Genomic DNA, 144,179 nt, shown 5'->3' with positions numbered 1-144,179 from the left:
TTAACGTTTTCTTCATGACAGGAACGATGGGTGTCGCCCACTCGCTCCAGTCGACCTTAGACAACACGCCTGCCTTCTCCAGATTCTCCAGCTCTGCCTCGACGGCTAGGCGAATTGCATATGGTACCGGTCTTGCTTTGAAAAACTTGGGAACTGCATTCTCTTCTATTTTTATCGAGGCGGTTATGCCTTTAAGCGTGCCCAGTTCTTGTTGAAATACCTCTTTGGCGTTAGCTAAGATTGTTGACAATCGTCCAGGAGTGACGTCTTCATCTTTTTTACCATCCACCGTCATTGCATGAATGGAGTGCCAACCTAAGTTTATCTTCCTGATCCATTCCCGTCCCAATAACGGTGGTCCACCATTTGGCAGTATGTAGAGATACAATTTCCGTATTTTCTTGCCGTTGTATTCGACAGGCACCCTTATTTTTCCTCTGGGGTATACTTTTTGCCCCGTATACGTCGTCAAGACGATGGATGTCTCTCTCAAGGGTATGTGTGAAAATAGCCGCTCGTAGTCTCGTCAATTCATGACGGTTAGCGCTGATCCTGTATCCAATTCCATTTTAACTTGGGACCCTGCTATCGTGAGGGTGACCCAAATGGTTCGGTGATCCTCTTTTGCGATTACATTGTGAAGTTTGAGACAGCTTAGTCTCCTGTTCCTGGATTCACTATCGCTCATCTGGTCTTTGGAACTACTGTCCGTCATCTTTTGTACCTTCTTGTACGGTTCCTTAGTAGCCTTTTTGTTGTCGCTGGTCTTCTTCCCAGACCTACAAACTCGTGCAATGTGTCCCATCTTCCCGCATTGCCTGCATATTTTGTCTTTGGACCAGCAGTCCTTCTGGTCATGGTTAGTTCTGCCGCAGCGATAACATTTTGCAAATCCCCGTGTCATTTCGTGGGTGCCGTATTCCTGTGGCTTTTGTTGAATTTCTGTAGCTCCCCTGGCTGTTGCTTCATACGATACTGCCACGCTAAAAGCCTTATCTAGCGTCAGCTCTTTCTCTGATAGTAACTTCTTCTGTGTTCCTTCACTCAGGAGTCTACAGACAAATTTGTCCCGTAGGGTATCTGCCAGTCCTTCTCCAAACTGGCAGTGCTTTGATAGCTTGCGTAGTTCCGTAAGGTACTCAGCATTGCTCTCATCTTTATGCTGAGTTCTCCTGTGGAATTTAAATCTTTCTGCTATCAACAGCGGTGCAGGGTTTAGGTGTTCCTGTAGGACAGCAGCAATTTCATTAAAACTCTTCGCCTTCGGTTTGGCTGGAGTAATCAGGTCCCGCAATAGGCCGTATGTTCTAGCGCCCATTAAATTTAGCAATATCGATGCCTTTTTCTCCTCAGCTATTTCGTTTGCCTCGAAATATACCTCGACTCTTTCCACATACGTGGTCCAGTCCTCTATTGTATTATCAAAAGCAGTGATACAGCCAGTCTTCGGCATCTTGCAAATCTAAAATGGCACCTCCCGCGCTTTGCCTTCTTCCCCGATTTAACAAAATGGTGCCTCCCGCACTTTGCCTTCTTCCCCGCTGATTAAGATGGCGCCTCCCGCGCTTTGCCTTCTTCCCCACTGTTGCTAGCGCTGCTTTCCGCGGTTCCCGTTGCAACCTGCAGCTCCTCGCGGTTTCTTGCGCGTTTAATATTTCTTTTTTTATTATTTTCCCGTCGTGGAACAACCCTGTGGGACTCTTGCCTCCCTCTTCTTGGGTCTATACGCAGCCCGGCTTCGTAGCACCGGCCGTGCCCTGTGTGCTCCACCCTCTCTCTCTCTTCTTCCCGACAACACTGCTCGGCCCCGTTGCAAACCACCCGCTCGAGTTCGCGACCGCCGCAGCCCAGGAAGGATCAGTACACTACCTGCCACCAGCCCGATTAGCTGAAGCACCGTCGACAGGAACCAGGCCCCGCTTCCGACAGCTTCTCCAGCAATCTTCAACTCCGCTAACACAGGGGCGGATGCCCACGGTCGACTCCCGTTTCTACTGCTTCTTACTTTTTTTTCTTTTTCTTTCTGGCCTCGACCTCTGCTCACTTCGCTGTAGGAATGGATCCCAGGAGGTGGTGCAGACTGTAGGTAGGTTCATATCTGCTCGTCGCCAGTATTACGTCCGTGAATGATTGAGACATGGACAGCAGGAGTTGAACAAAACAAGTCTTTACTGCTGGAAGTCAATAGTGAAACTGAAACAACAGAGGCTCACTAGCGCCTTTTATACAGGGGTGGTCACTGCCGGTACTGCAGTCTGAGACCAGTTATTCTCTTAAAGGTACATACACAACAAATGTAGCCTTTGAAAAACTCCAGCGTGTAACGAGTTAAAGTGAAAACAGAAAATGTTGAAAACACTCAGCGGGCCAGGGCAGCATCTGCGGAGAGAGAAACAGAGTCAACGTTTCAGGTCGATGACCCTTCGCCAGAGCTGGAAAAAGCTGGAGATGGAGCAGGTTATAAGCAAGAATGGATGCGAGGGAAGGGGGAAGGGGGAGGAAAGGAGAAAATGGGAAGGTTCCCGCAACCTTCTGGCTCGGAGGTCAGAGTGTTACCCGTTGAGTCATGGCTGGCACCTTGCAGTACTCTATTTGCAGTGATGTTGGGGAAAGAGCAGGGGGGGAGTGGGACTAATCGGAGAGCTCTTTCAAAGAGCCGGCACAGGCACGATGGGCTGAACGGCCTCCTTCTGTGCTGTGAGACTCTAATGCTGTTTGCTTGTCAGTAATTGCCACAAGCTCATGTACTAGGACCATGTTAATATGTTTCTGATAGGTTGAAGTAACTGCGGAGGAAGCAGGAAGGTTTTTCATCTCCACCCGTCCCACACCCTTTAGGTACCCAACCCTATCTCCCCAGCAGCTGCTGGACTGTTTTCACAACAGCTGACTTCTTATTAATAGTTTATTTTGTGTATTTTCTAAATGGTTTTGTAGTCCCATGAGACCCTGCTGGCCAGTAGCTGCCTGCGTCTACTATTGGTTGCTCCTCTTCAAGTCTCTCGCCTCTTCATCTGATAACCTTCAACCCAGTTTATCTTTTTTTAGATCCATTGCTACAAAAATAAAAGAATATATTTGTTATATTGTGCCAGCTGTGGCTCAGTGGGACGCACTTTCGCCTCTGAGTCAGAAGGTCGTGGGTTCATAGTCCCACCCCAGAGGCTTGAGCACATAAACCTAGGCTGACACTCCCAGTGCGGTGCTGAGGGAGTGCTGCACTGTCAGAGGTGCCGTCTTTCTGGTGAGACGTTAAACCGAGGCCCTGTCTGCCCTCTCTCAGGTGGATGTAAAAGATCCCATGGCTGCCCTATTCAGCCTGTGCCTCACAAACAACCTGACGACTCCCAGTGATGCAGAGACACAGAGTGCCCACAGCGTCTGGTCTGTACTCAAGGCCTCCATAATCAGCACCTGCGAAGAGACGCTCGGTCACTCAACCAGGAAACACCAAGACTGGTTCGGCGAGAATGACCAGGAGATCCAGGAGCTAATAAGCCGCAAGTGCAAGGCATTTCTGATCTGGAAACAGCAACAGAATTCGAGAGCAAGAAAGCAGCTCTACAGAAGCCTGAAGGCCGAGGTCCGACAAAAAACTCGCGACCTAAAGAACAGATGGTGGGTGGAGAAAACGCAGGAGATCCAGCAGCTAGCTGACAACCACGACGTGCGTGGATTCTTTAGCGCAGTCAAGACCATCTACGGCCCAAGCACCCAAGGTCCTTCCCCACTGCGAGCCAAGAACGGAGAGGTACTCATCAAGGACAGGGAAGCAGTCAGTGCCCGCTGGAAGGAGCACTTTGAAGATCTCCTTAACCACGACTCTGTCTTCGACACAAGTGTCCTCAACTCCATCCCACAGTATGCTACCCGCCACCATCTCAGCACAACCCCAGCCCGGCATGAGGTTGAAAAGGCCATCCGACAACTGAAGAACAACAAGGCCTCAGGAGCAGATGGAATCCCCGCTGAGGCACTAAAGCATGGTGGAGAAGCACTACTGGTGCGAATTCATGAACTCATTTCTCTTATCTGGAAGGAGGAGAGCATGCCAGGGGCTCTCAGAGACGCCGTAATTGTGACCATCTTCAAGAAAGGTGACAAGTCCGATTGCAGTAATTACAGAGGAGTTTCCCTGCTATCTGCCACAGGGAAAGTCATCGCAAGAATCCTCCTCAATCGCCTTCTCCCAGTGGCCGAAGAGCTCCTCCCAGAGTCGCAATGCGGATTCCGCCCACTAAGGGGCACAATGGACATGATCTTCACCGCACGTCAATTACAAGAGAAATGCAGGGAACAGCACCAACCACTGTACATGGCCTTCTTTGATCTCACAAAGGCCTTCGACACTGTCAACTGTGAGGGATTATGGAGCGTCCTCCTCAAATTTGGCTGCCCTCAAAAGTTTGTCACTATCCTCCGCCTGCTTCACGACGACATGCAAGCCGTGATCCTGACCAACGGTTCCACCACAGACCCAATTCACGTACGAACCGGGGTCAAGCAAGGCTGTGTCATCGCACCAACGCTCTTCTCAATCTTCCTTGCTGCAATGCTCCATCTCACCCTCAGTAAGCTCCCCACTGGAGTGGAGCTAATTTACAGAACAAACGGGAAACTGTTCAACCACCGTCGCCTCCAGTCCAGATCCAAGGTCGTCCCATCCTCTGTCATCGAATTACAGTATGCAGACGATGCTTGCGTCTGCGCTCACTCGGAGGCCGAACTCCAAACCATCATAAACACCTTCAGCGAAGCATACGAGAGCATGGGCCTTACACTAAACATCCGTAAGACAAAGGTCCTCTACCAACCTGCCCCCGCCACACAGTGCTGCCCCCCGATTATCAAAACCCACGATAAGGCCTTGGACAATGTGGACCACTTTCCATACCTCGGGAGCCTACTGTCAACAAGGGCAGATGTCGACGACGAAGTCCAACACCACCTTCAGTGTGCCAGTGCAGCCGTCGGTCACCTGAGGAAGAGAGTGTTTGAAGACCAGGACCTCAAACCCGGCACTAAGCTCATGGTCTACAGGGCAGCAGTGATACCTGCCCTGCTGTATGCCTCAGAGACATGGGCCATGTACAGCAGGCGCCTCAAAGCACTGGAGAGGTACCACCAACGCTGCCTCCACAAGATCCTGCAAATCCATTGGCATGATAGGCGCACCAACATCAGTGTTCTTGCTCAGGCCAACATCCCCAGCATCGAAACGCTGACCACGCATCAGCTCCAATGGACGGGTCACATTGTCCGCATGCCCGATACGAGACTCCCAAAACAAGCGCTCCACTCAGAGCTCCGGCACGGCAAGAGAGCCCCAGGTGGGCAGAGGAAACGCTTCAAGGACACCCTCAAAGCCTCCTTGAAAAAGTGCAACTTCTCCACCGACACCTGGGAATCCCTGGCCCAAGACCGCACAAAGTGGAGGAGAAGCATCCGGGAAGGCGCCGAACACCTCGAGTCTCTTCGCCGGGAGCAAGCGGAAGCCAAGCAGCGCAAGGAGCGCACGTCAACCCAAGCACCCCACCCACCTGCCCCTTCAACCACCGTCTGCCCCACCTGTGACAGAGACTGTAGGTCCCGCATTGGACTCATCAGTCACCTGCGAGCTCATTTTTAATGTGGAAGCAAGTCATCCTCAGTTCCGAGGGACTGCCTAAGAAGAAGAAGGATGTAAATGATCCCATGGCTGCTATCTTGAAGAAGAGCAGGGGAGCTCTCCCTGGTGTCCTGGGCCAATATTTATCCCTCACCCAAAACAACAAAAACAGATTATCTGGTCATTATCACATTGCTGTTTGTGGGACCTTGCTGTGTGCAAATTGCCTGCCGTGTTTCCTACATTACAACAGTGACTACACTTCAAAAAGCATTTCATTGGCTGTAAAGCGCTTTGGGACGTTCGGTGGTCGTGAAAGGCACTATAGAATTGCAAGTCTTTCTTTCTTTATTCTCCTCGGTTGCACAGCATCATCTGTTTGCATGAACAGGAGGCATGGATTGGAGATGAGGAATAGATTTTCCTTTGCAGATACACTGAAACGTATAACAGGAGCACAAACAATGTATGATGGTTGTATTACAGATGTTTCTAATCTACCACATTGAGGCAATTGCAAAGCAAAAGGAGTCCAGATGTGGTACAAAGCCTAGACTCCTTTTACTCCTTCAATGACTTTTGATCTCAGTTGTTGGGTATCATACGGTCCACGCCCAGCGTGTTCAGAAATCCTTTATTTTTTTTTTGCTTTCTGTGATCAGAAGTGCAAGGCGCCTATTTCTTATGTCAGTAATCGGTGAGTGACTGCCGAATGCGCTTCCTGTCCGGGAGCAAAGGTCGCGGAATGCGCTTCCTGTCTGGGAGCAAAGGTCAGTGAGAGGTCGGGTCGGGAAAAAAATAGCAACTCGTGATTTCTGTACCAAATCTTATGATTTTGTCTCATAATTTACGAGACAGTGGGGTTGGCATTACTGTGTTAAACCGTCTGCTCTCTCAGGTGGATGTAAAAGATCCCATGGCACTATTTTGAAGAAGAGCTGGGGAGTTCTCCACGGCGTCCTGGCCAATATTTATCCTTCAATTAACATAACAAAAACAGATTACAGGAAACTTTGTTATATCCGGCACCGACGGGACCGAGCTGTTGCCGATCTATCAAAACTGCCGGACATACAAAGTTAATGTTGAAGCATACGGAGGTTTTCATCTCCATATCTGACAACAAACACTGTTGCTTAGCAACAGCTTGTAAACAGTCGGCCCGTACCTTGGAAGCGTCTCTGTAGCTTAGCAACAGCTTCAGAGAGACTTTCCAGAGCCCGACTGTTGAAAACAAAGCCACGAGAAGAAAAAAAACCTAACAAAACGGCTCCTGATTTCTGTCGGTAGATCGAGGTTTCCGGACATACAACCTCCGGATAAACCAAAGTTTCCTGTATCTGGTCGCAAACTGGTTGCTGCGTTTTCTACATTACAACAGTGGCTACACCTTAAAAGTACTTCATTGGCTGTAAAGCACTTTGGGACGTCCTGTGGTTGTGAAAGGTGCTCTATAAATGCAAGTCTTTCTTTCTTTCTGATTAAATTTTTGTCAAAGGGTAAACACCACCGGAACATAAGAACATACAAAAGCGATGGGCAGGAAAAGACCATGTGGTCCATCAAACCTGCCCCACACTCATAATGACCGGAGCATCATGACTAGACACTCATAGAAACATAGAAGATAGGAGCAGGAGTAGGCCATTCGGCCCTTCGAGCCTGCTCCGCCATTCAATGAGATCATGGCTGATCATCCAAATTCAGTACCCTGTCCCTGCCTTCTCCCCATATCCCTTGATCCCTTTAGCCTTAAGAAATATATCCAACTCCTTCTTGAATATATTTAATGAATTGGCCTCTACTGCCTTGTGTGGTAGAGAATTCCACAGGTTCACCACTCTCTGGGTGAAGAAATTCCTCCTCATTTCAGTCCTAAATGGCTTACCCCTTATCCTTAGACTATGACCCCTGGTTCTGGACTCCCCGCCATCAGAAACATCCTTCCTGCATCGAGTCTGTCCGGGCCTGACAGAATTTTATAGGTTTCGATGAGATCCCTGCTCAATCTTCTACACTCCCTCCTTCTTCGCCCGTACTCTGGAAAATTCTTCTCCCACCCCCTCAGGCGAGTGAAACCAGTCCACATGGACCAAGTTTTTTTTATTCATTCAAGGGATGTGGGCGTTGCTGGAAAGGCCAGCAGTTATTGCCCATCCCTAGTTGCCCTTGAGAAGGTGGTGGTGAGCCGTCTTCTTGAACCGCTGCAGTCAGGATGGTGTGTGGCTTGGAGGGGAACTTGGAGGTGGTGGTGCTCCCATGCGCCTGCTGCCCTTGTCCTTCTAGGTGGAAGAGGTCGCGGGTTTGGGAGGTGCTGCCAAAGAAGCCTTGGCGAGTTGTTACAGTGCATCTTGTAGATGGTACACACTGCAGCCACGGTGCGGCTGCACTCATCCAGGCAAGTGGAGAGTATTCCATCACATTGGAGTAGCTATATAGCTATAGTGTTAGCTATAAAGACACTAACCTCCTAAAAGGAAGAGTTGATGAGAAGGAGATACTGAACCATACAACACGCGGGAGTTAAAGTAACTTCAGCGGAAATGCAGTTGTTCATGTAACATGGACTCTGCCAGATCCCATTAATCTTTAAGTTAGAGTTTTAGATTTTCACGGAATTTTTGGCACAAAGGAATTCCATATTAACTAAAAGCCAAAATTCTGTTGCTTTGCGCCTCCCATTTGCGCCCCGAGGGAGTGTCGGGCTCTTTTGCCAGCACCCCGCTCCCCGTTGGTCCAGCCCCGGTGCATGCTATGCTAGGCTCCGCCCCTTTAATCAGGGGGGTGAGGCCCGCAGTACCGCGGCACTACGGGCTGACGCGCGTGGCGCTGCTGCACGTAACGCCTCGATATTTAATGGGAGCGCCCCAGGAGGGAGGGGCAGCTCTTCCAGTAGCATCCCGCCTCCTGCTTGGGGCACTACCATTGAATTTCAGGCACGGGGGCGCTAACTTTTTTGGGGTGCTAAAAGTAGCGCTCCGGCGAAGTTATCGCCCCGAAGGGGGTGCGAGACAATTTCCCCCCCACAGAATCCAGAGTAGAACAATAATAAACTGTTAAAGAGAAATTGGAAGTAATAGTGCTCACGATCGGTGTAACATTAGACTGGGGGAAGTGTTAAGTGAAGTTCACAGGGGTCACAATGTTTTAACTCCTTTCGCCTCTAAATGACTTGGATACTGAAACCAACTGTACGTTTGTCAAATTAACTGATCAAATAAAAATAGTGAGAGCAGTAGAGACAACGGATGTAATTATTTTCGGGAGTTGAAATTTGGTTCTTGTTAAAGTGATTGATGTCAGAGAGGAAGAGATTCAAACTCTTAAGGTGAAGCTAGATAAGGATATGAGGGAAGAAGGATATGCTGATCGGGTTAGATGAAGTAGGGTGGGAGGAGGCTCGTGTAGGGCATAAATGCCGGCATAGACCAGTTGGGCCGAATGGCCTGTTCCTGTGTTGTAAAGTCTATGGAATTCTCTATTTTCAGCATAAAGCACTCTGAGGGCTACAGTAAGTAGGGCAAACTGAAAGCAGACTCCCTCTACTCTGGCCCCACACTGTGCCTTGATCCCAACCTGAGAAGGGCACCTCCTAGACTGTTTTTCTATTTACACGGAACTCCCTGACTGAGCTTGCCAATGAAGATTGAATTGTGGATAATTCAGTCTTTTGGCCGCGAGCCCACTGGTTACTGGATTAAAACTGGCTGACGTAACTTCGTATAGGACCCTGAGCTGAAAGAGAGGTGAGGCGGGGGGAGAAATTCGGTATCGCCCCATTTGGGGCGCTAAAATGTTAAAAGTTGAAAAATTAGCGGCAGGCGCTAATCAGTCTCGCCTCCCGCGAAATTGAGCTTTAGCGCTCCAAGAGGGGAGTGGAGCACTAAATCAAGCGCCAACCACTTCTCTTGGGGCGCTAAAGCCTGAGAGCGGGACGGTAGCGGCAGAGCGCCGAACAATTTCGAGCGCAATGTAACTGGCACTCGTTCATCACAGAGGCTGCTTCCCTCGCTTAAGGGGAAGGGCCAAGGATGCTGCACAAGCTAGTTGTCGTCAGTTCTGTTTCACAAGGTGACCTGGGCGACTGCCATTACAGCCCCAAACACTCTCACAAAGGGGAGGGCTTGGACATCTCACACCGATGAAGCATTAAAATGGAGTCAAGATGGTGACCGAGATGGTTCGGCGCTAGCGCGCTCTCCCTGCTTCGGGCGGCCCGCTCTCGCCGCTCGCTCCCGCAACCGGAGCGAGGTGTTCAGCGAGTCGGGGAGAGGCAGCGCAGCGCATCGGGACGCAGCAGCAGCTACGTCGACCCGCTAGAGCACGTCGGCCGGCTGCTCCTCAGCGGGAAGGCATTCCGACTGGGAGGAGGGGAGCAGAGCATGGCGGCCAGAGGCCGGACCGGAAGAGGGAGAAGCAGGCCCCGGGCCGTCGGACCGTGGAGCCGGCGACGGTGAGGTGGAGGCCGCGGTGACCGGAGGATGTGTTCGGCGAGTCGGGCGGAGGTAGCGCAGCGCATCGAGCAGCAGCAGCAGCCACGATGACTCGCAGTCCGACTGGGAGGAGGGGAGCCGGGCATGGCGGCCAGAGGTCGGATCGTGAGCGGGAGAACAGGCCACCACACGTGGAGCCGGTAACAGTGAGGAGGAGGCCGCAGTGACGAGGAGGACGGAGCGGCTGAGGGACATCGTGCTCCCACTGCCACTGGATGCCAAAGAATTGACTTTCTGAACACAGCGCTGTAAAAATAGCTGACATGTCCCTACGGGGAGTAAGCATTCCATTGTACTTGTACTTGTACTAGTTACATATGGCAAATAAAATTGAATTGAATTGAATTGAAAAACTTGGTGCAGGCACCCGACTGGTGCAAATAATAAATGCTGCGCTGGCTGAAAAGCATTCCCTTTAATTACCGCTCCCGAAGCGGCCAGCCGAGTTCACAACACCTCCACTTGCTGGCGTTGTCGGCACGAGGCGATAAAGCACGGGGGGGCGAGAGTCCATTTTCAATCCGGGGCGATAACGGGGCGCTGCGCTCTTTATGACATCATGATCTCGCAGGCGCGAGAGGCCCAGGCGCTAAACCGGCACTGATGTTCGTGGGCGTCGCTGCATTCGCCGCACTCGGCCGCTAACCCCTTAGCGCCCCTGTCAGGCACCAACGGGAGGCACGAACATACCGAATTTCTCGTCCAGGGTGTTTTCGGCAATCAGTCTGAACTGTATTTGAACCCTGTCCCTGCAGCCCAAAGAAACTATTCTTACTGCATCATCCGACCATGACTAAGATCTTTTATCCCCGTGGTCCCCTGTTCCCTACCTAAGGTACCTTGTGCACTTCCAACATCCACAGCAGGGATTACAAAGGGATATATTTTATTAATAGAGGAATAGAGTGTTGGACTGCTTTCTTGCCTCGTTACCTTAAAAGCCAGATTACACACACACTCAGTTGTAGCAATGCAGGATTATTGAAACCTCATACTATCCACAACCAGTATGAGCTCTGTGAGACATCACTCTTCACGATTCCAGTATAAGCTCACAGGTCTTTCCATACTACACCATTCCAGTATGAGCTGTTGAACAGTGGATCACTCATACACCTAATACCATTCTTTACCTTTGATCACGACATTCTATGCATGCTACCAATAATTCATAGATAGATACAAATGACAACAAAATAACGGCATGAACTGAACAAACACGCATTACTATAAACACAAGTGCCGTCATAAACTCTTCCCATTCCCCTAAACACAAGTGACCAAGCTGACATATTCCAGACCATTGCAGATATGGCTGAACGACTCTTACATATTCTACTATTTTACTTTCCTGTGGAGATATCCTTTCCTTTAGGCTGGTTAAAAACAATTTACAACACGTGCTGTGCTGGTCCCGCAGACTGCCCAGAAAGAACATTTGAGGTACTTGGGTAATGTGGACTTTCGTTCTCACATAGAGTATAAAAGCAAGGAAGTTATGCTAAACTTTTATTTCAAAAAATGGTTGGACCTCAACTGGAATGTTGTGTTCAATCCTGGGCATTACATTTAGGAAAGACGTCAAGGCCGTGGAGCGGGTGCAGAAGAGATTTACTACGAGGGATGTAGGACTTTAGTTATGTGGAGGGACTCGGGAAGCTGGGGTTGTTCTCCTTGGAACAGAGAAGGTTGAGAGGAGATTTGATAGAAGCGTGTAAAATCATAAACGGTCTTGATAGAGTAAATAAGGAGAAACTGTTTCTAGTGGCAGAAGGGTCGGTAACCAGGGGACACAGAGTTAAGGTGATTGGCAAAAGAACCCGAGGCGACATGTTGAAACATTCTATTACACAGCGACTTATGATCTGGAATGCATTCCCTGTTGGAAGCAGATTCGAGAGTAACATTTAAAAGAGAATTGGATAAATACTTGAAAGGAAATAAAATGACAGGGCTATGGGGAAAAGAGCGGGAGAGTGGGACTAATTGGATAGCTCCTTCAGAGAGCCATAAAGGCACGATGGGCTCCTACTGTGCTGTTTCATTCTCGCACCAGGAGTAGAAGCCATGGCTGGTTCTTTATCCATCCCTGACTTGGGGACACTCCCCCAACTGATTAAGCTAACTCAGTGTAGGCCGGGATATTGTAACAGAAACCCTTTCCTGTAGGTATAGCTCAGTATCGTACCATGTGATGCACTCAGCTCACCATCACTGGAGCGCCGTCCTATCAATCATGCATCTCTGCAAGTCATGGGAGATTGTTGTTTATTTGTTTCTCTCGAAGTTCCTGCTGAAAATTGGGGCTGTAAAGTTTTGTTGTTTCTTGTTTGCAGTGACGGTAAGTTACTCACATCGAATCATAGGATGACACAGCACAGAAGGAGGCCATTCAGCCCATCTTCCCTGTGCCAGCTCTGTGACAGTTACCCAATTAGTCCCACTCTCCCCCTGCTCTTTCCCCGTAGCCCTGCAAACTTGTCTCCCTTCAAGTATTTCTCCAATTTCATTTTGAAAGTTACTATTGAATCATTAAATCGATGAGACGTTAAACCGAGGCCCTGTCTGCTCTCTCGGGTGAACGTAAAAAATCCCACGGCACTATTTCGAAGAAGAGCAGAGGAAATTATCCCCGGTGTCTTGGCCAATATTTATCCCTCAATCAACATCACAAAAAAAACAGATTATCTGGCCATTATCACGTTGCTGTTTGCGGGAGCTTGCTGTGCGCAAATTGACTGCCGCGTTTCCCTACATTACAACAGTGACCGCACTTCAACAGTACTTCATTGGCTGTAAAGCGCTTTGGGACATCACGAGAGCGTGAAAGGCGCTATAGAAATTTAAGTCTTTCTTTCTTTGAATCTGCTCCCAGCACCCTTTCAGGCAGTACATTCCAGATCACAACAACTCGCGACATAAAATAAATTCTCCCCATCTCACCACTGATTCTTTTGCCAATTACCTTAACTCTGTGTCTTCTGGTTGCCAACATCTCCTGCCACTGGAAAGAGTTTCTCTTTATTTATGCTATCAAAATCCTTTGGTGGAAAAATTGGCTCACGCCCCCTTTGGGGCGCTAACTTTGCCGGCTAGTGCCCCGAGAAAATTAGCAACCCCGCACCCTAAATTGAATGGTAGAGCCCCAAGTAGGAGGCGGGCGTGCTACTGGAAGCGCTCCCCCTCCCTCTTGGGGTGCTGCAGTTCAATATCGCGCCGGCGCGTAGCACCGCGGCACTGCAGGCCTCCCTCCCCTTATTAAAGGGGAGGGGCCTTGCTGGGTCACCAGGGAGCGGGGTGAGGCAAAAGAGCCCGGCACTCAAGAGGAGTGCCGAGCTGACAGAGGGCAGAGGGGGGCAGGTGCTGGCAGGCGGCCCACAAAAAAAATGGCCGCCCGGCACCTGCCCTTTAATTATCGCCGCCCTGGCCACAAGAACGCGCCCCTGACCCTGTCAGACATAGCATCTGGCGGTAGGTCAGGGGGTGTGAGCCAAGTTTGCGGCCAGGGCACGAGCGGGGCGCTGCGCACAGCGATGACATCATCGCCGGAGGCGCAGCACCACGGGGCGCTACCGGCTACCACCGCCGCCAACCTCACGCCGAGTTTCACGGGAGGCGTTAGCGGCACCACACCCGGGCGCTAGTTGCTTTGCGCCCCGTTAGCGCCCCCTCGCGTGCTAACGGGAGGCGCAAAGCAACCGATATTTGCCCCTTTCATGATTTTGAGCACCTCTGTTGAATCTCCCCTTAACCTTCTCTGCTCTAAGGAGAACAACCCCAGCTTCTCCAATTCTCAGACTCTCAGATTTCTCAGGATTAGTTTTTTTTATTATTATTTATGAACTTGGTGCTCAAGGTGAGGGATTTAGTGCTGTGGAAAAATGGACCTTTCCATTTTGGGTCACCAATACCAGTATTAAGCACTCGCCTGAGTCGAGGCAGCCTATAGCTCCCTCGACTCTGCCTTAAAAGACTGCACCCTTACGGCACATCTTCACGTCCCACACCCTGAGTGAGATTGCCAATTTAGTGCTAAATTCGGAACAGTTTAGTGCTGTGGGACCACTGGGAATTGGATTGAGACTGTCTGACCCATTTCACATCGAACCCTTACAACCAACATGCAGAGGGTTGGATTTGAATCTAGGTTCCAGAGGTGAAAGGTCAGTGTTTGACCCACGGTGCACCTCTGTTTTGTATTTTAAAGTTTGCATTATAAACACAGACCAGTCGCTGAGGGGTTAACGAATTATAAGGCTGCTATTGTTATTCGATTAAATTATTTTTGACAATTCCTTTTTCCACATTCCATTTCTTACGATCATACAAAATTGGCGGACATGGAAAAGACCATTTGGTCCATCAAGCTTGGCCCACTCCATAATGGCCGGAGCATCATACCTAAACACTTCTGCCCTCCGCTCACCCCCCACCACCTCACCCGCCCCCTCCTCTGCCTGCCCCCACCCCTATAATATGTAATCTCCTGCCGAAGGCAAAAAAAACCCAGAAAAACCCTAGGGTCAATAACGGGATAAAATACTTTGGATAACTCCACTCCCTGACCCCCTCAAGCGATTGAAACCAGTCCAGGAGATTGCACCGCAGGTTAGGGCTGCACAGGCAGAAGGGAAATGGGTGACCATCAGGCAGAGCAGTAGAGGCAGGCAGGTAGTGCAGGGGACCCCTGTGGCCATCCCCCTTTCAAACAGGTATACCGATTTGGATACTGTTGAGGGGGATGACTTACCAGGGGAAGGCAGCAGCAGCCAACTTCCTGGCACCAGGGGTGTTCTGCTGCTCAGGAAGGGAGGAAAAAGAGTGGGAGAGTAATAGTGGTAGGGGATTCTATCGTAAGGGGAACAGATAGGCGTTTCTGTGGCCGTAGACGTGACTCCAGGATGGTTTGTTGCCTCCCTGGTGCCAGGGTCAAGGATGTCACTGAACGGCTGCAGGGCATTCTGAAGGGGGAAGGTGAACAGTCAGAGGTCATGGTTCACATTGGGACCAATGACATGGGTAGGAAGAGGGATGAGGTCCTGCAGCAAGAATTTAGGGAGCTAGGTAGCAGATTAAAGAGCAGGACCTCAAAGGTTGTAATCTCTGGATTACTCCCGGTGCCACGTGCTAGTGAGTACAGGAATAGGAGGATAGAGCAGATGAATGCGTGACTAAAGAGTTGGTGCAGGAGGGAAGGCTTTAGTTTCCTGGATCACTGGGGCTGCTTCTGGGGAAGGTGGGCCTTGTACATGTCAGACGGGTTGCACCTGAACCAGAGCGGGACAAATATCCTTGCGGGGAGGTTTGCTAGCACTGTTCGGGGGGGTTTAAACTAAAATGGCAGGGGGTTGGGAACCTGAGCAGGGAGACAGAGGAAAGGGAAACAGGGATAAAAGCAAAAGATAGGAAGGAGAAAAACAAAAGTGGCAGTCAGAGAAATCAACGGTTTAAATCAAATGTGGCCATAGTAAGTAATAATTCTAATAGGTCTAAGAGCGTTAAAAAAACAAGCCTGAAGGCTTTGTGTCTTAATGCGAGGAGCATTTGTAATAAGGTGGATGAATTGGCTGCGCAAATAGAGGTAAACGAATATGATTTGGTTGGGATTACGGAAACGTGGCTCAAGGATGGCCAAGACTGGGAACTCAACATCCAGGGGTATTCGATATTCAGGAAAGATAGGCAAAAAGGAAAGGGAGGTGGGGTAGCATTGCTGGTTAAAGAAGGGATTAATACAATTGTAATGAAGGATATTAGCTCTGATGATGTGGAATCTGTGTGGGTAGAATTGAGAAATACTAAGGGCAAAAAAACATTAGTGGGAGTGGTATATAGACCTCCAAACAGTAAGGTGGAGGTTGGGGATGGCATTAAAAGGGAAATTAAAGAAGCGTGCAATAAGGGCACAGCAGTCATCATGGGTGGCTTTAATCTACATATAGATTGGGCCAACCAAATTTGCAACAATACTGTGGAGGAGGAATTCCTGGAGTGTTTATGGGGTGGTTTCCTGGACCAATATGTCGAGGAATCAATCAGAGATCAGGTCATCTTAGACTGGGTATTATGTAACGAGAAAGGATTAATTAGCAATCTTGTTGTACGAGGCCCCTTGGGTCGGAGCGATCATAATATGATCGAATTCTTCATTAAGATGGAGAATGAAGTAATTGACTCAGAGACTAGGGTCCTCAATTTAAATAAAGGAAATTACGATGGTCTGAGGAGCGAGTTGGGTAGGATTGATTGGGGAATGGCACTCAAAGGGTTGACGGTGGATAGGCAATGACAAACATTCAAAGACCGAATGGATGAGCTGCAGAATTTGTTCATCCCAGTTTGGCATAAAAATAAAACAAAAAAGGTGACCCAACCGTGGCTAACAAGGGAAATTAGGGATAGCATAAGATCCAAGGAGAGGACATATAAATTGGCCAGAAAAAGCAATAATCCTGAGGATTGGGAGCAGTTTAGGATTCAACAAAGGAGGACAAAGGGATTAATTAAGAAAGGGAAAATAGAATATGAGAGTAAGCTTGCAGGGAACATAAAAACTGACTGTAAAAGCTTTTATAGATTGGTGAAGTCAAGCGTAGGTCCCTTGCAGTCAGAATCACGGGAATTTATAATGGGAAACAGAGAAATGGCAGACCAACTAAATTCATACTTTGGTTCTGTCTTCACAAAGGAGGACACAAATAACCTCCCAGAGATGCCGGGGAACATAGGGTCTGATGAAAGGGTGGAACTGAAAGAAATCAGTATCTGTAGGGAAATGGTGTTAGGAAAATTGATGGGACTGAAGGCCGATAAATCCCCAGGGCCTGATAATCTACATCCCAGGGTACTTAAGGAAGTAGCCCTAGAAATAGTAGATGCATTGCTGGTCGTCTTCCAGAACTCAATAGACTCTGGAACAGTACCCATGGATTGGAGGGTAGCTAATGTTACCCCACTATTCAAAAAAGGTGGTAGAGAAAAAGCAGGGAATTATATCGGTAGTGGGGAAAATGCTAGAGTCCATTATAAAAGATGTAATAGCAGAGCACTTGGAAAGTAGTGACAGGATCGGACAAAGTCAACATGGATTTACAAAAGGTAAATCATGCTTGACTAATCTACTGGAATTTTTTGAGGATGTAACTGGTAAAATAGATAAGGGAGAACCAGTGGATGTGGTGTATTTGGACTTTCAGAAGGCTTTCGATAAGGTCCCACATAAGAGATTAGCGTGCAAAATTAAGGCACATGGGATTGGGGGCAAGGTATTGACTTGGATAGAGAACTGGTTGGCGGACAGAAAGCAAAGAGTTGGAATAAATGGGTCGTTTTCCGAGTGGCAGGCAGTGACTAGTGGGGTACCGCAAGGATCGGTCCTAGGACCCCAGCTGTTCACAATATATATTAATGATCTGGACAAGGGAATTGGATGTAATATCTCCAAATTTGCAGACGACACAAAACTGGGTGGGATGGTAAGCTGTGAGGAGGATGTCGTGAAACTCCAGTACGATTTGGACAGGTTGGGTGATTGGGCAGAAACATGGCAAATGCACTATAATGTGGATAAATGTGAGGTTATCCACTTTGGAGGCAAAAACAGGAAGGCAGATTATTATTTGAATGGCAATAGATTGGGAGAAGGGGAAGTGCAAAGAGATCTGGGTGTTCTTGTGCACCAGTCGCTGAAGGTAAGCATTCAGGTGCAGCAGGCGGTTAAGAAGGCAAATGGTATTTTGGCCTTCATAGCAAGAGGGTTTGAGTACAGGAACAAGGATGTCTTGCTACAATTGTACTGGGCCTTGGTGAGACCACACCTTGAGTATTGTGTGCAGTTTTGGTCGCCTTACCTGAGGAAGGACATTCTTGCCACGGAGGGAGTGCAGCGAAGATTCACCAGGCTGATACCTGGGATGGCAGGAATGACGTATGAGGAGAGATTGTGTCGATTAGGCTTATACCCACTGGAGTTTAGAAGATTGAGAGGGGATCTCATCGAAACCTATAAAATTCTGTCAGGCCTGGACAGACTAGATGCAGGAAGGATGTTCCTGATGGCCGGGGAGTCCAGAACCAGGGGTCATAGTCTAAGGATAAGGGGTAAGCCATTTAGGACTGAAATGAGGAGGAATTTCTTCACCCAGAGAGTGGTGAACCTGTGGAATTCTCTACCACAGAGGGCGGTGGAGGCCAGCTCATTAAATATATTCAAGAAAGAGTTGGATATATTTCTTGAGGCTAAAGGGATCAAGGGATATGGGGAGAAGGCAGGGACAGGGTACTGAATTTGGATGATCAGCCATGATCTCATTGAATGGCGGAGCAGGCTCGAAGGGCCGAAGGGCCTACTCCTGCTCCTATCTTCTATGTTTCTATGTTTCTAAGTATTGTCTATAGAGGCACTTCCCTTCTATATGATGCGTTCTCTGCCCTGGTCAAGAATCGGCCCAGCTCCCTCTTGAAGGGAGACAGCACCAGCCGACAACACCTCACCACACTCCGGGAAATGAAGAACCGCCCCAACATCCAGTCTAATTATCACTCCCGATGTCTTAAGATAAGTTGTCCCCTAATATCTCTCCCGATGTGGTTTCCTACATTACAGCAGTGACTACACTTCAAAAAAAAGTACTTCATTGGCTGTAAAGCGCGTTGGGACGTCCGGTGGTCGTGAAAGGCGCTATAGAAATGCAAGTCTTTCTTTCTTCAAACTCACGTCCCCTGGTCCTCCTCAATCTGTTAAACTGGAATAATCTATCAGTCGGGATGCTCTCCAGCCCTTTAATTATTTTGTACACCTCTTTTTTTCTATTTCCGTGCCGTTGAGAGGATTTTGTTTTGCATTTAATATGTTTACTCAAAAATATATTTTGTGTAAAGGAGCACGGGTTCCCTTCATTGTCTCAAGTGTTTGAACCAAATAGGCAGGAACTGCGGAGTGCTGAATTGTACAAATACCAGGAAGTCCCTGTAGGTTCAAATGTGGAGTGCGGCAGCTAGAACTTCAGCAGTGGAAGGTTAACAAACCATTTGGCCCAACTTCCAAAAAGAAAAAGGACCTGCATTTCTATAGCGCCTTTCATGTCCTCAGGACATCCCAAAGTGCTTTACAGCCAATGAAATACTTTTTGAAGTGTAGTCACTGTTGTAATGTAGGAAACGCGGCAGCCAATTTGCGCACAGCAAGCTCCCACAAACAGCAATGTGGTAATGACCAGATCATCTGTTTTTGTTACGTCGATTGAGGGATAAATATTGGCCCCAGGACACCGGGGAGAACTCCCCCTGCTCTTCTTCAAAATAGTGGCCATTAGATCGTTTACATCCACCTGAGAGAGCAGACGGGGCCTCGGTTTAATGTCTCATCTGAAAGACGGCACCTCTGACAGTGCAGCACTCCCTCAGCACTGCCCTGGAGTGTCAGCCTAGGCTTTTGTGCTCATGTCTCTTGGGTGGGACTTGAACCCACGACCGACTGCATATATACGGACTTCAGACTTAATTTATAATGATAACAGAATTACTTCGGCTGTTGTGTCGGTGGGAATCAGGCAGTGGCCAGGGTGCACTGAGCCACAGAGACTAGAAAGGTGCCAGCTTAGGTCTGTGGCTTGCGTTGAGACAGCTGATCTCCACTCGGGCTGGGGTGGGGGTGGAGCAGTTGGCCTCAGCACCCTGATGAGACGGAGGGTGGTGGGGGAGGCGGGGGGGGGTGGAAATCAGCCCGGAATCCTGCTATCATCGCCACCCAGAGCACCCTCCTGGAAAGTGTGCCCTTGTGGATATCAGGTAAGGTCAGGATGGTCAAATACCCTGTCGACATTGACCGGTTAGAACAGAGACTAGGACCAGAGATAAGAAAGAAAGACTTGCATTTATATAGCGCCTTTCATGACCACCGGACATCTCAAAGCGCTTTACAGCCAATGAAGTACTTTTGAAGTGGAGTCACTGTTGTAATGTGGGAAACGCGGCAGCCAATTTGCACACAGCAAGCTCCCATAAACAGCAATGTGATAATGACCAGGTCATCTGTTTGTGTTATGTTGGTTGAAGGATACATTTTGGCCCAGGACACCGGGGATAACTCCCCCTGCTCTTCTTCAAAATAGTGGCCATGAGATCTTTAACATCCATCTGAGAGAGCAGACGGGGCCTCGGTTTAACGTCTCATCCAAAAGACAGCACCTCCGACAGTGCCAGCGCTCCCTCAGCACTGCATTGGGACTGTCAGCCTAGCTTCATGTGCTCAAGTCCTCAGAGTGGGGACTTGAACCCACAACCTTCTAGGCTCAGCAGATGAGTGTGCTACCCACTGAGCCACAGCAAACACTGAGCCAGAGCTGACGGCTATGCAGTTATATCCCAGTGTGAGTCCAGCACCTTCAGCAGAAAATTGGAAGTTAAAAGGAAGGGGGAGCAACAAATGAAAATTGGCATCTGACTGATTATAACACGAGAGAGCCTGGTAATTCGCTGAAACCTGATGATTTCTTCAGGTTTATTGTGACATTTGTCTGCCTTTGTTTTTCTTTAACAAAAATGAGGAAGGAAATGAGATACAACAGTGACAAGTCAAAAAATAATTTAAAAAGGAAGTTGAGGTTTCTCAAGTTCATCTCGTTATATCCGTACGTCCTTTAGTTTCTGAGGTAGCACTTGGCTAATGATCTGCAAGAAAAGTAAATAGAGCGATGGCTGTAATGGACGTAGAAACATGGAAACATAGAAAAATAGGAGCAGGAGTAGGCCGTTCGGCCCTTTGAGCTTGCTCCGCCATTCAATATGATCATGGCTGATCCTCTATCTCAACACCATATACCCAATCTCTCCCCATACCCCTTGACGCCTTTTGTGTCTATCAAAGCGATAGAGCTGCAGTGTACACCAGTCCTTGCTAACAACTGAAAAAGGTTTCATTCTGTGCTGGTTCCTTTGATGATACTCAAAGTCTGAGGCTGTACGCATCTGGCGGTGATATCGTACACAATCATGGAACGGTACAGTGCAGGGGGAGGCCATTCGGCCCATCGTACCTGTGCCGGTCCTTTGAAAGAGCTCTCCAATTAGTCCCCCTGCCCTTGCTCTTTCCCCATAGCCCTGCAAATGGTTTCCCTTCAAGTATAGGGGCAAGCAAAAACACCTCCGGGGTAGAAATTGGTATGCGTCGCACATGTTTTTCGGGCGTAAGGCTGGCGCAAAACACATCAATCAGGCGGCCACCTAAAACGGGCGTTAGGCTCCATGAATATTGTAGTGTATGTACCCGTCTACCTTTAAGAGAACTATTGTATGTAACCGTTCACCTTTAAGAGAACTATTTTAGGTGTGGCACTACTTTGTTTGGCTTCTGTATACGGTAATACCGACGGTGACCACACCAGTATATAAGTGTTGTGCCAGGAGTTATTGGGCAGATTCGCCCTGACCTTCGAATAGTAAAGTCCTGTTTTAAGTTACTCTTGGAGTCTGTGCATTAATTAACTAAACAACCCACAGACTTTACAGTGGCGACGAGCCCGATCGTACCCTGCGGCAACAATACGTCCGAAGCAGTTAACGAGTGTCGAGAAGAGGCAACCGCCCTCGTCGTTCTGCTGGGAAAAAACTCGAGGCTGCAGAACTAGAAAGGAGGAAGAATTTAGAGACAAAGACTTCCATCAGCAACAGGCACTGACTGTCCCTTCTGCCACGGTGAGGAGTGAGCCGATCAGCACGAGAAGCAAGGCAGCCACGGTGACTGTGAGTAAGGGAAAAGTAAACAGAATAACCGGAGGATAAGGGCGGTGCACTCGACCACGGTCGAGGGGGAAAGGAGCCGGACAGAAGTCGGGCCCAGAGGCGCTGAGACTGGGGCAGCGTGGAGCAAGGAAGCCGTGGTACTAATAGGCTGGGGGACGCAACGGCGTCATGAGACAGCTAGACCGCGACCGGCGGGAAATGCCGGGCAGCGACCGAAGCCACGAAGCGCTGCGACCGGGGGCGTAGGCGTGGGAAGAGATAAACTCAGCCGCAGCCGGGGAGGGAAGCACCGGACTGCGAGACGGCTGGGAGAGGCGTTTGGGAGCCGAGCGAGCGGGAGAGGCAGAGCCGACCAAGGGAGACTGCGCGAGAGCCAGTCCAGCGGCTGAAACTGTTCTCCGTCAATGGGGTGTACCCAGCGCCGGTAGAGCCGAGAGAGCGGGAGAGAGACCGAGCCCGAGCAAGGGGAACTGAGCGAGAGCCAGCCCAGCGGCTGAACCTGTTCGCCGTCAACGGGGTGTACCCAGCGCCGGTTGCCCTGCCGAGAAAAGGGAAAGCCCTGAAGCCGACGCGCAGGCTGTGAACCTGAAAGCCAGCGGCCGTCGCCTGTGGGGGAAAGTGTACCCCTCCCGCTAGGGAAGAAACGCGGGAAGCCGCCATTAGGCGGGGAAGAAGACAGAAGCGGGAAACCGCCATTGAAGTGGGCGGGGAGAGAAGATAAGCACGGGAAACTGCCATTTTCGCGGGAAAACCGCCATCTTAGAAAAAAAAAATAAGTTAAAGAAATAATTCGGGGTGTTATCAGAAAGAGAGGAAGATGCCTAAGCGTGGTAACATCAACGATTTTAATGCCGAGGTAGAAGACTGGGCCACGTACGTGGAACGCATCGAGATCTATTGTGAGGCCAATAAAATAGAAGATGACAAAGCTATAACCTTGCTAAACTCGATGGGCGCGAAGACATACGGGCTCTTGAAGCATCTACTATCACCAGCTAAACCGACGGATCAGACTTTCGATGATATTGTGGCTGTTCTGAAGGATCACTTGAACCCCACACCGTTGATGTTGGCGGAACGATTCAAATTCTATGCGAGAATGCAACGGAAAGACGAAAGCAACGCAGAATACTTGGTCGAACTGCGTAGACTAGCGAAATACTGCCAGTTTGGAGGGAATCTGACAGAGGCATTGCGAGACAAGTTCGTGTGCGGGTTGGCAAAGGAAGGAACGCAAAAGCGACTACTCGAAGAGAACGACCTTACACTTGACAGGGCTGTCCTTATTGCAGCATCGCACGAAGCCGCAGCGAAGGGAACTGCGGAAATGCAGCTAAAGACAGCAGCACTAAGTGTGGATCAAATTACCTCGACAACAACAAAATGCTATCGTTGTGGGAAGACAACACACGACCAGAACCAATGCTGGTTTAAGAACCAGGAATGTAGGAAATGTGGCAAACTGGGTCACATAGCTAAGGTATGCCGGTCAGGGAAGAAGACCAACAACCAAAGGACCAACAACCAAAGGAAGCCATCACAGGAAAAATACAACAAGGTACACAAGGTGGCTGAGAAGAGTTCAGACTGTGATGAAATATTCCATTCATCACTGCCTGTGACTGTGGTCGGTTTCAGTGTCATTTCCCTTCCCCCAGTCCTCATTGTATTGTTTATTGGAATGTGCTGGAATGTGCTGTGTGTAGGGCTCCGCCCATACCCGGCCCCTTTTGTAAGCTAGCTCAGTCTGGCCTCAGTCTCCAGAAGGAAGATACCTCTCTCTCTTACGTGCTACTTTCTAAGTTAATAAAAGCCTTGTTTTGTTTCGCTAACATCGAGTCTCGGAATTATTGAGGCACATCAATTTTATTAACTTATTTTTCAACACTATGGATCAACTCCTGAAACCCGAACGTTTGGATTTGGATCAACATGCTCCGGACGCATCAGCACGCTTCGGACACTGTTTGAGTGTATGGAATTCTTCCTGGACAATTCCGCAGCCGTCAAAGACGCTACGGACGCTGCGAGGATGAGACTCGGAATTCTGCGGAATTGGGTAAGCCACCGGGTTTACCCCCTCATCCAAGACGCCGATACTTACCTGGCCGCCTGCGACATCTTAAAGGTGCATTACCAGCAGCCTACGAATGAGGTGTATGCTAGGCATCTGCTCGCTACTCGCGCACAGCGACCTGGGGAATCGGTGGAGGAGTTCCTAAGCACCCTGAAAATGCTTGGCAAAGACTGCAAGTGCCGAGATGTAAAAGCCACAGTGTACACTGACGAGCTTGTTCGCGATGCCTTTATCACAGGCCTCAGCTCCACTTACATCCGGCAAAGACTGCTGGAAAAAACGGGGTTGGACCTGAAACAGGCTGCGGACACCGCGCGATCCCTGGATGTGGCCCAGAGAAACTCGGACGCCTACTATTCAGCCCGCGCCATCCACGCCGCCACGTGTGCACCGAGGGCACCGCCATCTCGGAAGGCATCTTCCCCACCCGGCAGCCCGACACCGGCGGGGCCCCGCTCTCCCCCCAGAAGCCCTACGACAGCCGCGACGCGTCAGGGGCCCAACTGCTACTTCTGCGGGCAGCCAAAACACACCAGAAACCTGTGCCCGGCGAAAGGCACCACCTGCTTTAAGTGCGGTAAGAAGGGGCACTTCGGGAAGGTGTGCAGAGGGAACCCCGCCGGAAAACCAACCGCCGGAAAACCCGCCACCGCAGCGTGTGCGCCGTGGGAGCGGCCATCTTGGACGCCATCTTGCCCGACCTCGTGGGGTCCGCCATCTTATGAGCAGACAGCGTGGACGCCATCTTGTATCGATCAGGGCCCTACAGTGGCATCGGTCACAGTGGACCAGACCAGGCCGCACCCGCTATCCAAATCAATGGTGGACATCGAGGTAAACGGGTGCCGGGTTAAATGTTTAATTGACAGTGGAAGCACGGAGAGTTTTATCCACCCTGAACTGGCACAACAACTCTCCCTAAAGGTGGTCCCTGCTCAGGGTACCATCTCTATGGCTGATAAAACCCAGACATCGACCATTCTGGGTTACTGCACGGTACAATTCGGCGTTAACGGAACTGTATACGATAATTTTAAAGTATTAATCATGAAGAACCTATGTGCGAGCGTGATCTTGGGCCTGGATTTCCAGTGCAACCACCAAAGCATCACGCTCAAGTACGGTGGGTCCCAGCCGCCCCTCACAGTGTGCGGTCTGGCTACCCTGAAGGTAAAGCCGCCTTCGCTATTCGCCAACCTTACCCCTAACTGCCGGCCAATAGCGACCAAAAGCAGGAGGTACAGCTGGGAGGACAGGCGGTTTATCGCGACCGAGGTAGACAGGCTCCTGAAAGAGCGCATTATTGAACGCAGCAACAGCCCGTGGCGCGCCCAAGTGGTAGTGGTAAGGGGTAGCGAGAAGAAACGGATGGTGATCGACTATAGTCAAACGATCAACAGGTACACCCAACTAGACGCCTACCCGCTACCCCGCATATCAGAAATGGTGAACCAAATCGCCCAATACCGGGTGTTCTCCACCATCGACCTCAAGTCAGCGTACCACCAGCTCCCTATCAGACCAGAGGACCGCCCGTACACCGCCTTCGAGGCGAACGGACGCCTCTACCAATTCCTCAGAGTCCCCTTTGGGGTGACGAATGGGGTCTCGGTCTTTCAGAGGGAGATGGACCGCATGGTCGATGACCACCACTTGCAGGCAACCTTCCCCTACCTCGACAACGTCACCATCTGCGGCCACAATCAGCAGGATCACGACTCGAACCTCGAGAGGTTCCTGGAAACCGCACAAAAACTCAACCTCACCTACAACGAGGACAAGTGCGTTTTCAACACCACGCGCCTCTGCATACTAGGCAGCGTGGTGGAGAATGGGGAAATCGGACCAGACCCCGACCGATTGCGCCCCCTACGGGAGCTGCCCCTGCCCAGCACTCCCAAAGCCCTGAAAAGGTGCCTGGGGTTATTTTCTTATTATTCCCAATGGGTCCCCAACTACTCCGACAAAGCCCGCCCCCTCTTGAAAGCATCCTCTTTTCCGCTCTCTGCTGAGGCCCACGCCGCCTTCAAAAGCATTAAGCAGGATATTGAGCAGGCCACGCTACAGGCAGTGGACGAGAACACTCCATTTCAAGTGGAAAGTGACGCGTCTGACTTCGCCTTGGCGGCCACCCTCAACCAGGCGGGGCGGCCCGTAGCTTTCTTCTCGAGGACCCTCCAAGGGCCCGAGATCAGACACTCCTCCGTGGAAAAGGAGGCCCAAGCCATCGTGGAGGCAGTGCGCCACTGGCGCCACTACCTAGCCGGCAAACGCTTCACCCTACTTACCGACCAGCGGTCGGTAGCGTTTATGTTCAATAATAAACAGAGGGGGAAGATTAAAAATGATAAGATTCTTAGGTGGCGGATCGAGCTCTCCACCTTCGAGTACGACATCATTTACCGGCCAGGGGCCCTTAACGAATCCCCTGACGCCCTCTCACGAGGGATGTGTGCCAGCGCCACCGGGGATCGGCTACAGACCCTCCACAACGACCTCTGCCACCCAGGGGTCACGCGGCTGTTCCACTTCATAAAGTCCCGTAACTTACCCTACTCGATTGAGGAAGTTCGGTCTCTGACCAGGAACTGCCGCACTTGCGCTGAGTGCAAGCCTCGGTTCTACCGCCCAGATAGAGCTCACTTAATCAAAGCTACACGGCCCTTTGAGTGGCTCAGCTTAGATTTCAAGGGCCCCTTCCCGTCCGTCGACCGCAATGTTTACTTCCTGAACATTGTGGACGAATACTCCCGGTTCCCATTCGCCTTCCCCTGCCCAGACATGACCAGCGCCACGGTCATTAAATGCCTCAACAGCCTGTTCTGCCTGTTCGGTATGCCGAGCTACATCCATACGGATAGGGGGGGCGTCCTTCATGAGTGAAGAGCTACGCCAGTACATGCTGTCCAAGGGGATCGCCACGAGCCGTACCACCAGCTACAACCCCCGGGGTAACGGCCAAGTGGAGCGAGAGAACGGGACAGTATGGAAAGCAGTCACTCTAGCTCTAAGGACCAAGGGCCTCCCTATCTCCCGCTGGCAGGAAGTCCTCTCGGATGTGCTCCATTCGATACGGTCGCTATTGTGTACGGCCACTAATGCCACGCCTCATGAACGAATGTTTGTCTTTCCCCGGAAATCCACCTCAGGCGTATCCATGCCGTCATGGCTCTCCACCCCAGGTCCGGTACTCGTGCGAAGGCATGTGAGGGGCCACAAGACGGACCCTCTCGTGGAGCCAGTACACCTACTCCACGCCAACCCCCAATACGCATATGTCCGGCACGCCGACGGAAGGGAGGACACCGTGTCCATAAAAGACGTCGCCCCAGCCGGCATCGACAACAACCACGGCAATAGCAGCAACAACGATCACAGCAACTCTTACCCACCCACTACTCTTTCATCACCCCCGGAAGAACATCGACCAACGGCACCCCCACCAACTACCCCTTCAACAACCCTGGCGGCACCCCCAGCAGAGACCCAGGAGGCTACCGGGGACACCCAGCCGACACCCGCGGCACCACAACAGCCACGTCGGTCGCAGAGGACTATCAAACCCCCGAACAGACTAAATCTATAGAAGGGGTGAATGTGATGAAATATTCCATTCATCACTGCCTGTGACTGTGGTCGGTTTCAGTGTCATTTCCCTTCCCCCAGTCCTCATTGTATTGTTTATTGGAATGTGCTGGAATGTGCTGTGTGTAGGGCTCCGCCCATACCTGGCCCCTTTTGTAAGCTAGCTCAGTCTGGCCTCAGTCTCCAGAAGGAAGATACCTCTCTCTCTTACGTGTTACTTTCTAAGTTAATAAAAGCCTTGTTTTGTTTCGCTAACATCGAGTCTCAGAATTATTGAGGCACATCACAGACGAACAGAATTCAGACTCAGACCCAAACGGCCAGGAGCTGGGTAGTCTTAGAATTCACAATGTGAGTAAGGAAGCTGACCTACAAACTATCTGGGTCATGCTAAAAATAGCTGGAATCCAAGTGAAAATGGAGTTGGACACTGGATCAGCTCTATCAGTCATAAATCGAAGGGATTACCACCGGCTATTCTCACATAACCTTAAGAGATACCAAGTTCATATTGCAGACATACACGGGGCATAAAGTATACCCCATGGGAAAGATAAGAGTCAAAGTGAGAGATAGGGGTAAAGAACACCCAAGAATGAACTTATACGTACTACATGAGGGAGGACCACCACTTCTAGGACGGGAGTGGATCAAGAAAATAGACATGGAATGGCACTATCTAAAAGCCATAACGAGTGAGGACTCGGTGCAGACAATCAGCTCAGATTCTGAAACGGATGACGATAAGACCAACCCAAATATGAAAGACAAGGCTGAAATGGACTTGCCGACGAAGGTTGGAAAAACGAAGGCATGCATAAAGGCTTATGCTCCAGAGAAGAACAAAGTTTCAGAGCAGAACTCCACCGAACAACGACAACCTACTTTGACAGAAAATTCTGAGCCTGTTCAAGTTACGGACATATCCATGACGGAAGAACACCGAGCTCGGACTCAAACTTATTTCAAATTACGACAACAATTAGAACAATTGAGTTACCGTCTCGTACAAGAGATGAAAACAATGAAAAAGTTCTATGACACCGAATGGGAGAATCTGGAAAGACAACAGAAGCAGCTAGCTCAAGCAGAGAGCGACCAGAGAGCCATCGTGACCAATTACCGATCACATCTCCCTTATGCTGTTCAGGAGTTAGAATATTTGCAGGAAGAAGCAAATGAAGAGGAATCTTCAGGAAGCCAGGATTTTATTCCAGTTCTTCTCTACGACTCCTTACAAGCAGAGTGTGAGAAGTTGAAAGAACAGTATGAACAGGCCCAGGCTACAATTCTGGAAGGGGTTAACTCGGCAACCTCCGAAAAGCCCAGTGGAAGCCTATGAGCAACTGAAGGTTGAACATGAGCAAGAAGTCCAAAGGCTGCAGGAAATTCTTGATGAGCTCAAGGCCAAGACAGACTCATCGGTAGAAGTTCCATCCATAGATGAGAAATTAGAGGTGAAAGACATGGCAGAACATGAAAGACAAGATGTACAAGAACTCATAAAAATATTAAAGGAAACCCAAGACAAATATGGGGCGGCAATGACCGAGATTCAACAACTTGAAGAACAGATTCAACTGGGAATCCGTTCAGTGGAAGAAAAGGGAACTGTAAGAAACACAGAGACTGTAAGAATGGCCTCTGAACATGAGCTAGAGAGCATCAAGGCGCAACTTCTCCGAGCGCTGGAAGCCAAAGTACAAGAGGAAAAGAAGGTGAAAGCATTGGAGGAAAAGGTGGATGAAATGGAGAAGACTCTGACCCACAGTGTTCCCGTGGAAGAGTTAACGGTCAGCCAACTCCTTCATATGCTGAAGGACAAGACTCTACAATGGGAACAATCTGAACACGAGCTTCAATCTTCAAAGGGAAGGAGTTCGGAGCTCTCAAAAGTTATGGAAATAGCTGAGGTTGCAACACAGATTTTACAGGGATGCCAAAAGTACGCTGAATCACGTCAATGTGAACAGCAGAATGTTGAAACAGCTGCTCCAGTAGAAGGATTGAATAGCCTGATCAAGCAATCCCCAAGGGAAGGGGAAGAATTGAAATCACAAACGAGGTCATTAGTGAAGGATTTGCAGGAAACCCAGGAAGAGCGGGATGAATATGAACGCATGAAGAAGTCTCTTCAGGAAAGATGTCTAGGGAGGGAACAACAGTCGGCTAACGTCCAGTTGGGTACGGAAGAAGTAGCAGGCCCTCTCGCTAGACTAGCTCAGGACGACACCGAATATTACCATGACCTGTTGAGTGACACGGAATATTACGATGACTTGGTCTGCCCAGCTTGTGATGAAAACTCCCAAAGTGCAGAAATCAGGATGAAGCACTTAAAGTCTAAGGAACATAGGGAGATGGTGGCGCTACAGCTGGCAGCGGATAAGGGAGCCCCGAGAGTCTCCAAGAAGCAGAAAAGAAAAAGACGAAGCAGAAGACGATAACCATCTAAATCATTATCACTTCTATCAGATCATGCACGTGGGCCCCACGAAGGGGGCCAAATCAGTTGGAAAGTAGGAAAAATTACCAAGGCAGTCCAGCTGTTTGTAAAAGTCAGCACTGCTGGTTCAGCAGGACGGAAGTTCAAGCTGTTAAGCCAAGGGAAAGACTATTGGATGAGTCACGCTAGAAATGTGAACCGGCTACACCACAGAGATGTTGTTCGGACCGAGTCAAGACCAGAGACTGAATCTGTGAACTGTTCCCGCAGAGACTGAATCTGTGAACTGTTTCCCGCAGAGACTATATCTGTGAATTGTTTTACATGAAGTTGATTATATGTTATGTTTAATGGGGAATAAGTATGTTGTAAGCTGAAAAGGGAGGATTGTAGTGTATGTACCCGTCTACCTTTAAGAGAACTATTGTATGTAACCGTTCACCTTTAAGAGAACTATTTTAGGTGTGGCACTACTTTGTTTGGCTTCTGTATACGGTAATACCGACGGTGACCACACCAGTATATAAGTGTTGTGCCAGGAGTTATTGGGCAGATTCGCCCTGACCTTCGAATAGTAAAGTCCTGTTTTAAGTTACTCTTGGAGTCTGTGCATTAATTAACTAAACAACCCACAGACTTTACAAATATGCTGATGCCCGTTGAAGGACCCTTTCCAGAAATTGGGCTGCCTTGAGCAGAGATTCTCGGACCAGGAGTACCAAGACTCAACATAGAGTTCAACAATTTCAGATCATAACCTCGGCCCCTATCCTATATATATTTTTTACCCACACCTTCTGTTTGTGTCTTTTCTTCTCTCCCACATGGCAGCTGTCTTTCATTCTGCCAGCGCAATTTACACCCCATCTAGAGCCATCCTTTGTTTCTTAACCTGTCCCATTACCATCTCCTCTCACCTTGAATATCACTTAATGTCTCTTAACCTCTCCTGCCTTCTATCCTATCACAGACCTTCCCTTTTGTTCTTTCATTCCATCCCCCATTTCCCAGCCCCTACACTTGCTTAAAAATCTGTTCCATTTCCTGCTTTTTTCCAGTTCTGACGAAAGGTCATCGACCTGAAACGTTAACTATGTTTCTCTCTTCACAGATGCTGCCTGGCCTGCTGAGTTTCTCCAGCAGTTTCTGTTTTTATTTCAGATTTTCAGCAGCTGCAGTATTTTCTTTTTGTACCAGGAACTCGCCTGGAATATTTAGGTGAGGCTCCCAATTGCGGGTGGGCTTCGGGCATCTGTTTGGGCACCAACTAGTTTCTAGCCCTCCCAGTCTCCATCATTACCTGTGTAACTCATTCCCAGCCCCTGTCATCTCTGGAGGCGATTTTAACCTTACCCACCGCCCCCCCACTCCCCAACCCCATTCCTGGAAAAGCAGTTAGTCAGTTTGATTGACAGGCATGCTGGCGAATCCCTACTCAGAAAGTCAGAGACACCCCCGCCCCCCCCCCACCCCCCAACCACCACCTCCACCGCCCCCCAGTCTCCTTCTAGAGTAAACAGAAATGAAAACCCATGTTGGGGAGGCAGTCTGATTTTCAATAAAGGACCACAGGACACACACAGCACTTGGCCTGGATCTGGGAGCTAAAGATGCAGGAAGCCAACTCCTATCAGTAGAAGTTCTCTGGAGAGAAGGCATGCCACAAACAAGCCATTCAGCCCATAAAACAGGCAGGAGGTGCGGTTCATTATTGTTTCCCATTTAAAGGAAGAAAGTGAGATTGAGTTAAGTCAATGACATTAGCTTCGAGCATTGGTCTGTGAAATTGAGCGTCTTAGCAATTTGTATCTGGCCTCACTTCACCAAGTGTTTCGCATTCTACCTTTGAGTAGATTGGAGGAGATTAGAGAAGGTTGGAGAAGATTAGAGAAGGTTGGAGAAGATTAGAGAAGGCTGGAGAAAGTTGGAGAAGTTTGGAGAAGTACATGTGAGGGCACTTGGTGAGAGACACAATGCCCAGTTCAGATCACAAAGGAGGTTCTTTTGTTAAACCTCCGAATTACGCTATTGAAACAGTACAGGCACGTTCCTAAATATAAGGCACTCACTCAGATCACTTACTGGAGTGATCAGCACTGCTGTACCTGAGAGAATATCTTAAGGCAGTCTCAGAACGTGTTACACCATCTGGGCTGTAGTGGAGGAGGTCCACCATATCTGTTGAGGCATTGGAATCGTTGTTTCAAGATTCCAATGGTCTGTTCAATGACGGCACTCTCACGGAAACATGGATCTGATTGTACTTGTGCTCAGCTGGTGAACTTGGATTCCGCACAGGTACCATCAAGGCTATATCTACTGTTGTGTAAGAAAGCCGTGTGTAGTTCTAACCTTCTAATGGGAACGGGAGCATAGTGGCTATGTTACTGGACTAGTAAGTCAAGAGACCTGGACTAATAATCTCAGGCGACGTGAGTTCAAATCCCACCATGGCAGCTGGGGGAAATTTAAATTCAGTTAATTAAATAAATTTGGAATGAATTAAAAAGCTAGTATCAGTAATGGTGACCATAAAACTTACCGGATTGTCGTAAAAACCCATCTGGTTCGCTAATGCCCTTTAGGGAAGGAAATCTGCTGTCCTTGCCCGGTCTGGCCTGTATGTGACTCCAGACCCACAGCAATGTGGTTGACTTTTAACTGCCCTCTAAAATGGCCTCGCAAGCCACTCAGTTGTACCAAACCGTTATGACAAAGTCAGTACTGTGGGGGGTACCTTCACCATAAGGACTGCAGCGGCTCACCACCACCTTCTCAAGGCAATTAGGGATGGGCAATAAATGCCGGCCATGCCAGTGAGCCAACTTTGTGCTTGTTGTGCAGGGTCAAGCAATGGATGATGATGTGTTCAGATAAAGTCATCATGGCCATTGTTAGAAAGGTGAGGCAACGACCTGCATGATTTGTTGCTGATGACCACAGACCAGCTGGACATCATTAAGAGTGGATTCCTTTGTGATTCATGAGGGCTCCAGCCTTGTAGCATGATCGTGCAAGACTACATGTGTGCAGTCTATGACACTCTAGATTTGGGGACATTCTGCAAACACCACAGCGCTATCCTATCGCAGGGTTTTAAATCTGGTTTCTCGCCTCATCCAGGAGGTTGGGTGGGGAGTGTATATAATGTCATCCGTGGTTCAGTTGGTAGCACCCTCGCCTTTGAGTCAGAAGGTCATGGGTTCAAGTCCCCACTCCAGAGACTTGAGCACAAAAAACTAGGCTGTCACTCCCAGGGCAGTACTGAGGGAGTGCTGCACTGTCGGAGGTGCCGTCTTTCGAATGAGATGCTAAACCGAGGCTCCGTCTGCTCTCTCAGGTGGACGTAAAAGATCCTACGGCACTATTTCGAAGAAGAGCAGGGGAATTGTCCTCGGTGTTCTAGCCAATATTTATCCCTCAATCAACATCACTAAAAAACAGATGATCTGGTCATTATCATATTGCTGTTTGCGGGAGCTTGCTGTGCACAAATTGGCTGCCGCGTTTCCTACATTACAACAGTGACTCCGCTTCATTGGCTGTAAAGCGCTTTAGGACATCCGGTGGTCATGAAAGATGTTCTATAAATGCAAGTCCTTCTTTCTTACTGTGATATACGAGGAAGCACAATTGTGTAGGACAGGCTGGATGGACCAGAGGGTCTTTTCCTGTCTACCATTGTTCGCAGGGTTTCGAGTGTCCACGGGGAGTGTTAGAAATGTTAGTTGGATAGGTTTTATGAAAGAAGCCATTTTATATTCAGGACTCCATTTTGTGGTTAAAAAGCAGTTTCTGCAGAATCTGTTGAAATAGGTGCTATCTGTAGAATGTCACAACATGGCTCGAATTACGAAGTCCCTTTTGCAAGTCAATATCTACTGTTATGTAAGGTGTTGTGTTGTTCTAACCTTCTAATGGGAACGGTAGCATAGTGATTATGTTACTGGTACTAGTAATCCAAGAAGACCCTGGACTAATAATCCAGAGACGTGAGATTCAAATCCCACCATGGCAATAAATTTGGAATGAATTGAAAAGCTAGTATCAGTAGCGGTGACGGTGACCATGAAACTTGTTGGAAAAACCCATCTGGTTCACTAATGTCCTTTAATGGGAGGAAATCTGCCGTCTTTACCCGGTTTGACCTATATGTGACTCCAGACACACAGCAATGTTGGTTGACTCTTAACTGCCCCTTGAAATGGCCTCGCAAGCTGTTCAATTGTACCAAACCGCTACAACAAAGTCAGCACTGTGGGGGGTACCTTCACCGCAAGGACTGCAGTGGCTCACCACCACCATCTCGAGGGCAATTAGGGATGGTCAATAAATGCTGGCCATGCCAGTGACTCCCACAGCCCGTGAACAAAGACATTTTTTTTAAACCAGCTATCTGTTTGAGGACTATGTTTACCTCTTCTGTACATGTAAGGACAACTTTGGTTATGAGAGCCACTCTCTGGAATGCTGAGCTGATGTTCGTGTAAACCCAAGAGTAAAGGAGGAGGTAATGGCCTTTCAACTGTCGGATAAAAAGATGAGACTTTTGTAAGGGAAGTCGGGGCAGACCCAAAGGGGGCTAATCAGCCTGAGGCTCAATTCAGCAACTGTAACATGAGGTCTCCCGCAGCCTTCACATCGTTGTGTCAGTTTTCGTGAGTATTGGGGGTCGGGGGAAGGAGATCAGGGGTCAGGGGGAAGGAGATTGGGCCATTTAGCCCCTCGAGCCTGCTCCGCCATTCAATGAGATCATGGCTGATCTGCGACCTAACTCCATATACCCGCCTTTGGCCCATATCCCTTACTACCTTTGGTTAACAGAAAGCTATCAATCTCCGATTTAAAATTAACAATTGCCATTTGTGGAAAAGAGTTCCAAAACTTTTATCACCCTTCGGGTGTAGAAGTGTTTCCTAACTTCGCTCCTGAAAGGCCTGGCTCTAATTTTTGGACTATGCCCCCCTAGTCCGAGACTCCCAAACCAGCGGAAATAGTTTCTGTCTATCTACCCTATCAGTTGCCCTTAATATCTTGAAAACTTCAATCAGTTCACCCCTTAACCTTCTAAATTCCAGGGAATACAACCCTATTTTGTGTAATAAATTCCTCCTCCCCAGTGTGAGGAGGAATTGAGATGGATGTTTGCTGGGTTTCAGTGTCTTGCCCCTCAGTTAATGGCCCTACGACGGCAGGCTCCTCAGGTGTTGTTGCAGTGGCTGCCTAAACCTGTTTGCTGTGTCCTTTGGGTGGGGTAACTGAGTGATATGGATGTGGCTTTGAACGGAGTGATATCTCAGTCATCTGTGCCAGCTCCAGCAACTGGCACTCCCTAACTGGTAAGCTCTATGCCAGTCCCAGTTTGGCCCAGTGGTAGCATACTTACCTCTGAATCAGAAGGTTCGCCAACTTTGCTTACTCCCACCTCTGTAACTTCGCCCATCTCCGCCCCCGCCTCTTCTCAGTTGAAACCCTCATCCATGCCTTTGTTACCCCCAGACTCAACTATTCCAATTCTCTGACCAAAGGTCATCGACCTGAAACGTTAACTCTGTTTCTCTCTCCGCAGATGCTGCCTGACCTGCTGAGTATTTCCAGCATTTTCTGTTTTTATTCCAATTCTCTCGTGGCCGACCTCCTACTTTGCAGCCTCCATAAACTTGAACTCATCCAAAACTCTGCTGCCCGTATCCTAATGCGCATCAAGTCCCGTTCACCCATCACCACCTGTGCTCACTGCCCCGTGTCCTAATGCGCATCAAGTCCCGTTCACCCATCACCACCTGTGCTCACTGCCCCGTGTCCTAACTCGCACCAAGTCCCGTTCACCCATCACCCCTGTGCTCGCTGACCTACATTGGCTCCCGGTCCGGCAACACCTCGATTTTAAAATTCTCATCCTTGTTCTCTAATCCCTCCATGGCCTCGCCTCCCCCCACTATCTCTGTAACCTCCTCCAGCCCTACAACACTCCAAGATCTCTCTGCTTCTCCAATTCTGGCTTCATGCACATCCCCGATTTTCTTTATGCCACCTTTGGCGGCCGTGCCTTCAGCTGCCTAGGCCCAGAGCTCTGGAATTCTCTCCCTAAACCTCTCCGCCTCTCTACCTCTCTTTCCTCCTTTAAGACGCTCTTTAAAACCCACCTCTTTGACCAAGCTTTAGCTCACATGTCCTAATATCTCCTTACATGGCTCGGTGTCAAATTTTCTTTGATAACACTCCTGTGAAGCACCTTGGGACGTTTTACTACGTTAAAGGAACTATATAAGTTGTTGTTGTTGTTGGTTGTGGGCACCAGCCCCAGTCCAGGACCTTAACCTATAATCTAAGCCATTTAGGCCTGAGACGAGGAGAAATTTCTTCACTCAGAAGGTGGCGACTCTTTGGAATTCTCTACCCCAGAGGGCTGTGGAGGCTCAGTCATTGATTATATTCAAGACAGAGATCGATAGATTTTGAATATTAAGGGAATCAAGGTATGTGGGGATAGTGCAGGAAAGTGGAGATGAGGTAGAAGATCAGCCATGATCTTATTGAATGGCGGAGCAGGCTCGAAAGGTCAAATGGCCGACTCCTGCTCCTATTTCTTATGTTCTTATGATTGGAGTTTTCAGCATGCTGTGTGCCGTATTGGGCTCCACACTCTAGGAGTGCGGAAATGCGGAAATGCAAATGCGGAGAAAGATTTGGAAAAATTGCTTTTTTTCGTGAGAGCAGCATATGTTACGGGACAATATACAGGAAACTTTGTGCTATCCGGAGGTTGAATGTCCGGCAGCTTCGATCTAACGGCAGAAACCAGCAGCCATTTTGGTTAGGTTTTTTTTCTTCTCCTAGCATTCTTTTCACAGGCAGGCTCTGGAAAGCGTCTTTGTCGCTTAGCAACAGCTTCAGAGACGCTTCCAAGCTACTGGGCCGAGTGTTGACAAGCTGTTGCTGAGCAACAGTGTTTGTGGTCAGATACGGCAGGCTCTGGAAGGTGTCTCTGTATCTTAGCAACAGCTTCAGAGACGCTTCCAAACCACGGGCCGAGTGTTGACAAGCTGTTGCTAAGCAACAGTCTTTGTTGTCAGATACGGAGATGAAAAGCTCCTACCTGATAACATTGACGCTGGTCTGTCCGGAAGTTTTGAGGCAACGGCAGCAGCTCGGTCCCGTAGGTGCCGGATAGCACAAAGTTTCCTGTAATAGAAGTGTTGAAAATTCTGAAGGGATGGGACAGGGTAGATTGGAGCAGACAATCTCCAGTAGTTGAGGGGTCGAGAACGAGGGACCAGATTAAATGCCAGAGATTTCGAACAGAGGGCAGGAGAAACTTCATCACACAGAGAGTTGTGGGGCTTGGAATCCACGTCCAGGGTTCGTGGCTGAGGCAGAAACTATGTCAATATTGAAAATTAGATTGGAGAGGCGGATAAAGGAAAATGGGATGAAGGGATAGGGGAACCTGGTGGGTGAATGTGATTAGAACCACTTGCTCGTGAGCAGGGTAAACGCCAACACAGACTGGATGGGCCGAATGGCCTGTTTCCATGTTGAAACCTCAGTATATTTCTGTGTAATTTCACTTTCCCGTTTCATGGTGTGTCAGCTGTGACTCAGTGGGTAGCACACTCGCCTGAGTCAGAAGGTTGTGGGTTCAAAGTGCCCACTCCAGAGACTTGAGCACATAAATCCAGGCTGACACTCCAGTGCAGTACTGAGGGAGGGCTGCACTGTCGGAAGTGCCGTCTTTCGGATGAGACGTTAAACCGAGGCCCCATCTGCCCTCTCAGGTGGACATACAAGATCCCGCGGCCACTATTTTGAAGAAGAGCAGGGGAGTTCTCCCCGGTGTCCTGGGCCAATATTTATCCCTCAACCAACATTACAAAAACAGATTCTCTGGTCATTATCACATTGCTGTTTGTGGGAGCCTGCTGTGCGCAAATTGGCTGTCGCGTTTCCCACATTACAGCAGCGACTCCGCTTCAAAAGTGCTTCATTGGCTGTAAAGCACTTTGGGACGTCTGGCGGTCGTGAAAGGCGCTATATAAATGCAAGTCTTTCTTTTCTTTTTGCACTCTTGTGGGAAATACAAGAATTAAATGTGGGAAAACCATCAAGAGCGCACAGGAAAAAATAGCATTCTTATCGGCGGGAAAAGCCTGTCCGTGGTCTGAGACCTCTGGACCTGAAGAGCAACTGTGGCTTCAGAGCTCCTGAATGATAAGAACGCCGTCGCGCTTTACAGCAGAGAGAGAGAGAGAGAGAGAGACAGGAAAAGGTTCGGGCTGCATTTCTGTACCGAACAGGAATCAAGAGAAATGGCACAGAGTAGAAGACGAAAATACCAAAACGGCCTGAAAGTTACAATTTTGACATAAAGCATTCGGGGAGTAGAAGTTGACATACATTGCGCCCATTTTCCGGGCGTTAAAGGGGGGTAAAACATACTGATTTAGCAGTAGGACGGTCTACGGCCAGTCTGCACAGGTGTTGGTCCCGCTGCTAAGTTCGCGGGGCCCATTTTATAGGTGTCCCAGGCAGACGCCTGTAACTGGTGTTAGGCTCCTCCAATAAGTTAATTAGGGCCCCCCCCCTCTTAGTCGCTGATGAGCGGGGCAGGAGACAGGTTCCCTCAGCAGCCTCCGAGGCCGCTAACTTACAGGTATTTTTATTTTTTTCTGTTCCAAGTTTTGGTAATCAAAAGTTACAACAGTCAATCCACTATTTATGGCAGAGCCATGACCAATTGGCCACACAGGAGGTGCAATGGCAGTCAGGCCCACCTTCCTACTCAGACTGTGCAACAATGTTTCCGACTCAATCACCCAACTGCTGCCATCACATTTTTACTGAATCCTGAGCCAATACAGGCATCTGTTCTTATTTTGGGACTCTACAGGAAACAAGGGATATGGGGATCGGGCCAGGAAACTGGAGTTGAGGTCGATGATCAGCCACGATCTTATTGAATGGCGGAGCAGGCTCGAAAGGTCAAATGGCCGACTCCTGCTCCTATTTCTTATGTTCTTATGATTGGAGTTTTCAGCATGCTGTGTGCCGTATTGGGCTCCACACTCTAGGAGTGCGGAAATGCGGAAATGCAAATGCGGAGAAAGATTTGGAAAAATTGCTTTTTTTCGTGAGAGCAGCATATGTTACAGGACAATATACAGGAAACTTTGTGCTATCCGGAGGTTGAATGTCCGGCAGCTTCGATCTAACGGCAGAAACCAGCAGCCATTTTGGTTAGGTTTTTTTTCTTCTCCTAGCATTCTTTTCACAGGCAGGCTCTGGAAAGCGTCTTTGTCGCTTAGCAACAGCTTCAGAGACGCTTCCAAGCTACTGGGCCGAGTGTTGACAAGCTGTTGCTGAGCAACAGTGTTTGTGGTCAGATACGGCAGGCTCTGGAAGGTGTCTCTGTATCTTAGCAACAGCTTCAGAGACGCTTCCAAACCACGGGCCGAGTGCTGACAAGCTGTTGCTAAGCAACAGTCTTTGTTGTCAGATACGGAGATGAAAAGCTCCTACCTGATAACATTGACGCTGGTCTGTCCGGAAGTTTTGAGGCAACGGCAGCAGCTCGGTCCCGTAGGTGCCGGATAGCACAAAGTTTCCTGTAATAGAAGTGTTGAAAATTCTGAAGGGATGGGACAGGGTAGATTGGAGCAGACAATCTCCAGTAGTTGAGGGGTCGAGAACGAGGGACCAGATTAAATGCCAGAGATTTCGAACAGAGGGCAGGAGAAACTTCATCACACAGAGAGTTGTGGGGCTTGGAATCCACGTCCAGGGTTCGTGGCTGAGGCAGAAACTATGTCAATATTGAAAATTAGATTGGAGAGGCGGATAAAGGAAAATGGGATGAAGGGATAGGGGAACCTGGTGGGTGAATGTGATTAGAACCACTTGCTCGTGAGCAGGGTAAACGCCAACACAGACTGGATGGGCCGAATGGCCTGTTTCCATGTTGAAACCTCAGTATATTTCTGTGTAATTTCACTTTCCCGTTTCATGGTGTGTCAGCTGTGACTCAGTGGGTAGCACACTCGCCTGAGTCAGAAGGTTGTGGGTTCAAAGTGCCCACTCCAGAGACTTGAGCACATAAATCCAGGCTGACACTCCAGTGCAGTACTGAGGGAGGGCTGCACTGTCGGAAGTGCCGTCTTTCGGATGAGACGTTAAACCGAGGCCCCATCTGCCCTCTCAGGTGGACATACAAGATCCCGCGGCCACTATTTTGAAGAAGAGCAGGGGAGTTCTCCCCGGTGTCCTGGGCCAATATTTATCCCTCAACCAACATTACAAAAACAGATTCTCTGGTCATTATCACATTGCTGTTTGTGGGAGCCTGCTGTGCGCAAATTGGCTGTCGCGTTTCCCACATTACAGCAGCGACTCCGCTTCAAAAGTGCTTCATTGGCTGTAAAGCACTTTGGGACGTCTGGCGGTCGTGAAAGGCGCTATATAAATGCAAGTCTTTCTTTTCTTTTTGCACTCTTGTGGGAAATACAAGAATTAAATGTGGGAAAACCATCAAGAGCGCACAGGAAAAAATAGCATTCTTATCGGCGGGAAAAGCCTGTCCGTGGTCTGAGACCTCTGGACCTGAAGAGCAACTGTGGCTTCAGAGCTCCTGAATGATAAGAACGCCGTCGCGCTTTACAGCAGAGAGAGAGAGAGAGAGAGAGACAGGAAAAGGTTCGGGCTGCATTTCTGTACCGAACAGGAATCAAGAGAAATGGCACAGAGTAGAAGACGAAAATACCAAAACGGCCTGAAAGTTACAATTTTGACATAAAGCATTCGGGGAGTAGAAGTTGACATACATTGCGCCCATTTTCCGGGCGTTAAAGGGGGGTAAAACATACTGATTTAGCAGTAGGACGGTCTACGGCCAGTCTGCACAGGTGTTGGTCCCGCTGCTAAGTTCGCGGGGCCCATTTTATAGGTGTCCCAGGCAGACGCCTGTAACTGGTGTTAGGCTCCTCCAATAAGTTAATTAGGGCCCCCCCCCTCTTAGTCGCTGATGAGCGGGGCAGGAGACAGGTTCCCTCAGCAGCCTCCGAGGCCGCTAACTTACAGGTATTTTTATTTTTTTCTGTTCCAAGTTTTGGTAATCAAAAGTTACAACAGTCAATCCACTATTTATGGCAGAGCCATGACCAATTGGCCACACAGGAGGTGCAATGGCAGTCAGGCCCACCTTCCTACTCAGACTGTGCAACAATGTTTCCGACTCAATCACCCAACTGCTGCCATCACATTTTTACTGAATCCTGAGCCAATACAGGCATCTGTTCTTATTTTGGGACTCTACAGGAAACAAGGGATATGGGGATCGGGCCAGGAAACTGGAGTTGAGGTCGATGATCAGCCACGATCTTATTGAATGGCAGAGCAGGCTCGAGGGGCCATATGGCCTACTCCTGCTCCTAATTCTTATGTTCTTATGTTTGTAGACTTTGTTGCTACGGTCGCCTCTGTGTTTATTCTTCTCAGTGTTCACATCTGAAGATTCTGTGAAGCAGAGAAGGGAGGAACATCATGGGGGTTTTTTGCGAGAGGTTTTACAGCCCTGGCGATCTCCAAATCCCCTCCCGGAACGTAGCGGAGGGCCGCTGGAATATGTTAGGTGAGGCTCGAGCCCAATTTCGGGCCGGTCTGGGGCTTCTCCGTTCGAGCCCGAAAAACGGGCCCCGGAAAATTTCTACCCTTTAGTTTTTGAGCTTAGAAATCCCGGGAATGCTGACCTTTGCTTCCTCCATTGAAACATCCTGCTCACCGCTGATTCCCTCCCCCCGCCGTTCAAATCATATTCTTGGTGTGGAGGACGCAAAGAGTCTCCAAAGGGATATATAGATAGGCTGTGAGTGGGCAAAAATCTGGCAGATGGGGTTTAATGTGGGAAAATGCGAGGTTATCCACTTTGGTAGGAAAAATAAAAAGGCAAATTGTTATTTAAATGGGGAGAGATTACAAAATGCTGAGGTACAGAGGGATCTGGGTGTCCTTGTACATGAATCACAAAAAGTTAGCATGCAGTTACAGCAAGTAATTAGGAAGGCAAAAGGAATGTTGGCCTTTATTGCAAAGGGAATGGAGTATAAAAGTAGGGAAGTCCTGTTACAGCTGTACAGGGCGTTGGTGAGACCACACCTGGAGTACTGCGTACAGTTTTGGTCTCCTTACTTAAGGAAGGATATACTTGCCTTGGAGGCAGTTCAGAGAAGGCTCACGAGGTTAATTCCTGAGATGAAGGGGTTGTCTTATGAGGAAAGGTTGAGCAGGTTGGGCCTATACTCATTGGAGTTTAGAAGAATGAGAGGGGATCTTATTGAAACATATAAGATTCTGAAGGGGCTCGACAGGGTAGATGCAGAGAGGATGTTTCCCCTCGTGGGGGAATCTAGAACTATGGTGCCATAATTTCAGAATAAGGGGGCACCCTTTTAAATCAGAAATGAGGAGGAATTTCTTCTCTGAGGGTCGTGAATCTTTGGAATTCTCTTCCCCAGAGAGCTGTGGAGGCTGGGTCATTGAATATATTTAAGATGGAGATAGACAGATTTTTGAACGGTAAGGGAGTCGAGGGTTATGGGAAGCCGGCAGGGAAGTGGAGTTGAGGCCAAGATCAGATCAGCCATGATCTTACTGAATGGAGGAGCAGGTTCGAGGGGCCGAATGGCCGACTCCTGCTCCTACGTCATCTGTTCTTACGTTCACTGTCTGGTAAGTACTTTTTGGATGGAAATTAATAACAGTGCCACCAGTGGCACAATGTGTAACTGCACTGTCCCGTGTGGGACTGGGCCACCTGTGCCACAAACATAAGAACATAAGAAGTAAGAGCAGGAGTCAGCCATTCGGCCCCTCAAGCCATTCAATAACATCATGGCTGATCTTCTACCTCATCTCCACTTTCCTGTCCTATCCTCATACCCCTTGACTCCCTTGATACCCAAAAATCTATCGACCTCAGTTTTGAATATACTCAATGACTGAGCCTCCACAGCCCTCTGGGGTAGAGAATTCCAAAGATTCACAACCCTCTGAGTGAAGAAATTTCTCCTCATCTCAGTCCTAAATGGCCGACCCCTTATTCTGAGACTGTGACCCCTGGTTCTGGATTCCCCAGCCAGGGGAAACATCCTCCCTGCATCTACCCTGTCAAGCCCTGTAAGAATTTTGTATGTTTCAATGAGATCACCTCTCATTCTTCTAAACTCTGGAGAATATAGGCCTAGTCTACTCAATCTCTCCTCATAGGACAATCCCCTCATTCCAGGAACCAGTCTGGTGAACCTTTGTTGCACTCCCTCTATGGCAAGTATATCCTTCCTTAGGTAAGGAGACCAAAACTGTACACAATACTCCAGGTGTGGTCTCACCAGGGCCTGTATAATTGCAGTAAGGACCCCGTTCAGTTCCCAGCCTGTGCTGATTTACCTGATCTCACCTGGAATAGTAGTCGACATGTTAGAAGACGTTTCAGTTCTCCCAGGCTAGAAAGGGGGGGAATGAATCATCCACGGTTCCTGCTCCTGATCGATATCCAGTGGCTTTCACTGCAAAGTGGATTTTGGGTTAAGGTGGTATTGGGCCGGCCTGTGATTCCTACCATGGTGGCTAGCCTAAGGGAGTATCTAGGCTCACACTTAGATGGGACACTTAAGTGAGGTGGTGGAGAGATATTTGTGCCTATTGAACTTTCTGTATTGAGAAAAGCAGAGACAAGAGAACCAGATACACAGGACCAGGCAGGGCACGGGATTCATTGTGGGCAGAGAGAGAGAAAGAAAGAGGAAAAGTGCAGAGACTTGATTTGAGCAGCACCTCCCAAACCCGTGACCTCTACCACCTAGAAGGACAAGGGCAGCAGGCGCGTGGGAACACCACCACCTCCAAGTTCCCCTCCAAGTCACACGCCATCCCGACTTAGAAGTATGTCGCCGTTCCTTCAGCGTCGCTGGGTCAAAATCCTGGAACTCCCTCCCTAACAGCACTGTGGGAGCACCTTCACCACACGGACTGCAGCGGTTCAAGAAGGCGGCTCACCACCACCTTCTCGAGGGCAATTAGGGATAGGCAATAAATGCTGGACTTGCCAGCGACACCCAGATCCCATGAATGAATAAAGAAAAGAAAAGGAGGAAAAATTTAGAAAATTTAGGAAAGAGCTGTAATCTTGTGTTCAAGGACTGCTGTCTTCAATTAATGGGGGAAGTGATTTAACATTGTGTCGCCTTGGGCTCTGTTTAGTCATAGAGTCATAACGGCACAGAAGGTGCCATTCGGCCCATCAAGTCCATGCCGGCTCTCTGTAGAGCAATCCAGTCAGTCCCATTCCCCCGCTCTATCCCCGTAGCCCTGCGAGTTTATTTCCCTGAAGTGCCTATCCAGTCTCCCCTTTAAAACATTGAGGCCTAGAAATTCAGTATAGCCACGTTTGGGGCGCTACAGCCGGGCGGCCGCTAAAGTTTGCGCCCGGCGCAACTTCGCGCCACCTTCGCCGATATTCAATGGCATCGCCCCAAGAGGTTGCTGCTGCGCTAAAGCAGGCGATGCACGACTATCATTAGGCGCTAAGCCGGCGATCCGGGGCGCTAACACCGAGGACGGGCGCAGCGCAGGTGTGGCGAGTTGCTCAATGAAGGCAGACAGGCTGGCGCCGGTCAGCTCTTAAAGGGGAAGGGTCGACTTGTTTGGCTGCCATGCCCTGCACACTGCAGCCCTGAAGCAAGGCCTGACCATTGCTGGTTCATCAGTTCTACGCCCTCAACCATGGGGAAGCCCGCTATTCTTCCAAAGCCGATTGCACGCTCTTGCTGCTTGTCCAGGGTCATGGGGAAGGAGATGTACTGACGTCCCCTTCTGAAAAGGGCATTGTTCACCTGGCGGTGCAGCAATGTACCGCGAACTGGGAGATGTTGGCAATGTCCCCAGTAGCGGATTGGAAGGAGCCAGTGGCATCGAAGTTGAGAGCCACCGTCACCTTCACTGCCACTGACAGAGACGTCCTGCTCCTCAGCTGTGGCTGCAGATCTCTGCGAAGCAGGTGGCAGATCTCAGTGACCACCTCCCTTCTGAACCGCATCCTCCGAACACACTGCTCCTCAGACATGTTCAGATATGAGAACTGCTGGCGGTATACCCTGGGTGGGTAAGGCCTCCTGTGCCGACGCCTGTTGGCCAATCTCCGTCTGGCCATGACTGGCACTCTCTCACGGCGTCTCTGATCCCTCTGAATGCAATGCAGAAAGCCAACGTTTCCACCCATTGCAGCCCCCATTATATGTGGCAACTCAAGGCTATGGCACTGAAAGTGAAATCCAAGTGCAAAGCTCTGGCCTGAAGCCACAAGTACCTGTGCAAGCGCTGAGTCAAAGCAGAAAGCTCTCTGCCTTTGTCTCTCTCCAAATATCTGTCTCTCACACAGAGGGATTGGCACAAAATGGCTGTCACTTATACTGCAGGAGGAGTCCCCTTTAAATAGCGCCCCCCGCGCCCCGCAGCGACTGGGAACTGTTCCCCTCTACCAGTCGCTGGGGGCGCCAGGCGCAAAGAAGGGCGGCGCCACTGAATTTCCGGTTTGGGGCGCACAAAGTGCGTTGCACGATGAAATGACGTCAGGATCTGCGCACGCAGCTGAGCGCGCGCAAAGGCTTTGTGCCGCCGCTAAATCTTTACTGAAGTTGGGGAGAGGCGCAGATCGCGCTGCGCCCGGCCGCTAGCCGCCTAGCGCCCCACATCTCCTCCTCCTAAGGCGCTAGCGGCTGGCGCAAACAACTGAATTTCTAGGCCTGAGTGTCTCCGCTTCCACCACTTCCGTCAGCAGCGAGTTCCAGGCCCTCACTACTCGCTGCGCAAAAAAGTTTTCCCTCACATCCCCCCTGTATGTTTTGCCCAAAACCTTCAATCTGTGTTCCCTAGTCCTTGTACCATCAACTAGTGGGAACAGCCTTTCCCCGTCTAGCCTATCCAAACCCGTCATAATCTTGCACACCTCTGTCAAATCACCCCTCAACCTCCTTTGCTCTAATGAAAACAAATCCAGCTTCTCCAACCTGTCCTTGTAGCTAAGATCCCCCATCCCCGGAACCATTCTGGTAAATCTCCTCTACACCCTCTCAAGGGCCTTCACATCCTTCCTAAAGTGTGGTGACCAGAACTGGACGCTATACTCCAGTTGTGGCCTAACCAGCGCTTTATAAAGGTTCAGCATAACTTCTCTACTTTTGCACTCAATACAGGAAACTTTGTGATATCCGGCACCGACGGGACTGGCGTGTTGCCGATCTATCAAAACTGCCAGACATACAAAGTTAATGTTGAAGCATATGGAGGTTTTCATCTCCGTATCTGACAACAAACACTGTTGCTTAGCAACAGCTTCTAAAGAGTCGTCTGCAGCTGCAAGTGTCTCTAGCTGAAGCTGTTGCTATAGCTACAGACCTTGCAGTGGCTGACTGGGAAAAAAAAAGAATGAGATCTAAAAAAACTTACAGAAAATGGCTCCTGATTTTTGCCGTTAGATCGAGTATTCCGGACATACAACCTCCGGATAAACCAAAGTTTCCTGTACCTCTATTTATGAAGCACAAGATCCCATATGCTTTGCTAACCACTCTCTCAATATGTCCCGCCACCTCAGGGACCTATTCACATTAACTCCCAGGTTCCTCTGTCCCTGCACACTCTTTAAAACTGTGCCATTAAATGTATATTGCCTCTCCCGGTTCCTTCTGCCAAAATGCATCACCTCATACTTCTCTGTATTAAATTCCATCTGCCACTTGTCCGCCCATTCTGCTAGCCTTTCTATGTCCTGTTGCAGTCGATTGATATCATCCTCACTGTTTGCCACACCCCCAAGTTTGGTGTCATCGGCAAATTTAGAAATTTTACTCTGTATTCCAATATCCAGGTCATTTATATATATCAAAAAAAGCAGTGGCCCCAGCACTGACCCTTGGGGAACACCACTGTCTACCATCCTCCAATCTGAAAAACAGCCATTTACCACAACTCGCTGTTTTCTGGCCTTAAGCCAATTCCTTATCCAAGCTGCCACTGACCCACCTATTCCATGAGCCTCAATTTTGTTAACCAGCTTTCTATGTGGTACTTTGTCAAATGCCTTCCTAAAATCCATGTAGACAACATCCATTGCATTCCCTTCATCAATACTCCCTGTTACTTCATCAAAAAATTCAATTAGAACACGATCTGCCTTTTACAAATCCGTGTTGGCTCTCCTTAATTAGCTTAAACCTCTCCAAGTGCTCGTTAATTTTTTCCTTGATTATTGTTTCTAAAACTTTACCCACCACTGATGTTAAACTGACCGGCCTGTAGTTACTAGAATTGTCCTTACACCCTTTCTTGAACAATGGTGTCACATTTGCCACGTTCCAATTCTCAGGCACCTCCCCCGCATCTAGGGAAGATTGGAAAATTATGGCAAGCCTTTCCGCTATCTCCTCCCCCAGTTCATTTAGCAACCTGGGATGCAAACCATCTGGACCAGTTTCTCCTCTGTTTATCTTTTCGTGGTGGGCCTCCACCCAATATATCACACCTTGATGTCTGGGTTGTTTGTTTTGGACTTTACAGTGGCTGATAAGAAGGTTTAACTCTTGCTCGATTTCCTCTGGTTATAACCATATATTGACGTATCTCCGACAAGAAGTGTTAGCTGTAGTTACCCATTAACCACATTCTCAAGACCGTCTTAAGATGCTTTAATATTTTTCTCCACTTACTTAGTCCTTTTCTTTCCTATCTGCACTCTCTCTAGATTGTCCCGTCTGTTGCCAAATGGGTAGATAATCCCTTCGCCCAGGCTTCTGCCAGTTACTAACTGGCACAGCTGGCCAATAGGCTGCTCTCCCAACTTTCCATTCATCGTGTTGTCTTATTACATTAAAAATATTGCTGATTCCGGAGATGAGGGGGTTGACTTATGAGCAAAGGTTGAGTAGGTTGGGCCTCTACTCATTGGAATTCAGAAGAATGAGAGGCGATCTTATCGAAACATATAAGATTGTGAGGGGGCTTGATCGGGTGGATGCGGGGGAGGATGTTTCCACTGTTGGGTGAGACTAGAATTAGGGGGCATAATCTTAGAATAAGGGGCTGCCGTTTCAAAACTGTGATGAGGAGAAACGTCTTCACTCAGAGGGTAGTAAATCTATGGAATTTGCTACCTCAGAGAGCTGTGGAAGCTGCGACATTAAATACATTTAAAACGGAGATAGACAGTTTCCTAGCTGATAAGGGAATTAAGGGTTACGGGGAGCGGGCAGGGAAGTGGACGTGAGTCTAGGTTCGGATCAGCCATGATCCTATTGAATGGCGGAGCAGGCCCGAGGGCTGTATGGCCTACTCCTGCTCCTACTTCTTATGTGCTTATGTTTTTATGTTCTTATAAAGGAAAACTTGCAGTTATACATTGTCTTATCACGTATCTAGGAAATGCCTCAGAGCCACATCACATACAATGAATTACTTTGAAGTGTGATGACTATTGTTGTGCAGGCAAATTTGGTTGGCCATTTTGCACGCAGCTAGCTGCCCCAATGAAATTAAAGTAGGCTTGTTGCTCCCTATTTCAGTAAACTCCTCCAGCCCTTCAAGTCCCCGAGATACCTGCGCACTTCCAGTTCTGGCCTCTTGAGCATCCCCGATTTTAATCGCTCCACCATTGGTGGCCGTGTCTTCAGCTGCCTAGGGCCTGAGCTCTGGAATTTCCTCCCTAAACCTCTCCTCCTCTCTCTCCTCCTTTAAGATGCTCCTTCAAACCTACTTCTTTGACCAAGCTTTTGGTCACCTGTCCTAATGGCCCTGAAATTAGGATCGGGAGCTTGCCGCGCGTGCAAGCCCCCGATGTGCACTTACCCGGCGCGCTGACATTTCAATCCTGGCCCGCATTGCATTTCCTCTCACTGGCCCGCTTGAGGTCCTGCCGCGCTGTGCGTGCGTGACCCAGCGGCGTACTTAGTGCGATGAGCCGGCTGGGATCACGTGAGCACAGGGCAACCAATGGGAGGTTGCAAAAGTTCATGCATGAGTTTGATAGTGAGAGCTGTCAAACTCATGAAAACTCCTGGCCCCAAAACACTACTTAAACTAGAAAGAAAATTTAAAAAAAACATTGCACTACTTAAATGAACCATTACTAACTGTAAAAAAAACTATTTTAAACAATAATTTTAAAATTTGAAAAAAATTATTATATAAAAAATCGGGGCTAAAACTAAACTTACCTTACTGTAAATTCTTTAAAAATAATAAACCTGTGGAAATTTTTTTTATAAATTGTATTAATAGACCACTTACCTGTAAAACTAAGTACTTACGTGTGGTTTTTCAATGCGTAAAAACCGGAGGCCTTTACACATGCGCAACTCTCTAAAAATAAAGGAAATCCAAGTCGCACGCGCTGCCTGTGCAGTCGCACGCGTTCAGCCTCTTAACCCCTTGGGTCAGAGGAGAGGAAATGCCGGTTTTCCCCGCATGCGCTGTGCATGCTGAAAACCGGCAATTCCTCCGGGCACACGCGTGAGTACCCCGTCCATACTCACGCGTTGGGAGAGGAATTACTGGGCCATTATCTCCTTATGTGGCTCGGTGTCAAATATTGTTTGATAACGCTCCTGTGAAGCACCTTGGGATATTTTACTACGTTATGGGTGCTATATAAATATAATAAGTTGTTGTAGTTATTGTTGTTGAGTTAGTAGATCCAAGCTGGGATACTGTAACTGGAATCAGTGTGTGTGGTTTGAAATGGGAAAAGATAGCAAAGGGGTCCCATTCTTGATCGCTATCTAGCGATAACTACCAAAAGATGAGCATGTGTGGATGTCAACTTTGGACAGGACCAGGCTTAGCTTTGATGTCCCTCTAAGGTCCAGGTACTGGAGGAGGGTCAATACCCAAAGGTCTCTTCTACAGCCTGAGCCACCACCTTCAGCAGAGAAAAGGAAGACGATTGGAGGTAGGATCAGCATCAAGTTGATCTGCGGCTGAAAGAGAAAGAAAGGATGGTGTTTTAAAAAGCTGTTTCAATGACTTAACCATATCCATCGTTTCTGCTTTGTACAATTGTCTCTTTGTCCCGTTCCCCTCTACTAAACAACTTTGACTGATGCTGTGGTTTATTTCCATGGATGCGAGGACCATGCCTAAGTGACCATTCTTCAAATGCGAAACTTGACAATGTCTCTCAGTAAAAGAATCCTTACTGTGTCAGCTGTGGCTCAGTGGGCAGCACGCTTGCCTCTGAGTCAGAAGGTTGTGGGTTCAAGTCCCACTCCCGGTGCAGTACTGAGGGAGTGCTGCACTGTCTGAGGTGCCATCATCTTGATGAGATGTTAAATCTCATGTCTACCCGCTCAGGTGGATGTAAAAGATCCGATGGCACTATTTCGAAGAAGGGCAGGAGAGTTATCCCCTGTGTCCTGGGTCAATATTTATCCCTCAACCAACATCACTAAAAACAGATTATCTGGATTTCCTACATTGCAACATTGACTACACTTCAAAAGTACTTCACTGGCTCTGGTGCGCTTTCGGACATAGATACTGACCCTCTGACAGTGCAGCGCTCCCTCAGTACTGCCCCTCCGACAGTATGGCGCTCCCTCAGTACTGCCCCTCCGACTGTGCAGCACTCCCTCAGTACTGCCCCTCCGACAGTGCAGCGCTCCCTCAGTACTGCCCCGCCGACAGTGCAGCGCCCCCTCAGTACCGCCCCTCCGACAGTGCAGCACTCCCTCAGTACTGCCCTCCGACAGTGCGGCGCTCCCTCAGTACTGCCCTCCGACAGTGCGGCGCTCCCTCAGTACTGCCCCTCCGACAGTGCGACGCTCCCTCAGTACTGCCCCTCCGACAGTGCGGCGCTCCCTCAGTACTGCCCTCCGACAGTGCGGCGCTCCCTCAGTACTGCCCCTCCGACAGTGCGACGCTCCCTCAGTACTGCCCCTCCGACAGTGCGGCACTCCCTCAGTACTGCCCCTCCGACAGTGCGGCGCTCCCTCAGTACTGCCCCTCGACAGTGCAGCGCTCCCTGAGTACTGCCCCTCTGTCAGTGCAGCGCTCCCTCAGTACTGCCCCTCCGACAGTGCGGCGCTCCCTCAGTACTGCTCCTCTGACAGTGCAGCGCTCCGAGTACTGCCCCTCCGACAGTACGGATGGCCCAAGTGTGACGGCGCGTGCTGTTGGCTTTGCCAATATGGCAGGCTTGCCAATGGTGCAGGGCATCATTGACTGCACACATGTAGTCATTAGGGCCCCCTGTCCCAACCCAGCTGTATTTGTCAACCGCAAGGGCTTCCACCCCCTGAACATCCAGCTGGTGTGTAACCACAAGAAGATCATCCTGCATGTTTGCGCGAAGTACCCTGGCAGTTGCTATGACTCCTTCACCCTGTGCCAGTCTACCGTGCCTCAGCACTTCCATCCGCCAACCCAACTTTCCGGATGGCTGCTTGGCGACAAGGGCTATCCCCTGAAAAAGTAGCTTATGACACCGATGAGGGGTCCATCAAACGATGCTGAGGAGCGGTACAATTTGAGCCACATATCCAACAGGAGCATCATCGAGCAAACCATCGGCTTGCTCAAAAAGCGCTTCCGATACCTAGACAGATCTGGAGAAGCCGTGCAGTATGCACCAGCCAGGGTGTCCAGAATCGTCGTGGTCTGCTGTGCCCTGCACAACATCGCACAGCAGCGCGGCTTAGTGCTGCTGCATGAACAAGTGGCTCAGTACACAGCCTCCTCGGAGGAAGATGATGAGGAAGAGGATGAGGATGAGGACGGGGAGCGACGCCTTGCGGGGCCAGATGTGGCCAATCCAGTATCAGGCAAAGTACATTGCTGGCTGTCAGGCAAGGGATGCACTCATCCATGCCAGATTCACGTAAGCTTATGCTTCAACCACAGGTGGCCGGCACATGGAGATGAATATAAGTCCGACAGTCTCAAACCCCAGGCACCATCTGTCCAATAAACGGTGGTTTGTGCTCAGTGTCACCACCAACATTCTACATGGAAATCGCCCCGAGCCCTCACTCTTGAACTTCCATTTCCCTGAACTCAGAGGCCACACTGTAGGTGACCTCAGCAGATCATTAAACCATTTTCGACACTAAACCCATGTGCGTCTGCACACAGACCTCGAGCTCACCTCCTCAGCAATTTGCAGCCAAGCTGCCTTGGTTTGCTGAGGAGGCCCTCCTCCTTCCGTTTCCAGAGAAGAGGACCTCCTGACATCCTCTAACTCCCTCAGCAAGAGCATGGAGAGAGCCCTCATTGAACCTGGGTGCAGCCTTAGTTTTTGGGGGCTCCCATTCCTGCAGCTCCCAGCACCTTTCAGAGAAAAAAGCATTAATATCACTAAGCCAATGATTGGAACACATCTGTTTCATTTCATAGTCACATACTACATTGATAGATTTAAAAAATCATAAATGTCTTTCTGGAATAATATGACCAGCAATTTAATTCAACTATTTGTGTTCACACCAGCCGCTGTCAACTCCCCTTTCTAGATAATACAGCACCAAGACATTCCAGTTACATTTTTGCAAAGGGGACGTGGCCCCTTTAAATTTTTACTCCAGAAACGCATCATCAGACGTGAGAAACTGACAAGCTCCAAGCAACTGTCTGGAGGGACCCGCACGTCGGCCGTATCGAGGCCAATGAAGCAAAAATTGGAACTGTGGGCTAGCGGCAGGCGGGAGCGAGTCCAAAAGCTGCCAAGCAGCGGGCCCGCCCTCAACCCGCCTCCTCTATAAAAGTCGAGCCCTTTGTGTTCTCCTCACAGCTTACTGTCCCACCTAGCTTTGTATCATCAGCAAACTTGGATACATTACACTCGGTCCCTTCATCTAGGTCATTAATACAGATTGTAAATAGCTGAGGCCCCAACACTGATCCTTGCGGCACCCCACTAGTTACAGCCTGCCAACATGAAAAAGATCTGTTTATCCCTACTCTCTGTTTTCTGTCTGTTAACCAACCCTCTATCCACGCTACTATATTACCCCCAACCCCATGAGCCCTAATCTTGTGTAATAACCTTTTATGTGGCACTTTATCGAATGCCTTTTGGAATTCCAAATATACTACATCCACTGGTTCCCCTTTATCTACCCTGCTTGTTACATCCTCAAAAACTCTAATAAACTTGTCAAACACGATTTCCCTTTCATAAAACCATGTTGACTCTGCCTAATCATGTTAGGATTTTCTAAGTGCCTTGTCACCACTTCCTTAACAATGGATTCCAGCATTTTTCCGACAACTGATGTCAGGCTAACTGGCCTGTAGTTCCCTGTTTTCTCTCTCATAGAAAAATAGGAGCAGGAGTCGGCCATTCGGCCCTTCAAGCCTGCTCCGCCATTCAATGTGATCATGGCTGATCCTCTATCTCAATACCATATTCCCGCTCTCTCCCCATACCCCTTGATGCCTTTTGTGTCTAGAAATCTATCTATCTCCTTCTTAAATATATTCAGTGACTTGGCCTCCACAGCCTTCTGTGGTAGAGAATGCCACAGGTTCACCACCCTCTGAGTCCTAAATGTCCTACCCCGTATCCTGAGACTGTGACCCCTCGTTCTAGACCCCCCGAGCCAGTGGAAAGATCCTCCCTGCATCTGTCTAGCCCTGTCAGAATTTTATACGTTTCAATGAGATCCCCTCTCGTTCTTCTAAACTCTAGTGAATACAGGCCTAGTCGACCCAATCTCTCCTCATACGACAGTCCTGCCATCCCAGGAATCAGTCTGGTGAACCTTTGCTGCACTCCCTCTATGGCAAGTATATCCTTTCTTAGGTAAGGGGACCAAAACTGCACCCAGTACTCCAGGTGTGGTCTCACCAAGGCCCTGTATAACTGTAGTAAGACATCCTTACTCCTCTCCCTCCTTTCTTGAATAGCGGTGTTACATTTGCGACCTTCCAATCCGTTGGGACCGTTCCAGAATCTAGGGAATTTTGGAAGATCAACATAACATAAGAACATAAGAATTAGGAGCTGGAGTAGGCCATACGGCCCCTCGAGCCTGCCCCGCCATTCAATAAGATCATGGTTGATCATCGACCTCAACTCCACTTTCCCACCCAATCCCCAGATCCCTTGATTCCCCTAGAGCCCAAAAATCTATCAATCTCAGTCTTCAACATATTCATAGACTGAGCATCCTCTGGGCTAGATAATTCCAAAGATTCACAACCCTCAAAACCAATGCACCCACTATCTCTTCAGCCACCTCTTTTAGAAACAATGGCCTAGAAATTCAGCTGGGCGCGCCAGCTGTTAGCGCCTTAGGAGGAGTAGATCTCGAGCGCTAGGCGCTTAGCGCCCGGGCGCAGCTCGATCTGCGCCTCGCCCCAACTTCAGTAGACATTTAGCGCCGGCGCAAAGTCTTAGCGCACGCCCTGCTGCGCGCGCAGATCATGACGTCATTTCGTCGTGCAACGCCCTTTGTGCGCCCGGAACCGGAACTTCACTCGCGCCGCCCCATTGTGCGCCGGGCGGCCCTAACGACTGTGAAGTGGAACGGTACACAGCCGAGGTGGGCCGCGGGGAGCGCAAATTAAAGGGCACTTACCCTGCACTATAAATGGCAGCCATTTTGCAACATTCACTCTTGTGCAACGGATTTTTGGAGAGAGACCAAGGAGGAGAGCTTACTGCTTTGGCCCAACACTAGGACAGGTATTTTTGGCTCAGGCCAGAGCTGTGCAATTCTCATTGCCTTCATTGAGATCTCAGTGTTTGCCAGCATATAATGGGAGCTGCATTGGGTGCCAACGCTGAGTTTCAGCCTTGTGCCGGAAGGGCTTACAGACGCCGTGAGAGAGTGGCAGCCCTGGCTAGACGCAGAGGGGGCAACAGGCGTCGCCAAGTGAGGCCTTACCCACCCAGGGTATACCGCCAGCAGTCCTCCTATCTGACCATGTCTGCCGCGCAGTGTGTTAGGAGGCTGCGATTCAGAAGGGAGGTGGTTGCAGACATCTGCCAGCTGCTGCACAGAGGTCTGTGTCCACAGCTGATGCGCAGGACGTCTCTGTCGGTGGCAGTGAAGGCGACGGTGGCTCTCAACTTCTATGCCTCCGGCTCCTTCCAATCCGCTGCTGGGGACATCGCTAACATCTCCCAGTTCGCCGTGCATTGCTGCATCCGCCAGGTGACCAATGCCCTTTTCAGAAGGAGACGTCAATTCATCTCCTTCCCCATGACCCTGGACAAGCAGCAGCAGCGTTCAGTGGGATTTGCAAGAATAGCGGGCTTCCCCATGGTGCAGGGCGCCATTGACTGCACGCATGTGGCTTTGCGGGCACCTCTGGAGCATGCCGAGGATTACCGCAACCGGAAGGGCTACCATTCCCTCAATGTACAGCTGGTGTGTGACCACAGGCAGCGCATCCTAGCTGTCAATGCCCGCTTTCCAGGCAGCAGCCACGATGCCTTTATCCTGCGACAGACAACTGTGGCTGACATGTTCCAGGCACAGCCTCACCCAAGAGGATGGCTTATCGGGGACAAAGGCTATCCTTTGTGTACCTGGCTCATGACCCCGCTCCGCGCGCCCACGACCCCTGCTGAAGAGGCATACAACGAGAGCCATCAAGCGACTAGGAACATCATAGAACAAACAATCGGCATCCTCAAGCAATGGTTCCGCTGTCTGGATCGCTCCGGGGGAGCCCTCCAGTATTCGCAGGAGCGAGTCTCCCAATTCGTCGTCGTTTGCTGCATGCTGCACAACCTGGCTATCCGCAGGACTCAGGCACTGCCACCTCACGTTGGACCACCACCTCAGGAGGAGGAGCAGGAGGAGGAGGAGGACGAGGAGTACCAGCCCAGGAGGGAGGCAGAAGGTCCAAGGGCCGCCCGTCGGCGGCTTATTGACCGTCACTTCTAGGCCCCCTGTCAGGGAATGGCTTGTGCCAATGAAAGAACATGATTGCAGCCGCTCTGCAAGCCCTCAGCCGGTTAAGGCAACAAACACTTCAAAGATCAAACATGGACAATGTGAATAAATAAAATGGTTTATTGTACAAACTCTGGGCCCTTCCCACATGAAAACCAAAAACAGACGAAACCCCCAAAAAACACTCACACACATGACTCACTCCCACAACCTGGGGAGCATTAACAAAAGATGTAAACAAAAATGGCCTTCATCCTCGGCCTTCACAAAACACACATTCCAGAAAACACAACATTTGGACACACCCTCTACTTAGTGGCCCGCGAGGGCGATGCCTTCTGCAAACTTTGGCGGCCCCTGCACGCCCTGCTGCTCCTCCTCAAAGTGAGGCCATTGGCTGCTGCAAGGCTGGGGGCAGGCTCCTGAGGGGCACATGTCGTGACGGCAGATGCCCTTGGGGGTCGGCCTAGACGAGGTCTGGCCGTCGAGGGGCCAGCTGGTGAATGCTGCAGCTGTGGCTGGCCAGCATCAGTCGCTGCAGCAGCTCCTGGCAGCTCCACTGGGGGAGTGGCAGTGGCGGCTGGAGGAATGGGGGCAAGCTGGTGGATGGCAGGCGCTCGCTGGTCACCTGAGACACTGACACTCGGCCGGGCCAGCACTGCAGCATGCGCACCAATCTGCCGAGGGACAGACCACTGTGCTGCTGCAGCGCGTCGGGTGCCCTGGCGATGCCTGGCTGACACAGCGAGTGTGGCAGCAGTGAGTGCCCGTGTTGACCTGTTCAGTGACCGCATCAGAGCACCCAGTGACTGCACGGCACCACTGATCACCTGGCCACTCGCTGCCTGAGCTGCCCCGAATTCCGCCCGACTGGTGGCCTGTGAGGCCCCGAACTCGGTCACACTCCGAGACAGGGACTCGATGGCCTCAGGCAACCGTGCCACTACCCCCATGAGCTCCGTGTGCCGGCGCTCCGAGTCCGCGGACAAGTCCTCGAGGCGGCGCATCTCCTCGGCGTTGGCCGTCTCCGGACTGGAGGCCGGACTCTGGGGAGAAGGCCGCCGAGCTGTCCGACCCTTCCTGCGTTGCTGGACGCCACTGGGCCCAGCAATTGGACTCCCCTCCGACCCTTCCCCCCTCTGGGGAGAAGGCCGCTGAGCTTCCACCCCCCTCCCGCGTTTCTGCAGGCCGCTGGTCCCAGGAGCTCCCCTCCCCTCCGACACTTCCCCCACGCTCCCCTCCAGGGAAGACGTGTCCCCTACATTGGCATGGGTTGCCGCGGCTGAGGGTTCCCCTGATGGGCCGCCTTCCTCTTGCTCCTCCTCCTCCTCCTCTTCTGAGGGGCTGTCACTGGCAACTTCAGGGACCTCCTCCTCACCATCTGAAAGCAGGAAGGCACAAGAGTAGCTTTAGAGTGAGGAGAGGGCGTCAGCGAGGGATGCATGAGTGGTGGCATTCAGCGCATTGGTCGGACAGTGGCAAAGGATGTAGATCTGATGCGCAAGTGGGACGAGAGAGGTCCAAAAGGTGATGTCCTTACCATTGGTGCCCAGAACAGGGTCGGCATCTCCAGATGCAGCGGGGCCAATCACCCGGGCACCCATGATGCGCTCCACGCGATGTTGCAGCTCGGTGAGCGGCTGGATCTGGGGTCTGCCTCCCCCGGTCGCAGTCCGGCTCCTCTTATTATTGGCCAGCTTGGCCTGCAAGAGAAAGGACGGCCTCTAAGTACAGTGTGTAGCCCTGATCTTGTGTGCACTGCCTCCCATGGTCGAATAGCCTGGCCAGTGTGTAACCCTGATCTTGTGTGCACTGCCTCCCATGGTCGAATAGCCTGGCCAGTGTGTAGCCCTGATCTTGTGTGCACTGCCTCCCATGGTCGAATAGCCTGGCCAGTGTGTAGCCCTGATCTTGTGTGCACTGCCTCCCATGGTCGAATAGCCTGGCCAGTGTGTAGCCCTGATCTTGTGTGCACTGCCTCCCATGGTCGAATAGCCTGGCCAGTGTGTAGCCCTGATCTTGTGTGCACTGCCTCCCATGGTCGAATAGCCTGGCCAGTGTGTAGCCCTGATCTTGTGTGCACTGCCTCCCATGGTCGAATAGCCTGGCCAGTGTGTTAAGTGCACAATGTGCAATTGATGTTCATGAGGGCTGGCCATTAGGGCTTTCAGGTCCCTTTGCCCATAATGTGAGGTGCACATGCAAGGATGAGGAGGACACTGGAAAGGGTACTCACCCTGACAATCCTGGCGAGGTCATTTAGCTTTTTGCGGCATTGGACACCGCTCCTGGGGACCTCGCTGTTGGATGACACCTTGGTGGCGACATGCCTCCAGGCTCTCCGGTAGACGCGGGCCGGCGGCTTCCTGCCATTGTCCGGAAACAAAATATGGCGTCTCTTCTCCACAGCACCAACCAGCACCCTCAGATCATGCTCTGAGAAGCGCTGCGCTCGTTCACGGGCCTTCTCCATACTTTGAGGCGCTATTTGGGTCCAGCAGCAGTGTTCAGGCCTAGCTGGAGGGCTCCAGTGTCCAGGGCGTGGCAGCAGACCAAGTCGACCCTTCCCCCTTAAGAGCTGGCCGGCGCCAGGGTGTCTGCTGTCAATCAAGAAATGGCCGTACCTGCGCTGCGCCCGGCCTCGGCGCTCTCGCTCAGCACCTCCGGCTTAGCGCCTAAAGAGAGGCGTGCATCGCCAGTTTTAGCGCTCGAGCAAACTCTTAGGGCGAAGCTAATGAATATCGGCGAAGTGGCCTCGAATTTGCACCGGGCACAAACTTTAGCGGCCGCCCGACTTTACCGCCCCAAAAGTGGTTGTAATGAATTTCTAGGCCAATGTATCGCTAACAACAATTCCAGCAAAATGCATTTATATGGCGCCTTTGATGCAGTAAAAGATCCCAAGGCACTTCACAGGAGCGTTATCAAACAAAATTTGACACCGAGCCACAAAAGGAGATATTAGGACAGGGGCTTGGTCACAGAGGTAGGTTTTAAGGAGTGTCTTAGAGGTTTGGGAAGGGAATTCCAGTGCTTTTATATTCCAGGGCTTTACCAGAGCAGCACATATCAGACCAATACAACTAGAAATGTCAGTGACCTAGTTGGTTTGTAAGGAGTGGGAGTTCCATCGACACTTTACAAGGCAAAGGATTTGGGTGGTGAGGTGGCCAGGAGCAGGGACTTCCTAAACCAGAGTTCCCACTCCTGAGCCTCAATCGAGACAACAACAACTTGCATTTGCATAGCACCTTTAACGTAGTAAAACGCCCCAAGGCGACTCACAAGAAGCGATTACCAGACACAATCTGGCACCGAGCCGCGAAAAGGAGATATTAGGGCAGGTGACCAAAGGCTTGATCAAAGAGCTAGGTTTTAAAGAGCGTCTTAAAGGAGGAAAGAGAGGTTGAGAGGCGGAGAGGTTTAGGGAGGGAATTCCGGAGCTTAGGGCCCAGGCAGCTGAGAGTCAGCATAGCAGTGGCAGCCGACACTCCCACTAAGATGAGGCACACCAACCCGGCAAGCAGTCTGGACCCCCTAAAGAAGATGACATTTTTAAAGAAATATTTGTCCTGAGCAACCCCCTTGATCAGAGCCAAACAGAGGCCAGATTCGGAGCTGAGGGGAGGACACGCCGCACACTGCAGTCAGACGATAAACATGTTTGAGAATGGGCCTGAAAGGGGCATTAGCACTCCCCCCCTCCCCCACCCCACCCCCACCCCTACTGTTTTGCATAGCCAATAGGCCTAAGGCCTGTCTCAGGCGGGCGCCCTGGACAGCTACAATGCGCCCTCGCCAATATGGCGTGCAGCGCATACCTGGCCTGGAATGAGCGCCGGCACGCCACACGCCACACTGGACACTTCAGCGCCCGTTTTTGCACTTGAAGAACAGGCGCCTCACGATTCAATTTCTAGGCCCGTGTCTGGGCATGTAACCTCGTCCAGGGCAGGCAAAGATTTAAGACATGATTCAAGTTCAGAATACATAATCACCTTTAATTAAAATTTTGAATTTAATTCATTCGCAGTCTGTGATTCTCAAATTTACGGCAGTTCTGATGCCAAAACAACGAGAGATTAATTCATATTCTCTCTCTTTTTTTTATCTCCCTTCCTTTCTCAATTTCGCCGTTTATTTTTGTTGCTTCTTTTGGCTCTTCCTTTAAGCCTGTCACTCTCTGGTCCTGTATCTCCATCACTCTCAGTGTCTCCTTTTATCTCCTTCACACTTATCTGTCTGGGTTTTACTTTCCATCTGTTTGGCCCCAGTGCCATTTCTTCAATTATCTTTCCCTCAATCTCTTTCCTTCAAACCTCTTCTCCTTCATTTTTTTTTCATTCACGGGTTGTGGGCGTCGCTGGCAAGGCCGGCATTTATTGCCCATCCCTAGTTGCCCTTGAGAAGGTGGTGGTGAGCCGCCTTCTTGGACAGCTGCAGTCCGCGTGGTGAAGGTACTCCCACAGTGCTGTTTGGGAGGGAGTTCCAGGATTTTGACCCAGCGACAATGAAGGATCAGCAATATATTTCCAAGTCAGGATGGTGTGTGACTTGGTGGGGAACTTGGAGGTGGTGATGTTCCCATACGCCTGCTGCCCTTGTTCTTCTCGGTGATAGAGATCGCGGGTTTGGGAGGTGCTGCTCAAATCAAGTCTCTTGTGGCAAAGCCACTAAGAGACTCTCACAGTGACTTGTACAATTGCCTTTAATCATGTTTATTACCTTTTATTGTTGGCTCTGGTTAAACAGAGCTAGATCGACAAAATCGCGATCTGACGCGATGACGTCATCACGTGGGTCATGTGACGTCCCAACGGCAGGAAACGTGATGACATCATGACGTCAGAGGTAGAGAGCGTTTCCAGCTAGTCCTCGTGTGGAGTGATAGTGAATAGGCCTGTTTAGAGCTTCTCCTGCATTTTCTTGTTTTGTAAAGTTTTAGTACATTAAACTCAGTTTGTTAACTACTAGTGAGTTTATAGATTCTTTGCTAGTAGTGCAGAGACTCCTACACTCTGCTCTTTTCCTCTTTCTTTCACTCTCTTTGCCTACAATAAACCCTGTCCCCTGCCTGGTCATGTGTATCTATGTCTCTTGTCTCTGTCTTTCTCTCTCTCTGTGCCTCTGTGTCCTATGTCACTCTCCCTATGCCTCTATTTATCCGTGACAGTTTCTGTCCCTCCATCCACATTTAATCCTATTCCCTGACTGGACATGTGTCTTTAGTCCTGTCTCTCCCTATGTCCCTGTGCCTGTGCCTCTCTTGTGTGTCTTTTCTGTCCCTAGCTCAGTGACTCTGCCTGTCTCTCTCCGCCCACATTCAGGGAATAGTGTCTGGTCATGTGTCGCTGATTCACTAGTGTTTCTGCCAAACCCTTTCCATGGAATTTCCCAACTTCTCGAAAAATTACAGCCTGTCACTTATTGGCTTACTTCCAGTCAGTCGCATTGGCTTCATGTTTTTAATTAACCTCCTTCTGAGCAATCTTACAACTTCCCTTCAAAGGCAGGGCATTCAGACAACCCCTTGTGTAATAAAAAATATCTACGGCTAAAACAAACTTCTGACAAAACATAAAAACTTTCCTGTATACCGCGGAAAGCTCAGAGAAAGCTTGCGCCCAATCAGCAGCGTGCAGAGGCAGCAGCAAGGAGGAAACAGTCGACAAGCTCATTCATTATCACAAGCACAATAGTCGGAGTAGGAGCCCCAAACTGAGACTGGAAGGTAAGCATATGACCAATTTGTTTCAGCTTTCAACTGAGCAGTTTTAACATTGAAACAGAAACACGTTTTATTCACTTATGTTTGTTCTCCTTGTTTGAATTCTGTATTGTATCACTCGCAAACCAGATTTCCTTGAGTATTCTCGACGCATATGTACCAGTAACAGTGCATTGGTTAAAGAATAAACCTTCGATTTAAATAATAGAACAGAGGGGAGGAAAGGGCATCAGAGTGACAGCATATGTTTTTTTAGTGTTTAAATAGGGTAGGGGCTAATAAATAACATTAATAATAAACTAGGAGCCATAAATATAAGGTAGTCGCCAACAAATCCAATGGGGAATTCAGGAAAAACTTCTTTACTCAGAGAGTGCTGAGAATGTGGAACTCGCTACCACAGGGAGTGGTTGAAGAGAATAGTATAGATGCATTTAAGGGGAGGCTGATAAGTACATGAGTGAGAAAGGAATAGAAGGATGCGCTGACGGGGTGAGATGAAGAAGGGTGGGAGGAGACTGGTGTGGAGCATAAACGCCGGCACGGACTAGTTGGGCCGAATGGCCTGTTTCTGTGCTGTTAATTTCTGTGTAATTCTATGTAATATTACAATTTTAAAAAAGCTGTTCTTGATGTACCAGTGGTTTTATTATTGTAAAATTAGTCTTTTATTTTTTTAGCTACTTATTCTTTAGTTGTTTGCTTCAAAAAGAATTAGATTGACGTGGAAGCTGAGATTGAAACATTTGCGGAGATTTTCATGAGCAAGTTACTTTCAAAGTGCTTCACAGCCAATGACTTACTGGTGACCTGAAGAGACTGCTGTTTTGTCGGCAAATGCGGCAGGCAATTTGCGCACAGTAAGATCCCATGAACACGCAGTTAATCTGTTTTTGGTTGATTTGGTTGAGGGATAGGTGTTGGCCAGATGGGTAGCTGGTTCTATAGAGGGGGTTAGATGCTTGGCAGCTGGTCTCACAATCAAGCATTTTATACATTTTAGAAAAGCCTGCAGAACGACAAGAATGAGCAAAAGGGATAAATAAAGAGAGAAACTGTGGGTCAATCGGCACCTGAAACTCGGCTGCCCGTGTCCTAGCTCGCACCAAGTCCCGTTCGCCCATCACCCCCAGTGCTCGCTGACCTACATTGGCTCCCAGTTAAGCAGCACCTCGAGTTTAAAATTCTCATCCTGGTTTTCAAATCCCTCCATGGCATCGCCCCCCCCTCCCTAGCTCGGTAACCTCCTCCAGCCCCACAACCACACCCCCCACCCCGAGATCTCTGCGCTCCTCCAATTCTGCCCTCTTGAGCATCCCCGATTTTAACCGCTCCACCATTGGTGGCCGTGCCTTCAGCTGCCGAGGCCCTAAGCTCTGGAATTCCCTCCCTAAACCTCTCCAGCTCTCTACCTCTCTTTCCTCCTTTAAGACGCTCCTTAAAACCTCCAACATTGACCAAGCTTTTGATCATCTACCCTAATATCTCCTTATGTGGCTCAGTGTCAAATTTTGTTTGATAATCGCTCCTGTGAAGCGCCTTGGGATGTTTTACTATGTTAAAGGTGCTATATAAATACGCGTTGCACCATTATTCCTGGAGAAGGGGTGGGCAATCTATTCAAGGGCTGTTATTGATCATGAAAAGGGAGCAGATATTTTGTTGAGGATTCGGTTCTGCAGGAAAAGTTGACAGCGCAGTGTTGCAAAAACATATAAAAATCGGGAGAGATACAAAACGAGCTGCCCACTCGCTATCACCCATTTTATGCTATCGTACAAAGTCAGAATAAACTCTACATTTATATAGCGCCTGTAGCATAGTAAAATGTCCCAAGGCGCTTCACAGGAGCGTTATCAAACAAAATTTGACCCCGAGCCTCAGAAGGAGAAACTAGGGCACATGACCAAAAGTTTGGTCTAAGAGGTAGGTTTTAAGGAGCGTCTTAAAGGAGGTAAGAGAGGCGGAGAGGTTCAGGGAGGGAATTCCAGAGCTTAGGGCCTTGGTAGCTAAAGGCACGGTCACCAATGGTGGAGCGATTAAAATCGGGGGATGCGCAAGTGGCCAGAATTGGAGAAGCGCAGAGATCTACGAGGGTTGTAGGCAATGGTCCCTTTAATTTTTTAGGGGGTGCGCAGTCCCTTTAAGGGGATGCGCAGCCCATTCAAAATACCGGGCATGCGCGGTTTTTCCTATTGAAAAGCCGGTGAGCCGGCAACGCGGGAGATCCTGAGCGCAGCACAGCCGCGCAACGTAAAGCGAACATTGGTTGTAGGGGTAGAGGAAGTTACAGGGATAGGGAGGGGGGTGTGGGGGCGAAGGCCATGGAGGGATTTGAAAATAAGAACGGGATTGTTAAAATCGAGGCGTTGCTGGGCTTTGGGAAAAACTCCACTATTCACGAGGGTGGCTTGAAGGTCCTGCTGTAGGAGATGCAGTGAAGGGGAATGGCTCTCGTCTGGAACTGAAGGACATTCTCCTCCGAGAGCAGAGGTTCGAGTGACACGGTGAGAGGTTAAGCAGAGAGAGAAAATGAGGTATCCCCAGTCCAAAGGAGCTGAGATCAAGTGTGGAAGAAGTTTTGTGTTAGCAGGAGGAGCAGCAGTGTAAGCGAACCTTTTACATGTATCCACTATTGGGCCACTGCTTGCCTCCACAAGATCCTGCAAATCCATTGGCAGGATAGGCGCACCAACGCCAGTGTTCTCGCTCAGGCCAACATCCCCAGCATCGAAGCTCTGACCACGCTCGATCAGCTCCGATGGACGGGCCACATCGTCCGTATGCCCGATACAAGACTCCCAAAACAAGCGCTCTACTCAGAGCTCCGGCACGGCAAGAGAGCCCCAGGTGGGCAGAGGAAATGCTTCAAGGACACCCTCAAAGCCTCCTTGAAAAAGTGCAACATGCCCACCGACACCTGGGAATCCCTGGCCCAAGACGGCACAAAGTGGAGGAGAAGCATCTGGGAAGGCAGCCGAACACCTCGAGTCTCTTCGCCGGGAGCAAGCGGAAGCCAAGCGCAAGCAACGCAAGGAGGGCATGTCAACCCAAGCACCCCACCCACCCGCCCCTTCAACCACCGTCTGCCCCACCTGTGACAGAGACTGTAGGTCCCGCATTGGACTCATCAGCCACCTGAGAACTAATTTTTAATGTGGAAGCAAGTCATCCTCAGTCCCGAGGGACTGTCTGAGAAGAAGAACTGTTTGCATAACCCAAACCAAAACTGTGAGCTGCAGCACCCTCAATGGAAAGTGAAATGCAAAACTTGGAGAAAACCTTGTTCGCTGTTCTCCGCTCTTTCTTTTATTGCTTGGAAGCACCTTTCCTGTAGGGCACACGAGTAGCTTTCACTGTAATACATAAATGTTGGAAGGTATGCTGAGAACCAACACCAGCACCAAACCAATACCTAGAGTTAGATAGTCTACAGCGCATTCGGCCTAACTGGTGTTTATGCTCCACACAAGCTTCCTCCTACCTTATTTCATCTAAGCCTATCAGCATAACCTTCTATTCCTTTCTCCCTCATGTGCTTATCTAGCTTTCCCTTAAATGCATCTACGCAATTCGCCTCAACCACTCTCTGTGGTAGCGAGTTCCACATTCTCACCACTCTCTGGGTAAAGAGGTTTCCCCTGAATTCCCCATTGGATTTATTGGTGACTCTCTTACATTGATGATCTCTAGTTTTGGAATTATTTGTTAGAGTGCATTCCCAGAAGAGGGGTTCAGCACTGGTCACAGAGGTGGCATTTGGCTGTTCTTATCTGCGCACAGTCAAAGGGACCTCACAATGCCAAAGCGCTGTCATGATTTGAGGAGACAGCTTTGGGTATTTTTTGCTCCAGAGGGTCCAATGAGCACCTGAGGAGGGAGGGACCAAATCTAGGTGCAACTTTCCTCATAAGCTGCAGCTGCTGCGATTTCGGGGCCTTCGACTCATGCGGGTGCCGGGTTGGACAGGCTGAGAGATCGGCTCGAGGGGCCCATGCTGGCGGGCTCCACGCAACATCCGTGAAACCCTGTCATGCAGTTGACTGGTGGCGTTCATGTCCCCCAACGAGGGCCATTCTCCTTCGCTGCACCTCCTGCAGCAGGGCTCCCCAGATGTGGCACATGCCAGGAGAAGGGACAGGAGACATGCATCTGTCCGGCCCTGCAAGCCCCTCAGAGGATCAAAGGAGTGCCAGTTAGAGGGAAAGTGAAACCTTGGAATATCAATCTGGCTCACTGCTAGCCACTCGGATTTTAACATTATTATATGGTCTCCAGCTGTACTTTGAGGTTTTTGATAAATAAAAAAAGACTTGCATTTACATAGCGCCTTTCACGACCTCAGGACGTTCCAAAGCGTTTTACAGCCAGTGAAGTACTTTTTGAAGTGTAGTCGCTGTTGTAATGTAGGAAACGCGGCAGCCAATTTGCGCATAGCAAGATCCCACAAACAGCAATGAGACAATGACCAGGTCATCTGTTTTAGATGTTGGCTGATAGATAAATACCGGACTGGGAGTGTCAGCCGAGATTATGCGCTCGAGTCTCTGGAGTGGGGACTACGAACCCACAACCTTCTGACTCAGAGGCGAGAGAGTGCTACCCACTGAGCCACAGCTGACACTGTAATCGCACAATGCGTTGGCAGAAACTTTCTGAGGTTGGCAATATCTGGGAGAGTGGCACAATGGCTGAAGGGATATCACACCACCTGAAAACTGAGGAGCGATATTATCCAGGTTTTTAAAATGCTAAGGGTCCAAATGCTAGTAGATTATTTAAATTAATCTACGTGTACAGTAAGAGGAGCTAAAATATAGTAAGTCCCCGCATGATTTACTCAAATATACATACATATATATACACTTTACACAAGAAATAAAGAAGTCTTATCATGTTATCAAATATCTCAGAGAGCCTCGCGCACTTTTTGGAATGCAGTGATGGTTGTGTAAGAGATCATTGAAACTTATAAAATTCTAACAGGACTAGACAGACTAGATGCAGGAAGGGTGTTCCCGATGGCGGGGGAGTCCAGAACCAGGGGTCACAGTCTAAGGATAAGGGGTAAGCCATTTAGGACTGAGATGAGGAGGAATTTCTTCACCCAGAGAGTGGTGAACCCGTGGAATTCTCTACCACAGAAGGCAGTTGAGGCCAATTCATTAAATATATTCAAGAAGGAGTTAGATATATTTCTTAAGGCTAAAGGGATCAAGGGATATGGGGAGAAAGCAGGGACAGGGTACTGAATTTGGATGATCAGCCATGATCTCATTAAATGGCGGAGCAGGCTCGAGGGGCCGAATGGCCTACTCCTGCTCCTATCTTCTATGTTTTCTATGATGCATTAAACAAACTTATGGATAAGCCCCAAAGGATGAGTAATTTCTGCTATAATATATAACGTACTCTGTATTACAGAATGTCCTTTTCAATATGTAGTGCAGTGACCCGCCTCGCTACATCGCTCCTTAAAACCTACCTCTTTGGCCAAGCTGCCTAATTTGTCCTTGTGGGGCTCGGTGTCAAATTCTGTTTGATGATCACTCCTGTGCAGCGCCGTGGGGACGTTTTACTGTGTTAACGGTGCTACATGAATGCAAGTTGTCGTTGTTGGCATGCAGCGCTTCTGATGACGGGCGTTGAGATTTGTCAGCACCGCGCCCGTTTTTTCAGGCGTGGCACGGGCGCTGAAGCGGGACCATGTCGCACCTGCGCACATTCCGCGTCCGAAGCGCTCTGCCAGCCATATTGGTAAAGGCTCCTGTACAGATGTCCAGCGCCTGCAGCCAACATGGGTTCGGCTGCCTGCTTGCATGGGCAAAGGGGCCGATGCCCGTTTGAGGCCCCCTCTTTCCAAAGTTCGCCAGCGACTTGCCGCTCGATTGCTTCTGCAGACTTTCCCGACCACAGGTAAAGCTGCCGCGACATGGGGTTCTCAGTAGCACGGCTAGAGGTGCCCAATGGAGCTTTGACAGACCAGAAGGTCCCAGGTTTGAGTTGTGGTCTGTGGCAAGTGAGATGTTCTCAACCAGAATGGTGGCAGTAGGATTGTTACAGTTCGTCTCCGCGGCCCTGGGTTTTTGTAGAAGAAGTCAACGTCCAATGATTGTTGGAGAGTGTCCTTGTGTGAAGGGCAGGGAAAGATTCGGGCGGGGTGGGCGAGGCTTCTGCTGTGATGCCTCACACAGTTGAATACTCCGTCCGCCCCCCCCCCCATATGGAAGATAGCCAGTTGGGAAGGGTACTGAAGGGCGGCCGGTACCCATTGGACCCTGTATTCCAACGTGAGTCATATCTAAAGCAGAGAAGATCAGAGGGGGCAAAAATAATTCTCGGGTCGCACATACAGTACTAGAAACGATAAAACACTAGAGTGGGGAAACAGCGATGACTGGGATAGTCTCGGAGTGATTGTGTGCTGGATTTGTGCCAGTTTCCAGGGAGGATGGTGTTGTAATATTTTCGCTTTACCCAATGCCCCACCCCATCCCCCGGGCTCAATTTATTTAAAAGCCAGAGGTAGGGTGTGTCAGTGAAGTGGAGAAGGATGGTGTATAAGGATCCATTGTAATTGCTCTTTCCAGGAAATATATTTTATCCGAGCATGTGTACGTCAATGAATTTTTTTGCAGTCATTCACATTGAGAAATCCTAGTGATACTGCAGATCCAAAGTCCAATACACCTGAAGTGCTATTTCATTGCGTCAGTCTTATCCTGTACCTGCATTGCACGTCACCAAGTCAATTGTCAGAACCGCACAACATCAGAATGGTAAGAATACCCACAACTTTCTTTTTATGTTAGAAATAGAAATGGATAGGGGTGATTCCACGATCTCGTACAGCCAGTAGGGAGCAGGAGCTGTGGCTTTGGGGCTACCAGTGTTGTAACCCTCTCCCTAGCCCGTGCTCCCTGTCAACGTGCTTCCCTGCCGCTAGCGCGGAAACCAGAATCACCCTTGAAGTCGCTTCACGAAGGTAAGGTGGTGATCAGTCTTGGGATGTGAATGTAAACCATCTCAATTGAGTGACTGCCTTTTAGAGTCATAGTCATAGAGTTATACAGCACAGAAAGAGGCCCTTCGGCCCATCGTGTCTATGCCGGCCATCAAGCCCTGTCTATTCTAATCCCATTTTCCAGCACTTGGTCCGTAGCCTTGTATGCTGTGGTGTTTCAAGTGCTCATCTAAATGCTTCTTGAATGTTGTGAGTGTTCCTGCCTCTACCACCCTTTCAGGCAGTGAGTTCCAGATTCCAACCACCCTCTGGGTGAAAAAGTTTTTCCTCAAATCCCCTCTAAACCTCCTGCCCCTTACCTTGAAACTAGTTATTGACCCCTCTACTAAGGGGAAAAGTTCCTTTCTATCTACCCTATCTATGCCCCTCATTATTTTGTACACCTCAATCAGGTCCCCCCTCAGCCTTCTCTGCTCTAAGGAAAACAACCCAGCCTGTCCAGTTTCTCTTCATAGCTGAAGCGCTCCAGCCCAGGTAACATCCTGGTGAATCTCCTCTGCACCCTCTCCAATGCAATCACATCCTTCCCAAAGTATGGTGCTCCATTCTTGCGAGGGGTTCTAGTCCGCAGCCCTATCCAAGCACTGATAACATTATTTTGTGTGGCTTTTAATCCAGTTCTATTGAGACAATAGTATAGTCATGAGGGAGAAAGGAATAGAAGGATATGTAGATAGGTGAGGTGGGAGGAGGCTCATGTGGAACATAAACACCAGCACCTTCAGTTGGGCCGAATGGTCTGTTTCTGTACTGTAAAGTTCTATTTAACTCAATGTAATCCTCATTGTTTGATGCCTCTGTATTTGTGTTCTCTCGTTGTTTGGTCTTTTAAGGGGTGTGACCAGGAGACAAGATCTTCTCTGCTTGCTCTATGTTAGTGAAGTTATAGCAGAAAGATTTTCATATTTTAGATTTAATAGAAAGAGTGATAATTGTAGATCCAGCCAATGGCCCCTATCACATAACAATTACAGGAAAGTCTTCTCCCTCCTCCTCGATCAATGTCTAAACTACGGACGGGCAAATTCAACTCACCAACTAGCCAGTGGCGAACTTGTGGGCTATGGGCAAACCTAGACAAAACAAGTACAAAGACCCATACAGCAGGACAGCACCAAGGCTGAACCGTCAGAGAGAAGGTGAGGCAAGAGGGGAAGGTAAAATAACAGTCATCTTCTCAAGGGCAATTAGGGATGGGCAATAAATGCTGGTCTTGCCAGCGACGCCCAAATCCCACGAACAAATAAAAACAAATGTCAAAGGAATGAGATGGAGGTTTAAAGGAGGTGGGTGGGAGGGGAGGGGAGAGTGAGAGTGTTGAGAACGTCTGGCATCTACCTCAGGACTTCCGAACATCTTTGTGGGACTTGGGATGTCTTTGAGACTGTCCCAATCAATCTGCCCCTGATCACTACCTGCCAGTGTTAGAAATGCCAGTGGACTGAAAAAGCAAAGGAAATCCATTTTAAGAGTAACATTATTGTGTGAAGTTTGACTTAGGCAACAGTGCTAAACGGGCGATAGCGAATCAGCTGTTCGTTTTACACCCCGCCCACTTTTCTTTTCCATCAGAGCCAATGTCGCCCTCTCTGCCTTGCTCCAGCTCCAACCCATGGTCCTTTCTGTCTTTTTCTCATTGGATCTGATGTGACCCTATTCCAGCTGCCGTCTGCCTCCCCTGACCAGCTCCTCGTCTCTCCTGAGAGTGGATGTTGCTTAATCTCGATTAAAGGGGAACTTTATCTGTTGTTTTTTTTTGTGTGTGTGATTCGTTCCTGACGGTTGAAGATCTAGTGAGCGCTGTTGTAGAGGGAGGAATTTAAAGTCCTCTTGCCGAGTGCAGGACATTCCCAATCTTTGCACAGAGGAGGGGCATTTCCTCGGAGCTTGTCCCGGCTGCTGTAATTTCGGCGGAAGTGTGGTGCAATCTCCCTGTACGCGCGTAAGCGGAATTTCCATCAAAGTTAAGCAGGAGGGCCGTCGAGGAAGTTCTGCCCCAATGAGTTTGCCTAACTTCACCAAGTAGATAAGTTCTCTGTCGGTTCAGAAGTTAACTAGCATGTGCGTGTTTAACCCTAGGTTTACTGAGCTAGTTCAAGGCAAAGAGCAGGTTACTTGCTACTTAATCGTGAAGATCAACAAATTTAACAAATTAGAATGACAGAAGGAGGCTATTCGGCCCATCGTGCCTGTGCCAGCTCTTTAAAAGAGCCGTCCAAATAGTCTCGCTCCCCCCCCCCATAGCCCTGCAATTCTTTTCCCCTTCAAGCATTTATCCAATTTCCTTTTGAAAGTTGTCAAAAATTATGAAAATGAGTTGCTAAACGAGCAGATTAACAAGCGGAAAAGGCGCCCTGATGATTCAATGGGATCATTGATTGAGTAAAACAAAAGCGAAATACCGCGGATGCTGAAAATCAGAAATAAAAACAGAAAATGCCGGAGAAGCACTCAGCAGGTCAGGCAGCATCTGTGGAGAGAGAAACTGAGTTAACGTTTCAGGTCGATGACCCATCATCAGAATTGGAATACATTAGAGCTTTAACAGCTTTTAAGGAAGTACACAGAGCCTGGGAAAAGGGGGCAGGAAAAGGACAAAAGGGAGAGGTCTGTGATGGGCTGGAGGCAAGAGTGATTAAATGGCTAAAGGGATGATGGTGTAAGGCAAAAGGGGATGGTAATGGGTCAAGTAAAGAAACAGAAGGTGGATTCAGACCGACCCTATCAACTCCTTTAATCATCTTGAACACCTCAGTTGGACAACAGTTGGCTGAGGTACTGAAAGGTGACGAAAGCCCACTGAATTGCACCCAGTGTCTTGAGAAGGGAAAAGATTGGTGAAGGAAAACAAAAATAGGATAAAGTAAAAAAAATATAAGCCGGTTCAGCTGAGGGCAAATTGGGCCCTTGGGATTAAGGTAGGAGGAAAACCAGTGGCATGTACTCAATTAACACTTTCTGTACACTTTGCATGTGTCAGCCATGGCTCAGTGGTCAGCACGCTCGCCTTTGAGTCAGAAGGTTGTGAGTTCATGGCCCCCTCCAGGAACTTGAGCACAAAAATCTCGGCTGACACTCTCACGCCCAGTGCCAGTGCTGAGGGAGTGCTGCATTGTCGGAGGTGCCGTTCTCTCAGATGAGACATTAAACCGATGACCCGTCTGCTCTCTCAGCTGAACATAAAATATCCTATGGCACTATTTCGAAGAAGAGCAGAGATATTATCCCCCTGTGTCCTGGGCCAATATTTGCATCTCAACCTATATCACTAAAACTCATTATCATATTGTGGGAGCTTGCTGTGCGCAGATTGACAGCTGCGTTTTCCACACTACAACAGTGACTACACTTCAAAAGTACTTCATTGGCTGTAAAGCAGTTTGGGATGGCTTGAGGTTGTGAAAGGTACTACATAAATGCAAGTCTTTTTCTTGATAGTTTGATATTTTGTTAATGATGGGGTAATGATGAGTCTATATAAAACCTCAATAAGACCTCAGTTTGAGTACGGTGTGCTGTGTTGGGCTCCACACTATAGGAGGGATGTTGAGGCAATAGAGAGGGTACAGCGCTGATTCACCAGGATGCTGATAAAAATACAAAGAAAGACTTGAAAAGTTAGGTCTTTTTCATTAGAACAACACAGATTGCGATACAATAGAGTTTTTTAAATTATGGAAGGGTAGATAGACTGTTTCTTGTAGTTGAAGGGTCAAGAATGAGGGGCCATAGATACAAGATTGAACGTAAGAGTTTTAGGACAGAAGGCAGGAGGTACTACATTACCCAGAGAGGCTGTGGAAGCCACTTCCAGGGTTAGTGATTGCGGCAGAAACTATCTCAACATTGAAGGTTAGATTGGAGAGGTGGATGAACGAAAAGGGGTTGAAGGGATATGGGAACAGGGCAGGTAAATCTGATTAAAACTATCTGCTCAAGTGAAGGGTGAATGGCAACACGGACTGGTTGGGCCGAATGGCCTGTTTCCATGTTAAAATTTCGATGTATTTCTATGATTTCTAATTACAGAGGATATACGGCACAGAAACAGGCCATTCGGCCCAACCAGTCCATGCCGGCGTTTATGCTCCACTCGAGCCTCCTCCCGTCTTTCCTCATCTAAATCTATCAGCGTAACCCTCTATTCCCTTCTCCCTCATACGCTTGTCTAGCCTCCCCTTAAATGCATCTATACTATTCACCTCAACCACTCCCTGTGGTAGCGAGTTCCACATTCTCACCACTCTCTGGGTAAAGAAGTTTCTTCTGAATTCCCTATCTGACTTCTTGGTGACTATCTTATATTGATGGTCTCTAGTTATGCTCTTCCCCACAAGTGGAAACATTCTCTCTGTATCCACTCTATCCAAACCTTTCATAATTTTAAAGACCTCTATTAGGTCACCTCTCAGCCTTCTCTTTTCAAGAGAAAAGAGACCCAGCCTGTTCATCCTTTCCTGATATGTATACCCTCATATTTCTGGTATCATCCTTGCAAATCTTCTCTGCACCCTCTCCAGTGCCTCTATATCCTTTTTATAATAAGGCGACCAGAACTGTACGCAGCACTCTAAGTGTGGTCTAACCAAGGTTCGATACAGGTTTAGCATAACTTCCCTACTTTTCAATTCTATCCCTCTAGAAATAAACCCTAGTGCTTGGTTTGCTTTTTTAATGGCTTTGTTAACCTGTGTCGATACTTGCAGTGATTTGTGCATTTGTACTCCGAGATCCCTTTGTTCCTCTACCCCATTTAGATTTGAATTTTCCTTACCAAAATGTAATACCTCACATTTATTTTTATTTTTTTATTCGCTTATGGGCTGCATTTATTGCCCATCCCTTATCTGAGGAAGGATGTTCTTGCCATGGAAGGAGTGCAGCGAAGATTCACCAGACTGATACCTGGGATGGCAGGAATGACGTATGAGGAGAGATTGGGTCGATTGGGCTTATATTCGCTGGAGTTTAGAAGAATGAGAGGGGATCTCATTGAAACTTATAAAATTCTAACAGGACTAGACAGACTAGATGCAGGAAGGATCTTCCCGATGGCAGGGGAGTCCAGAACCAGGGGTCACAGTCTAAGGATAAGGGGTAAGCCATTTAGGACAGAGATGAGGAGGAATTTTTTCACCTTGAGAGTGGTGAACCTGTGGAATTCTCTACCACAAAAGGCAGTGGAGGCCAATTCATTAAATATATTCAAGAAGGAGTTGGATATATTTCTTAAGGCTAAAGAGATCAAGGGATATGGGGAGAAAGCAGGGACAGGGTACTGAATTTGAATGATCAGCCATGATCTCATTAAATGGCGGAGCAGGCTCGAGGGGCCGAATGGCCTACTCCTGCTCCTATCTTCTATGTTTTCCCCTTGACAAGGTGGTGGTGAGCCCCCTTCTTGAACCGCTGCAGTCCGTGTGGTGATGGTGCTCCCACAGTGCTGTTAGGGAGGGAGTTCCAGGATTTTATTTGTGTTGAATTTCATTTGATATGTATCATAATGTGATACAAAAAGAAAATACGAATGAAGCCCAAATCAGACCAAAATACCTTTAATAAGTGTTTGGATTTGTGGAACGAAAGCACATGAATAATGACAGAAAACTGCAAATATTAGGTTATTTGGATATTCATGGCATAGTTATTAATATCCTTACACAAACAGCCTCATTGCGTTGGGAGTGTCTGTTGATTTGGAGGTTAAATTAATTTGTCCTGCACAGGTGAATATACAGAATGCTGAGAGGTTGTGGCGGGAGGAAATGACTGTGTAATTACCTGGTGATTCATCTTTGCTCACCCTGCCCCCGTCCCCTTACGTGCATAACCACTGAGGTTTGAATTTAAAAAGGTCATAAAGCACAGGGAAATTCAATTTAAGCTCATTTGTTTATCAGAGTTATGAATAGCCGAACTTTGCACCGCTCTCGACTCCAGTTAACAGCAACTTGCTCAGGGGGCCGAGTCAACCCCCGCTGGTACCCCAACTTCCCTTTCCACGCTTCCCAACCGATCCCAGGTCTGATCCGTGGGGATATTTTTCTCCATTCACTCATATCAACAGAAAAAAAAGGTCAGGAACCCACTTTATTTTTAAATCTTTAAGATTATGAAAGCGTTTGATTGCAAGTTAGGCATAGACAAGAACAAAGAACAAAAACTATTTCTGCTGGTTGTGGAGTCTAAGACTAAGGGGGCATAATCTAAAAATTAGAGCCAGACTGTTCAGGAGTGAAACTAGGAAACACTTCCACACCCAAAGGGTGGTAGAAGTTTGGAGCTCACTTCCGCAAGCGGCAATTGTTAATTTTAAATCTCAAATTGATAGATTTTTGTTAACCAAAGGTATTAAGGGATATGGGGCAAAGGCGGGTATATGGAGTTAGGTCACAGATCAGCCATGATCTCATTGAATGGTGGAACAGGCTCGAGGGGCTGAATGGCTTCCTCCTGTTACTAAATGTACCTTGAGATGAAGATGAGGGTCCCAGAGCTCGGAGGGGTGGGTCTGGGCTACTTTCCAGAGACAGAGATTGAGAGACAGGGGATGCCCCCGCCCCAATCCTAGGGCAGAAACACTTTCTTATCAATGTCGAGTAAACAAAAACTCCCCAAATGCCCATAATAACCGGCATTAACTTCAGAATTATGTCAAATTGCCTTTACTGCATTACAAAAATGAGTAAAATCCAACCATGTGACCAACGGTAAATCCTCAACAACTGGTAAAGGGAATCGTCGGATGACTTGAAAGGGCCAGGGAACCAATGAAGAAATGGAGCAAAGACTCTTGTAGGAACATAGGAACAGGAGGAGGCCATTCAGCCCCTCCAGCCAGTTCCGCCATTCAGTGCAATCATGGCTGATCAGTATCTTAACTACATCTACCCGCCTTGATTCCATACCCCTGCCTAACAAAAGTAAAAGTATTATATTTAAAACAAAGTAATTTATAATTCAACAAGATGCTAAGTGAACAATAGAAAATGCTGAGAAGATCCCACGACAATATTTCGAAAAAGAGCAGGGGAGTTCTCCCCAGTGTCCTGGTCAATATTTATTCCTCAACCACCATAACAAAAACAGATGATCTGCTCATTATCACATTGCTGTTTGTTGGACCTTGCTGTGTACAAATTGGTTGCCGCGTTTCCTACATTACAACAGTGACTGCATTTCGCAAGTAGTTCATTGGCTGTAAAGGGCTTTGGGATGTCCTGGGGTCGTGAAAGGCGCTATATAAATGCAAGTTCTTTGTTTTTGTTTACGGTCTAACGGAATGGCGGAACGGGCTAAAGGGGCTGAGTGGCCTACCCCTGTTCCTATGTCTAATCCGGACAATTTCACGAGGCTGGCAGCGAAGCAGCGGAAGGAGTACACATTGCAGCCATATGGTCATCTGCTATCTCAGCCGTCACTGTGTCCGCTTCACCCACAACCAGGAAGCTTAGCTTCAGCAAGATTACAAGACATTCATCAAACGAGACCGCAGCAAGTGTTCAACTTTTTATCAGTACTTCACTTCTGTCCATTTGCAAGGGTCCCGTCCTTTCAGTACAGACGTATCTCTAATCTCAGGCCTCAATCTGCTGTCAGAAAGGACAATAGTCACTGCCAGTTTCAACAAAGTGCATTTTGGTTCCATTTCATTGATATGGTCTTCTTGTGATGGCAGACGTGAAGGTCACTGCAATTATTGGCTTAGCAGCAAAAAAAACCCAAGGCCATAAAAAAAAAGTAAGCCAAGCACTAGGGTTTATTTCCAGAGGGATAGAATTGAAAAGTAGGGAAGTTATGCTAAACCTGTATCGAACCTTGGTTAGATCACACTCAGAGTACTGTGTACAGTTCTGGTCGCCATATTATAAAAAGGATATAGAGGCACTGGAGAGGGTGCAGAGAAGATTTACAAGGATGATACCAGAAATGCGAGGGTATACCTATCAGGAAAGGATGAACAGGCTGGGTCTCTGTTCTCTTGAAAAGAGAAGGCTGAGGGGTGACCTAATAGAGAAATCCAGCAGGGAATTCAGAAGAAACTTCTTTACCCAGAGAGTGGTGAGAATGTGGAACTCGCTGTAGTGTATGTAACCGTTCCACCTTTAAGAGAACTATTTTAAGGGTTGCACTACTTTATCTTGGCTGCTGTATACTGTAATACCGGTGGTGGCCACACCGGTATATAAGTGCTGTGCAATGATTTATTGGGCAGTTCAGCCCTGACCTTCAACTAGTAAAGACCTGTTAAAGTTTACTCTTGTGGTCTGTGTAGTAATTCACAATATAACACACAGACTTAACAGTGGCGACGAGTACGATCTTACCCTGCGGCAGAGATACATCCAAGGCAGTTTAACGGGCGTCGAGAGGAGGCATCCGCCCTCATCATTCTGCTGAGAAAAGACTCGGGTCTGCAGAGCAAAGGAAGAAGGAAGAATTCTGACACGCAGCCTTCCATCAGCAACAGGCAGTGATCGTCCCTTCTATCACGGTGGTGGGTGAGCCGATCAGCGACGAGCAGCAAGTCGGCCACGTTGACTGTGAGTAGGGGAGAAAATTTAAAAAAATTAAAAAACGGAGGATATAAGGGCGGAGACCTCGACCACGGCCGGGGACAAGAGCCGGACAGAAGTCGGGGCCAGAGGCGCTGAGGCTGGGGCAGCGTAAGGCACGGAAGCTGCGGTGACTGCAAACGCAGCCGGTGTTAGAGACCGGGCTGCAAGCGGGCTGGGAGACGCAACAGCGTCGAGAGAGAGCTCGACCGCGACCGGTGAAAAAGGCCGGGCAGCTACCGAGGCCGCGAGGCGCAGCGACCGGGACGATCGTAAGGCGCGGGAGAAAATTTAAAAAAAGAACCGCGGAGAACGCAGCCGGGGGGGGAAAGGACCGGACTGCAAGAGGGGCTGGGAGGCACGATTGCAAACCGCTGGGGAGGGCGAACGCAGCAATACGGCAATCGCCATTACAGCCAGCGGGGGAGAAAGGCAAACGCGGGAAGCCGCCATTTTCGCAGGCGGGGGAAGAAGACGAGCGCGGAAAGGAGCGCGGGAAGCCGCCATTTTCGTAGGCGGGGGAAGAAGACGAGCGCGGGAAACCGCCATTTTGTAAAAAAAAAAAAAAATAATTCTTTTGTTTCTCAAGAAGATCGCGAGGATGCCTAAGCGTGGTAACATCAACGATTTCGATCCCGATGTGGAAGATTGGGCCACGTATGTAGAACGCATAGAGATATATTGTAAGGCAAATAAAATATCAGATGAAGATAAAGCACTAACCTTACTAAACTCAATGGGTGCGAAGACATACGGGCTATTGAAGCATCTTCTATCACCAGCTAAACCGGCGGATCAGACTTTCGCTAATATTGTTGCTGTCCTGAAGAATCATTTGAACCCCACACCGCTGATGTTAGCGGAACGATTTAAATTTTATGCGAGAACGCAACTGAAAGAGGAAAGCAACGCGGAGTATTTAATTGAACTGCGCAAGCTAGCGAAATACTGTCAGTTTGGGGAAAGCCTGACAGAGGCACTGAGAGACAAATTCGTGTGTGGATTGTCGAAAGAAGGAACACAAAAGCGGTTGCTTGAAGAGAATGATCTTACACTTGATAAGGCTGTCGCTATTGCAGCATCGCACGAAGCCGCAGCGAGAGGCACCGCGGAAATGCAGCTGAAGGCAGCGGTACTCAGCGTAGATCAAATGGCTTCGGGTACAACGAAATGTTATCGTTGTGGGAAGACAACACACGATCAGAACCAATGCTGGTTTAAAAACCAGGAATGTAGAAAATGTGGCAAGCTTGGTCACATAGCTAAAGTATGCCGGTCAGGAAAGAAGACCAGCAACAAAAAGTCACCACAGGAAAAGTGCAGAAAGGTACATAAGGTGGCTGAGAAGAGTTCGGATGAACAGAATTCGGATTCAGACTCCAACAGCAAGGAACTGGGTAGTCTGAGAATTCACAACGTTAGTAAGGAAGCTGACCGTCAAACTATCTGGGTCACACTGCAGATAGCAGGAGTCCAAGTGAAGATGGAATTGGACACTGGATCGGCGTTGACGGTCATGAATAAGCAAGATTACAAAAAGTTATTCAAACATATTCCCCTACGGGATACGGAGATAGTATTGCAGACATACACGGGGCAAAAAGTATACCCCATCGGAAAGATAAAAGTCAAGGTGATACACAAGGGCAAAGAACACCAAGGAATGGACTTATATGTACTACCTGAGGGAGGTCCACCACTTCTGGTACGGGAGTGGATCAGGAAAATAAATATGGACTGGCACTCCCTAAACGCAATAACGATAGATTCCAGAAAAGAAGATGTCAAACCTGAACGATTGTCTAGAATATTGGATGAGGCTAAAGAGGTGTTCCAACAGGGACTGGGAACACAGAGGAATTAAGGCAAAAATCAAGATTGCAGAACATGCAAACCCAAAATTTTTCAAAGCCAGACCGGTACCGTATGTGATACGACCTGCTGTGGAAGCTGAGCTGGAAGGGCTGGAACGTTCAGGAGTACTGACTAAGGTGGAATGGAGTGAGTGGGCCACGCCAATTGTTCCAGTCATGAAGCGTTCATCGAGTAACAAGCCAGGGGAACCGGGGAAGGTCCGCATCTGTGGAGACTTCAAGATCACAGTTAATCCGGTGCTTCACACGGTGCAATATCCGCTTCCGCGGATTGAGGATATCTTTGCTTCATTGTCTGGCGGGAAACGCTTCACCAAGATAGACCTGGCGCAAGCGTACTTACAGATGGAAGTTGAGGAAGAGTCGCGCCAGTATCTCACAATCAGCACGCACAGAGGCTTGTATCGATATAATAGACTGGTTTTTGGAGTGGCTTCGGCTCCGGCAATTCGGCAGAGGGCCATGGAGCAGGTATTACAGGGAATTCCAAGCACTCAATGTTACTTGGACGATATCCTAATTACAGGAGATGACGATGAGGAACACCTTGCAAATTTGAAACTGGTGCTCACCAGGTTGAAGGAATATGGCCTTCCAGTTAATCGCCAGAAATGTGAGTTCTTTCAGAAACGGATCTCGTACTGTTGTCATGTCATTGACCAGGAGGGGCTGCACAAGTCACCTGACCAGATCGAAGCTGTTGTGAAGGCTCCCGCTCCAGAAAATGTATCCCAGTTGAGATCGTTCCTAGGGTTGATTAACTATTACCATAAGTTTCTGCCAAATCTATCCACGGTGCTGCACCCGCTGAATGCTCTTTTGCAGAAAGAAGTACCATGGAAGTGGAGCGAGGACTGTAAGAAGGCCTTTCGCAAAAGCAAGACATTGATCACCTCAGAGGAAGTGTTGGCTCACTTCAACCCAACACTACCTATTCGTTTAGCTTGTGACGCTTCTCCTTATGGTATTGGAGCAGTACTCTCACACAAGTTGCCAAATGGCTCGGAAAGGCCAGTCGCATTTGCATCCAGATCATTGACCTCCGCTGAGCGCAACTATGCTCAGATAGATAGGGTGTGGAGATGCCGGAGTTGGACTGGGGTGGACAAATGTAAGAAGTCACACAACACCAGGTTATAGTCCAACAGCTTTATTTGAAATCACAAGCTTTCGGAGCGCTGCTCCTTCTGCAGGTGAAGTGGAGAAATGCATAAAGACACAGCTTATATAGTCATACAGACCCCAGCATCTGCAATATTTGACCCCTTGTGACCCCACCTCATTGTTCTTTGATGTAATGTTTCCCTGACTGACCTGTTTGGACACCATTCACACCTTTGACTGCTGTGATTATCTCTCTGCCGAGGTGCGATAAATGGCAGTTGGAAAGGTTACCTGTAAACATCTGACATGATTCTCTGACTATATAAGCTGTGTCTTTATGCATTTCTCCACTTCACCTGAAGAAGGAGCAGCGCTCCGAAAGCTTGTGATTTCAAATAAAGCTGTTGGACTATAACCTGGTGTTGTGTGACTTCTTACATCAGATAGATAGGGAGGCTCTCAGCCTGGTGTGGGGAGTAAAGAAGTTTCATCATTACCTGCAGGGCCAGAAATTTACACTGCTGACAGACCACCAGCCGTTGGTATCCATATTCAACCCTAAAAAGGGCGTTTCCATTATGACAGCGCAAAGGCTACAGAGGTGGTCCCTTTTCCTAGGGGCACACCAATATGACATAGAATACAAAGGAACAAAACAGCATGGGAATGCTGATGGGTTATCACGCCTACCGTTGCCAACGGTAGAAGAGGCGCCTACAGTGGACCCAGTGGAGATGTTCCACTCAACCATAGTGGAATGTCTACCAGTAACAAATTCTACGATCGAAAAGGAAACAAGAAATGACCCGACTCTCTCACGAGTCTACGATTTAACGGTGAAGGGATGGCCAGCACATGGCGAACCACTGTTGCCAGCATTTTCGCAAAGAAGAGAACAGCTGTCAGTGTGCCAAGGAACCTTGATGTGTGGATCCAGAGTGGTGATTCCACCCAAACTCCAGCAAAAAGTGCTAAAGGAGCTTCACGAGGGGCATCTGGGTGGAGTGAAAATGAAGAACCTAGCAAGAGCGTTTGTGTGGTGGCCAGGTATCGATGGAGACATCGAAGAAATGACCAAGAGCTGTTTAGGATGCCAGAAGGTCCAAAACGCCCCACCACAAGCTCCTCTGCATCCATGGGAGTGGCCCTCATCTCCATGGCAAAGGGTACATATCGACTTTGCTGGTCCATTTATGGACTCAATGTTCTTAATCGCGGTGGATGCACACTCCAAGTGGCCGGAGGTAATAAAGATGTCCTCCACCACCACGGAAAAAACCATCACAGTATTAAGGACCATATTTGCCAGGAATGGGCTGCCGGAACAGATCTGTTCTGATAATGGACCGCAATTTGTGTCCGAAGAATTCAGGAAGTTCTTAAAAAACAATGGGGTTAAGCACTACACGTCCGCCCCATACCATCCCGCCACCAATGGATTAGCTGAAAGGTTTGTCCAGACCTTCAAGAAGGCCATAAAGGCCATGGGTAATGAAGACATAAATCTACAACATAAGGTAGATAACTTCTTGTTGGCGTACAGGAATGCAACACATGCGGTCACAAACCAAACTCCCGCCATGATGTTTTTCAATAGAAGACTAAGATGCCGGCTGGATTTGATCAAGCCAAACATCAGAAGGGACGTAGAGAACCGGCAATTTCAAGGCATGAATGAAAGGCCAACTAGAACCTTCCAGATAGGTCAACAAGTTTTGGCCCGGGACTACCGTACCGAGAAATGGCAGCCTGGAACTATTTGCAAACGACTAGGACCGCTGATGTATACCGTGGACATTGGTGAAAGCATAATAAGGCGCCATGCTGACCAGATCATAGCATCATCCGAAAAGGGACAACCTACACCACAACTCTATACGCCTAATGATGAAGCAGAGATACCCATAGTATCTACCTCCGATCCGGTGATACTGGAACCAGATGAACCCGACACTGACATTCAAGCCGAATCGACCTTGCCGAAAGAACCTACTACACCACCGAAAACTACTACACCACCGAGGCGTTATCCGGACCGAGTCAGGAAGCCTCCAGAGAGACTGAATCTGTGAACTGTTTTTACATTAAGTTGTGTATATATGTTATGATGTTATGTTTAATGGGAAGACATACTGTTAACCTAAAAAGGGAGGATTGTAGTGTATGTAACCGTTCCACCTTTAAGAGAACTATTTTAAGGGTTGCACTACTTTATCTTGGCTGCTGTATACTGTAATACCGGTGGTGACCACACCGGTATATAAGTGCTGTGCAATGATTTATTGGGCAGTTCAGCCCTGACCTTCAACTAGTAAAGACCTGTTAAAGTTTACTCTTGTGGTCTGTGTAGTAATTCGCAATATAACACACAGACTTAACACTCGCTACCACAGGGAGTGGTTGAAGCGAATAGTATGGATGCATTTAAGGGGAGGCTAGACAAGCGTATGAGGGAGAAAGGAATAGAGGGTTACGCTGATAGAGTTAGATGAGGAAAGATGGGAGGAGGCTCGAGTGGAGCATAAACGCCGGCATGGACTGGTTGGGCCGAATGGCCTGTTTCTGTGCCATGTATCCGATGTAGTTTCAAAAATGCCCATTTTATTTATGGCTGTTATCCCGAATCCCAGTTTTACCCGCACTCATACGGATATCTATCTGTATGTCCACAAGAACAGGAACCCAAATGAATGACGACCGCGCATACAGCACCATAAGTACAATGAATGCATGTGAGCACGCACACGCACACACGCACATGCACATATGCATATATGCGCACACACACACACGCACATATGCATATACATGCACACACGCGCACACGCACATATGCATATACACGCACACACACGCGCGCACATGCATATACACGCACACACATGTGCGCACACACACGCACATATGCACGCACATGCCCACGCACACGCACACACATGCACACACACATACACACACACACACATGCATATACACGCACACACACGCAGACATTCACACACACAGACACAAACACACACATGCGCACAACCTCCCAGTGCCAAACACGCTCGCAGACAGGCCTGCTCGGTCTTCTCCTGCGCTAAGCTGTAACTTTGCTGGATGTTAGACAGAAACGATGTGGTTGAATGTGTCAAAGGCTACAAAGAGGACAAGAAGGGCTAATGCACCACATATCAGCCAGTGGCTCAGTGGGTAGCACCTTGCCTCTGAGTCAGAAGTTTTTGGCTTCAAATCCCACTCCAGAGACTTGAGCACAAAAATCTAGGCTGACACTCCATTGCAGTACTGAGGGAGCACTGCACTGTCGGAGGTGCTTGTAAGAATACACCACCATTTGCTGTAACTTGACCAAACTTAAAAGTTGACCACATTTTATGTACCAGCATGCTTCGCGAGGCCAAGAGACTGGTCGCTGAGGGAACTTTTGCAAAAATAAAACTGCTGCGATTGTAAGCTGTGCAGGCTGCCAGCTGTCCTTCAACAGATAAGTAACAGACCTTGAGAGTTCTGTAAAGGCAAGCTATTGAACTGTGGAGCCACTGCAAAAAACAGGAACATCCTTAGACAATGAAGTAACCGGCCTTGAGGCCCACTGACTAACTGACAAAACAGATAAGGAAGAGAGAGAGAGAGAGAGAGCAAACAACTGCTGACCATTATTCACACAGTTTGGGGCATGAATGCTGTGGGCAGGTTGCCAAGTTTTGCTGCTAATAGACACTCGGGGCAGCTGCAATAAGTCGGGCAAACCTGGCCAGTTGCCAGTTACAGAGGTGCTAGTCACCGCCAATCCAACCACTCGTGGGTGTTAGTACGTATGTGTGTGCTTATTATGATCGCTTGAGCTTAAAGTAAATGAATAGATCCGCACGTGTTTACTTGTAATAACTAAATGATCAAGTACGGATTGTAACTTTTACTATATGTAAGTTTTGTGTGTGCTTATATGTAACCTCTTGTTGATTTCGTGTTGTCTGTCCCAACGGGCCTGATCTTTGGAAACTGTTCAACGGGTTAAAGGACCGGGTGAATTTAAACGACTTACATGCTGTCTTTCGGATGAGACGTTAAAACCAAGGCCCCCGCCTGCTCTCTCAGGTGGACAGAAAAGATCACACGGCACTAATTCGAAGAAGAGCAGGGGAGTTCTCCCCGGTGTCCTGGGGCTAATATTTATCCCTCAACCAACATCACTAAAACAGATTATCTGGTCATTATCACATTGCTGTTTGTGGGAGCTTGCTGTGCGCAAATTGGCTGCCGCATTTCCTACATTACAACAGTGACTACACTTCAAAAAGTACTTCATTGGCTGTAAAACGCTTTGGGACGTCCGGTGGTCGTGAAAGGCGCTATAGAAATGCAAGTCTTTCTTTTCTTTCATGGTCACAGTCACACAGAATGTCTCAGACCTCACTGATAGTTGTGAATTGATGATATTTTTCTGTTTCTTTTATCGCTAGACTGGAGGGAAGGAACTTAAAGGAAGTTTCAGCATGCTTGGAAAAGAAAGAACCAGCTTTTGGTTCCTGATGTCCGCTTTGGCCCTTACCATTGTTCGCTCTGCCGAGAAGGGTAAGCACAGTTCGAAGCTGTCCCTATTTTCCCTGCATGTAAATTGGAGCTGAGATTGCTTGAGGAAGGAAGCTATGCAAAAAAATCAATCATATGTATGCCAGTTATTGTTCCATCGTGTTCTGTCAATCAGTTATGGCGCCATCTTTATCGAATTACATAGAATGTATGGCAAAGAAACAGGCCATTTGGTCCACCTGGTCTATGCCGGTGTTTATGCTCCACACGAGTCTCCTCTCACCCTAACCCTATCAGCATAGTCTTCTTTTCCTTTTTCCCTTGTGTACGTATCGAGCTTCACGTTAAACGTATCTATCTATGTGACTCAACCACTCCCTGTGGTAGCGAGTTCCACATTCTCACCACTCTCTGGGTAAAGAAGTTTATCCTGATATCCCTGTTGGATTTATTAGTGACTATCTTATATTTATGGCCCCTAGTTTTGGTCCCCGCACCCCCCCCGCCACCCCGACCCCCACAAGTGGAAACATCTTCTCTACGTCTACCCTATCAAACCCTTTCATAATCTTAAAGACCTCGATCGGGTCACCTCTCAGCCTTCTTATACCCTCAGGGTTTCTTATGTTCTTCTCTTTTCTAGCTAGGAAGCTAGTACAGAGCTCGGAGGAATAACACCACGCCTCAAGGAAATGGATCTGAGGTTGGCTCGTATCGATGAGGTGAAACTCTGCCTTGGGGGGTTAAGAGTTCCCAGTTGAGTTGGGGAGAGTCAACCTAACTGTCCCTGGCCATGACTGCACAGCATACAAACCTCCATCACTGGCACTTAGCTGAGCATTGTGCCTTTGAAAGGCGACACAGGTTGCGCTTCGGAAATGGAACTGTCAGGCTGGTGTAGTGTTATAAATCTCATCATCATGAAGAAACGACTCATGAAATAACACTGGATGGCCAGCTGGTGGCGCCGTCCAAGGAGTATAAATACTCGGGCGTGGGCCCAGCTTGCTCAGGGACATTCTGTAAGACAGGAACTAGTGAAGTACAACTAGACCTCCATGTTTTGAAACAAGTTGATTAAAGCCTTGCCTTATACTCGAACCAAGTGCATAGTGAGTTTTATTACGTCATGTAGTGTGGCCTCTTGTGGAGACCGTGAGATGGGGCAGTGCAGAGGAACCTTCACCTTAATCTAACCTGCATTTGTTAAACGTTCCTCTTGTCCAGCACTGACAGACCATATTCTGATGAATGATCCAATTCATTCCCAGCACACGTCATAAACAAAAATAAGATTCATAATTATTTCATAGAAAGGCCATTAATAATCTCATATGATGTAAATGCCTCTGTGGTTGTCTGACTGCTCGTCTAATTCCAGTCTTGGATGTGTCGCAATTTCCTCCAGTTAAACTTTTGTAAGACCGAAGTCTTACTCCAATTATATAGAGCCTTGGTGAGGCCTCACCTGGAGTACTGTGTTCAATTTTGGTCTCCTTACCTAAGGAAGGATATACTTGCCATAGAGGGAGTGCAGCGAAGGTTCACGAGATTGATTCCTGAGATGGTGGGACTGTCGTATGAGAAGAGATTGAGTAAACTAGGCCTGTATTCTCTTGAATTCCGAAGAATGAGAGGGGATCTCATTGAAGCATACAAAATTATTACAGGGCTTGATAGGGTGGATGCTGGGAGAATCTTTCCCTTGGCTGGGGAGTCTAGAACCAGGGGCCACAGCCTCAGGATAAAGGGTAGGCCATTCAGGACTGAGATGAGGAGAAATTTCTTCACACAGAGGGTGGTGAATCTTTGGAATTCTCTACCCCAGAGGGCTGTGGAGGCTCAGTCATTGGGTATATTCAAAACAGAAGTCGATAGATTTCTGACTAGTAAAGGCATCAAGCGATATGGCAATAGGGCCGGTGAATGGGGTTGAGGCAGAAGATCAGCCATGATCTTACTGAATGGCGAAGCAGGCTCGAAGGGCCGAATGGCCCACTCCTGCTCCTATTTCTTATGTTCTTATGAAGCCATCGTCTTCAACCTCCACCATAAACTTTGTCCTCTAGCCATTGATTCCACCCCTCTCCCAGCCACTGTTTCTAGTTGGACCAAACAATTCACAACCTCAGCGTCCTATTCGACCCTGAGCTGAACTTCCAGACCCCAATATCCTCTCCAGCTCAAAAAAAAACGCCTACTTTCTCCTCTGTAATACCACCAGCCACCGTCCCTGCCTCAGCCCATCTGTCACTGGAACCCTCATCCATGTGTTTGTCACCTCCAGACGCAAGTATTTCAATGCTCCCATCCTCCACGCTCCATAAACTTGACCTCATCCTAAACTCTGCTGCTCGTATCCAATCCTGCAGAAAGGTCCTGCTCACCCATCAACCCTGTCCCCGCTGACCGACATTGGCTCCTGGTCTCCCAATCTAAATTTGCTTCGGCCCCAGCTGGAGTGTTGTGGCCAGTTCTGGGCACCACACTTTAGGAAGGATGTGAAGGCTTTGGAGAGGATACAGAGAAGAGATTTACTGGAATGGTTCCAGAGATGAAGGATTACAGTTAATGTGGAGAGACTGGAGAAGCTGGGGTTGTTCTCCATAGAGCAGAGAAGGCCAAGAGGAGATTTGATAGAGGTGTTTAAAATCATGATTTAGATAGAATAAATAAAGAGAAACTGTTTCCAATGGCTGAAGGGTCGATAACCAGAGGGCACAGATTTAAGGTGATTGGCCAAAGAACCAGAGGCAACTTGAGGAAAAACTTTTTTACGCAATGAGTGGTGAGGATTTGGAATGCGCTGCTGAGAGGACGGTGGCTACAGATTCAATAGTAGCCTTCAAAGGGAACTGGATAAATAGTTGAAGGAGAAAAAATAGTTGGGACCTGGGGAAAGAGCGGGGGAGTGGGACTGACTGGATAGCTCTTCGAAAGAGCCGGCGCAGACTCGATGGGCCGAATGGCCTCCATCTGTGCTGTACTATTCTATGATTCTATATTTAAATTCCTTCATGGCTTGGCCCCTTCCTATCTCTCTAACCTCCTCCAGCCCTAACAACCATCCATAAATCTCCATTCCCCCGGCTCTGGCCTCTTGTGCGCACCTCCTCCCTTCGCCCCACATTCTGTGGCAGTCCCTTCACCCATCTAGGCCGCACCCTCAGGAATTCCCTCCCTAAACTTCCCCTGTCTCTTCCTCTACTTCACCTCCTTTAAGACTCTTTGACCAAGCTTTTGGTCAACTCCCTACTAATACCTCCTTCATTGATTCAGCGTCCATTTTTATCATTACGTTTGTGTGAAGCATGTTGGGAGGTTCTTCTCTGTCTGAACTGCTATCTAAATACAAGTTGTTGTTGGAACGGGAATCTTGTATCATCTTAAAAGTTAATAATGCTTCTTTACCATCCAGTAGCCATGCAAAAATATCTCTCCCTGTATGGCAATAGTACTATTAAATGTTATACTTATTGTGGATTGAGTGTTAGCTGTGGTTCAGTGGCTGCGATCTCGCCTCTGAATCACTGGGCTCAAATCCCACTCCAGAAATACTTCAGTACAGTACTGAGGAAGCCTTTCGGATGAGATGTTAAACTGAGGCCCTGTCTGCCTTTTCGGATAAACGTAAAAAATCCAATGGCACTAGATTGAAGAAGAGCAGGGGAGTTCTCCCTGGCCAATATTTATCCTTCAACCAGCATCACTAAAGCAGATTATCTGGTCATTTATCACATTGCTGCTTGTGGGAGCTTGCTGTGCGCAGATTGGCTGCCATGTTTCCTATATTACAACAGTGACTGCCCTTCATTGGCTGTAAAGTGCTTTGGGATGTCGTGTAAGGCGCCGTAGAACATACAAACATACGAATTAGGAGCAGGAGTCGGCCACTCGGCCCCTCGAGCCTGCTCCGCCATTCAATAAGATCATGGCTGATCTGATTACCCCACATTCCCGCCTACCCCCGATAACTTTTCACCCATCTTACTTATCTTATCTACCTCTGCCTGAAAAATATTCAAAGACTCTGCTTCCACCGCCCTCTGAGGAAGAGAGCTCCAAAGACTCACGACCCTCCTGTAAGAAAAAATTTCTCCTCATCTCTGTCTTAAATGGGCGACCCCTTATTGTTAAACAGTGACCCCTAGTTCTAGATTCTCCCACAAGAGGAAACATCCTCTCCACATCCACCCTGTCCAGACCCCTCAGGATCTTATATGTTTCAATCAAGTCACCTCTTACTCTTCTAAACTCCTTGGATACAGGCCTAGCCTGTCCAACCTTCCCTCATAAGACAACCCGCCCATTCCAGGAATTAGTCTAGTAAACCTTCTCTGAACTGCGTCTTTCTTTTGAAAGATTTTCACTTAGACAAGACTGCAGCTCAAAAGGTTTGTTTATTGCTTATTTCTGATACTTGATTTTCCTTTTGACTTTAGCATACGATATTGTTGGCAGCTTGAACTGCACCACCGACTACATCACCAAGATAGACTGCCAATGGACCGAAGACCCAGTGGCAAGATGTTACATTCCGATGGATCTATATTACAAGAAAGTTACGGAAGCAAATTTGAAAGACTATCGGTTAATAATGCAAGATTCTTTTCTACATATTTCTCCTTTTGTTTGCTTTTTGTTATGTTATGAATTTTGCTGACTCCTGCTGGTAATCTTTTCACATGCGGCTCAGTGGGTAGCACCCTCGCAGCTGAGCCAGGAAGTCGCGGGTTCAGGCCCGCATGCTCCAGAGACTTGAGCATAAAAAATCTGGGCTGACACTCCCAGTGCAGTATAGTGGGAGTGCCGCACTGTCAGAGGTGCTGTCTTTCAGCTGTGACGTTTAAGCCCTTAGCTCTTGCCTTACCTTAGCTCAGAGGTCAATAACCAGGGGGCATAGATTTAAAGTAATTGGTGGAAGGATTAGAGGGGAGTTGAGGAGAAATGTTTTCACCCAGAGGGTGGTGGGGGTCTGGAACTCACTGCCTGAAAGGGTGATAGAGGCAGAAACCCTCATCGTAATTAAAAAATACTTGGATATACACTTGAAGCGCCGTAACCTGCAAGGCTACGTTTAGAAGAATGAGAGGGGATCTAATTGAACCTCATAAAATTCTAACAGGACTAGACAGACTAGATGCAGGAAGGATGTTCCCGATGGTCGGGGAGTCCAGAACCAGGGGTCACAGTCTAAGGATAAGGGGTAAGCCATTTAGGACTGAGATGAGGAGGCATTTCTTCACCCAGAGAGTGGTGAACCTATGGAATTCTCTGCCACACAGGGCAGTTGAGGCCAATTCATTAAATATATTCAAGAAGGAGTTAGATATATTTCTTAAGGCTAAAGGGATCAAGGGATATGGGGAGAAAGCAGGGACCGGGTACTGAGTTTGGATGATCAGCCATGATCGCATTGAATGGCGGAGCAGGCTCGAGGGGCCGAATGGCCTACTCCTGCTCCTATCTTCTATGTTTCTATGTTTATGTTTCTATGCTACGGACCAAGAGCTGGAAAGTGGGATTAGGCTAGATAGCTCTTTTTCAGCCGGCACAGACACGATGGGCCGAATGGCCTCCCTTCTGTGTCGTAAATTTCTATGATTCTATGAAGCCGAGGTCCTGTCTGCCCTCTCAGGTGGAGGTATAACTTCCCATGGTACTATTTCAAAGAAGAGCAGGGGAGTTCGCCCCAGTGTCCTGGGGCCAATATTTAGCCCTTAACCAACATCGCTAAAACAGGTTATCCGGCCATTATCACATTGCTGTTTGTGGGAGCTTGCTGTGTGCAAATTGGCTGCCGTGTTTCCCACATTACAACAGTGACTACACTTCAATGGTGCTTTATTGGCTGTGAAGCGCTTTGGAACACCCTGAGGTTGTGAAAGGCCTCATATAAATGCAAGTTTACTCTTTCAGTGTCCAAATCATAGCGTTGATGGTACACACCTAACAACAGGCCGTTTACATTTTCATTCCGTTTGGGGATAAGAATATAAGAAGTAAGAGCAGGAGTCGGCCATTCGGCCCCTCGAGCCTGCTCCGCCATTCAGTAAGATCATGGCTGATCATCCACCTCAACTCCACTTTCCCACCCCATCTCCATATCCCTTGATTCCCCTCGAGTCCAAAAAGCTATTGATCTCAGCCTTGAATATACTCAAAGACTCAGCATCCACAGCCCTCTGGGGTAGAGAATTCCAAAGATTCACAACCCTCTGAGTGAAGAAATTCCTCCCCATCTCAGTCTTAAATGGCCGACCCCTTATCCTCAGACTATGCCCCCTAGTTCTAGACACTCCAGCCAGGGGAAACAACCTCTCAGCATCTACCCTGTCAATCCCCCTTCTGAATCTTGTATGTTTCAACGAGATCACCTCTCATTCTTCTAAACTCCAGAGAGTATCGGCCCATTCTACACAATCTCTCATCACAGGACAACCCTCTCATCCCAGGAATCAATCTAGTGAACCTTCGTTGCACCGCCTCCAAGGCAAGAATATCCTTCCTTAGATAAGGAGACCAGAACTGTGCACAGTACTCCAGGTGTGGTCTCGCCAAGGCCCTGTACAATTGTAGCAAGACTTCCTTACTCTTATACCCCAACCCCCTTGCAATAAAGGCCAACATGCCATTCGCCTTCCTTATTGCTTGCTGTACCTGCAGGCTAGCTTTCTGTGTTTCTTGCACGAGGATGCCCAAATCTCTCGGACGGTGTGTACGATCCCGGGAAACCAGAGGAGACAAGTGAAAGGGTGGGAATTAGAAGACAAAGGTCACCACATGGTAACACCCAATCGCCACACTGGCTGTTGATCAGGAAAAACCAGACTGCCAATCGAGTCTGAGGCTTGCACGGCTCGGCACCACTACACAAAATGCATTCATCCATTGAGCCATTCACGCCCAACCCATTTCAAAAGAAAAAAAAAATGCCCTTTTGCGCAGCGGTTCCCAGAAAACACTGCACTTCATGGGCAAGAGGACCTCCTTGCCTGCGTCGCTCAGTCCCACTGCGAGGAAACATCCCGTGACCGGGAGGCACGCACACTAACCTGATGGGTAGTAGGAAGGGGTGCACATTGCAAGCAAGACAGTAGAAGAAATCAAACTAGTGCACGGGGAATGTGGTACCATCACATTGAGCTATTATCAGCAGTAGTAATCTATAGGGAAGCACTATCGAAATGAAAAAGTCTTATTTTTATTCTTTCTACTTTATTTTTGCAGACAGCAGAAATGCAACATGAGAAGACAACCAGGGAATAAATTGAGCTCTGATATTAATTGGTATTGCACCATAAAGGAAGACAGTTACGCCATCTCATTTAATTATAGTTATGTATTTAAACCGGAACAACCCATCAATCTGACAAAATCCTTCAGACTTTTGGAAACTCGTAAGTTGGTTTGGAAAACGTTGAAGCTTTAAGTTTAAACACTCGGCAGGTCAGGCAGCATCTGTGGAGAGAGAAACAGAGTTAACGTTTCAGGTCGATGACCCTTCGTCAGAACTGGAAAAAGTTGGAGATGTAGCAGGTTTTAAGCAAGTGCCGGGGCAGGGAAAGGGGGGAGGGGTGGAAAGAACAAAAGGGAAGGTATGTGATAGGGTGGAAGGCAGGAGAGATTTAAAGACAACAGGGATGATGGTGTAAGGCAAAAGGAGATGGTCATTGTCATACGTGTCTTCACACTGTTCCCTTTGGGGAACTGTATGAAGTGGTGGAAGGATTTCTGGCCACAATTAACACTCCTTCTGTGACTGTAACCATCTTTGTACCAGCCATTAGGGTGGTTAGTCCTATGGCGGAAGGGTTTTACAGGCTCCCACAACCCATATGAGGGGGTGGGGGGGCCACCCACACCCACGGACGCAAGAATCCCGCTGGATGTCAACCCAGAATTTAGAGCTGGAGCTCCGACTCCACTTGCTGGGACTGTCTGGAGCGGGGTTCGAAACCCTACGCCTTCTGACCCAGTGGCGGGGATGCTACCGCTATGCCAAAGGCCCACTCCTAAGGAGATGGTAATGGGACAAGTAAAGAAACAAAAGATGGCTCTAGAGGAGGAGTAAATGGGAATACCAGAATCATGAACAGCTGCCGTCTGAAAAAATGGGAGCAGTGGTTACGATCTGAAATTGTTGAACTCAATGTTGAGTCCGGAAGGCTGTTAAGTGCCGAATCGAGAGATGAGGTGCCGTTCCTCGACCTTCCATTGAGTTTCATTGGAACAGTGCAGGAAGCCGAGGTCGGAGTGGGAGTGGTCCGGAGGATTGAAGCTTTAAGTTGTTTTTTCCTGGATGGATGAGCCCAGATGGACTCCCTCATCTATTAAACCTTGGCATCTTCTGAAATGAGATTCAAGTCTTGCCCTTCCGTCACACGTGGCTAACCTACTTTCTTTTTTGGTGCTTCAATTTTCAGTCAAACCTCAACCTCCGCTCAACCTGAGTGTTGCTGTCACGGAGACAGGGGACTACCTACTAACGTGGCAGACAATTTATACAAGAGATCCATCCAATATGCTCTTTGGAAAGTTACAGTATGAAATTAACTACAGACGAACCTGGGAGTCGTGGGAGGTACAGACCAGCTATGGTGTTCTTAAAACTTTGTGCATGTACAAAATTGCACAGATCGGGGGATGTGGAGGGTGGGAGTATCATGTCTGTGGGGATGGGGCAGCATCTATACTGCGAGGGCAATAATACAATGATGATTTAGATTGAATGATGATGGAGAAGGTGCAAAAAGTGATTCACAAGAATGATACCAGAACTGAGAGGCTATGACTATCAGGAAAGACTGAACAGGCTGGGGCTCTTTTCTTTAGAAAAGAGAAGGCTGAGGGGTCACCCGATAGAGATCTTTAAAATTATGAAGAGGTTCGATAGGGTAGATGTGGAGAGGATGCATCCACTTGTGGGGAGTCCAAAACTCGGTGACATAAATATAAGATAGTCACTTATAAATCCAATAGGGAATTCAGGAGAAATGTCTTTACCCAGAGAGTGGTAAGAATGTGGAACTCGTTACCCCATGGAGTGGTTGTGGCGACTAGCACACATGCCTTTAAGGTGAAGCTAGATAAGTACATGAGGGAGAAAGGAATAGAAGGTTATGCTGATCAGGTGAGATGAAGTGGGGTGGGAGGAAGCTCATGTGGAGCATAAACACCAGCGTGGACCAGTTGGGCCGAATGGTCTGTTTCTGTGCTGTGAATTCTACGTAATTCTATGAATGCCCGAAGCGCCAGCTCGCCATATTATTGGGCGTAGAGGCATGAGTTGAGCAGGCTAAAAGGCAGCGACTGCAAAAAGCTTCGTCGAGCTGCCACGCAAGCATTTAAATTAGGGCAACTCTCCGCAGTGCAGCCAGAGTTGAAGGCAAGGCAAATGGGGATTGTAATGGGGCAGGTAAAGAAATAAAAAGGTGGGTATGGAGGAGGTGTGAATGGCAATGGCAGGACCATCACCAGCGCCGTGCCGTCCGAAAAAAAGGGGGCAGAGGTTACGATCTGAAATTGTTGAACGCAGTATTGAACCCGGAACACTGTAAAGTGCCTAATCGAAAGATGAGGTTAGTGATGTAAAAAGACTACTAGGCACTTGGTTTGAGTATAAAACAAGGCTTTAATCAACTGTTTCACAACCCTGAGATTCTAGTTACATCACTAGTTCCTGGTTACAGAAACATCCTGAGCAAGCTGGGCCCACGCCCGAGTATTTATACTCCTTGGACGGCGCCACCAGCTGGCCGCCCAGTGTTGCTTCATGAGTCATGATAAGATTCATGACAGTTAGTTCCTCGAGTTTCCGTTGAGCTTCATTGGAACAGTGTAGGAGGCCGAGACCTTTTAACTGTGTTGGTTCGTAATGCCATTTTTTTTTTAAATGACGAACGTGAACTTTTTGCAGAGATTTCCCTGCTGGGTGCCATTAAATTGAACGATGTTGCAGGCGTAAAGCTGACTGCCATGCGTGAGCTGAAGAATCTGCGTTTGTATTCTCCCTGCAGGATTCAGTGACGGAAAATGTGCCGGATGACAATCGGCGCTTTCGATTCCGCAAATCGTTTCTGGCGACTTTGGATACATACATTGCACGTGTACGGGCGAAGCCACAGCACCACGGTAGTTATAGGGGCCTCTGGAGTTCGTGGAGCTCAGAGGTTCAATGGGACACAACTGAAAATGCCAATGTCTCTCAAGCAGGTAATTGTCATTGAAAGGTTTGATAAGCTGCTGCAGGCAACAGGTGGAGATCGGCACAGAGCCGGATTTCCAATAACAACTTGCATTTAAAAAACTTTTGACGTAATAAAGTGTCCCAAGGCTGGAGAGTCTAGAACCAGGGGTCACAGTCTCAGGGTAAGGGGTCGGCCATTTAGGACTGAGGTGAGGAGGAATTTCTTCACTCAGAGGGTGGTGAATCTTTGGAATTCTCCACCCCAGAGGGCTGTGGATGCTCAGTCATTGAATATATTCAAGGCTGAGATCGATAGATTTTTGGACTCTAGGGGAATCAAGGGTTATGGAGATCGGGCAGGAAAGTGGAGTTGAGGTCAAAGCTCAGCCATGACCTTATTGAATGGCTCGAGGGGCCGAATGGCCTACTCCTGCTCCTAATTCTTATGTTCTTATAAGGCGCGTCACTGGAGCGTTACCAAACAAAATTTGACCGAGCCACATAAGGAGGTATTAGGACAGGTTAAAGCTCGGTCAATGAGGGAGGTTTTAAGGAGCGTCCTTAAAAGAGGAGAGAGAGGTAGAGAGGTGGTGAGGTTAAGGGAGGGAATTCCAGTGCTAAGGGCCCAGGCAGCTGAAGGCATGGCCACCAATGGTGGAGCGATCAAAATCGGGGATGCGCAAGAGGTCAGAATTGGAGGAGCGCAGAGATCGTGAAGAGTTGTAGGGCTGGAGGAGGTTACAGAGATAGGGAGGGCGAGGCCACGGAGGGATTTGAAAACAAGGATGAGAATTTTAAAATCGAGGCGTTGCCGGATCGGGAGCCAATGTAGGTCAGCGAGCACAGCGGGTGATGGGTGAACGGGACTTGGTGCGAGTTAGGATACGAGCAGCCGAGTTTTGGATGAAATCCATAACACCTGTCGTATTAGTACTGAATATATAAGCAGCAAAACTGGGACATAGAAATGATGGAAATAAAGACATTTATTAAAAATTCATTCTCTGGATGTGAGCGTCGATTGCAAAGCCAGCATTTATTGCCCATCCCTAATTGCCCTGATACAAGTGAGTGGCTCGCGAGGCCACGTCAGACGGCAGTTAAGAATCAACCACGTTGGTGTGGGACTGGAGTCACATGTAGGCCAGAATGGATAAGGACGAGAGGTTTGCTTCCCAAAAGGACATTTGCTTATAATATACAGCTGGGCAATTTGACCACTGCAGAGGAACTTGCATCCCAAATTTTATTCCCTTGAATATTAAGGGAATCCAAGGGATATGGGGATAGTGCAGGAAAGTGCAGTTGAGGTAGAAGATCAGCCATGATCTTATTGAATGGCGGAGCAGGCTCGAGGGGCCGAATGGCTGACTCCTGCTCCTGTTTCTTGTGTTCTCATTCTGAAGGTTGTCCTTAACCAAGGACCCTGGAATGCTGTGGCCCCCTCAAGGCTAATCGAATTCTGTGTTGGACGAATATAGATTCTGCTGTGATTTTGCCCAGAGCTTGGGGACATCTCCACCTCAACATAACTAATCTGTTCACGATACTCCTCAAATATTTGTATAATCTTGTATAAAATGGTGTTACACTTATATTTCGACATACTGGGCATTTAAAAGCCTGCTGCCATGCTTAGCCTGTGGGTCTTGGGTGTTGTCCGGTTGATTACATTAATTTTCTGGCACTCAACCCGCAGCTCTATCACCCCACTTGCCAGGTGAATCAGCTAGGTTTTAAATCAGTACAGAAGGAGGTAATTCGGCCCATCAGTTAAAAAGGCTTACGGGATCCTGGGCTTCATAAATAGAGGCATAGAGTACAAAAGCAAGGAAGCTATGATGAACTGGAGCACTGTGTCCAATTCTGGGCACCGCACTTTAGGAAGGATGTGAAGGCCTTAGAGAGGGTGCAGAAAAGAATGATTCCAGGGATGAGGGACTTCAGTTACGTGGATAGACTGGAGAAGCTGGGGTTGTTCTCCTTGGAGCAGAGAAGGTTGAGAGGAGATCTGATAGAGGTGTTCAAAATCATGAGGGGTCTGGACAGGGTAGATAGAGAGAAACTGTTCCCATTGACAGAAGGGTCGAGAACCAGAGGACACCGATTTAAGATAAAATCTGGCAAAAGAACCAAAGGCGACATGAGAAAAAACTTTTTTACACAGCGAGTGATTAAGATCTGGAATGCGCTGCCTGAAAGGATGGTGGAGGCAGACTCAATCTTAGCTTTCAAAAGGGAATTGGATAAGCATCTGAAGGGAAAAAAAATTGCAGGGCTATGGGGAAAGGGCGGGGGAGTGGGACGAGCTGAGAGCCGGCACGGGCTCGACGGGCCGAATGGCCGCCTTCTGTGCTGTAACCATTCTACGATTCTATGATCGTGCCTGTGCCGGCTCTTTGAAAGAGCTCTCCAATTCGTCCCACACCCCCGAGTATTCCCCGTAGCCCTGCCAATCTTTCCCCTTCAAGTATTTATCCAATTCCCTTTTGAAAGTTACTATTGAATCTGCTTCCACCGCCCTTTCAGGCAGCGCGTTCCAGATCACAGCAACTCGCGGTGGGGAAAAGATTCTCCTCATGTTCCCTCTGGCTCTTTTGCCAATTATCTTAAACCTGTGCCCTCTGGCTACTGCCCCTCCTGTGAGTGGAACAGTTTCTCCTTCTTTACTCTATCAAAACCCCCCACCACCCCCGCCATAATTTTGAACACCTCTATTAAATCTCCGGGTTAACCTTCTGTGCTCTTCAAGTAGGGTGGGAGGAGGCTCGTGTTGGGGCATAAACACCGGCACAGACCAGTTAGGCCGAATGGCCTGTTTCTGTGCTGTAATTTCTGTATAATCCTTCCCTTTGGGGAGCTGCTTGGTTTGCACTCGGCTCTGCCCCGTGGTGGCACGGGTGAACTTGTGAACTCATGTTGTAGACTATGGAAGCAAACTTAAAACAAGCAGCAACCACGGTGCAGCGAACTAAGACTCCTGCTCTGTGGGCGCGATCTTGCCAGCCCTGGGGAGGCGGGTATGGAGGCGGGACTGCTGGGAAAATGGCAGAATCTGGGGGCGGGTGCCCATCCTGCCCCCAACCCGCCTCCGCGCCATCTTCCCAGGAGGTGGGTAGCCGACCCGCACCGGGGCCCATCTCCTCGGAGGCGGGAAGGGGATTACAGCCACTTAACTGCCTGTTAACAGGTAGTTAACAGGCAGATAAGAGGATTATCCCCATTTTACCCTCACAAGTGCAGGCTGCCCGAAGGCTGCGAACACCGCCAGGGTCACTGTGGCGAGCAGTGGGTCTGCGGGGATCGGAGGGGTGCAAAAGTGCGCTGTGAAGGTAAGTGATGGGTGCAAGTGTGGAGAGGTGAGTACGTGAGATAAGTGGAAAGTGTTAGAAAAAGTTTACTTACCTTTGTTTCTTCCTGCAGGCTTCAGTCGGTGGGTATGCGGAGAGTCTCGCACCTCCGCGGCAGAGACGACAGATGGCTGCTGCATTCTCCAATGCAACAACCATCTAATTTCTGCAAAAGGAAGAGGTTTGATGAGTCTTGAATTCAAGAACTCATCAAACTACAGAGAATGTCAGTGTTTGACAGCTTCACAGAGCTGCCCAACGATGACAATTCATCTATCAAAAATTTTTGACAGATGAAACGTCATACGTTGACGTGCTCTGTAACCGGCTTCCCCTTAATTGGCCTGCTATGCCCGCTGGGTGGATTTAACAAGGGCAATCAAGGGAAAATAGCGTGGGTTGGCCAGAGGTTGATGGAGGCGGGACTAAAACCCGACAAGTGGGAGTCCCGCCTCCAAAAGCTCCCCATTGGCAAAATCCAGCCCCATATTTCAGTGCTAACAGTCTGCCTTGATCATTCCCAGCTGAAGCGGCGGTGATGCCTCGAAATCTGCAGTGTGCCTACGATGGTGTCCAAGAGATTGAATGCACTTGGGAAGTAACAAACGAGTCCAGTAAATATTTTGAATTCCACCTCCACTACGGAAAAGCCAATAGCTCTGAGTAAGTAAGCAGATCAGCGGGGATCAAGGGTTCTTAAACCTGGCTAATTCCTTCTCATCTCCAGCCCAGGAGATGCTACAATCCAATTGTAGTAGCCCCCATCCGCATCCTGATCGCACAAGATCAGAAGACCATTGTGGATGAGGGAGGCCATTCAGCTCATCTCAGCTCGTCCATCCATAAGGACCTTATACTGTAGTACTTCCATTGCATCGTCCAATTGGTTCTGGAAAGATTCCAGGGATATTACCTGAACTGCTCTATCCAGGAGCCTATTCCATATGTTGATCGCTATTTGCGGGTAATTTTAACTTCTAGCTTTATAATAGGCGGCTGATCCAAACTTGCCCGTTTTACACTATCGGCAAAAAGTTAAAATGACCCCCTTTTGTGTGAAGAAAAATATCCAGCAAATAGAGCCACAGAGTCATAACGGCACAGAAGGAGGCCACTCGGCCCATCGAGTCCGTGTCGGCTCTCTGTAGAGCAATCCAGTCAGTCCCATTCCCCGCTCTATCCCTGTAGCCCTGCAAGATTATTTCCCTCAAGTGCCTATCCAGTCTCCCCTTGAAAACATTGAGTGTCTCCGCTTCCACCACTTCCGTCGGCAGCGAGTTCCAGGTCCTCACCACTCGCTGCGTAAAAAAGTTTTCCTTACATCCCCCCTGTATCTCTTGCCCAAAACCTTAAATCTGTGTCCCCTAGTCCTTGTACCATCAACTGGTGGGAACAGCCTTTCCCCGTCTAGCCTATCCAAACCCGTCATAATTTTGCACACCTCTATCAAATCACCCCCTCAACCTCCTTTGCTCTAATGAAAACAAATCCAGCTTCTCCAACCTGTCCTTGTAGCTAAGATCCCCCATCCCCAGAACCATTCTGGTAAATCTCCTCTGCACCCTTTCAAGGGCCTTCACATCCTTCCTAAAGTGTGGTGACCAGAACTGGACGCAATACTCCAGTTGTGGCCTAACCAGCGCTTTATAAAGGTTCAGCATAACTTCTCTACTTTTGTACTCAATACCACTATTTATGAAACCCAAGATCCCATATGCTTTGCTAACCACTCTCTCAATATGTCCTGCCACCTTCAGGGACCTATGCACATTAACTCCCAGGTCCCTCTGTCCCTGCACACTCTTTAAAACTGTGCCATTAAGTGTATATTGCCTCTCCCTGTGCCTTCTGCCAAAATGCATCACCTCACACTTCTCTGTATTAAATAGTCCTAAATTTACCTTAAACATTCACTCCCTCCACCACCGGCGCACCGTGGCTGCAGTGTGTACCATCTACAAGACGCACTGCAGCAACTCGCCAAGGCTTCTTCGACAGCATCTCCCAAACCCATGACCTCTTCCACCTAGAAGGACAAGGGCAGCAGGCGCATGGGAACACCACCACCTCCAAGTTCCCCTCCAAGTCACACACCATCCTGACTTAGAAGTATATCGCCGTTCCTTCATCGTCGCTGGGTCAAAATCCTGGAACTCCCTCCCTAACAGCACTGTGGGAGTCCCTTCACCACACGGACTGCAGCGGTTCAAGAAGGCAGCTCACCACCACATTCTCAAGGACAATTAGGAGTAGGCCATTCAGCCCCTCGAGCCTGTTCCGCTAACCCATTAAGGTTTCTTGCTCCACCACCTGTGCTGTTCCACCCTTTTAGTAAAAAAGTTCCCCCAGCATTTCCTATTTTCTCATGTTGCCCTTAATTTGTATAAATAACCCCCTTGTGCTTAAATTCTGCACAGGACAGAAAGGATCACTTGAATCCAATTTGTCCAAACCTTTCATAACTTTAAACTTTTCTATTATATCCTCGGTCAGTCTCCTCCTTCCAAGAGAGAAAAGACCCAAGGTAGTCAAATCTTTGCTCATACATCATTCCCTTAAAGTTGTGGGATCAATGTGTAACTCTTCTCTGTAACCCCATCAATAACTGAGTATCCTTTTCGAAACAAGGAGAACGAAACTGCACGCAATGCTCCAGATGTGGTCAAATACAGTTTTAAAATGAGCTCGCCCGTCACTTTAACTCTCCGCTCCACTCCCACCCTGGAGTGGGACTATGAACTTACAACCTTCTGACTCAGAGACGAGAGTGCCACTCATTGAGCCACAGCTGACACTAATTGACATTGCTAATTCTACCTTCCCTTGTGAATACTTGACGGAAGTAGTCATTCAGAAAATAGCTAGTTTAGCACAGTCCAGGAATTGAAACTGGTACCTTCATGGTCTACTTGATGCAGCTGGACTTGAATATGGGCCTCAATGTTGATGGTAAATTGAACAGGCTAAAGGTTGTGGGTTCAAAGTCCCACTCCACTGAGACTTGAGCACAACATCCAGGCTGACACTCCAGTGCAGTACTGAGGGAGTGCTGCACTGTCAGAGGGTGCCGTCTTTCGGATGAGACGTTAAACCGAGGCCCCGGCAACTCTCTCAGATGAATGTGAAAGATCCCGTGGCCACTATTGCAAAGAAGAGCAGCAGGAGAGTTCTCCCCAGGGTCCTGGGCCAATACTTATCCCTCGACTAACATCACTAAAACAGATGATCTGGTCATTATCACCTTGCTGTTCATGGGGTCTTGCTGTGCGCAAATTGGCTGCCGCGTTTCCTACATTACAACAGCAACTGCACTTCATTGGCTGTAAAGCATTTTGAGACGTCCTGAAAAGCGCTATATACGGTGGCATAGTGGTTAGCACTGTTGCCTCACGGCGCCAGGGATCCGGGTTCGAATCTGGACTCGGGTGACTGTCTGTGTGGAGTTTGCGCATTCTCCCCGTGTTTGCGTGGGTTTCCTCTGGGTGCTCCGGTTTCCTCCCACAGTCCAAAGATGTGCAGGTTAGGGTGATTGGCTATAATAAATTGACCCTTAGTGTTAGGGGGATTAAATACGTGGGGTTACGGGGATAGGGTGGGATATGTGTTGGTGTAGGGGTTACGGGGATCGGGTGGGATATGTGTTGGTGTAGGGTTTACGGGGATCGGGTGGGATATGTGTCGGTGCAGGCTCGATGGGCCGAAATGGCCTCTATCTGCACTGTGGGGTTTCTGTGATAAATGCAAGTCTTACTTTGTTTTGTTCTTATTCTATTCAATGATGATGACTATCCTTTTATTAATGTTAACGTTTTCACTTTGCAGAACCAAAGAATGCCAGCCATCAGTGATACTCCACACTTTTTCAAATCTCACAGTTCATCGCTGTAACATACCCGTGGATGGTCAGGAGGCTCTGGATAATTATACGGTGTTCCTGAAGCTCGCCGAACCAGCAAAGATATTTGTACCACATAAAAACAGTGCGTTCAATCACTTCGGCTGCTTTAGCATGGTTTTAACATTTATTGTACCAATGAATCTCAGTTTGTCAAGGAATATTATAGGAACAGGAGGAGGCCATTGAGCCCCTTGAGCCTGTTCCGCCATTCAATGAGATCATGACTGGAGTTTAGAAGAATGAGAGGGGATCTCATTGAAACTTATAAAATTCTAACAGGACTAGACAGACTAGATGCAGGAAGGATGTTCCCGATGGCGGGGGAGTCCAGAACCAGGGGTCACAGTCTAAGGATAAGGGGTAAGCCATTTAGGACTGAGATGAGGAGGAATTTCTTCACCCAGAGAGTGGTGAACCTATGAAATTCTCTACCACAAAAGGCAGTTGAGGCCAATTCATTAAATATATTCAAGAAGGAGTTAGATATATTTCTTAAGGCTAAAGGGATCAAGGGATATGGGGAGAAGGCAGGGACAGGGTACTGAATTTGGATGATCAGCCATGATCTCATTAAATGGCGGAGCAGGCTCGAGGGGCCGAATGGCCTACTCCTGCTCCTATCTTCTATGTTTCTATGTTTCTGTGACCTAACTCCATATACCCACCTTTGCCCCATATCCCTTCATACCTTTGGTTAACAGAAATTTATCAATCTCAGATTTAAAATTAACAAGTGAAATTAGGAAACACTTCTACACACAAAGAGTGGTAGAAGTTTGGAACCCTCTTCCGCAAACAGCAATTTTTGCAGAAGAGAGTTCCAAACTTCTGCCACCTTTTGGGTGTAGAAGTGTTTCCTAATTTCACTCCTGAAAGGTCTGGCTCTAATTTTTAGACTATGCTCCCTAATCCTAGACTCCCCAACCAGCGGAGATAGTTTCTCTCTAGCTACCCTACAATTATGTTCCCCTTAATATCTTGAAAACTTTGATCAAATCACTTTATTAACTTTGAATCAGAATTTCTGTTAAAAGCAGGGCCACCGAACTTCCTGGGCTGGGAGACGATGCAAAGCCGCCTCCAGATCTGCCTGGGTTTCCGTTCCAGTGATGTTCTGCCCTAAATTCCAATCAGCGGGCAGATCCTCTGCTCTCCTCCGCCATGTCCTGAAGGCAGCGGAACAGGTAGATAAGGTGGTTAAAAAGGCATATGGGATACTTGCCTTCATTAGCTGAGGCATAGAATATAAGAGCAGGGAGGTTATGATGGAGCTGTACAAAACGCTGGTAAGGCCACAGCTGGAGTACTGTGTGCAGTTCTGGTCGCCTCACTATAGGAAGGATGTGATTGCTTTGGAGAGGGTGCAGAGAAGATTCACCAGGATGTTACCTGGGATGGAGCGCCTCAGCTATGAAGAAAGACTAAACAGGCTGGGGTTGTTCTCCTTGGAGCAAAGAAGGCTGAGGGGGGACCTGATTGAGGTGTACAAAATGATGAGGGGCATAGATAGGGTAGATAAAGAGGAACCTTTCCCCTTAGTAGGGGGGTCAATAACAAGGGGGCATAGATTCAGGGTAAGGGGCAGGAGATTTAGAGGGGATTTGAGGAGGAACTTTTTCACCCAGAGGGTGGTTGGAATCTGGAACTCACTGCATGAAAGGGTGGTAGAGGCAGGAACCCTCACAACATTCAAGAAGCATTTGGATGAGCACTTGAAATGCCATTGCATACAAGGCTATGGACCAAATGCTGGAAAATGGGATTAGACTGGACAGGGATTGATGGACGGCGCAGACATGATGGGCCGAAGGGCCTCTTTCTGTGCTGTATAACTCTATGACTCTATGACTCTATGTCGGCAGCCATCTTTTGGGCGATGTCTTGAGCATTCCTGGGTTGTCTTTACAGCTAACACCTGGTCCGTGTGATCTTCTGGACTTGTTTTGATTGCCTGAAGGGGGGGAGGTCGGAGAGGAATTTCCCAGGGTGCTTTTTTCCCTTATTGGTCCTGGGCCTTTTCTGTTTTTTGTCTTGCCTCTCCGAGGAGATTACATGGCTGTGGGGTTGGGGGTGGGGTGGAGGAAGACTTTAATCATGATGCTCCAACCATCATGGTGTGGGGCAGGCTTGATGGATCATCAGAACATAAGCAATAGGAGCAGGAATAGGCCATATGGCCCCTCGAGCCTGCTCCGCCATTCAATAAGATCATGGCTGATCATCGACCTCAACTACACTTTCCTACCCGATCCCCACATCCTTTGATTCCCCTAGAGTCCAAAAATATCTATCTCAGCCTTGAATATACTCAACGATTCAGCATCCATAGCCCTCTGGGGCAGAGAATTCCAAAGATTCACAACCCTCTGAGTGAAGAAATTTCTCCTCATCTCGGTCTTAAATGGCCGACCCACTTATCCTGAGATTATGCCCCCTAGTTCTAGACACTCCAGCCAGGGGGAAACAGCCTCTCAGCATCTACCCTGTCAATCCCTCTCAGAATCTTGTATGTTTCAATGAGATCACCTCTCATTCGTCTGAACTCCAGAGTATAGGGCCCATTCTACACAATCTCTCATCATAGGACAGCCCTCTCATCCCAGGAATCAATCTAGTGAACCTTTGTTGCACTGCCTCCAAGGCAAGTGTATCCTTCCTTAGATCAGCTGGTCTATTCCCATCCGTCAATTTCATAGGTTCATATGTACCCCAGCAACATGTGCTTCTTTGGCCAATCAGAAGACAGGCCTACTGAGAGCAGGTTCCATACTGGGCATTAAGAAGACATCAAAGATCCGAAAGGGGAAAAGCCATTCATTTCAGAGGTGATCGATGACCCAATAATGGACGAGTTTGTTTCTCTATGGGGGAAGAACCTTTACTCTGGCTCGTTAAAGAGTTCTGACTTCCCCGCACCCCGTCCCCAACCCCAACCCCTCCCCCCCCCCCCCGCCGTCAGATCAATGGAATACTGCTCCAATTTCTCCTTGCATTCGAGGCTGGCACCTCTGTAGTGCCTGTACGGTCACAGGCCATCTGCACCTGGCTGACTAAATGACCCCATTCCCATAATTTGGGACATGGTCAACTCCAAGTCACGGTGGAAGCGGGAAGTCCCACCTGACCCACACTTTCGGTGGCAGGACAGGGACCCCAGAATTTCGGGCCCCAATCCTCTTCACCCCTCTTTTCCTGAAGGCGCTGTCTTGTGATTGGGTGTGCTTTCACAGATGCCCAACAGCCCTCTGTCCTGACGTAGATTCATTCAGCAGCCATTTTGCAATCCAGAAACGAATGATCAGTCAGTCTGTTTTTGGTGGTGTTGGATTACATAGGATTACATAGGATATACGGCACAGAAACAGGCCCAACCCGTCCATACCGGCGTTTATGCTCCACTCGAGCCTCCTCCTGTCTTTCCTCATCTAACTCTATCAGCGTAACCCTCTATTCCCTTCTCCCTCATATACTTGTCCAGCCTCCCCTTAAATGCATCTATACTATTCGCTTCAACCACTCCCTGTGGTAGCGAGTTCCACATTCTCACCACTCTCTGGGTAAAGAAGTTTCTTCTGAATTCCCTATTTGATTTCTTGGTGACTATCTTATATTGATGGCCTCTAGTTTTGCTCTTCCCCACAAGTGGAAACACTCTCTCTGTATCCACTCTATCAAAACCTTTCATAATTTTAAAAACCTCTATTGGTTGTGGGAGAAATGTTGGGCACTTAGTGACCTCCCCGTTCTTCTTCAAATAGTGTCATAAAATCTTTCTGAACCGCTAGGGCAGTTGGGTAAGGCCTTGACTTAACATCTGATCTGAAGGACGGCATCACCAACAATGCAGCGCCCCCTCAGTCCAGCACTGGGAGTGTCAGCCTAGAATTTTGTGCTCAAGTCTCTGGAGTGGGACTTGAACCCACAACCTTCATGAACAGAGGCGCGAGTGCTACCCACTGAGCCACGTCTAAGGAGCAATAACAGGCAGTGTGATCGGAGCTTTGAAGGAACAGGAGGAGAAAGACCAGAGGAGACTGGTCTTATTAACGTTGCCTCCTTTGATTCGTTCTCCCATTTTACTTTTGCTCCTATGGAGAACGATCTCTCCTTTTGTATGTCATCTCGCCCGTGTACAACAGTAATCAGGGCTGAGTTCCTTTGAAGGCTCACTTTCTAGGACTCGGGGGCATAGTCCAAAAACTAGAGCCAGACATTGCAAGAGTAAAATTAGGAAACACTTCTACACACAAAGGGTGGTAGAAGTTTGGAACTCTGACCTAGCATCAATTGCCGTTTACGGAAGAGAGTTCCAAACTTCTACCACCCTTTGGGTGTAGAAGTGTTTCCTAACTTCACTTGTTAATTTTAAATCTGAGCTTGATAAATTTTTGTTAACCAAAGCTATTAAGGGGTATTGGGCAAAGGCGGGTATATGGAGTTAGGGCGCAGATCAGCCATGATCTCATTGAATGGTGAAACAGGCTCGAGGGGCTCAATGGCCTCCTCCTGTTCCTATGTTCCTAGTTTGTGCGTACAGTATGGAGCTGAGCTATGCAGTCCAGCACCACACTGATCCTCGGTATCTCTACGCTAGACAGGGGAAAGAAAACTCCAATTCTTGATGGCTGTCCAGCGACCCTGTTGGGTGTGGACTTTAGGGTAAGGGACAGATAAGCATTGACTGCGATGGTCTTCACTAATTGCCCAGGCTTGCATGTGAACTCTTTTTTGAGGTACCAGGAGATGCCAAGAAAAACCTATACCTTCCAGGGGAAAGACATGTATTTATATAGCACCTTTCACGACCACCGGACGTCTCAAAGCGCTTTACAGCCATTGAAGTGCTTTTGAAGTGGGGTCACTGTTGTAATGTGGGAAACACGGCAGCCAATTTGCGCACAGCAAGCTCCCACAAACAGCAATGTGATAACGACCAGATCATCTGTTTTTGTTATGTTGGTTGAGGGATAAATATTGGCCCCTGGACACCGGGGATAACTCCCCTGCTCTTCTTCGAAATAGTGCCATGGGATCTTTTACATCCACCTGAGAAAGCAGACGGGGCCTCGGTTTAATGTCTCATCCAAAAGATGGCACCTAGGACAGTGCCGCACTCCCTCAGCACTCCACTGGAGTGTCAGCCTGGATTTTTGTGCTCAAGTCTCTGGATTGGGACTTGAACCCACAATCGTCTAACTCAGAGGCGAGTGTGCTGTTCACTGAGCCAGGGCTGACACTGGAACAGAGAGGGAGAACAGTGGGGAACAATGGGGGACACCAGCCACATTAATACAAATGTAAAAGCTGTAAGGAATTTCTATATTGTGGAATAGGTTTGCAGCCCAAATTAGCCTAAGATAGAAGGAGGAGATTTGGAGAACATAGCGGTCTACTGTCCTTTGAGTGTCACCCCAATACTTAGCACAATCGCCCAATTCTAAGTTGAAGCCGCAGTGCAGGGTGAAATGCTTTCATTTGTTTTTGTCTTTTCTTGTCAGTTAAAGCAAATCCCCCTTCCATCTTGACCGTACAGCCTCTGCCTGATGGGAGATATAAACTAAGCATGCACAACACGACCACTAAATACCACACAGAATATGAAATCCACTATAAGAAGGTGCAAGAACATTGGAATGTAAGTTGCAATCATACATCAGTGACAGGCATAGGTCTTCAGGGCCGCCTTCGCCGTGTGTGCACGTGTGAGGTGTGTGTATGTGTGTGTTTGTGTGTGTGTGAGGTCTGTGTGTGAGGTGTGTGTGTGAGGTGTGTGTGTGTGTGAGGTGTGTGTGTGTGTGAGGTGTGTGTGTGTGAGGTGTGTGTGTGAGGTGTGTGTGTGAGGTGTGTGTGTGTGAGGTGTGTGTGTGTGTGAGGTGTGTGTGTGAGGTGTGTGTGTGTGAGGTGTGTGTGTGAGGTGTGTGTGTGTGAGGTGTGTGTGTGTGTGAGGTGTGTGTGTGTGAGGTGTGTGTGTGAGGTGTGTGTGTGTGAGGTGTGTGTGTGTGAGGTGTGTGTGTGTGAGGTGTGTGTGTGAGGTGTGTGTGTGTGAGGTGTGTGTGTGTGAGGTGTGTGTGTGTGAGGTGTGTGTGTGTGAGGTGTGTGTGTGAGGTGTGTGTGTGTGTGGTGTGTGTGTGAGGTGTGTGTGTGTGTGTGTGTGTGTGAGGTGTGTGTGTGTGAGGTGTGTGTGTGTGAGGTGTGTGTGTGTGTGGTGTGTGTGTGAGGTGTGTGTGTGTGAGGTGTGTGTGTGTGAGGTGTGTGTGTGAGGTGTGTGTGTGTGTGAGGTGTGTGTGTGTGTGAGGTGTGTGTGTGAGGTGTGTGTGTGTGAGGTGTGTGTGTGTGTGTGTGGTGTGTGTGTGTGTGGTGTGTGTGTGAGGTGTGTGTGTGTGAGGTGTGTGTGTGTGTGGTGTGTGTGTGAGGTGTGTGCGTGTGAGGTGTGTGTGTGTGAGGTGTGTGTGTGTGAGGTGTGTGTGTGTGGTGTGTGTGTGAGGTGTGTGTGTGTGAGGTGTGTGTGTGTGTGGTGTGTGTGTGAGGTGTGTGTGTGTGTGGTGTGTGTGTGAGGTGTGTGAGGTGTGTGCGTGTGTGGTGTGTGTGTGAGGTGTGTGCGTGTGAGGTGTGTGTGTGTGTGGTGTGTGTGTGAGGTGTGTGCGTGTGAGGTGTGTGCGTGTGAGGTGTGTGTGTGTGAGGTGTGTGTGTGTGTGTGTGTGTGAGGTGTGTGTGTGTGTGAGGTGTGTGTGTGTGAGGTGTGTGTGTGTGTGAGGTGTGTGTGTGTGAGGTGTGTGTGTGTGAGGTGTGTGTGTGTGTGAGGTGTGGGTGTGTGAGGTGTGTGTGTGTGTGAGGTGTGTGTGTGTGTGTGTGTGTGTGTGTGTGTGTGTGAGGTGTGTGTGTGAGGTGTGTGTGTGTGTGTGAGGTGTGTGTGTGTGAGGTGTGTGTGTGTGTGAGGTGTGTGTGTGTGTGAGGTGCGTGTCTGTATGTGAGGTGTGTGTGCGTGTTTGTGTGCGTGTTTGTGTATGTGAGGTGTGTGTGTAAGTGTGTGAGAGAGAGAGAGCGTTAGAGAGTAATGGCTCTGATAGCCTCACAAAAGCAGCAGGTTGGAAAATACTAACAAACGTTTCTGAACCATTGCTGGTTTTGGATTGAATGGGGTTTTGGTTACAACAGGAATAATGACGCTATGAAATTTCAAGTGTAATTTTATGTAAAGTTATGGTTAACTTTAAATATCAGAAGTCCCATTATTTCTCGGTAAGAAGTCCTCACATGGAAACAGATTGAAACAGCAATCCATACCAATAGAACATTGTCAATTACAGTATCACTTGTTTTCTCTTGTGCCAGAATGCCAAAGTGCTAAGGATTCCCCAGGACAACAAATCATTCATGCTCCAAAAGGAATCACTGGACGCTTCCAGTAAATATTGCATAAGAGTGAGGGCAAAGGTAGTATGTCTACGAGGCGATCCCAATTGCTACCTTGGACCATGGAGTGACTGGAGCAAGGAGGTCACATTGGAGACTAACGCTGGTACGTAGGCAGAATACAACTGAATCCTGATAGTTTCTTCTTGCAATGGTCATTTTATTTTATCAAAGTAAAAAAGCAATGTTAGAATTGATGACTTTCAAAGTCTTATTAGAAGGATAAATTAGGTATCTCATAGCCCTCAAAGTATACTGTTTATACAACAGGTGTAGAATAATTTACTCGGACGTTACTGAAAAGTATTTTATTATTGTGCGTCATTTGCACTGTGTACCTCTCCAATATCCTCTTTGCAGCAACAATATTCCCCATTGTTAATGTGAACTGATGGAGGTCTTTAAGATTATGAAATATGGTAGATGTAGAGAAGGTCTTTCCACTTGTGAAGGAGACCAGAACTAGGGGCCATAAATATAAGATAGTCACCGATAAATCCAATAGGGAATTCAGGAGAATCCTCTTCAACCAGAGAGTGGTGAGAATGTGGAACTCGCTCCCATGGGGAGCGGTTGAGGCAAATAGCACAAATGCATTTAAGGGGAAGCCAGATAAGCACATGAGGGAGAAAGGAATAGAAGGATATGCTGATAGGATGAGATGAAGAAGAGTGGGAGGAGGCTGGTGTGGAGCATGGACCGGTTTGGCCGAATGGCCTGTTTCTGCGCTATAAATACTTTGTAATCATTTGTAACTGGCCCCCCTCACCTCTCTCCACACACAGCTAGCCACCATCTCGAAAATCCCCTAAATGAAAATTATAGCTGGTTTGGACGTTCAAACATTGTTGCTTCTTTCTTTTTTAAGGCGTTTATGATTTTCTTCCCCTTTTCTCCTCTCTCGGTCCCCCGCAGCTACCATGCGAGCCGAGAACCTGGTAGTAGGCCTCTGGTAATGTTAGCCCAGTTACAGGCCCCAAAATGGCAGCCAGCAGAATCCTCCCTGAAACATTCCCTTCCACTCTCCCCATGAGAAAGCGTTGGGTCTGTGCTTGGAGCTGTGCCATACGCCAGAGCTGAGATTGCAATCCACATATGAGGAACCATGGTTGGCGATAGTGTCAAACAAGCAATGCCAGATTAGTGCAGTGATTATACTTCAATTAAATTGAAAATCGGGAGAGGTGTCTAACAACAGTAACACCTCGCATTTATACAGCGCCTCTAATGTAGTAAAAACATCCCAAGTTGCTTCACAGGAGCGTTATCAGACAAAATGTTGACACCGAGCCACATAAAGAGATGTTCGGGCAGGTAACCAAAAGCTAGGTCAAAGAGGTAGATTTTTAAGGAATGCCTTAAAGGAGGAGAGAGAGGCGAAGAGCTTCAGGGAGGGAATTCCAGCACTTGGGGACCCAGGCAGCTGAAGGCACGGCCGCCAATGGTGGAGCGAGGAAAATCGGGGATGCTCAAGAGGCCAGAATTGGAGGAGTGCAGAGCTCTCGGAGGGTTGTAGGGCTGAGAGGAGGGTACAGAGCTAGGGAGTGGGCGAGGGCCACAGAGGGGTTTGAACACAAGGATGTGACTTTTCAAATCAAGGTGTTCGTGGACCGGGAGTCAATGTAGCTCAGCGAGCACAGAGGGTGATGGGCGAACGGGACTTGGTGCGAGTTTGGACACTGGGCAACGTGGTTTGAACGGGCAGTCAAACCAATATTGCCAAAAAGTTAAAATGACCCTCACCCATGGATATAAACCCCCACTCCACCATTCCATGGCACAGTGTGTTCACGTATAAAACATTAAAATATAAATTGTTCATTTTTTCCTACACAATTGTAGCCATCATCGAGGCACTTCTTCCGAAAACATTGTGTGCAGTGCAGTACAATCACGGTACAGAACCAGAACTTAGCGGACAGTGTAAGGGCCACATAAAAGCAAGGCTCTCTTAAAGGAGCATTACAAAGAAAATGGGCTCGAGTTTATCAATGGGGATGTGATGGAGGCGGGACTCCCACTTTTTGGGTTGTAGTCCCGCCTCCATCGACTTGTGGCCAACCCACGCTATTTTCCCTTGATTGACCTTGTTAAGCCCGCCCAGCGGGCTCAGCAGGCCAATTCAATTCAATTCAATTCAATTCAATTTTTATTTGTCATATATGCAGCAGACGTGTGTACTGCACAATGAAATGTTGATTTTTACAAGTCCTCCCAACATTGGAATAAATATGGCATAACAATGATAAAATACTAATAGAAATACAGTAATAATAAATAAAACAACAGTAATAAATAATAATAAATTATACATTCAATAATAATAAATTATACGTTCAATTAAGGGACACCTGGTTACTGGTGATGTCACTGATTGACATTTCATCTGTCAAGAGCTTTTGACAGATGAAAAATCAGCGTTTGACAGCTCTGTGAAGCTGTCAAACACTGACAATCTGTCTTCTAACTTGAGTCCTTCTACTCAGACTCAGTTAGAGATCTCTCCAGACCAGAAAGCAGAGGCTGCAGCTTTTGACAGTTCAGCGGCCATTCGGCTTTCTGTGCCGGTGAGCTGAGGGACTCCCGAGAACTGAAGGAAGGAAGCCTGCAGGAGAAAGTAAAGGTAAGTAAAACTTATTAAAACACTTTACATTTACCTCACACACTTACCTCTGCACACATGCACCCATCACTCACCTGCACAACAGACATCTCGACCCCTTCAGACCGACGGTCCGCCTCGCTAACTTGCCGTGGTTCGGAGCCGTCGGGAAACCCACGCTTCAGGGCTAAAAATAGGAATTAGGCAAAAAACTGCCTGTTAACTACCTATTAACAGGCAGTAAATTGGCACTAATCCCCCTTCCCGCCTCGGGGAGGCGGCTCCCAGCACAGGTCGGGCACCCGCCTCCTGGGACATTGGCACGGAGGCGGGTTGGGGGCGGGATGGGTTCCTGTCCCCCAATTCTGCAATTTTCCCACTACTCCCGCCTCCAAACCCGCCTCCACGGGGCTTGGAAATTCGAACCCAATCAGTTTAATGAAAGTTTCATTCAATACATTTCTTTGTGTTATTTAGATACTGAGCTTTTCGTTGTTCTGGCATGCGTTGTGCTGGTGATGATAATCATCTCGATTCCACCCTTCCTCTGCTTGCTCAAAAGGTAAAGTCCATTATTCCTTATATCTAAACTATCTGAGCCCCTCGATTAGATTTCCTGCTGTGGCTCGCTCGAATGCCTCGGATTTCTCAGGCGCTGGAGATCTGGAAATCCACTCAATATACGATACATAAAACAAGATACAGGAAACTCTCGATTTACCGGCACCCAAATAACCGGGAATCTCTGTTAACCAGCAAAGTTCAGGAGTAGGTTCAGGTAAGTTTTACTTCATATTAGTGGCCATTCCTGGATCTGTGGCTGTGTAACTGGGGTTCCTGCACTTGTTGCTAAGCAACAGGGACGCCTGGATCTTGTGGCTGGGGTTCCTGCACCTGTTGCTAAGCAACAGGGATGCCTGGATCTTGTGGCCGGGGTTCCTGCACCTGTTGCTAAGCAACAGGGAAGCCTTGTTCTGTTGCTGTGTATGGGTTCTCGTACCTTTTACTATACCTCTCTGTAATCCGGACTTTTTGATAAACCGGCACCACGCCGGTCCCGTCGGTGCCGGGTAAAAAAGAGTTTCCTGTACTGTAGACACTGGAAATCTGAAATAAAAGCAGAAAATGCTGGAAACACTCAGCGGGTCAGGCAGCGTCTGTGGAGAGAGAAACAGAGTTAACATTTCTGGTTGATGACTGTTCGTCAGAACTGGAAAAAGTTAGAGATGCAACAGGTTTTAAGCAAGTACAGAGGCAGGGAACGTGGGGAGGGGAGGAAAGAACAAAAGGGAAGGTCTGTGATAGGATGGGAGGCAAGAGAGATTAAATGACAAAGGGACAATGGTGCAAGGCAAAAGGAGATGTTCATGGGACAAGTAAAGAAACAAAAGATGGGTCTAGAGGAGTTGTAAATGGGAATATCAGAATCAACAGCAGCCATGTGAAAAAATGGGGGCAGAGGTTATGATCTGAAATTGTTGAACTCAATGTTGAGTCCGGAAGGCTGTAAAGTGCCTAATTGAAAGAATTGAAAGAAACTGCAGCAGGCGGTTAAGGCGGCAAATGGTATGTTGGCCTTCATAGCGAGAGGATTCGAGTACAGGAACAAGGATGTCTTGCTGCAGTTGTACAGGGCCTTGGTGAGACCACACCTTGAGTATTGTGTGCAGTTTTGGTCGCCTTATCTGAGGAAGGATGTTCTTGCCATGGAGGGAGTGCAGCGAAGATTCACCAGACTGATACCTGGGATGGCAGGAATGACGTATGAGGAGAGATTGGGTCGATTGGGCTTATATTCGCAAGAGTTTAGAAGAATGAGAGGGGATCTCATTGAAACTTATAAAATTCTAACAGGACTAGACAGACTAGATGCAGGAAGGATGTTCCCAATGGTCGGGGAGTCCAGAACCAGGGGTCACAGTCTAAGGATAAGGGGTAAGCCATTTAGGACTGAGATGAGGAGGAATTTCTTCACCCAGAGAGTGGTGAACCTGTGGAATTCTCTACCACAGAAGGCAGTAGAGGCCAATTCATTAAATATATTCAAGAAGAAGTTAGATGTATTTCTTAAGGCTGAAGGGATCAAGGGATATGGGGAGAAGGCAGGGACAGGGTACTGAATTTGGATGATCAGCCATGATCTCATTGAATGGCGGAGCAGGCTCGAGGGGCCGAATGGCCTACTCCTGCTCCTATCTTCTATGTTTCTATGTTTCGATGAGGTGCTGTTCCTCGAGCTTATGTTGAGCTTCATTGGGACAGCATAGGAGGCCGTGACAGAGAGGTCAGGGTGAGGAGGTGTAAATGGGAACATCAGAATCATCAGCAACAGCTGTTCACCATACATAAAACACCTAAATGCCAGAACCTAACTCACTCTAAGGTGTCCATTATTTTCTACATAAACCTTCCAAGCTCCTCAACTAGATTCCAATCAATGTGCTGTCGGAGTATCCTTTAGTCTACACACAGATACATGGGCTCCTCAATTAGAGTACATCTGGCAAATTCTCAGGTAATCATTATCTTACAAGTGAACCATCTGAAATCCTTGATAAAATTAATGCCTTGTAATCAGCTCGAGTATGTAAACTGGTCACTTGGAATCACTCCTTGGGTATTAAAAACTGGGGGTCATCAATATAAGGAATTCAGGAGAAACGTCTCTACCCAGGGACTGGTTAGAATGTGGAACTCGCTGCCACATGAAGTAGATTTTTTTGATTCATTCACGGGATGTGGGCGTCGCTGACAAGGCCAGCATTTATTGCCCCTCGAGAAGGTGGTGGTCAGCCGCCTTCTTGAACCGCTGCAGTCCCGTGTGGTGAAGGTGCTCCCACAGTGCTGTTAGGGAGGGAGTTCCAGGATTTTGACCCAGCCATGATGAAGGATCGGCCGATATATTTCCAAGTCAGGATGGTGTGTGACTTGGAGGGGAACTTGGAGGTGGTGGTGTTGCCATGCACCTGCTGCCCTTGTCTTTCTAGGTGGAAGAGGTCGCGGGTTTGGGAGGTGCTGCTGAAGGAGCCTTGGCGAGTTGCTGCAGTGCATCTTGTAGATGGTACACACTGCAGCCACGGTGCGTCGGTGGTGGAGGGAGTGAATGTTTAAGGTGGTGGACGGGGTGCCTATCAAGTGGGCTGCTTAGCTGAGGCGAATAGCATAGATGCATTTAAGGGGAAGCTGGACAAGCACATGAGGGAGAAAGGAATAGAAGGATATGCTGATTGGGTGAGATGAAGAGGGGGTGGGAGGCGGCTGGTGTGGAGCATAAACACCGGCACGGACCAGTTGGGCCGAATGGCCTGTTTCTGTGCTGTGAATTCTATGGAATTCTATGTATTACTAGAACTCAAACACCTCGAGTCTTCTTGTTTCAATAATTTTTGGTTTTTTGTTTGTTCTACGTATTACAGGAAGAAGAGATCTTGGTTGGACAGTATTCCTGACCCAGCAAAGAGCAAACTTTTCCACAAAGTGAGCCAGGTATTTGTTTTTCATTGCTCTAGAGCGACCTCTACTAGTTGTGTAATGCAAAAGCACGGGTTGTGGGCACCTGTACATTCATATATTAGGGTAGCAAAAATCCACGTAAAATATAACCTGGTGATACCGTATGACCTGCTCTATGAATCTAACATACTTTCAGGTCCTACGTCATTTATCCAATACACCTTCAGGTCTTATATCGTCCGTAGTATAGTGAACAGTGAGGAGGAGAGTGAAAGACTTCAAGAGGACATAGACAGGCTGGTGGAATGGGCGGACAAATGAAATTTAACACAGAAAAGCACGAAGCGATGAATTTTGGTAGGAAGAATGAAGAGAGGCAATATAAAGGGTGCAATTCCAAAGAGGGTGCATGAACAGAGAGACCTGGGTGTATGTGTGCACAAATCATTGAAGGTGGCAGGGCAGGTTGAGAAAGCGGTTAAAAAAGCATACGGGATCCTGGGCTTCATAAATAGAGGCAGAGAGTACAAAAACAAGGAAGTTTATGATGAACCTTTATAAAACACTGGTTCGGCCTCAACTGGAATATTGTGTCCAATTCTGGGCACCGCACTTTAGGAAGGATGTAAAGGCCTCAGAGAGGGTGCAGAAAAGATTTACAAGAATGATTCCAAGGGTGAGGGACTTCAGTTATGTGGATAGACTGGAAAAGCTGGGGTTGTTCTCCTTGGAGCAGAGATGGTTGAGCAGAGATTTGATAGAGGTGTTCAAAATCATGAGGGGTCTCGACGTGGTAGATAGAGTTAAACTGTTCCCATTGGCGGAAGGGTCGAGAACCAGAGGACACAGATTTAAGGTGATTTGCAGAAGAACCAAAGCCGACATGAGGAAAAACTTTTTTACACAGCGAGTGGTTAGGATCTGGAATGCACTGCCTGAAAGGGTGGTGGAGGCAGATTCAATCGTGGCTTTCAAAAGGGAATTGGATAAGTACCTGAAAGAAAATAAATTTGCAGGGCTACGGGGAAAGGGCGAGGGAGTGGGACTGGCTGAAGTGCTCCTGCAGAGAGCTGGCACGAGCACTGTGCTGTAACCATTCTATGAGTCTATGATTTGATAATGGCCCATATCAACGAGGTCACTGAGGCCGATTGTATTGTTCCAAATGGTGCCCTCTGAGATCAGTTAACTTGTTTATCAATGGCAAAGTAGGAAAGGCCACTAGGATTCAAGAGATCTCATTGCACAGTCATTCCTGAACATCATGCCAGTCATCACGCTATAGCACCCGTGCTACATCATGGTGGCAGACACTGCGTGCGCTGTATGACATGTTGGCAGTACCATTTCAATTCTGTCTGACATGTATGACTTGTTGACATGTATGTGATCCTTTCTCCTTTTAGAGAGGGCTGCTGGTTCATTCGGCACTTGTGGAACCCGTAACTTTGGAAGAAGGCCAAATCTGCCAAGTTGTGACCAATGAGCCATCTGATGCACTTCCTCAGGTCATTCCAAAGTAAGTTCTTTCATTTACTCCAGCTGCCTGCCAATGTTTCGTGCTAATCACTTCACTAGAAAGTGCATGAGAGAGATCAATTTTGACTTGCCCCTCTCAATGATTCTTCTCCCCGCAAGCTGCCATTTCCAACAAGAATTGGGGACATCATGCTGTCCATGGACCTATGACATGTTCCACTACACACATCGTGTTGCAGCACACTGAAAATGAATGCCCAGCCCCACTTGGTCACCTCGCCCCCTCCCTTTCTCTGTAACCTCCTCCTGCCCTACAACCCTCCGAGAACTCTGCGTCCCTCCAACACTTGCTTTGTGTGCATCCCCGATTTTCATCCTATGAGGAGGGATTGAGTAGAATGGTATATACTCTTTGGAATTTAGAAGAATGAGAGGTGATCTCATGGAAACATGTAAGATCCTGAGATGGCTTGACAGGGTAGATGCTGAGAGGATGTTTCCCCTGGCTGGAGAGTCTAGAGCTAGGGGTCGTCACCTCAGAATAAGGCATCGGAGATTTAGGACTGAGATGAGGAGGAATTTCTTCACTCAGAGGGTTGTGAATCTTTGGGATTCTCAACCCTAGGCGACTGTGGATGCTCAGTCATTGAGTATATCCAAGGCTGAGATCGATAGATTTTTGGACTCTAAGGGAATTAAGGGTATGGGGATCGGGTGAGAAAATGGAGTTGAGGTCGAAGATCAGCCGTGATCTTATTGAATGGCGGAGCAGGCTCGAGGGGCTGTATGGCCGACTCCTGCACCTATTTCTTATGTTCCTATTGCCCCTCCATTGACGGCCGTGCCTTCAGCTGTCTCCTAAATTCTGCAGTTCCCTCCCTAAACCTCTCCGCCTCTCTACCTCTCTCTCCGGCTTTAAGACGCTCCTTAAAACCCACCTCTTGTCACCTGTCTTAATATCTCCTTACGTGGCTCGGTGTCAATTTGTTTCTGATTGTGCTTCATTACGTTAGAGGCGCTATATAAATGCAAGTAAGTGTTGTTTGTTATCTGCACTCCACAGAACTCTGTCCTTTCACCCCTGGGATTAGCATTTATATTGCAGGTTGGACAGGAAGAAAGGGAACGGGTGACCAACAGGCAGAGTACTAGGTGCAGGCAGGTAGTGCAGGGGTCCCCTGTGGCCATCCCCCTCTCCAACAGATACACCACTTTGAGTACTGTTGGGGGGGATGGCTTATCAGAGGAAGGCAGCAGCAGCCAACTTCCTGGCACCAGGGGTGGCTCTGCTGCACAGAATGGGAGGAAAAAGAGGGGTAGAGCTATAGTAATAGGGGATTCAATTGTAAGGGGAATAGATAGGCATTTCTGCGGCCGCAAACGAGACTCCAGGATGGTGTGTTGCCTCCCTGGTGCAAGGGTCAAGGATGTCTCCGAGCGACTCCAGAACATCTTGGAAGGGGAGGGTGAAGAGCCAGTTGTCGTGGTGCATATAGGCACCAACGATATAGGTAAAAAGCGGGATGAGGTCCTAAAAGCAGAGTATAGGGAGTTAGGAGATAAATTAAAAAACAGGACCTCAAAGGTAGTAATCTCAGGATTGCTACCAGTGCCACGTGCTAGTCAGAGTAGAAATAGAAGGATACTTCAGATGAATATGTGGCTAGAGGAATGGTGCCAGGGGGAGGGATTCAAGTTCCTGGGACATTGGAACCGGTTCTGGGGGAGGTGGGACCAGTTCAAACCGGACGGTTTGCACCTGGGCAGGGCTGGAACCAATGTCCTAGGGGGAGTGTTTGCTAGTGCTGTGGGGGAGGGTTTCAACTAAAATGGCAGGGGGTTGGGAACCTGAGCAGGGAGACAGAGGAAAGGGAAACAAGGATAAAAGCAAAGATAGGAAGGAGAGAAACAAAAGTGGCAGTCAGAGAAATCAATGGTTTAAATCAAACATGGCCACAGTAAATAATAATTCTAATAGGTCTAAGAGCGTTAAAAAAACAAGCCTGAAGGCTTTGTGTCTTAATGCGAGGAGCATTTGTAATAAGGTGGATGAATTGGCTGCGCAAATAGAAGTAAACAAATACGATTTGGTTGGGATTACGGAAACGTGGCTCAAGGAAGGCCAGGACTGGGAACTCAACATCCAGGGGTATTCGATATTCAGGAAAGATAGGCAAAAAGGAAAGGGAGGTGGGGTAGCATTACTGGTTAAAGAAGGGATTAACACAATTGTAATGAAGGATATTAGCTCTGATGAGGTGGAATCTGTATGGGTAGAATTGAGAAATACTAAGGGGAAAAAAAAGTTAGTGGGAGTGGTTTATAGACCTCCAAACAGTAAGGCGGAGGTTGGGGATGGCATTAAAAGAGAAATTAAAGAAGCATGCAATAAGGGCACAGCAGTCATCATGGGTGACTTTAATCTACATATAGATTGGGCCAACCAAATGAGTAACAATACTGTAGAGGAGGAATTCCTGGAGTGTTTACGGGATGGTTTCCTGGACCAATATGTCAAGGAACCAACCAGAGATCAGGCCATCTTAGACTGGGTATTATGTAACGAGAAAGGATTAATTAGCAATCTTGTTGTAAGAGGCCCCTTGGGTCGGAGCGATCATAATATGATCGAATTCTTCATTAAGATGGAGAATGAAGTAGTTGACTCGGAGACTAGGGTCCTCAATTTAAATAAAGGAAACTATGATGGTCTGAGGAATGAGTTGGGTAGGATTGATTGGGGAATGGCACTCAAAGGGTTGACGATGGATAGGCAATGGCAAACATTCAAAGACCGAATGGATGAACTACAGAATTTGTTCATCCCAGTTTGGCATAAAAATAAAACAAAAAAGGTGACCCAACCGTGGCTAACAAGGGAAATTAGGGATAGCATAAGGTCCAAGGAGAGGACATATAAATTGGCCAGAAAAAGCAATAATCCTGAGGATTGGGAGCAGTTTAGGATTCAACAAAGGAGGACAAAAGGATTAATTAAGAAAGGGAAAATAGAATATGAGAGTAAGCTTGCAGAGAACATAAAAACTGACTGTAAAAGCTTTTATAGATACGTGAAGAGAAAAAGATTGGTGAAGTCAAGCGTAGGTCCCTTGCAGTCAGAATCGGGGGAATTTATAATGGGGAACAAAGAAATGGCAGACCAACTAAATACATATTTTGGTTCTGTCTTCACAAAGGAGGACACAAATAACCTCCCAGAGATGCCGGGGATCATAGGGTCTGATGAAAGGATGGAACTGAAAGAAATCAGTACTTGTAGGGAAATGGTGTTAGGAAAATTGATGGGACTGAAGGCCGATAAACCCCCAGGGCCTGATAATCTACATCCCAGGGTACTTAAGGAAGTGGCCCTAGAAATAGTAGATGCATTGCTGGTCATCTTCCAGAACTCGATAGACTCTGGAACGGTACCCATGCATTGGCGGGTAGCTAATGTTACCCCACTATTCAAAAAAGGTGGTAGAGACAAGCCAGGGAATTATAGACCGGTAAGCTTGACATCGGTAGTGGGGAAAATGCTAGAGTCCATTATAAAAGATGTAATAGCAGAGCACTTGGAAAGCAGTGACTGGATCGGACAAAGTCAACATGGATTTACAAAAGGTAAATCATGCTTGACTAATCTACTGGAATTTTTTGAGGATGTAACTGGTAAAATAGATAAGGGAGAACCAGTGGATGTGGTGTATTTGGACTTTCAGAAGGCTTTCGATAAGGTCCCGCATAAGAGATTAGCGTGCAAAATTAAGGCACATGGGATTGGGGGCAAGGTATTGACTTGGATAGAGAACTGGTTGGTGGACAGAAAGCAAAGAATTGGAATAAACGGGTCGTTTTCCGAGTGGCAGGCAGTGACTAGTGGGGTACTGCAAGGATCAGTCCTAGGACCCCAGCTGTTCACAATATATATTAATGATCTGGACGAGGGAATTGGATGTAATATCTCCAAATTTGCAGACGACACAAAGCTGGGGGGGAGGGTATGCTGTGAGGAGGATGTCGTGAAACTCCAGCACGATTTGGACAGGTTGGGTGATTGGGCAGAAACATGGCAAATGCACTATAATGTGGATAAATGTGAGGTTATCCACTTTGGTGGCAAAAACAGGAAGGCAGATTATTATTTGAATGGTAATAGATTAGGAGAAGGGGAAGTGCAAAGAGACCTGGGTGTTCTTGTACACCAGTCGCTCGAGGTAAGCATGCAGGTGCAGCAGGCGGTTAAGAAGGCAAATGGTATGTTGGCCTTCGTAGCAAGAGGGTTCGAGTACAAGAACAAGGATGTCTTGCTGCAGTTGTACAGGGCCTTGGTGAGACCACATCTTGAGTATTGTGTGCAGTTTGGGTTGCCTTACCTGAGGAAGAACGTTCTTGCCATGGAAGGAGTGCAGCGAAGATTCACCAGGCTGATACCTGGGATGGCAGGAATGACGTATGAGGAGAGATTGTGTCGATTGGGCTTATACTCACTGGAGTTTAGAAGATTGAGAGGGGATCTCATCGAAACCTATAAAATTCTGTCAGGCCTGGACAGACTAGATACAGGAAGGATGTTTCTGATGGCCGGGGAGTCCAGAACCAGGGGTCATAGTCTAAGGATAAGGGGTAAGCCATTTAGGACTGAAATGAGGAGGAATTTCTTCACCCAGAGAGTGGTGAACCTGTGGAATTCTCTGCCACAGAGGGCGGTGGAGGCCAGTTCATTAAATATATTCAAGAAAGAGTTGGATATATTTCTTAAGGCTAAAGGGATCAAGGGATATGGGGAGAAGGCAGGGACCGGGTACTGAATTTGGATGATCAGCCATGATCTCATTGAATGGCGGAGCAGGCTCCAAGGGCCGAATGGCCTATTCCTGCTCCTATCTTCTATGTATCTATGTATCTATGTAGATTAATGGGGTGAAGTTCTCGGACGATCTGCCGCTTTACAGGATTCTCAGTGCAATGGGTTTGTGTAGTCACCATCTCAGCACACAGCTCAGAAGTGGCCATTATTCAGTTATAGATTGGTACTAGGTAACCTTACTCATGGAAGCCCCAAAACCAACAGGCAAGGGAAACAGAAAACACTGGAGGGTGCGGAAGTGGTTACTCTTTTTGAGCCTGGGGTCACTGCACGTTGCAAGAGCAGTGTGGCGTGAGCTTTACTCGGCTAATAAAGCTGCGCTATGTCTGATCCTAGGGGTTTGCCCTCTCACTGATGTCCCTCACAATTCACCCACAGATGTAGAAATTAACAAAAAGCAAACCAAGAGCTAAGCTTGAGCAAGCGCAACTGCCTTCTGAGCCTCAAGCTTAGAATATCACCTTGCAACCACACCCTCATCTCTCGTAAAGGTACATTTTACAAAGGCAACCCTCCCAAGGCAGATCTCAGCCAACAACAACAACAGTTTGCATTTATATAGCACCTTTAACATAGTAGAATGCCCCGAGGTGTTTCACAGGAGCGATTATCAAACAGAATTTGACGCCGAGCCACATAAGCAGATATTAGGACAGGTGACCAAAAGCTTGGTCAAAGAGGTGGGTTTTAAGGAGCGTCTTAAAGGGGGAGAGAGAGGTGGAGAGGCGAAGAGGTTTAGGCAGGAAATTCCAGAGCTTAGGGTCTAGGCAGCTGAAGGAACGACCGTCAATGGTGGACAGAAGCCAATCAGGATGCACAAGAGGCCAGAATCGGTGTGGATGAGCTTCCCGCTATTGTCCATGCGGTAAAATTAATGGACAGAAAATGATGGAGAGTGTGTATTTGTAAAATTGACCCTTGTGTGTACTGTGACTGTATTTAAGTCTCAGAAATAAGTGGAACTTGATGGCAGAGATATTCTATGACTAGGATGTCTTGTAACAGACTACCTTATTCCTACAACAGGGAAAAAGCAGAATTCACCCAGACAGGGGAGAAACCAAACATTTCATCCCCTCCGATGACGAGAGGTAGTGTTGGTCAAGAGCAGCTTTATCAAGAGATTGGAACAGCAACAGCAACAGAAACAGTATCACCTCCTGGAGAAGAATTTCCTAACCATCTAACACCATTGAGTGATCCATCCGATTACGATGGTCCATATTTGTTCAATTATCAAGATTTCTCTTCTGTGCCAAACTCCCTTTCAGAATTAAAGAAGGGATTCGACAAAAATGCCAGTTATGTTGAACACAGCCAAGGAGCTCCCGGATATGTGAAGCTCCCACAGAACTCATCTGAAGGTCTACAAGCATTGGATCCGACAAATGGTGAACAAAAACCGCCTTTGCCTACTTCTGTTTATGTTCTGAATCCTCCACAGCCTACGTTCAGTTCCCCATTGACACCAAGTCCAACTGGTTATCATGCTCGCACTGATGATGCTGCAAGAGCTTGTTTAAGCCAACCAGTGTTGGACCAGCCATCCAAATCCACTTCCAGTTATGTCCTGTGCCCCCCGCTGACTAATTCCTTCCCAACCTCTTCACCAGAGGTCATCACAGGCTATGTTCACACAAAAGACGCAGATATCTCCGGTTCGAGCCAACCAGTTCCCGGTTCAGACATGTTTGCAAGCCAGCAATCAACAGTTTCGAACTGTGAGGGAGACCCATTGCCCGGGTGCAATATTCCAATGGCGAGGGATAAAAATGCGCAAGACTCACAAAGCTGCCGTGACCTCTCACGGGAAAATCCCACAGTTGCGCCCTGGCGACCAGGTGGCAGCAGCTACGTGTTAACTGCACCTGGGGAACAAGTGGCCCATTCGAGCATTCCTCCCGAACTGCCTCAATCGGGCAAGCACGTAGACCAGAGCCTTTCAGCTGGTCATCAGCAGAACATAGGCTCTGAGGCTTTGATTCGGACGAAGGCCATTGATTCTGCCCCAGAATTACCTTACCTTTCTAAGCTTCAAGCTGACACCCAGAAACCTACAATTAAAAAGCAGGAGCTACCACTTCCAAATATTCTGCAGAATGAAGCCATAAATGTAATCCTGTACCAGCAAGGAGCTAAGCCAATCCTGCTGCAGCAAATCGGAGACTATTGCTTCATTCCTGGATCCTGTCCTACAAATACAAACGGATTCACAAATACTGAGCCAGTTAATAAGCATTCGGTCTTTCACAAGGATGTAAAAGGGATGCCACCATTGCAATCTCCCCATACTACAATTAATAACGTGCGTCTACCCTAGACCGCACAGTCTGTATCTCCATGTTTGGCTGAAAACTATGCTAAGAAACAATTGCATGAGGCTTATTAAGTAAATGAGCCTGGCACAGGAGGAGGAGCAGTGACTGTAGCAGCTTTTCTTTGCTGGTAGTTAGTAACCAGCCCCCTATCCTCAGACCCTGACTCCATTTTGACTTCAGGGAAGCCTCCGGCCGTTCCGAGTTGCTCGACGGTTAGGACCTCCTGCACTTGTCCACCTATCCTTCTATCAGATGGCAGGCCAGACATGGCCCCGGCAAAACTCGAAAGCCGTGCGTGCTGTTGGCTCGATAGCCAGGTTATTGGTGCACTGCCCTGGTCCAAGAGCTTGGACAGGTTCATTGAGATTGCGGTCACTCTGCCGGTATAGAAACCAGAGGGCTGTTTTGCATGACTTTTGTTTTTTTTTTCTTTTTCATGAGCCACGCCAGACTTTTAGAAATGACGTACAGCAATGCAACACAGCAGGTGGATCCGAGCTCTTTTGATGGTTTATTTCAGACATTGCAGTGATGACGTTCGTTCTTGCAAGCTTGCCGTTCACGGAATATGTTTAATTATAGTCATGATGTCAGTTAAATATATATTTTTAGACAACTTTCATCATTTGTAGACACAAAGGTTTTCAGTATTTTAAAACCATTCTGAAATGTAATTGGAAATTTATATTTTGCACATTGTAAAAATTTGTTCATAAAAGGCCTCTACTTGACTACAATGCCTCAGATTTATACCTTTCTCCCAACAAACCAGTTGAAATCAAATATTGCATCATTCACCAATTGGAAATTTTAAGGGGCATGAACGCATGTCATGGCCACCAGTGTTAGATGCAGCTGGGCACCCCATCTTTTTTTTTGTTCCTGGGATGTGGACGTCGCTGGCAAGGCCACCATTTATTGCCCATCCCTAATTGCCCTCGAGAAGGTGGTGGTGAGCCGCCTTCTTGAACCGCTGCAGTCCGTGTGGTGAAGGTACTCCCACAGTGCTGTTAGGGAGGGAGTTCCAGGAATTTGACCCAGTGACGATGAAGGAACGGCCGATATATTTCCAAGTCAGGATGGTGTGTGACTTGGGGGGGAACTTGGAGGTGGCGGTGTTCCCACGCGCCTACTGCCCTTGTCCTTCTAGGTGGTAGAGGTCGCGGGTTTGGGAGGTGCTGTCGGAGAAGCCTTGGCGAGTTGCTGCAGTGACTCTTGTACATCTGATGCCATTGTTAAATTGGTATTGCCTCTATAGCCTTCTGACGTGTTCATCTGGCTGAGAGGAGAGTCCGCCAATCAAAGACATCACCATGGTTTTCAACATCGCCCTTTGTAGGCGGTGGTAAAAAGAGGAGACATCGAAGAAAGAGATGGTTTGCAACCCCTCCCACAAGTTGAATCGGAGGAGGCAGCTAGGAAACTACAAAATGTGTTGGACAAAATATTTAAGTGGGTGGAACAATGACAGATGAAATTTAATACAGGCAAGTGTAAAAGAAAGAAAGTGCTGCATTTATGTAGCGCCTTTCACGACCTCAGGACGTCCCAAAGCGCTTTACAGCCAATGAAGTACTTTTTGAAGTGTAGTCACTGTCGTAATGTAGGAAACGCGGCAGCCAATTTGCGCACAGCAAGCTCCCACAAGCAGCATTGTGATAATGACCAGATAATCTGTTTTAGTGAAGTTGGTTGAGGGATAAATAAATATTGGCCCCAGGACACCGGGGAGAACTCCCCCTGCTCCTCTTCCAAATAGTGCCATGGGATCCACCTGAGAGAGCAGAGGGGGCCTCGGTTTAACGTCTCATCCGAAAGACGGCACCTCCGGCAGTGCAGCACTCCCTCAGCACTGGCACTGCAGTGTCAGCCTCGATTTTGTGCTTTAAGTCTCTGGAGTGGGACTTGAAACCACAACCCTCTGACTCAGAGGCGAGAGTTTTTAGGAAGAAACTAGGGCAACACAAGAGCTCCACAAAGGGTTTTGAAATAGCTTAAGGATGAAGTTGAGAGAGACCAAGCAGTTTTAGTGGACACAAATCAAACAGAATGTGGAATTATTTAGCCAAACATAGAGGTGGTTGAAATCATGAAGGGTTTTGATAGACTCAATAAGGAGAAACGGTTTCCAGTGGCAGAAGGACACTGATTTAAGATGATTGGAAAACAAGCCAGTGGCGACATGAGGATTTTTTTTGACACAGCGTGTTGTGATCTGGAATGCGCTGCCTGAAAGGGTGGTGGAAGCAGATTCAATAGTAACTTTCAAAAGGGAATTTGATAAATACTAGAATTGGAAAAATTTACAGGGCTACGGGTAAAGAGCAGGGGGTGGGACTAATTGGACAGCTCTTTCAAAGAGCCACCACAGGCACGATGGGCCGAATGGTCTCCTACTGTGCTGTATCATTCCATGAATCTATGAAAACAGTGGAGTACAATTGGCAGGAATTCATGCTGGTACAGCAAGTAATTAGGAAGGCAAATGGAATGTTGGCCTTTATTGCAAAGGAAATGGAGTATAAAAGTAGGGAAGTTCTGTTACAACTGTAGAGGGTATTGGTGAGACCACACCTGGAGTACTTCATACAGTTTTGGTCTCCTTACTTAAGGAAGGATATACTTGCATTGGAGGCAGTTCAGAGAAGGTTCACGAGGTTGATTCCGGAGATGAAGGGGTTGTCTTATGAGGAAAGGTTGAGCAGGTTGGGCCTATACTCATTGGAGTTTAGAAGAATGAGAGGGGATCTTATTGAAACATATAAGATTCTGAGGGGGCTCGACAGGGTAGATGCAGAGAGGATGTTTCCCCTCGTGGGGGAATCTAGAACTAGGGGGCATAATTTCAGAATAAGGGGGCACCCTTTTAAAACAGAAATGAGGAGGAATTTCTTCTCTCAGAGGGTCGTGAATCTTTGGAATTCTCTTCCCCAGAGAGCTGTGGAGGCTGGGTCACTGAATATATTTAAGGTGGAGAGAGACAGATTTTTGAACGGTAAGGGAGTCAAGGGTTATGGGGAGCGGGCAGGGAAGTGGAGTTGAGGCTAAGATCAGATCAGCCATGATCTTATTGAATGGCGGAGCAGGCTCGAGGGGCCAAATGACCTACTCCTGCTCCTACGTCTTATGTTCTTATGTAAAGTTCAGCACTCTGGCCAGATCGTACTTTGAGCATTATATCCAGTTATGGTCACAAGGAGTAGATTTGAGTCATGGTGTGGTCCCGAGTAGAGCCACTAGACTGAACTCAGCATGATAGGACTAAGCTATGAGAAAAGGCTGGAGAAGCATCGATCAATGAACTTTAAAAGGGGTGACTGAGGGGCAATCTTACAGAGCTATGTAAGATAGTCCACATTACAGAAAAGGTAGTACAAGGGAATCTCTCTCTCTCTCTCTCTTAGGCAGGCCCTCGGAACCGAGGATGACTTGCTTCCACATTAAAAATGAGTTCTCAGGTGACTGATGAGTCCAATGCGGGACCTACAGTCTCTGTCACAGGTGGGGCAGACGGTGGTTGAAGGGGGCGGGTGGGTGGGTTGACGTGCGCTCCTTGCGCTGCCTGCGCTTGGCTTCCGCTTGCTCCCGGCGAAGAGACGCGAGGTGTTCGGCGCTTCCCAGCTGCTTCTCCTTCACTTTGTGCGGTCTTGGGCCAGGGATTCCCAGGTGTCAGTGGGGGTGTTGCACTTTTTCAAGGAGGCTTTGAGGGTGTCCTTGAAGCGTTTCCTCTGCCCACCTGGGGCTCTCTTGCCGTGTCAGAGCTCCGAGTAGAGCGCTTGTTTTGGGAGTCTCGTATCGGGCATGCGGACGATGTGGCCCGTCCATCGGAGCTGATCGAGCGTGGTCAAAGCTTCAATGCTGAGGATGTTGGCCTGAGCAAGAACACTGACATTGGTGCGCCTATCCTGCCAATGGATGTGCAGGATCTTGCGGAGGCAGCGTTGGTGGTACCTCTCCAGTGCTTTGAGGTGCCTGCTGTACATGGTCCATGTCTCTGAGGCATACAGCAGGGCGGGTATCACTACTGCTCTGTAGACCATGAGCTTGGTGCTGGGTTTGAGGTCCTGAGAGTGTTAAACGGCCGATACCGATTCAGCCACCCGTTATACATCCTCTATTGTTTTTCATCTCCAATGAAGTCAATGCAAAGAGATGTAATACGGGCCAACGATTCACTATCACACTCGTACAAAGTCAAAGTCTACCCCTGCGAGTTCAAATCCCAACATGGCAAGTTGTGAAATTGAATTCCAATAAATCTGATAATTTGCGGACTGGCGCCAGAAAAAGACCATGAAATCTGTGTGATTATTCCCTGGAACTTAGAAGCTTAAGGGATGATTTGATCCAAGTTTTCAAGATATTACTGGGAACTGATAGGGTAGATAAAGAGAAACTATTTCTGCTGGTTGAGGAGTCCAGGACTAGGGGGCACAGTCTAAAAATTAGAGCCAGATCTTTCAGGAGTGAAATTAGGAAACACTTCTACACACAAAGGATGGTAGAAGTTTGGAACTCTCTTCCGCAAACAGCAATTGATGCTAGATCAATTGTTAATTTTAAACTGAGATTGATAGATTTTTGTTAACCAACTCTGGAGTTTAGAAGAATGAGAGGTGATCTCATTGAAGCATAAAAGATTCTGAAGGGGATTGACAGGATAGATGCTGAGAGGTTGTTTCCTCCTGGCTGGAGTGTCTAGAACTAGGAGGCATAGTCTCAGGATAAGGGGTCGGCCATTTACGACTGAGATGAGGAGGAATTTCTTCAATCAGAGGGCTGTGAATCGTTGGAATTCTCTGCCCCAGAGGGCTGTGAATGCTGAGTCTTTGAGTATATTCAAGGCTGAGATCGATAGATTTTTGGACTCTAGGGGAATCGAGGGATATGGAGATCGGGCAGGAAAGTGGAGTTGAGGTCGATGATCAACCATGATCTTACTAAATGGCGGAGCAGGCTCGAGGGGCCGTATGGCCTACTCCTGCTCCTATTTCTTATGTTATTATGTTCTTAACGGTATTAAGGGATATGGGCCAAAGGCGAGTATACGGAGTTAGGCCACAGATCAGCCATGATCTCATTGAATGGTTCCAATTGGTTCACTAATGTCCTTCAGAGAAGGGGATACCTACCATCCCTACCTGGTCTGACCTACATGTGACTCCAGTCCCATAATTACAGGGATAAATATTGGCCCAGGACAGGAAACATCAATATAAAAGACCGCCAACAATGTTAATGTTTTTGGAGGGTATCTCGCTGCTGCCTTGCTGTGATGGTGAAGGTGATCAAGGCTTGTAAAGTGGGTCAGCCACCTGATGAACGCATACCCGTACTGCACCCTGGCTGATATTACGGAGCTTCCCCCTTGGCTGCCTGAAGTTAGCCTGTGCCATTTAACGTTGAGGGTGGTTGTCAGCTTCACACCTACAGAAGCCCCCGATTTTGACTCCGGATGGATTCTGGGTGGGCTTGCGGCAGGGAAGCCCTCATGGACTTTCTCGGGGCGAGACCCAGGCCATTCTGACTCCCGTTCGCCACATTGTCTCCCGCCGACGGGAATGATGTAAAAGCTGCCCAGAGAGGGTGGGGGGAGGCAATCGGACGGGTGGTTAATTCCGCCACTGACCCAAGGAATGGTCCCCCGGGATAATGTTAGTCCTGGGAGGATGTGGGGGAGGGGGGGGTGGAGAGGTCTACAAACAGCTGCCGGTGATGGGAGCGAATGGGAAGGGTGGGTCTGGAAAGGCCTGACGATTCCTTGTGGGAGCCTGGAGGAGAACTCCCGTCTCCTCCTGGCTCCTCAACCTCAACTCCACTTTCCTGCCCGATCCCCATATCCCTTGATTCCCCATGAGTCCAAAATCTATCGATCTCAGCCTTGAATATACTCAACGACTGAGCATTCACAGCCCTCTGGGGCAGAGAATTCCAAAGATTCACAACCCGCTGATGAAGAAATTCCTCCTCATCTTAGTCATAAATGGCCGACCCCTTATCCTGAGACTGTGAGCCCTGGTTCTGGACTCTCCAGCCAGGGGAAACAAACTCACAGTATCTACCATGTCAATCCCCCTCAGAACCTTATGGGTTAGAAATTCGTGTTACCCACTTTGGTGGCAAAAACAGGAAGACAGATTATTATCTGAATGGCAATGGATTAGAAAAAGCGGAAGTGCAACGAGACCTGGGTGTCCTTGTGCACCAGTCGCTGAAGGTAGGCATGCAGGTGCAGCAGGCGGTTAAGAAGGCAAATGGTATGTTGACCTTCGTAGCGAGAGGGTTTGAGTACAGGAACAATGATGTCTTGCTGCAGTTGTACAGGGCCTTGGTGAGACCACACCTTGAGTATTGTGTGCAGTTTTGGTCGCCTTATCTGAGGAAGGATGTTCTTGCCATGGAGGGAGTGCAGCGAAGATTCACCAGACTAATGCCTGGGATGGCAGGAATGACGTATGAGGAGAGATTGGGTCGATTGGGCTTATATTCGCTAGAGTTTAGAAGAATGAGAGGGGATCTCATTGAAACTTATAAAATTCTAACAGGACTAGACAGACTAGATGCAGGAAGGATGTTCCCGATGGTCGGGGAGTCCAGAACCAGGGGTCACAGTCTAAGGATAAGGGGTAAGCCATTTAGGACAGAGATGAGGAGGAATTTCTTCACCCAGAGGGTGGTGAACCTGTGGAATTCTCTACCACAGAAGGCAGTGGAGGCCAATTCATTAAATATATTCAAGAAGGAGTTAGATATATTTCTTAAGGCTAAAGGGATCAAGGGATATGGGGAGAAAGCAGGGACAGGGTACTGAATTTGGATGATCAGCCATGATCTCATTAAATGGCGGAACAGGCTTGAGGGGCCGAATGGCCTACTCCTGCTCCTAGCTTCTATGTTTCTATGAAAGTGACCGGTGGGAGTTAACAGCCGCTGAAAATGGCCGCAATGCTAAAGAGAATAAGTTTGTCTCGAGTGGGTGGGGGCTGGAGATTGGTGGCGCAGCTCCAACCTTCCGTGCGACGCCCTCCTGGTGGCATGAGCGGAGACCTCCGAGGCAAAGTTTGTGTCCCGGTATGAAGTCGAGCTTCTTACAGCCTCCGGGAGCGAGGCTGTGGAGCTCGCAAGGAATTGTGGTCAATTAAAGGGGCCATGAATTAAAGGGGCCACGCAATCAGAGCTAATAAAAATTAAAATGCGGTGAAAAAAAATTCAATTTTCAGCCCTTACTGCCGTTCAAAAAAAATTATCATTGAAAACATAGAAACAAAGAAAAATAGGAGCAGGAGTAGGCCATTCGGCCCTTCGAGCCTGCTCCGCCATTCAATATGATCATGGCTGATCCTCTATCTCAATACCATATTCCCGCTCTCTCCCCAAACCCCTTGATGCCTTTTGTGTCTAGAAATCTATCTGTCTCCTTCTTAAATATATTCAGTGACTTGGCCTCCACAACCTTCTGTGGTAGAGAATTCCACAGGTTCACCACCCTCTGAGTGAAGAAATGTCTCCTTATCTCAGTCCTAAATGTCCTACCCCGTATCCTGAGACCCCTGGTTCTGGACCCCCCAGCCAGGGGAAACATCCTCCTTGCATCCAGTCTGTCGAGCCCTGTCAGAATTTTATACGTTTCAATGAGATCCCCTCTCATTCTTCTAAACTCTAGTGAATACAGGCCTAGTCGACCCAATCTTTCTTCATACGACAGTCCTGCCATCCCAGGAATCAGTCTGGTGAACCTTCACTGCATTCCCAAATGTGATTATTCAGCTCTTAAAGCTGAATTCCCTTCCGAACCTCAAAAAATGGGAAAGCTACTTCAGCACTAACACAAATGGCTCAGCGAGCCAGGGAAGGGGCACCCAGGGTCTCGCGCACAGCACTCCAGCTTTGTGCAGGGGGTCAACGCTGCAAGAGAGGGCCTCTACTCACATGGGCCAGGAGGACCTCTGGAAAGAAGGATGTGGGACTACATCACCAAAGCCATCACTGCCAGCAGTGTCACCCCCACCACCTGGCACCAGTGCCCAACGAAGCTTCAAGACCTCAGACCACTGGTCATCTGCACCACCAACTGCACCACTAGCCTCACCCACTGCTCAATGCATGACCCGCACCCCCAGTCATTCACCTACCAACAATCTGCACCAATAACGAGGCACATCTCCTATTCTGAGTCTCACCTCACCCCCTTGGAGGGAACAGTACAGCCGGGAAGTGGAGTTGAAGCCAAGATCAGATCAGCCTTCTTCTCCCTTCTTCTTAGGCAGTCCCTCGGAACCGAGGATGACTTGCTTCCACATTAAAAATGAGTTCTCAGGTGACTGATGAGTCCAATGCGGGACCTACAGTCTTTGTCACAGGTGGGGCAGACGGTGGTTGAAGGGGTGGGTGGGTGGGGTGCTTGGGTTAACGTGCGCACCTTGCGCTGCCTGCGCTTGGCTTCCGCTTGCTCCCAGCGAAGAGACTCGAGGTGTTCGGCGCCTTCCCGGATGCTTCTCCTCCACTTTGTGCGGTCTTGGGCCAGGGATTCCCATGTGTCGATGGGGATGTTACACTTTTTCAAGGAGGCTTTGAGGGTGTCCTTGAAGCATTTCCTCTGCCCACCTGGGGCTCTCTTGCCGTGCCGGAGCTCCAAGTAGAGCGCTTGTTTTGGGAGTCTCGTATCGGGCATGCGAACAATGTGACCCGTCCATCGGAGCTGATTGAGCGTGGTCAAAGCTTCGATGCTGGGGATGTTGGCCTGAGCAAGAACACTGACGTTGGTGCGCCTATCCTGCCAATGGATTTGCAGGATCTTGCAGAGGCATGGTCTTATTGAATGGCAGAGCAGGCTCGAGGGGCCAAATGGCCTACTCCTGCTCCTATTTCTTATGTTCTTATGTTATGTTCTTAATCTTGGCAGGGGCATGGCTGAGCCCTTGGCCCGCGGCGGGGCTGAAAGGAGAAGTCGAGGAAGGGAAGGGACTGCTCTGTCTCCATCTCTGGGGATAGGTTATTGACAAACATCCACTATAAGCCCACTGACTCCCACAGCTACCTGGACTACACTTCCTCCCACCCCGCTGCCTGTAAGGACTCTATTCCATTCTCCCAGTTTCTCCATCTCCACTGCATCTATTCTAACGTTGCCACCTTCCATACCAGTGCTTCCGATATGTTTTCCTTTTTCCTCAACTGAGGATTCCCCTCTACCGTGGTTGACTTGGCCCTCGACCGTGTCCATTCTATTTCCCGCACTTCTGCTCTCACCCCTTCCCCTCCCTCCCAGAACCACGATAAGGTTCCCCATGTCCTCACCTATCACCCCACCGGCCTTCACATTCAACGGATCATCCTCTGCTATTTCCGCCACCTCCAGCGTGATCCCACCACCAAATGCATCGTGTCCTCCCCTTCCCTTTCAGCATTCCAAAGGGACCGCTCCCTCCACGACACCCTGGTCCACTCCGCTCTCACCCCCAACACCCCCTCCCTTCCCACAGCATTTTCCCGTGCAAACGCAGGAGATGCAACACCTGCCCTTTTACCTCCTCCCTTCCCACCATCCAGGGCCCCAAACACCCCTTCCAAGTGAAACAGCGATTTACTTGTACATCTCTCAATTTAGTATACTGTATTCACTGCTCACGATGCGGCCTCCTCTACTTTGGGGGGACCAAACGCAGATTGGGTGACCGCTTTGCGGAACACCTCTGTTCAGTCTGCAAGCGTGATCCCGAGCTTCCGGTTGCCCGTCACTTTAATTCTCCGCTCCACTTCCACTCTGACCTCTCTGTCCTCGGCCTCTTACACTGTTCCAATGAAGCTCAATGTAAGCTCGAGGAACAGCACCTCATCTTTCAATTAGGCACTTTACAGCCTTCTGGACTCAACATCGAGTTTAACAATTTCAGATCATAACCTCGGCCCCTATATTTTCAGATGGCAGCGGTTGATGGTTCTGCTATACCCATTTACATCTATTCTGGACCCATCTTTTGTTTCTTTACTTGTCCCATTACCATCTCCTTTCACCTTGCACTATCATAAAAAAGAAGTATATTATCTAAATGGTGGGAGATTGCAGAGCTCTGAGATGCAGAGGGATCTGGGTGTCCTGGTGCATGAATCACAAACGTTTACTATGCAGATACAGCAAGTAATTAGGAAAGCTAATAGAATGTTATTGTTTATTGCGAGGGGAATTGAATACAAAAGTAGGGAGGCTATGCTTCAGTTATACAGGGCATTGGTGAGACCACATCTGGAGTACTGTGTACAGTATTGGTCTCCTTATTTAAGGAAGGATGTAAATGCGTTGCAGCTATTTCAGAGAAGGTTTACTAGACTAATACCTGGAATGGGCGGGTTGTCCTATGAGGAAAGTTTGGACAGGCTAGGCTTGTATCCGCTGGAGTTTAGAAGAGTAAGAGGTGACTTGATTGAAACATATAAGATCCTGAGGGGTCTGGACAGGGTGGATGTGGAGAGGATGTTTCCTCTTGTGGGAGAATCTAGAACTAGGGGTCACTGTTTAAAAATAAGGGGTCGCCCATTTAAGACAGAGATGAGGAGGAATCTTTTCTTACAGAGGGTCGTGAGTCTTTGGAACTCTCTTCCTCAGAGGGCGGTGGAAGCAGAGCCTTTGAATATTTTTAAGGCAGAGGTAGATAGATTCTTGGTAAGCAAGGGGGGTGAAAGGTTATCGGGGGATAGGCGGGAATGTGGAGTAATCAGATCAGCCATGATCTTATTGAATGGCGGAGCAGGCTCGAGGGGCCGAGTGGCCGACTCCTGCTCCTAATTTGTCTGTTCATATGTTCGGATCATCCCTTTTGTCTTTTAATCTCTCCTGCCGTCCTCCGGGAACGGTAGCATAGTGGTAATGTCACTAGGCTAGTAATCCAGGGGCCTGGACTAATGATCCAAAGATGTGAGTTCAAAACCCATCTGGCTCACTAATGTCCTTTAGGGAAGGAAAACTGCCGTCCTTACCCAGTCTGGCCTCTACGTGACTCCAGACCCACAGCAATGTGGTTGACTCTTAACTGCCCTCTGAAATGGCCTAACAAGCCACTCAGTTGTAACAAACCACTACAAATAATAATAAGAATGAAAAAAGACAGACCACATGGCATTGACCTGGGCACTGGCTACAAAAACTGCAACGACACACCCAGCCCTGTCGACCCTGCAAAGTCCTCCTCACCTACATCCAGGGGCTTGTGCCAAAATTGGGAGAGCTGTCCCACAGACTAGTGAAGCAACAGCCTGACACAGTCATACTCACAGAATCATAACTTTCAGCCAATGTCCCGTACTCCTCTATCACCATCCCTGGGTACGTCCTGTCCCACCGGCAGGACAGACCCACTGGGGTGGCAGCACAGTGGTATACAGTCGGGAAGGAGTGGCCCTGGGAGTCCTCAACATTGTCTCTGCAAGTCTCATGGCTTCAGGTCAAGCATGGGCAAGGAAATCTCCTGGTGATTACCAGCTACTGCCCTCCCTCAGCTGATGAATCAGTACTCCTCCATGTTGAACACCACTTGGAAGAAGCACTGAGAGTAGCAAGGGCACAGAATGTACTCTGGGTGGAGGACTTCAATGTCCATCACCAAGAGTGGCTCGGTAGTGTTATGTCTGACATTGGTGATAGGTACTCGATTGCCTCGGCCTGAGCACATGGAGTTTGATAGTGCTGTTATCATTGTATTGTGTATAGGTATTCGATTGCTTGTGCCTGAAAGTGTGTGTGTGTGGCAGCCATTATAAAAGCAGCATGAACTGAACTCTGCTTACGGTCTCTGGATTATCTTTGCAAACGCAACATTTGGCGACAAGGATGGCTGAAATCTCTCTTCCACCACCTCCTCCCTTCCTTGCACTACCAGGTGAGCCCCCGATCCCATGGGTTCGCTGGTTACAGTCCTTTGAAACCTACCTCATTGCTCTTGGACTAGAAACTGTGAGTACGGCTCGGAAAAAGGCACTGTTATCACATTGCTTGGGAGCGGAGGGCCAGCGTGTTCTTGGGACATTATGCACAGCAGACTCAATTCAAACGTATGATGAGGCTGTGGCTCTGTTAAGCACACACTTCTCTGCCCCACAAAGTGCCCTCCTGCGGCGATTCATTTTTAGACAGCGTCACCAACTTCCCGGCGAGTCGGTGCATCAATATGTGGGTAATTTGAGGGGGTTAGCTAGCTCATGCAAGTTAGATGCGCTATAAGATGAGATGGTGCGTGATCAACTAATAGAGCACACCAACAACGTGAGAGTGCGTGAAAGACTGTTACTCGAGTCCGACGATCTATCGTTGTCACAGGCAGTCAACATTGCCTTTCAAGTGGAGTCTGCAGCCGAATGTGCAGCGAAACTAGCACACACACCCAGTGACGGTGCCCTCGGCCCCGACAGCCCTGACACGGTAATGCTCGCGCGATGGCAGCAACGCGCGCTACCGCGGCAACAGTGTGGAAACTGCGGATCTCGTTCAAATGCTACCAGAGCGCAGAATTGCCCCGCGCGCGGCCAAGCCTGTCGCAATTGTGGAAAACAAAATCACTTTGCCAAGGTCTGCCGCTCTGCCCCTGTTGCTACAGATGAACACTCTCAGTCCTCAAGCAGTTGGCCTATAATTCACAACGTGAGCTCTGGGCCAGTAGTGGCTTTCAAGTCATGCACAATTAACCTGAATGATGTGTGCATCCCTCTGTTATTGGATACCGGTGCCAGCATCTCACTGCTGAATGTGGACACATTCAAACGCTTTTTCAGCTCCCTGCCACTCTCTGCGCCCTCCACTGCCCTTTGCGGGTATGGTAATTCGAAAATTAGACTAGTGGGCTCAGTCAACCTCACTGTACGCTATGGAACAAAAGTTTTGCCAGATTTTTGTTTTCATGTGGCACGCCAAGGAGCTAACCTGATGGGACTGGATCTTTTCACTGACCTGGGTTTTTCTCTCTTGGACACCGGCGGGTCTGCGATTCTGCACGTCGCCTCACCGTGGCGCCAAACATGGCCAGCACTCTTCGAGGGTCTGGGCTGCCTGACTGCCTTCACCCACCAGCCCATGGTTGACTCCACCATTACCCCTGTCATTCAGCCATTGCGCCGCATCCCGCTTGCTCTCCGTGACGGGGTCACAGCTGAACTAAAGCAGCTACTGGAAGCTGGCATCATCGAACCAGTTGATGCCTCCCCATGGGTCTCCAACCTGGTGGTCGCAACGAAAAAGTCAGGTGGTCTACGCGTCTGTGTCGATCTTCGAGCAGTGAATAAGGCCATAATCCCTGACAAATATCCACTGCCCACGTCAGAGGAACTCACAGCGCAGTTCTATGGTTCCATCCTGTTTTCGAAACTGGACCTTCGACAGGGCTATCTACAGGTTCCCCTCCACCCCAGCAGCAGGGACCTCACTGCTTTTGTGACACATGCTGGCGTCTTTCGGTACACCAGGATGCCATTTGGACTTAGCTCTGCACCCAGCTGCTTCCAAAAGGTGATGTCCTCTGTGCTTGCGGGCATTCCTGGGGTGGCCAGCTACCTGGATGACATCGTCGTGCAGGGCCCTCGACCTCCAGTCATGACGAACGCCTTCGCAGAGTTTTCACGGCTCTAGCAAAACACAAGCTCACACTGAATGGCGAACAGTGTGTCTTTGCTGTTTCAGAGATCGAATTTGTGGGGTTTCGCTTGTCGGCTGACGGTGTATCCCCACTCCAGTCAATCGTGGATGCCATTCACAGCATCCCAGAACCCAGCTCTGCAGCACAGGTTGCCTCCTTCCTTGGCATGACTGGGTACTACCTGAAGTTTTTGCCCCAGTACTCAGCCACCACAGCCCCATTGCGCCAGCTCCTGCGAAAGGATGAGCCCTGGGTGTGGTCACAAGCCTGTAAGGAAGCTGTTCGCTCCCTCAAATTGCAGCTCACGTCGCCTCCAGTGTTGGCTCACTTTGACGTCGCCAGCCCCAACCTCGTCACCTGCGACGCGTCCGCTGCAGCTGTGGGGGCGGTGTTATCGCAGATACAGAATGGAGTGGAGAAACCAATCGCCTTTGCCTCCCGAGCCCTCAGCCCCACCGAACAGAAGTACTCAGTAGGCGAGCGTGAGGCGCTGGCGTGCATCTGGGCATGTGAGCGGTGGCACCTGTATATGTATGGCCGTGCCTTCACCCTGCGAACAGATCACCAGGCTCTCACTGCCCTGCTGTCAACATCCAGCATGGGCCACAGACCACTGCGTCTACACCGCTGGTCTGACCGCCTCCGCCAATACAATTTCAGTCTCCAGTTCACACCAGGACGTGACAATGTTGTTGCAGATCTGCTCTCCCGCACTGTCTCTGCCCCAGCCCCACTCGTCGGGTCTGACCATGTGGAACAGGATATCGTCCAGATGCTGCACACGCCTCTCCAAACCACAGTCTCTCTCCAGGAGCTCAAAGAGGCCTCTGAACAGGATCCAGCCCTCTCCCAGCTGTGCACCTTCATCAGAGATGGCTGGCCTCGCAAGGTGCCTGAGGAACTGTCTGCCTACTCCAGAGTTAAAGAGGAGCTCTCTTGCTGGAATGACTCCTGTGTTGCACGTGGGCTCTGCACTGTGGTCCCAAGTGCCCTTCGTGCGCGTGTTTTATCCATGGCGCATGAGGGCCACTTGGGCATCGTGAAGCTCAAACAACGATGCCGAGACCTAGTGTGGTGGCCGGGTATCGACAGGGAAATCGAGGCCCTGGTCAAGGACTGTGCAGCCTGCCTTGTAAGTGGCAAGACTGGCCACCAAGCTCCTCCACCCCTGCAACCCCTTGCCTGGCCCTCTCAGCCCTGGGAGCACCTGCAGCTGGACGCCTGCGGGGAGATCCATGGTGTCCCCCACCATCAACGGTTCCTAGTGGTGACCTATGACCTTCACTCAAAATGGCCAGAGGTCACTGCCGTGGGCTCCGTCACCTCTCGGGTCATCATTGATATCCTTGAGTCCCTCTTCTCCCGCTGGGGGCATCCAAAGGCCATCACCACAGACAATGGCCCCCAAATGGTCTCTTCGGAACTCTCCTCTTACCTTGAGAGCAAGGGCATCCGTCACATACGCACAGCGTACTACCACCCCGAGCCAAATGGGGGGGTGGAGCGTTTTAACCAGACACTGAAAAATGGCCTCAGAGCACACCTATCCCAGGGGTGTGCATTTGACAAGGCCCTCCTCCACACACTGCTGCACTACAGAGCCTCCCAGCATTCCACTACAGGGGTCTCACCCGCATCCCTCATGCTAGGCCGTGAGCTCATGCTGCCCCTTGGCAGGCTCCGCCCCTCGCTAGCTCAGAGCCCTGCTCCACCGGCTCAAGCCACAGTCGCTAGACAGCAGGAGAAGATGAAACTCCGCTTCGACCAGTCGAAGAGGGCCAAGGCGCCCAACATCTCAGTGTCCGATTGGGTCAGAGTCCGCAGGCCTCACTGCAACAATAAGATGGCGTCATTCTGGTCCTCCCCTCTCCAAATCAGCCGCCAACTTGGACCAGCCACTTTCTGCCTCAATGACGGCTCTCGGTGGCATGCCAGCCGCCTTCGGAAGGTGCCAGCACCCCCTGATGCGGGATTATACGGACCTAACCCCCAAGCCTTACCCCCAGAGTGGCGGGATGCAAATGTGGCTCAGCCAGCCAACCCCCAAGCAGATGTTGTGCCTCAGCCTGCTCCTCACCAGTCCCCACTTCGGCCTGCTCTTCACCAGTCTGCACCTCGGCCTGTTCGTACACGTTCTCGCCCTGGCCACCTACAGGACTTTGTCACTACATTTCATGTTTGAAATTCTGTGAGGGGGGAGGAAATGTCATGTCTGACATTGGTGATAGATACTCGATTGCCTCGGCCTGAGCACATGGAGTTTGATAGTGCTGTTATCATTGTATTGTGTATAGGTATTCGATTGCTTGTGCCTGAAAGCGTGTGTGTGTGGCAGCCATTATAAAAGCAGCATGAACTGCACTCTGCTTACGGTCTCTGGATTATCTTTGCAAACGCAACAGGTAGCACCACTACTGACTGAGCTGGCCTAAGTCCTGAAGGACATAGCTGCCAGTCTGGGCCTGCGACAGGTGGTGAGAGAACTGACACGAGGGAAAAATCTACTTGACCTCGTCCTCACCAATCTACCTGTCGCAGATGCATCTGCCCATGACAGCATTGGTAGCAGTGCCCACCGCACAGTCTTTGTGGAGACGAAGTCCCGTCCTCACACTGAGGACACCCTCCATCGTGTTGTGTGGCACTACCACTGTGCTAAATGGGATAGATTCAAAACAAATCTAGCAGCTCAAAACTGGGCATCCATGAGGCGCTGTGGGCCATCAGCAGCAACAGAATTGTATTCCACCACAATCTGTAACCTCATGGCCCGGCATATCCCTCATTCTCCCATTACAATCAAGCCAGGGGGCCAACTCTGGGTCAATAAGGAGTGTAGAAGAACATGCCAGGAGCAGCACCAGGCATACCTAAAAGGACTGCACGCATGCTAAAAAGCAGAAGCAGCATGCTACAGACAGAGCTAAGCGATCCCACAATCAAGGGATCAGATCAAAGCTCTGCAGTCCTGCCACATCCAGTCATGAATGGTGGTGGACCATTAAACAACTAACAGGAGGAGGAGGCTCCATGAATATCCCCATCCTCAATAATGGTGGAGCCCAGCACGTGAGTGCAAAAGACAAGGCTGAAGCGTTTGCAACCATCTTCAGCCAGTAGTGCCGAGTGGATGATCGATATCGGCCTCCTCCTGAGGACCCCACCATCACAGAAGCCAGTCTTCAGCCAATTCAATTCACTCCACGTGATATCAAGAAATGGCTGAGTGCACTGGATACAACAAAGGCCCCGACAACATCCCGACTATCGTGCTGAAGACTTGTGCTCCAGAACTAGCCGCACATCTAGCCAAGCTGTTCCAGTACAGCTACAACACTGGCATCTATCGGTCAATGTGGAAAACTGCCTAGGTATGTCCTGTCCACAAAAAGCAGGACAAATCCAATCCAGCCAATTACCGCCCCATCAGTCTACTCTCAATCATCAGCAAAGTGATGGAAGGTGTCGTCGACAGTGCTATCAAGCGGCACTTACTCACTGATGCCCAGTTTGTGTTCCGCCAAGACCACTCGGCTCCTGACCTCATTACAGCCTTGGTCCAAACATAGACAAAGGAGCTGAATTCCAGAGGTGAGGTGAGAGTGACTGCCCTTGACATCAAGGCAGCATTTGACCGAGTGTGGCATCAAGGAGCCCTAATAAAACTGAAGTCAATGGGAATCGGGGGGGGAAACTCTCCACTGGCAGGAGTCATACCTAGCACAAAGGAAGATGGTTGTGGTGGTTGAAGGTCATCCCAGGAATGAATAATAAAAAAAAAATCACAGACCTTCCCTTTTGTTCTTTCCTCCCCTCCCCTCTTTCCCTGGCTCTGCACTTGCTTAAAAACCTGTTCCATCTCTAACTTCTTCCAGATCTGATGACAGGTCACCGGCCTGAAACATTAACTCTGGTTCTCTCTCCACAGATGCTGCCTGACCTGCTGAGTGTTTCCAGCATCCGCAGTATCTTGCTTTCGTATTAGAAAAAATTGCAAACCCTGCGACACACATAGCAAGCTCTCAATATTAGCAGCAGTAAATAAATACTGAGAGAATTAAATTATTAAATTTGCTGCTGACTTGCCATCTGATGCAGCGTGCCGGACTTACTAGCTGCAAGTTTATATATTTGACCCACTAGCAGGAGTTGGGTTGAGTTGAGGTGACCGACCAGCAGGATTTGTCTCTCGGCCGATTATTGCTCCCATCCGCCGGCCCTGACATAACTCACACCGACTTCGGGCGGGAGACTGTTCTGCTTATCTGTGTGTGTGCGTGTGTCTCGCCCCCTCAGCCTCGCTTCTTCAGCCTCACCCCCTCAGCCTCACTCCCCTCAGCCTCACTCCCCCAGTCTCACTCCCTCAGCCCCTCCCCCTCAGCCTCGCTTCTTCAGCCTCACCCCCTCAGCCTCACTCCCCTCAGCCTCACTCCCCCAGTCTCACTCCCTCAGCCCCCCCCCCTCAGCCTCACTCCCTCAGCCTCACCCCCTCAGTCTCACTTCTTCAGCCTCACCCCCTCAGCCTCACCCCCTCAGCCTCACCCCCTCAGCTTCTCCCCCTCAGCCTCACTCCCCCAGTCTCACTCCCTCAGCCCCTCCCCCTCAGCCTCACTCCCTCAGTCTCACTCCCCCAGTCTCACTCCCTCAGCCCCTCCCCCTCAGCCTCACTCCCTCAGCCTCACCCCCTCAGCTTCTCCCCCTCAGACTCACCCCCTCAGCCTCACCCCCTCAGCCTCACTCCCTCAGCCTCACTCCCCCAGTCTCACTCCCTCAGCCCCTCCCCCTCAGCCTCACTCCCTCAGCCTCACTCCCTCAGTCTCACCCCCTCAGACTCACCCCCTCAGCCTCACCCCCTCAGCCTCACTCCCTCAGCCTCACTCCCCCAGTCTCACCCCCTCAGCCTCACTCCCTCAGCCTCACTCCCCTCAGCTTCTCCCCCTCAGTCTCACCCCCTCAGCCTCACCCCCTCAGCCTCACTCCCTCAGCCTCACCCCCTCAGACTCACCCCCTCAGCCTCACTCCCTCAGCCTCGCCCCCTCAGCCTCACTCCCCCAGTCTCACCCCCTCAGCCTCACTCCCTCAGCCTCACTCCCCTCAGCTTCTCCCCCTCAGCCTCACCCCCTCAGCCTCACTCCCTCAGCCTCACTCCCCCAGTCTCACTCCCTCAGCCTCACTCTCTCAGCCTCACTCCCCTCAGCTTCTCCCCCTCAGTCTCACCCCCTCAGCCTCACCCCCTCAGCCTCACTCCCTCAGCCTCACTCCCTCAGCCTCACTCCCTCAGCCTCACTCTCTCAGCCTCACTCCCCTCAGCTTCTCCCCCTCAGTCTCACCCCCTCAGCCTCACCCCCTCAGCCTCACTCCCTCAGTCTCACCCCCTCAGTCTCACCCCCTCAGCCTCACCCCCTCAGCCTCACCCCCTCAGTCTCACCCCCTCAGCCTCACCCCCTCAGCCTCACTCCCTCAGCCTCACCCCCTCAGCCTCACCCCCTCAGCCTCACTCCCTCAGCCTCACTCCCCCAGTCTCACTCCCTCAGCCTCACTCCCTCAGCCTCACTCTCTCAGCCTCACTCCCCTCAGCTTCTCCCCCTCAGTCTCACCCCCTCAGCCTCACCCCCTCAGCCTCACTCCCTCAGCCTCACTCCCTCAGCCTCACTCTCTCAGCCTCACTCCCCTCAGCTTCTCCCCCTCAGACTCACCCCCTCAGCCTCACCCCCTCAGCCTCACCCCCTCAGCCTCACTCCCTCAGCCTCACTCCCCCAGTCTCACTCCCTCAGCCCCTCCCCCTCAGCCTCACTCCCTCAGCCTCACCCCCTCAGTCTCACCCCCTCAGACTCACCCCCTCAGCCTCACCCCCTCAGCCTCACTCCCTCAGCCTCACTCCCCCAGTCTCACCCCCTCAGCCTCACCCCCTCAGCCTCACCCCCTCAGCTTCTCCCCCTCAGCCTCACTCCCTCAGCCTCACTCTCTCAGCCTCACTCCCCTCAGCTTCTCCCCCTCAGTCTCACCCCCTCAGCCTCACCCCCTCAGCCTCACTCCCTCAGCCTCACTCCCTCAGCCTCACCCCCTCAGTCTCACCCCCTCAGACTCACCCCCTCAGCCTCACCCCCTCAGCCTCACTCCCTCAGCCTCACTCCCCCAGTCTCACCCCCTCAGCTTCTCCCCCTCAGCCTCACTCCCTCAGCCTCACTCTCTCAGCCTCACTCCCCTCAGCTTCTCCCCCTCAGTCTCACCCCCTCAGCCTCACCCCCTCAGCCTCACTCCCTCAGCCTCACT

General features: G+C 48.8%; 1 protein-coding gene across 4 annotated transcripts; it reads left to right on the top strand.

The window, feature by feature from the left end:
• Positions 1-61,447: 61,447 nt before the first annotated feature.
• LOC147099456 (cytokine receptor common subunit beta-like) lies at positions 61,448-125,018 on the top strand. 4 transcript variants are annotated; one of them, XM_085969630.1, is made up of 15 exons: positions 61,448-61,625; positions 84,646-84,757; positions 89,158-89,314; positions 91,946-92,115; positions 93,142-93,299; positions 94,735-94,930; positions 98,779-98,917; positions 102,077-102,234; positions 107,651-107,787; positions 109,485-109,671; positions 112,645-112,729; positions 115,584-115,653; positions 117,027-117,139; positions 122,996-123,360; positions 124,738-125,018. In XM_085969630.1, the coding sequence occupies exons 2-15, from the start codon at positions 84,679-84,681 to the stop codon at positions 124,743-124,745; spliced, it is 2,022 nt and encodes a 673-aa protein (XP_085825756.1). In that variant the 5' UTR covers positions 61,448-61,625; positions 84,646-84,678; the 3' UTR covers positions 124,746-125,018. The 4 variants fall into 4 exon arrangements, with proteins under 4 accessions (XP_085825756.1, XP_085825753.1, XP_085825754.1 ...); XM_085969627.1 differs by having other exon boundaries at positions 61,454-61,625; positions 89,158-89,305; positions 122,996-125,018; XM_085969628.1 differs by having other exon boundaries at positions 61,454-61,625; positions 115,584-115,644; positions 122,996-125,018.
• Positions 125,019-144,179: the final 19,161 nt, after the last annotated feature.

Source organism: Somniosus microcephalus, chromosome 28 (genome assembly GCF_052327205.1).
Source record: "Somniosus microcephalus isolate GS21.2 chromosome 28, FLI_Smic_1.0, whole genome shotgun sequence".
In the NCBI taxonomy this organism is placed as follows: Eukaryota; Metazoa; Chordata; class Chondrichthyes; order Squaliformes; family Somniosidae; genus Somniosus; species Somniosus microcephalus.
Note: the sequence above shows the minus strand (reverse complement) of the source record. Positions and strands in the feature narration are given on the sequence as shown.

Coding starts and splice junctions, on each gene's coding strand:
- LOC147099456 (XM_085969626.1), top strand. CDS start 84,679: ATGCTTGGAAAAGAAAGAACCAGCTTTTGGTTCCTGATGTCCGCTTTG. Junction 84,758..89,157: donor TGTTCGCTCTGCCGAGAAGG/GTAAGCACAGTT, acceptor TTTTGACTTTAG/CATACGATATTGTTGGCAGC. Junction 92,116..93,141: donor CTTCAGACTTTTGGAAACTC/GTAAGTTGGTTT, acceptor TTCAATTTTCAG/TCAAACCTCAACCTCCGCTC.